Source organism: Mustela nigripes, chromosome 8 (genome assembly GCF_022355385.1).
Source record: "Mustela nigripes isolate SB6536 chromosome 8, MUSNIG.SB6536, whole genome shotgun sequence".
Taxonomy (NCBI): domain Eukaryota; kingdom Metazoa; phylum Chordata; class Mammalia; order Carnivora; family Mustelidae; genus Mustela; species Mustela nigripes.
Genome location: NC_081564.1, coordinates 64953408 through 65087363, shown reverse-complemented (window position 1 = coordinate 65087363; position 133956 = coordinate 64953408). Strand labels below are relative to the sequence as shown.

Below are 133956 nucleotides of genomic sequence, written 5' to 3'. Positions count from 1 at the left end.
AGAATGTCCAATGGAAAAAAGACAGCCTCTTCAATAAATGGTGTTGGGAAAATTGGACAGCCACATGCAGAAAAATTAAATTGGACCATTTCCTTACCCCACACACGAAAATAGACTCAAAATGGATAAAGGACCTCAATGTGAGAAAGGAATCCATCAAAATCCTTGAGGAGAACACAGGCAGCAACCTCTTTGACCTCAGCTGCAGCAACATCTTCCTAAAAACATCGCCAAAAGCAAGGGAAGCAAGGACAAAAATGAACTATTGGGATTTTATCAAGATCAAAAGCTTTTGCACAGCAAAGGAAACAGTTAACAAAACCAAAAGACAACTGACAGAATGGGAGAAGATATTTGCAAATGACATATCAGATAAGGGCTGGTATCCAAAATCTATAAAGAACTTATCAAACTTGATACCCAAAGAACAAATAATCTAATCAAGAAATGGGAAGAAGACATCCAAATGGCCAACAAAAAGTGCTTAACATCACTCTGCATCATGGAAATACAAATCAAAACCCCAATAAGATACCACCTCACAGCAGTCAGAATGTCTTAAATTAAGAAGTCAGGAAATGGCAGATGCTGGTGAGGATATGGGGAAAAGGGAACCCTCCTACACTGTTGTTGGGAATGCAAGCTGGTGTAACCACTCTGGAGAACAGTATGGAGGTTCTTCAAAAAGTTGAAAATAGAACTACCCTATGACCCAGTAATCACACAACTGGGTATTTACCCTAAAGATACAAATGTAGTGATCCGAAGGGGCACATGCACCCAAATGTTTATAGCACCAATGTCCACAATAGCAAAACTACGGAAAGAACCTAGATGTCCATCAACAGATGAATGGATAAAGAAGATGTGGTATATATACACAATGGAATACTATGCAGCCATCAAAAGAAATGAAATCTTGCCATTTGCGACCACGTGGATGGAACTAGAGGGTATCATGCTTAGTGAAATAAGTCAATCGGAGAAAGACAACTATCATATGATCTCCCTGATATGAGGAAGTGGAGATGCAATATGGGGGGTTAAGGGGGTAGGAGAAGAATGAATGAAACAAGATGGGATTGGGAGGGAGACAAACCATAAGTGACTCTTAATCTCATAAAACAAACTGAGGGTTGCTGGGGGGAGGGAGTTTGGGGGAGGGGGTGGGGTTATGGACAGTGGGGAGGGTATGTGCTATTGTGAGTGCTGTGAAGTGTGTAAACCTGGTGATTCACAGACCTGTACCCCTGGGGATAAAAATACATTATATGTTTATTAAAATATATATATATATATGTGTGTGTGTGTGTGTGTGTGTGAAAGAAAACACCGTCCAACTTCAGCTGTCAAAAACAAGCTATTCCGCATACCCTTTATTCCCCAGCGAGGATGTTCTATAAAGTGAATTCTAAGTGTTTTTAAACCATAAACTTGATTTATTGATCACTCTCTTCAAATCATACTTTAATCCATCAATCCCCATCGCTTTCTCTCCCCTAGCACTTCCCCAAGTAAACACCTTGGATTTCCTCACGACCTTCAGTAGGGCTTCTCAAGGCATTCAAGAATGAGGGGGAGTTTCTGAGAATGAAAAAAAATATACCTGCCTCATTGCAAACACTGTGACAGTCAACTAACTATAAGTCATCTCCGAAAATATATTAAAACTCCATTTTTCATGTTCCCAAAAAAAAAAAAAAAATCCTGCCATTCTTTAAAAACTGTCAACTCTGTCAATGGGGAGAGAAAACGTTTTAATCATATAGTCATTCTGTGTCGATAGAAATCTCTCTCTGCCAACGATTGTTGAAATGTGAGAATAAAATTTTTCTGGATCTTATCCAAAAACAGAATGAAATCTGGGTTTTGCCCCCACACTATTGTCGACGTCATTTTCTTTTTTTTCTTTTTTTTTTTTTTTTAAGATTTTATTTATTTACTTGACAGACAGAGATCACAAGTAGGCAGAGAGGCAGAGAGAGAGAGGAAGAAGCAGGCTCCCTGCCGAGCAGAGAGCCCGATGCGGGACTCGATCCCGGGACTCCGAGATCATGACCTGAGCCGAAGGCAGCGGCTTAACCCACTGAGCCACCCAGGCGCCTTCGACGTCATTTTCTAAATCGCCCTGGGTGATATTAAAATCTTGGCTCTGGGATTCCTGGTGGGTTCAGTTGAGTCCTCTCTGCATTCAGTTCAGGTCATGATCCCAGTGTTTTGGGATAGAGTCCCAAATGTGGCTCCCTGCTCAGCTGGGAGCCTACTTCTCCCACGGCCTGCCGCTCCCCCTGCTTGTGTGCTCTCTCTCTCTCCCTCTGACATATAAATACATAAATACTTTTTAAAAGTAAATGAAAATAAAAATAAATAAAATAAAATATTTGATCTGATTTCCTCACCGCATCCCCACCACAGTCCTCCTGCTACCCTTCCCACAGCCACACGGAGTGACTCGGGCTCCTCTCCAGAATCACACAGCCAGGATTGGAAACTTCAGTGCTCTGTGATTTCAGGAATATTTTTGGACCTTTTCAAGCCTTGTCTCCTCATCTGGAAAATGGGGCTAGTAATACTCTCTCATAATGTTATAAGAATTAAATGAGACCACACGTGGGAAACACTGTTTGAGTTAAGTTTCCTTGATGAAGAGATGGTTGATTTCTCTGTTTTTAGGACGAATCATCAACAAAACAAAGAGACTTAATTTTAAGTAGACGCTAATTTTAAAAACAAAGGAACTGGGTGTCATGGAACGACAGAGGGGTAACTATGTCTTTAAGCGCAGGAAACAGGGATGCCAGGGTGGCTCAGTTGTTGGGCATCTGCCTTTGGCTCAGGTCATGATCCCAGGATCCTGGGATGGAACCCCGCATTAGGCTACCTGCTCAGCAGGAATCCTGCTTCTCCCTCTCCCACTCCTCCTGCTTGTGTTCCCTCTCTTGCTGTGTCTCTCTCTGACAAATAAATAAATAAAATCTTTAAAAAAAAAAAAAAAAGCGAAAACCAGGAAATGTTGAGCAACATGGTCCAGAAAGGGCAGATACAACTGTAGCTTCAGGGACCTCAACAGCTGTCCCCTTCACTCAAAAACGTCCTGCCATCAACATGACTCATCTTCAGACTTGTTCAGCCTGGATGACTCTCAGCACAATTTTCAAGAAAAAAATCTGATTGCTTCCTCCTGGCTAACAGATGGGCTTTTCTTCCCCAGTGTTTGATATGGATCCAATAAGCTGTGACTAGGGAGGAGGCTTCCACGTCACAAATAGGTTTTGGGGGCCTATGAGAAGGAGAGGAAGGCTGACATGCTCCCCAAGAAGTATGTGGTCCCAGTGCTTGGCAATGCCTGGTACATAATGAGTGCTTAATGAGTCTTAGCTGTTGTCATTGTTGACGGCATACTCTGTAATTTTCAGTTTCCATGCGTTTGATTATACCTTTTTTTAAACCACTGAAGTGTCATTCTTCTTCTTTTTGAATGAAAAAGAAATCAGTTATTCATTCCTCCAAAAAAAAATACGTCACATTTAATGAGTCAAGCAATATTCTTAGCAATGGGGATACAGCAGAGCTTAACATTCCCACTTTTCAAGGAATTTATATTCTAGTGGAAGCTGGAGACTCTGGGAATAATTGTAGCCTTAAACCATGGATGAATATAATCTGAGGTTGTGAGAAGATCCAAAAGAAAAATAAAACAGTTTGAGGCAGTAAATAATGATAGTGGAGGAAGACTAAGAGCTAAGTGTTGGAGATGAGACTAGGGCCAGTGGGCTATGGTAAGGTGCTTAATTTTTATGTTTAGAGTCATATAAACCCACGGAAAGGTTTTTGCATCGGGGGCTGGTGAGAGCAGATTTATATTTATAAAATGCCTTACTGGCTGTTGTGTGGAGAATAATTGTAGTGGGACAAGATAGAAAGCAAGGAAACAAGACAGGAGGCTACTCTAGTCATTCAGGCTGAGGGGCCAGGAAGTTGGAAAGAATGATCAGATTTAGGATGTATTTTGTGTTTTGTCTTATTATGAAATGTTTCAAGCACACAAACATAAAGAAAAGTAGGTTGGTATATCTACCTTCCAAATCTGTCATAGCTTAACGCTCTGCCACATTTGCTTCGGGTATGTTTGTTTGTTTTAAGAAAAATCTTTATAAATATAGAATCTCCCAGAATACCCCACAGATCCCATTCCCTTCTCAGAGGTACCCACTGTCCTGGTGTTGGTATTTGGCATTCACAAGCATGTTGTTGAACTTCTATCACATATGTATATATCCATAAGTATATACCATTGTTTCATACTTTGGAAAAATTTGTAGAAAGGATATATAACTTTTTTCTGACTTAATTTTTTTCCTTTCATATTGTTTTGAGAATGTAACTCTGGCTTATTCATTTTTTTCTTATTCTATACACATAGCATTCTTTTTCAGGCATCTAACACAATGTATATACCCACTCTCTTGATGGACAAGATAAGTTTTTTCAGTGTTTCACTATTACAAACAGTGATGTCATGAATACCCTTATACATATCTCCCACCACACATGTGAGGATATAAGAGTTTCTCTAGGTGAATACTTCCTAGCCTTTTTGAGGTCATAGCTCATGAAGAAAGTGATAACATTTCTGTGGCATGTTGTTGAACTAGAAAGGACTTATGGGCTATATAAAGACTTCAGGGACCTCAACAGCCTTGGTGAAAAGTAAAAAAAAAAAAGGCTCATTACTGTTTTCTTCAAAGAAAAAAATAGAATAGTAAAGCATTACGGAAAACATAATGTATTAAACTTGCATAAAACTTCCTAAAAAAGTTAACAAAATGTTTGAGAGATCTTTCATAGCAGATTTAGTGCTTGAAATGTCTATACTCCCTGATTGAGACATTTTAATGACAATGTCTTCAAATTCTTGTGGATACAACTGAAAAGAAATTTCACATTTTTACAATCACTTAAAGGCTGAAGTGTCAGCAAACTGGTGCAACCCAGCCTCTGTGGGAAACAGTATGGAATTTGCTCAAAAAATTAAAAATAGGATTACCCCATGATCCAATAATCACACTACCAGGTATTTACCCAAAGAATACAAAACACTAAGTTGAAAAAAGTTGCACTTCTATGTTTTTGCAGTATTATTTTCAATAGCCAAATTATGGAAGCAACCCAAGTGTCCATCAATAGGTGAATGGATAAAGAAGATGTGGTACACACACACACACACACACGCGCGCGCGCATACATACAGTGAAACATAAAAATATGAAATCTTGCCATTTACAAAACCATTTATGGACTTGGAGGGTATTATGCTAGGTGAAATAAATCAGAGAGAGACAAATACCATATGAATTCACTTATGTGTGGAATTTAAGAAAAAAAAAAACAGAGAAAAACTGAGAAACAGACTCTTAATTATGGAGAACAAATTGATGGTCCCCAGAGGAGAGGAGGGTAGGGGAAATGGGTGAAATAGTGATGGGAATTCAAAAGTGCACTTGTTGTGATGAGCCCTGATTGATATATAGAATTGCTGCATCGCTATATTGTACACCTGAGAACTAGTATCACACTGTATGTTAACTATATTGGAATTGAAATTAAAAACTTAATAAAATCTTAAAAAAGAAGATAAAATGGGATGAACACTAGGGATTAAAAGGGAATTAAATAGCATTTCAACCAGGGTTTAGGAGAGCCTGAGTGGCTCATTTGATTAAGTGCCCAGCTCTTGATTTCGGTCAAGATCTCAGGGTCAAGAGATTGAGGCCCTAGTTAGGCTCTGTGCTCAGGGCAGAGTCTACTTGAGATTCTCTCTCTCCCTTTGCCCCTCCCCCCCATTCATGTTCTCTCCCCCCCATAAATAAATAAAATATTTAAAAAATTAAAAAGTAAAACTGTTTAACTTACTTATGAGAAATAAAAATACAATTAATATAACAAAATAAAGGTTGAAATTGTTATTTAAAAATCCAATACCCTGGGGCACCTGGGTGGCTCAGTGGGTTAAGCCTCTGCCTTTGGCCCACATCATGATCTCAGGGTCCTGGAATCAAGCCCCACATCGGGCTCTCTGCTTGGTGGGGAGCCTGCTTCCCCCTCTCTCTCTGCCTGCCTCTCTGCCAACTTGTGATCTCTCTCTCTCTCTCTGTGTCAAACAAATAAATAAAATCTTAAAAAAAACTAATACCCCAAAAATAAAAAGATGAAAATAAAATAAAAATTAAATTCTCTTTTTTTTATCTTTGGAAAATATAATTTTGAATGATGAACATTTGATTTATCAAATATAATTTATCATTTTTGTGATAAATAAAATTTAGATTCCAGTTGTGCTTATAGTACAGAGCTCACATATACCTGTTTCCCTTATTATTAACACCTTGTGTTTATATGATACATATGTCATAATTATTGAACAGATATTGATACATTATTATTAACTAAAATTCATACTTTGGTATGAATTTTTCAGATTACCTTAGTTCTTGCCTAATGTCCTTCTGTAGCAGGATCTCAGCCACATCATATTTAGTTGTTAGATCTCTTTAGGCTCTCCTTGGCTCTGTTCCTCTGCCTTACCTTGTTTTTGATGACCTTGACATTTTTAAGGAATTCTGGTCAATTAATTTGTAGAATGTCCAACAACTGAGATTTGTCTGATGTTTTTCTCTTCTTTAAACTGGAGTTATGGGTTTTTAGGAGGAAGACTGCAGAAGTAAAGTGCCATTCTCATGACATCACATCAAGGGTGCAAACTATTGTCACAAATCTCCTTTTTGGTTTTTAGTCATTTGATCCTGTTTTCTGGCATGTCTGGTAATTTTTGAGGAAATGTCAAGCATTGTGTACAAATTATATGTAAGTTTTCCCCTTCATCAGTTTTTTGTATTATGCTTAGTGTGTCTTTCTTCTTACCTTCCTTGGATATTTTTCTATTCTGTTACTTAAAGTTGTTTAGGTCAACTGATTGCCAATCTTTTTTCTTTTCTAACATGTAAGTTTAAGGTTATAAATTTGCCTATAACTGTGATTTTAGGTACAACTCACAGATTTTGGTATGTTGTATTTTCATTCAGGTGGTTTTTAAATTTTCATAGTGATTTTTTTTTTCTTTGACTCATAGGTTATTTAGAAGGGTATTCTTAATTTCCAAAACCGTGGTGATTTTCTAGTTATCTCTTACCGATTTCTACCATAATTGTGCACAGATCATAATCTGTATGATTTTAATCCTCTTAAATTTAGTGAAACTCAACAACAACAAAACAACCTGATTTTAAAAATTGGTAAAGGATTCAAGTAGACATTTCTTCAAAGAAGATATACATGTGGCCAATAAACATTGAAAAGACACTCAAAATTAATAATCATCAGGGAAATATAAATCAAAACCATAAGATACCAGCTTGCTCCTATTAAGACGGTGACTATTGAAAAACAGAAAATAACAGGTGTTCATGTGGATGGAGATTATTTGGAACTCTTGTGCATTGCTGGTGGGAATGGAAAATGATGCAGTCACTTTTGAAAATGGTATGGCAGTTCCTCAAAATATAAAAACAGAATTACCATATACCCCAGCATCCCACTTCTGAGTAGATCCTCAAAAAAATTGAAATTAGAGTCTCAAAGAGGCACCCCTATACCCATGTAAATGGCAGCATTATTCACATAGCCAAAAGGTGGAAACAACCTGTTATGGACAGAATGTCTTTGTCCCCCTCACTTCCCCAATACCCATCTGTTAAAGCTCTAATTCCCGCTGTGATGGTATCTGGGTTTAGCTGAGTTGAAAGGGTGGGTTTAGCTGAGTTGAGAGGGTGGAGGCCCTATAATGGAATTAATGCCCTTATAAAAAGATGAAGACACTAGAGCTCTGTATTCCCACTATGTAAGAATACAGCAAAAAGGAAAACATCTGCAAACCAGGAAGAGGGCCCTCCTCAGACACCAAATCTTCTGGCACCTTGATCTTGGACTTCCCAGCCTCCAGAACTGTGGGAAAAGAAATGTTCAAGCTATCTAGTGTGTAATATTTTGTTTCAGTAGCCCCAAATCACTAAGATATACCTAAACTGTTCATTGATAGAAAAATGGATAAACAAAATATTGTATATACATACAAAGGAATATTGTTCAGCCTCAAAAAGGAAGAAAATTCTGTCATATGCTACAACATGGATGAACTCTGAAGACACTATGCTAAAGGAAATAAGCTAGTCACAAACAAAAATGCTGTAAATTCCATGGGAAAGGCAGAATGGTGGTTGCCAGGGGTTAAGGGTAGAGGAGAATGGAGTTATTTTTAAATGAGTAAAGAGTTTCAGTTTGGGAAGAAAAAAGAGTTCTGAAGATGGATAGTGATGACAGTTGTACAACGGTATGACTAGTCTATCTTTTTTCTTTTTCTTTTTTTTTAAAGTAGGCTCCATGCTCAATGTGGAGCTTGAACTCACAGCCCTGAGATCAAGATCTGAGCTGAGATCAAGAGTCAGCTGCTTAACTGACTGAGCCACACAAGTGTCCCCAGTATGATCATGCTTTTTTTTTTTTTTTTTTACAATTTTATTTATTTATTTGAGAGAAAGAGAGAGCATGAGCAGGGGGAGGGGCAGAGGGAAAGGGACAAACAGACCCCCCACTAAGCAGGGAGTCAGACAGACGTAGGGCTGGATCCCAGGACCCTGAGCTTGTGACCTGAGTCAAAGTTAGATGCTTAACTGAATGAGCCACCCAGGCGCCCCTCAGTGTGACTATTCTTAAGGGCAGCAAACTGTACACTTAAAATGGTTAAGACGGTAGGGGTGCCTGGGTGGCTCAGTGGGTTAAAGCCTCTACCTTTGGCTCAGGTCATGATCTCAGGGTCCAGGGATCCAGCCCTACATTCGGCTCTCTGCTCAGTGGGGAGCCTGATTCCCCCTCTCTCTTTGCCTGCCGCTCTGCCTTCTTGTAAACTCTGTCAGATAAATAAATAAATACAAATCTAAAAAATAAATGGTGAAGATGGTAAATGTTATGTGTAGTTTATTATAATTTTTATAATTGTTGAGACTTGCTCTACTGTCATTGTATGTCATTTTTGTAAATGTTCCATATGTGCTTGAAATAATGTATTTTCTGCACATTAGAGTCACTCGGTCAAGTTTGTTAATTATGTTGTAACAAAAATCTATATCTTTAATGATTTTTTTCTTTGTCTTTTTTTTTTAAATCAATTACTAAGATAGGCATGGTAAAATGCTTCACTATACTTACAGATTTATTCTATTTCTCACGATAGTTCTGTATAATACCTGAGGGTGATGCCCCCAGTTGCATACAAACTGAAAATTGCTGTATTTTACTGGTGTATTGAACTCTCTCAGGAAAGTCCCAAGTATGGCCTCCCCATCAGGTATTTATAATTCATACTAAGTTCCTCCTGATTGAGAGGCAATTTGCCAGTCAGACGTGTTTTTGCTTGTTTGTTTGTGTTGTTGTTCATTATAGCCCTCTATCACCCTTCCAGTGAACAAAGCTAGAGCGTTAACTGAAAGTCAAGTACCCATTCAGGACAGCAAAGGGTTTTGTTATCAGTTTATCTAGTTTTCTTCCATCAATCTAGAAAATCTCGGATTTTATCTCTTCACATAATACTTCTGCCTCATTCTGGCTTTCTTCTTCTTTGAGGATTCCAGTTAAACATTTGTTGTACCTTTTCAACATCATCTGCTAGGCTTCAAATTATGTCTCCGATATTTTCTGACGCATTTTTCCTTTTTTTTTGTTTTAATCTTTTTTTGGTTTTGTTTTCTCTGTGCTTCATTCTAAATAGACTTCTGGGGTGCATGGGTGACTCAGTTGGTTGAGTGTCTCACTCTTGGTTTTGGCTGGGGTTGTGGTCTTTTTTTTTTTTTTTTTTAAATTTTATTTATTTATTTGACAGAGAGAAATCACAAGTAGATGGAGAGGCAGGCAGAGAGAGAGAGGGAAGCAGGCTCCCCGCTGAGCAGAGAGCCCGATGCGGGACTTGATCCCAGGACCCTGAGATCATGACCTGAGCCGAAGGCAGCGGCTTAACCCACTGAGCCACCCAGGTGCCCTGGGGTTGTGGTCTTATGGGTCATGGGATCAAGCCCCAAATTGGGCTCCATGCTCAGTGATGGGCGGGGGGGTCTGTTCCAGGATTCTCTCCTGCTACCCCTACCCAACTCTTTATCATACAAATATTTTTTAAAAATAGCCTTCCGACATATGTTCTGGTTCTTTTCTTTCTTTTTTTCTTTTTAAAGATTTTATTTATTTATTTGACAGAGAGAGATCACAAGTAGGCAGAGAGGCAGGCAGAGAGAGAGGAGGAAGCAGGCTCCCTGCTGAGCAGAGAGCCCGATGTGGGACTTGATCCCAGGACCCTGAGATCTTGACCTGAGCTGAATGCAGTGGCTTAACCCACAGTGCCACCCAGGCGCCCCTGGTTATTTTCTCCTTAACTGTATGTAATATACTATTAAATCTCTGCATTGAGTTCTTAAACCTCTCAATTCTAGAATAGAGTTTCTGCTAGATTATTTTTTCAAACTTTTAATTTTTTAGTGTAGGCATGCTTTGATTTCAGTCTCTTTCTGATTTTTAACTATGTGCTGGTCATTTTATTTGGAAAATTATCTGTGTAGGGTTGTCTGAGATTTGGGGTCATGATATCTTCATCTGGAGGGGACTTAATTGTTTCTATCTAGTGCCTATAGTGTGCTTCTCTAGGACCTGCTTATTCAATATAGAAAGCTTAATAAACAATTTCTGTTAAACCTGATTGCAATCTGTGGAAGTACTGATTTACTTCTGGTTTATATTTACCCTAAGGAGTCTTGTATTAAATATAGGGGGTGTTTATTAGATTTTCCATCTTCTTTGATACTAGGTTTAGATTTCTCTTTTGCTCAGCAATCCTCCAAAAGTCATAGCTTATTTAAGAGACGTTGCTTTTAGATTGTCAAATACCATCAGGACAAATGTTTGGTTTGACCGCCTGGAATAAGATTTTGACTAGATAATTCCTTATATTAGGCATTTGGCTCTGTTTTCCTAAACCCAGATTTTTTGGTTGTATCAGGTGGTGAGTTGGATCAAATTACAAGTTGCTTAATATGTATGCTGTGTGAAACCATCCTTGAATTACTAGGGTAAGAGGTATTTAGGGGCGCCTGGGTGGCTCAGTGGTTTGGGCTGCTGCCTTCGGCTTGGGTCATGATCTCAGGGTCCTGGGATCGAGCCCCGCATCGGGCTCCCTGCTCTGCAGGAAGCCTGCTTCCCCCTCTCTCTCTCTCTCTGCCTGCCTCTCTGCCTACTTGTGATCTCTGTCTGTCAAATAAATAAATAAAATCTTTTAATAAAAAAAAAAAAGAAAAAAAAAAGAGGTATTTATAAGTTAGATGACAAAACTAATTTTTGTCTAGTTTTGCCATCAAAGTTATTATAGCATTTATTATAAGTAGAGAATGTTCCTTCATTTTTTAGTTCTCTCTGTAGTATTAGAAATCAGATCATTGGTTGCTTCTTGTGGGGGCCTTGACTGGGATGGGGCAAGAAGGAACTTGGAACTTTCTGGGGTAACGGCCATGTTCTGGATCTTGATAAGCATTTTTCAAAACTAATTGAAGGGGCGCCTGGGTGGCTCAGTGGGTTAAAGCCTCTGCCTTTGGCTCAGGTCATGATCCCAGGGTCCTGGGATCGAGCCCCACATCGGGCTTTCTGCTCAGCAGGGAGCCTGCTTCCTCCTCTCTCTCTGCCTGCCTCTCTGCCTACTTGTGATCTCTGTCTGTCAAATAAATAAAATCTTAAAAAAAAAAAACTAATTGAAGAATTTACTTAAGATATAAGGATTTAATTGTATGTAAATTAGATCAATAAAAATTGTTCAAATATCAATAATTACTGAATCTAGTTAGAATATATACAGATGTTCATTGTATTATGCTTTTTTTCTTGGTGTTTAAAAATTTCAGAATAAGAAGTTGGGGATATAAAATAAAAGGTAAATTCATTGTTCAGTTTCCTTGATAGTAGTTTCAGTAAAGGTTAAGGCCAAACACTATTGGAAAAGTGTAAAGGACTGAAGAATGTTATTAAAAAAAGATGTATGGCAGGCAAAGGAAGAAAGGTGTCTTGGTACTATAGGAGGTTTGAAAATGATTATATGGAGAGAGGAAGAAATCAGTGAGAAAGAGAGATGTTGGGATGCCTGGATGGCTCAGTTGGTTAGGCCGTTGCCTTCGGTTCAGGTCATGATCCCAGGGTCCTGGGATTGAATCTCGAGTCAGGCTCCTTGTTCAGCTGGGAGCCCGCTTCTCTCTCTCCCTCTGCCTGCTGCTCTCCCTGCTTGTGCTCTCTCTCTCTTTGTCAAATAAATAAATAAAATCTTTAAAAAAAAAAAAAAAAGAAAAAGAGATGTTGAGATCAGAGAGAATTGTTGGTTTAGAGATAGGAAGGAAAAGAATAAGACATGTACTTAGAACTGAATTCAAAATTTCATGCATGGTCCTACTAGGTTGAGTCCTTTCCAAAGATATTAGGGTATATCATATGGGTATATTTTGAGTGCCTCTTAATTATACTTTTTTTTTTTATGTTTATCAGCTGTTTAGGTATAAAAGATTTATCATCTATCACTTTAAAAGTTCATATAGTTATATACTTTATCTCATTTAATCCTTCAGCATTCTGAGTTCAGGAATAATCATTTGTTTTATGTATTAGAAAATTGACTTTGCTAAAGTTACATAGCTAATAAATGGAAAAGTCACTCCCAAGACTTTGACTTCATGTAGTGTAATCTTGGAACAGTTTTATTAAATACTGATTTTTTTTTAAAAGACTTTATTTATTTGGCAGACAGAGATCACAAGTAGGCAGAGAGGCAGGCAGAGAGAGAGGAGAAAGCAGGCTCCCTGCCGAGCAGAGAGCCCCATGTGGGACTCGATTCCAGGACCCTGAGTTCATGACCTGAGCCAAAGTCAGAGGCTTAACCCACTGAACCACCCAGGCGCCCCTAAATACTGATGTTTTTTAACTGGAGCTAGGCTAAGGGGTGGAGCAGTCAGGTGATTGCCTAGAATCTCAATCTATAAAAAGTGTTAACACATTTTATCATAGATAATGTCATGAGGAGGATGCCTGGCTGACACAGTCTGTGGAGTGTGTGACTCTTGATCTTGGTGTTGTAAATTCAATCCCCACTTTGGGTATAGAGAATACTCAAAAATAAAACTTTAAAAAAAAAAAGAAAATGTATTGAGAAAATGGTATTTAATGGAATTCTTCTGGGTGAATAGTTCTCTTTGTTGTGGCTAGAAGTGGTACTTTGGTATGTGGTTTAAAGTGGTGGTGAGATTATTACACCTCCCTCCTCCCCAACTCTGCTATAAGAACATTTCATGCCACACTATAAGGAAGTAAGATTCAACTAAGTGCAGAGATTTCTATCTCAAGAGTAGGATATACAAATTTAGACCAGAGCTGGCCTGTTCGTGACAGTAAAGAGGCAAGCATCCCCTTCACTCTTTACTACTCAGGCTTTCCACTAAACAAACATTGAATGAATGTTAGAGTAGTTTAGAAAAGATGCCAAATTAGTAATCTGGTGCAGGCAGACAAGGTAGCATTCTATTTCAGGTGCTACTAATAGAAAACCTATGGAAAACTATCTAAAACAGTAACAGAAAGGCATTGGCTTAAGAAAACTGACAAGTCAAGAGGTTGGGGGGGTGTCAAAGTTAATTCTGGAATTTTGGGGGAGATTCTTACCCATGAGATGGGTTGGTTCTCAGGCTGGCCCCTCATTTTAGCAAAATGGTTATAACACTCCACAAGCTAGACGGTCCCCTCATCTCTCACCTCTAATCACTGAATAAATGGGCCCATACTTGATTTAATTGGCAAAGCCTGGAAACGCCCTGTAGCTGTAGTTGCATTTACAGGTTCAGCTCTGATGTAATTACTGTGGCAAGGAGGACATGGGACATGTTATGATTGGGTTATGATCTGAGGCAGCAGTTAGAACTCTGCAGTCAAACCTACCCAGCCCTACAATGAATACTACAAACAAGTCTCAGTGAGGCCATGCCCCGCTTAGTTTGTGTTCATCTTGGTCCCATTTAGGTCTTGTAAGCTTCTTGGTGCAAGGGTTGTATTATATTCCCTTCAAAGCTCCCAATTCACAAGGAGAATAAGCTAAGATTAAGCCAAGCTAAGACCACAAAGTTAATGGTAGAGAGCCAGCACTGGAAACTAGATATTGTTCATTCATTCTTTTATTCATGAAACAAACAGGGCTGGGAAGAGGCAGTAGGTAGGAACCAAATCAAACAGGACCTTGCGAATCGTATTGTTTTAAAGTTCTTTCGTGGGTGGGTTTCATCCCCCTCTTCAAGGAAATCTGAACCCTGGCCTTGGTCCGGTGGAATTTTCTGAGCAGCTTGACTCAGCATCTTCTCCCAACCTTTATCAGCACGTCGGCGGTGCCATCCAGCACCTTCCATCTCTTCTGCCCTTGGCATTTCATCTTTCCCAGCTATCTGATTTCCCTGACCCTTCGGATTTTTTAAAAAACCAGGGTTCTCCCGAGCACTCTGTTTTCGCTCTCTTATTTCACGGCTCCCCAGTTCCACCGCCCAACTCTCTCAACTCCGCACTCCATGACATTCAGGCGCCCTTCAAAGTCAGAAGGAAATCAGCCGGGTTAGTACGCGGACGATATTCCCAAACCAAAGAGGTCTCACCCATCCTGCTCCATTAGACCGGAACAATAGCTTACCCAACACCCACATTTAGATTGTTCCGCCACTACTCTGGGGATGGTTTTATGTGCGGCTGCTTTCCTCCAGCTACAGCCACCGTGTGGAAGAGCACCGTTAGAATTTTCCCGAAATGTTGCTGTCAGGAGTCCCGGCCACCTCTTCGTCGTCTTCGCCGCTCCCCCGGGCCAGGCCCTCCTCCAGGCCGGCGGGTAACTCCGCAGTCGCGCCGGCGCTTCCAGGGGAGGCAGGCACCGCGCGGGACAGAGGGCACCGTCACAGGCCCGGCGCCTAAAGGCGTGCGGGAGGCCGGCAGGCCGCGGGAGAGGGCGGGAGCTGACGCGCAGCTAACGCGGCGCGCCGCGAGCCCGGGCGGAAGACGTGGGCGGAAGGTGGTGGGCCGTGTGGGCCGTGTGGGCCCGGTGGGCGCCGGAGGGCGGGGCCCGCGCGCGCTGGGGGCGGAGCTCCCGCGCCGGTCACGTGACAGGTCCGGCGGCAGCGGCGGCGGCGGCGGCGGCCGCGGCGTCTTCAGCGGCGCCCAGTGCAGGATGGTGCTGGAGGCGGCGGCGGCGGCCGTGGTGGCGGCGGCGTCGTTGGCGGCAGCGGGAGGGGGTGCTGTGGCGGCATCGGCGGCGGTGCCCGCGGGTGGTGTAAAATGGCGGATTTCGAGGAGTTGAGGGTAAGCGGGGGCGCGGGAGTGGGGAGTAGAGGCCGCGGGGGAGGGGAGGGGAGGCGGGGAACCCGCAGCGTCGCCGGCCGCCACCTTCTTGTTTCGCTGGGACCGGTTGTCGGAGCCGGGAGCCCCGGCCCGAGTGCGAGCAGGCGCCCGCCCGGGCCGTCGCGGGCGGGGGAGGGGAGCCAGGCGGCGGAGGACGCCTGGGCCGCGCGGGGGCGGCGGGCCTGGGGCCCCGGCGAGCGGCCGGTGGGTCCCGCGGGGGGTCCGCACACCTGGCGTGGGGCGGGGGCCGCCGTCGGGAGGGGCTCGTGGGGACCCGACTTTCTGGTGTAAGGGCTGAAGTGGGAAGCGTGATTTGCTTTTCCACCTTCATGGGGTGTGTGTGTGTTTGTGTGTGTGTGTGTGCGTGTGTGTGGCGATTCAGAAGTCTACACGTTACTCACTTGGTGGGAGCCTGTTTTCTGAAACGTGAAGTTGCGTTTAGGAATCCTCTCTCTTATGGCTGATGCTACCGTTTAGTGAGATCTGTCACAAGAAAGGCCCCTTTCTCCTACCAGTGCTTCCTCTTGAAGAGAAGCGTGGTCTCTGGGGAGCGCTGCCTTTAATAATCGACCTTAAACCTTGATATTTTCTCAGTGCTGTGGTTAAGACACCCGCAAAGGCCGTGTTGTCATGAGGTTTGTTTGTGAACTCGTTTTGCTCGAGGGAAAGCATTTTTCTTTCTAGTCTGAGAACAAGGTCACAACTTTATTGTTGATATCTTTGTATAGTAGAGGCTTGACAATGGGTGTGCTGGGGGTAGAACGGAAAAGATGTTTTTCCCTGGGCTGATAACCTTCAGAGTCCTCAATTGAAACTAAACGGTGGTCAACGAATAGGCTTTATTTTTTATGGATCGCTGAGTTACTGGCGACAGAAATGGAATATTTAAGGACGGAAACCCTGATTTAAAAGAAAAGTCAAAGTAGAGATGAATGTGAACTTGAAATTAAAGGCAGTCCTTTTGCGTAACAGACGTATGGTGTTAGGGTTACTTTTTTGAAATAAGAAGAATCTGGTAAAATATTCAGTTTTGTATATTTATTGTTTTTTTCCGCGAGGGTTGGAGTGGGGAAGGATGTTGACTGTTCACCTGGCTGGTACGGTGGACCTCAGCAAAAGGACGCATTGGTGATTCTGATCTAAAGGGAGAATGGGTTATAATTTGCGTAATACCTGCTATTTTCCCTTCTGTTGTTTCAAAAAGAATGGTACATTAGTGCATTTTATGCTCTATATTAGTTTATACAGAGAACCATTATAGTAGGTAAAAAGGGTAATCATATTGGTAAGTGTAGGAGTTTTAATGTCTCAGAGCATGGAGCTTTTTTAACACCTGTGGAGCTTTGAAACAAGCAGGCCTGAGCCTCAGCTGTATAAATGAATGCATTAGGTTCAGGGATTGGTTGAGGAGACTGAATGTTGAAATTAAATTTAAGAAAAAACATTTTTTTTTTAACCTGCAGTATCCTCTTCATTTTGCATAGTAACATCTCTATATAGTTTATTCTCTTCCAAGGTTTTTTGTTGATGAAAATGTTTCCAAGACTTCCATTAGACTTTTATAAATGTTGCTGGTCAAAGCTTAATAAAAAGGGAGGATTTAAGGGGCGCCTGTTTGCTCAGTCGTTGGGTGTCTGCCTTCGGCTCAGGTCATGATCCCAGGGTCCTGGGATCCAGCCTGGCACCATCTGGGCTTCCTGCTCTGTGGGAAGCCTGCTTCTCCATCTCCCACTCCCCCTGCTAGTGTTCCCTCTCTTGTTGTGTCTCTCTCTGTCAAATAAATAAATAAAATCTTTAAAAAAAGGAAAAAAAAAGGAGGATTTATTTACCAGTCTAGGGCAGAGAAGGCAGGCAGTGCTGAAGTTCTGGTGGAACCAGGAACTGCAAAGTGGTTGGAAACCAAAGATGCTTTTTTCTCTTTGGGTGTACCTGTCCCTTCCCTCTTTTCCACTCTCCTCTCTCCTCTTTTATCTTTCCCCACCTCCCTTCCGCCTCCCCTTCCCCCCCCCCCACCCTTGCCCCCTACAGGTTGTTTTGTGTGTCACTTCATCTCTTTCTGTAAATCAGCTGTCTTTGCTTCTCCCTGCACTTGATGGAAGATGGCCCCTCCCTCATAGTTCACATAAGGTGCCCAACAGAGAGTGACTGGGAAGAGTTTGCAGAGGAGGGAAGGGGTGTGCAGATGGATGCTGGAAAAGAGTTATCCACCCCAGTCTTCGCCTTAGCTGCTCAGCAGCATCTTCTACATTTAAAGATGAACAGTCTCCGTGCCCTGCCCTCATTTCAAACAGTGACAATGATGTTGATGATAGCTATCCAGAGTCCAAACTGTCCTGCTCTGTAGTTTCCTTCAGGTTCATGTGGTGCTGCTAGCCATCAGCCTGGGATCTGTGAACTAAACAATGATAAATAGCCGGTGTCCTTCTTATGTGATATATAATACTGGAGGGGAAACAGGACAGCTGGCTGAAAATCTAATTAGAAAGGAGGGAAAGAGGAAGAAACATGCAGGACATTCTAAATGGTCTCTGCCTCAGAATATATTCTGTGAGGCTCAGAGAGATCGTCAAGTAAATTGAAGGACGAGGAAAAATGGCCAGCATTAGTTTGTTGACTAACTTGGCAGTAGAGGAAATAGCCGACCTGGATGTCACATATTTGGCTGCCCATACTGCTGCTGAGAGTATTTCCAGTATCTTTATCCATTATCATTTGGGGCTACTCCCTGGGGGCTTGTATAACCAGAGCAGGTCACTTCTGGCTGGTGATGCCATCTCCTGTACTGGAGGTCAGGAATTCTGGGAAAGGTCATCCCCACTGTGCATTGGTGACTCCTGTGCCTTTGCTTTGTAAGCTTAGGGTGGGGGTGGGGGTTATTTGATGAGGCAACTCCTGTGGAACCTTAAGAGGTCGCCAGATGATTTTAGTTTTTGAGACTGCTATGTAAGCCAATGCTAGAGGTCTTGTCCGGTCATAGCAGAATATGGCAACCCTGTACTTTGCTGCTTTCATTTTAATAGAATACCAGCACACCTTTCATCTAGTTCTTCTGAGAGAGGAGATCTGACTGGCTGAGCTTAGCTGAGGGTCCTCTTCTATTCTAATCATCTGTGGCCAGAAGCTTAGAGTCCTAGCACAAAAACTTGACTCATGAGATTATCTTGATGGGTTGGGGGAAAGGAAGGGGCAAGTTCTCTGAAGTGGAAATTGTGGGCTGAGTAGTCAAGGATGATTATGATAACACATCATGTATTCAAAGCTTTCAAGATGCTGGAGAAGAAATTATTCAATTCAGTGGTTGGTTGTATATAGCTTTTATGTTGGTAGAAGTTTCTGAATTAATTTGTAAATTAACTAGTTGTGAATTAACTTGGGGCGAGCTCATAAGGTCTGATGACTGGGACCTCTGTCACTGCCACCCTCCTTTCTCCCTACGAAATAGTCTCTGTCAGAGCTAAGCACAGGGATGGAGCAGAGGCAGAATAGTCGGGGTTCTGAAGTTCAGAAAAGCCACCAGAGTGGCTTTTTTTTTTTTTTAAATGATGTTTTATTTTAGAGAGTGAGCTTGCATTCGAGTGCCAGGGTGGGGGTGGACCGGGTGGAAGGGCAGAGGGAGAGAGAATCTCAAGCAGACTCCCTGATGAGTGCACAGCTCCACATGGGGCTCAGTCTCATGACCCTGAGATCATAACCTGAGTCAAAATCAAGAGTGGGACATTTAATTGACCGAACTATCCAGGCATCCCCCAGAGTGGCTTTTTTACCCTTGTCTTTCTCCTCCAGTTGCATAATTGTATACTGTGGGCTGTTGATGCAGTCTTTTGGCAGTTCTTAAAAAGGTTCCTGCTATTATTTAACCTGGTTAATCTACTCTCCTTACTTCTCACCACTGAATTATGGAGATGGAGGAGGGATCTGTTGCGGTAACATTTTTTTTTTCCTTTAAAGATTCTCTCTCCTTCTCTCCTGCATTCCTCATCCCCTTCCTTTTGTGCATTGCGTTTATTATCTCCATGTGTGTCAGAGAACAAGAGTGAATGGGTGTGCAGTCTCAGTTTGTGGGCTAGTGAAAGAGAGTGAGTAATCGTAACTTTCTTAATAGATACTGGCAAACCAAATGCAGAAGAGCTTTTATGCTGAGTCTTAAGTAATTCTATAACAGAAGATTTTCTGCCTAGAAGGCGTGGATGTTTGGTTCTTTACACATAGCAGGACTTGCCATTCTGGTAGCTTTGGGTGCTGTTAGGATATAGAGGGAGAATAGGAAGTTAATGGGGGGGAGGCGTGAGGTTAGAGTTCTTCATCCTTCATGCTCCTCAACTATTGGACGAGGAAATAGACTAATAGATAAGATAGATGCAACTGAATCTACCATATGATTCGAAGTCTTGAGTGGACATAACTGAAATTTCAGGACACAACTTCACTTGAGATCCTGTCTGTGAAAGCACGTTCCAAACTCAGTATTTAACTTAAATGGATAATTTAAAATAGTAAGCGAAGGTATTCTTAGCTGTGGTAGATGCCTTTGCATTTGTTTGTACCTTAGGTCTGTGGCCTCCCTCCATGAATGTCTTTTCTAAGACATTTCTAAGACTGTTCTAAATATTACATTCTTCAGGTGTTTCTCTTTTTTTTAGCATTTTGCCTTTATTTTTCTGGATTGGATCTTAGTTACTTTATTTTTAAAATTTTTTTATTGAGATGTAATTTACATACCATAAAATTCAGCCTTTTAAAATGGCTTTGGTCTATTCACAGAGTTGTGCAAGCATCACCACCATCTCATTCCATAACATTTTCATCATTCCAGAAGAAACCCAGTACCCATTCGCAGTCACTCCTTCTTACATCCAGCCCTCAGCTTCCAGTAATCTACTGTTTGTCTCTATGGGTTTGTCTGTTTTAGATATTTCATAGAGATAGAATCATACACATGGCCTTTTCTGTCTGGCTCCTTTCATTTAACATACCTTTTCAAGGTACATGTTGCAACATGTGGTAGTGTTTTTTCCTTTTTATGGCTGAATAATATTCCATTGTATGGAGTATACCACATTTTGTTTATTCATGAGTTTATGTGTATTTGGGTTGTTTGTACTCTTTGGCTAGTATGAACATTCATCTGTGTATAAGTTTTGTGTGGACATATGTTTTTGGTTATTTTGGGTAGTTACCTAGGGATGGCATTACTGGGTACATGTGATAACTCTGTTTAAGTGTTTGGGGAACTGTCAAACTTTCCCCAAACTACTACATTTTACATTTCTACTAGTAGTTATAAGAGTCCTAATTTCTTCATATCCTCACACACGGGTGTAAAGTGGATTTCATTGTTTTGATTTGCATTTACCTGGTGATTAATGTTGTTGAATATCTTTGCTTTTGCTTATTGGGTATTTGTATATTTTCTTTGGGAAAATGTCTACTCAAATCTTTTGCCCATTTTTAAACTTTCTTTTAAGTTCAAGTATTCATCAGATATATGGTTTGCAAATATTTTATTCATTTTATGGACTGTCTTTTCACTTTTTCCATAATATACTTTGAAGCACAAAATTTTTTTTAAATTTTGACAAAATTTAATTTATAAATTTTTTCTTGCATGTGATTTTGATAAGTCATTGCTTAATTCAGTGTCATAAAGATTTATGTCGTTTTCATATAAGCGTTTATATTTGTAGTTCTAGTTTTTAACATTTAGGTTGTTGATCCATTTTTGTTGATGGTGTGAGGTAGGAATTGAACTTCTTTTGCATATGGATATCCACTTTCACACATTATTTGTTGAAGTATGATTCTTTCTCCCTTGAGTTATACTTAGAGCTAGTCTCTTTTTCAAGTACCTGAATTTAAGAAATTACACAGTTGAAATAAAAGTGATATGTGGAATCAATGGGTATCATAGTCCGAACTATTCTCTATGAATGTTTACATTGAACCTCCACCCCTGGTAATGTGGCTTTTTTTCCTCGACTTTTTTTTGGAAAAGTGGTTTGAAACAAATAAGAGTTTTTGTGACTTTGCAGAGAACAATGTAAATCTAACATGGACATTCAGACCTCTCCATTTGATTATTCATATAGGTCAGTAAAAGCTGTTCTTGATTACATTGCAGAAGGTTGTTTTTGCATGGTTATTGACTGACTTTGGCCAAATTATTTCACTTTTTCTTTAACCTGGAAAAAATTAAAAAAAAAATTTATTGAAAGTGTGTGTGTGTACACATGCACATGCACCAATGCGTGCACACAAGGGGGAAGAGAAGGAAAGGGAAAGAGAATCCTAAGCAGGTTCCACACTCCATGCTCAGTGCAGAGCCTGACACAGGGCTCAATCCCACAACCCTGACATCATGACCTGAGCCAAATCAAGAGTCAGAAGCTTAAATGACCGAGCCACCCAGGCGCACCAACCTGGAAAATGTTTTTATTTATGTCTTTGAAGGTTTCTTTAGTTTGAGAGAGAGAGAGCGCGCGCACGCGCGAGCATGCACTCGTACAAGTGCATGAGCAGAAAGAGAGGCAGAGACAGATGGAGAGAGAGAATCCCAAGCACGCCCCATGCTGAGACTGGAGCTGCAGTAGGGGCCTGTTCTCAAGACCCTGAGATCATGACCTGAGCTGAAATCAAGAGTTGGAAGTTTAATTGACTGAGCCACTCAGGCGCCCCTGGAAAATGGTTTTAATAATAATTTTTATTCTTATCACCATTCCTCAATGTTTTTCCCAAATGAAAGCAATACCTCTGCAGGTAATTCAGGAAAATTCAGAAGGAAAAATAAAAGCCCTTCCTTTCTTTCCCAGTAGATTCCACTCCTGATATAGCTAACTGTCTTTTAACCATGCTTGGGTATTTCTGTTTTTAGTTTTTCTCTTTAGGCTAGTTCCCAAACTCAGAAACCCCACATATTTTTCTGTATCTTGATTTTTCTTTAAACTCTGAGCAGTGTCTTCTGCTTGACTCTAGTAGATAAGAAGTTTAGATCATTATGTTTTCCACTTTTCCTAGCATACTGATTTGTACTAGTTATACTTTTTATTATTTTTTAAAAGTTTTAAATTCCAGTTAATGTACAGTGTTATACTAGTTTCAGGCATACAATTTAGTGATTCAGTGCTTCTTTACATCAGGCAGTGCATATCCCAAGTGCCCACTTTAATCCCCATCACCTAGTTCACCCATACCCCCACTCCAGCTCTCCTCTGTTAACCCTCTGTTAAATATAGTTAAAAGTCTGTTTCTTGATTTGCCCAGTTTCTCTTTCTTTCCCCTTTGCTTGTTTGTTTTGTTTCTTAAATTGACAAATGAAATCATATGGTATGTGTCTTTTCTCTGACTTATTTTGCTTAGCATGTACTCTCTAGCTCCAACTCTGTCATTGCAAGTGTCAAGATTTCATTCTGTTTTATGGCTGAGTAATATTCCTGTGTGTGTGTGTGTGTGTGTGTGTGTGTACATGCACACCACGTCTTTGTCCATTCCTCTATTGATGGACACTTGGACTGCTTCTGTAATTTCGCTATTGTAGATAATACTGCTATGAATACTGGGTGCATGTATTCCTTTGAATTAGTATTTTTATATTTTGGGGGCAAAAACCTAGTGCAACTGCTGATTCGTAGATTAGTTCTATTTTTATCTTTTTGAGGAACTTCCATACTGTTTTCCAGAGTGGCTGCCCTAGTTTGCATTCCGACTAAGAGTGTCAGAGGGTCCCCCATATACCACATACTTGCCAACACCTGTTGTTTCTTGTGTTATTGATTTTAGCCATTCTGAGAGGTGTGAGGTGATATTTTATTGTAGTTTTGACTTGCATTTTCCTGATGAGTGATGTTGAGCACCTTTTCATTGTGTCTGGCCGTCTTTGTCTTCTACCAGTTACATTTTTGTTCCTAATTTTGCTGTTAGTTATTAACTTTTTCTAATAGTTAAACTTCTGTTTCTTGACCTATCAATTTTAGGCAGTATCTCTTCAGTTCCCAGTCTCACAGAGAATTTAGTACCCATCTATTTCCCTTTGTTTCTTCTACCTCCAGTCTTCATTTACTTCCAGCCTTCATTTTTTATTGCACTGTCAAGATTTTAGCATTTATATTATGGTTTATAACACTTCTAAACTTTTCTGTGCTTCTGTGGGAGGATTCTTGAAATTGAGTTTTGGACCTCTCTTTGTAGTATGTATCCTGATAGAAATATTAGTCACTGTGAAACCACATCACTTGGAACTATAGAGGAACTTCTGTTACTACCCCTGTGCTTCTCAAAGGAGAAATGTAATAGAGTCTTGCTTGAGTGAGGAGAATTCATGGAAATTATTTTTTAAATTTAATATTATAGTGTGTTCTCATATGTGACCATTCAACTTTTCTTGGTGAAGGGTTTTTCTGGAGCTCTCAACCTTTCTTTTCAAATTTGGGCAGCTTGCTTTCTAGATCTGCTATACAGCTGTCATCCTGGGATTATATTGCACCTGGATTAGGTCTTTTGCTTGAATCCCTTGTCTTTTTTAAATTCCATTTTTGATATTACTGGAATATAATCTTGAGTAGTTGTTTTAGTATGGACATGTGATAAACATCTAATTCCTTCATTGTCTGAGAATGACTTGCCTTTGTTCCTGATTGGAGGTTTAGATGTAGAATTATATATTTTGGTAATCAGTTTTTCCTACTGAATTTTGAAAGCTTTGCCCTAGGAACTTAAAACACCAGTGTTGCTAATAGAGTTGCATTACAAATCTGGTAGTTATCCTTGTAGTCACCTTGTTTAAAATCTTTGTGGTGATCTTTTTATCTTTGGTATTTTGTGAAATGTGTCTAGTTGTAAACCTTTTTTTCATTCTTGCGGGGGGTAACATTTTAGCTCTAAGAGTCTTTTCAGTTATGGGAAATAGCTTTTATTTCTTTGATTACTTTTTTCCCTCTTTTCTGTTTTCTTTGAGACTTCAGGGGTGAAAGTTGGACTTCTAGATTGACATGTATTTGTTTATATCTGAGGATTTCCTTGATTTTTGTCTTTAAACTCTTCTGCAGAATTTATTTCAGTGATTATATTTTTAGTTTGTAGAAGCTTTATTTTTTTCTTCTTTTCAATAACAACTTGTTCTTAGTTTATGGGGAAAAATACCTTGAAGTCTCTGAGGATGCTAATTCCTTTAAAAAGATCTCTTGAGACAGTTCTCTTTTATTATAATCATGGTTTGTGTATTTGGCTTTGCCAAATTTTTTTTTGCCCATTTTTATATTGGGCCATCTATCTTTTTCATACTGATTTTACCCACACCATGTAGACATACAGAATTATATTATATCTATATATCTAAATTTTTATGTACATAAAAATTTTATACAAATGGAATGATGCTGTATTTTTTTTGTTTATTATCGTTTTTAATTTTCCATTGTATGAATACCAGTTTATCATTTCTCTTGTTGGAAATTTGTGTAGTTTCCTTTTTTTTCTATCACAGGTCACCAAATTTTTTATCCAAACTTCTGAACCACAGAATATGCTGAAAATGCAAATAAAGAAAAATTCTATAAACTTAATCTGCACTGACTTGACACTATTTGTAATTTTTTATTGATTTCATTTAATGTAAATATTTGTATGTTTCACTGCAGAAGTTCTAGGAGTAGAATTGCTGGGATTTAAGGATATGTGTGTCTGACTAGATGAGGTCAGATTATTTTCCAAAAAGGATTGTATCAGTATTTTCTCTTTCCAACAATGTAGAAGTTTTCATTACTCGCTTTCTTGCTAACACTTTGATCACACTGAATGTTTTTGCGACTGAGTAAAAATTTCACTTGATGGTTTTTAATTTTTCCCTTTGGTTATGAAAGTGAGCATCTTTTATTATGCTTATTAATATTCTCTTAGCTCTTCTGAGATTCTCTTACCTGTTTCGTGTCTCTTGTCCATGTTTGTAGTAGGTTTAAAAAACCTTTTTTCTTACTAATTTTAATAGTTCTATAATTGAATCTGTCTGTGTTTTCTGGATTCTTTTTTTTTGTTATTGTTGTTTTCTGGATTCTTATCTTTTAATCTGCACTGACAGCACCATCACATTGTCTTAATACTCCCAACTCTGTAACAACTTCCACAAAAACAAACTTCTGTTGATATAGGGCATTTGTGTAGGAAATATGTAGATCATGAGAATACATCTGGGTGAATTTTTTCAATATAACCAAATGTGGATGAAGAGAATAGAACATCACCAGGACCCTAGAGTTACTTACCTCCCAGTGACTAACCTCTGTCTCCTCAAAGATAGTACTGGCTTGATACTGGTCTTAGATTAGTTTTGTCTGTTCTTTGAAACTTACATAAATGGAACTGTATGGTGTATATATTTTTTGTGTCTTTCCCCCTCAGTTTGTTTGCAAGATTTATTGGCATGTTGTTGTAATTTGTGTATTCCCTTCCACTGGCAAAATAGGGTTCCAGTTGCTTCATGTTCTTTCTTGTCCACTTTTTTAAACATTTTAGTGAATATTTAGTGGTTTTAATTTGTATTTTCTTAATGAGTAATGATGTTAAGTCCCTTTTACTATGTCTGTTGGCCATTTGGATATCTTTTGTGTCATGACTTTGCCAATTCTTTTGCCCACATTTATATTGGTTTATCTGTCTTTTTCCTGCTAGCTTATAGGAATTCAGTACATATCCCAGATACAGCTCTTACAGGTTATATTTTTCAAATAATCTTCTCATTTCCTTAGCCCTATAAGTGTATTCAAACAAAGATCTTGACTTCTCCACCTATCCATTGCCCTTTTTCCACTGGCAGATACTTGCAGGGGAAAAGAGCCATTAAATGTTGTACTTCATTTTCTATACTTCCCTTCTTTTCACAGCACTGGCCTCTCAGGTCCTTGAAACTTTTTATAGTGCTTCATGTCTTCAAATGGATGTTTTTCACATTACCTTCAGTTTCTAAATTTTCATAGGGAAGGTTGGTCTCAAAGTCCACTCAATCATTGAGGGACAAGAAGTAGGCCAACTCTTCTTGCCTTATAGTTCTTTAGGGTACTTCTTGGCTGTTTGATCCTTTGTAATTTTAAAATCATTTTTCTAAGTTATACAGACAGAAACATGCATGATCTGTTGGGATTTTGATGGGAAATGCATTGAATCTATAAATAATTTTGGAGAGAACTAAGGTTTCTTAACCGTGAACATTGTAATCTCCATTTATTTAGGCCTTTTACAATGTCTTTCATAAAGTTTTATAATTTTCCTCAACTAAGCTATTGCAAATATTTTGTTAGATTTATTTTTAGGTACTTTGTTTTTGTATCAAATCATAAATGGTATCTTTTCATAATTATATTTTCTACCTTGCTGGTGTATAGAAGTACAGTTTTGACTTTGTGTAACAACCTTGCTCTACTCCTAATTGTGATAAATTATCAATAGAATTCTTTTGGATTTTTGTGTAGATAGACCTATCTGTGAATAATGACCTCTCTGTTTCCTCCTTTCCAATTCTTATGCTTTTTTTTCTTTCTTTTTCTTGTCTTAATGTGCTGGCTAGGATCTCCAGTACAGTGTTGAATAGAAGCGGTGATGGGGGCTTCCTGATCTTGTTCCTGATTTTAAAGGGAATGCTTTCAAAGTTTCACAGTTAAGTATGATGCTTGCTGTAGGTTTATTGTAGATAATCTTTTCAGGTTAAGGATGTTCCTTTCTATTACTAGTTTGCTAATTTAAAAAAGTCATGAATGGATATTGAATTTTATCAAAAGCCTTCTCTGCATTTTTTTGAGATGATGATGTTTTCCCTTTGTAACCTGTTAATGGGGTGAAACTTGTGTGTTTCAAGCATAAAGTCAATCCTCATTTGTCTCTTTTTTCATTTTTGGACTCAAACTGAAGATAGTTAATTTAAGATTTTTACTTCTTAAAATTAGTAATATTGACCTAAAAATATATGCTCTTCTTTTTCTGGAAGAATTTATGCAGGATTAGAACTCCCTGACAAAATTGTGACTGTGTTTTCTTTGTGAGATACTTCTTAACCACTGATTCAATTGCTATGCTTATAAGATTTCAATTTTCAAGGCAGTTTTGGTAGGTTATATATTTATAGGAAGTTAGTTGTCTTTTTCATTCATGTTCTTGAATTTATGGTATTAAGTTGTTAATCTCTAATTTTGTATTACTTGTATTTGATGTCCCTTTTGTCTTTTTTCTTTTAATGCCTTTTCTCTTGATCTCTCAAAAACTAAAAGCTTACCAATTTTTTAAAGACTTATCAGAGATCAGTTTTTTTTTTAATGCTCTTCAATGTATCCTTCCTCCATTTCATTATTTTCTGCTTTTTATTTAATTTGTGCTTTTGGGGGGCATATTTTTATTATGTCTCTAATTTCTTAAGTTGGATGCCTTTTTCTTTAATTTTCAGTGTTTAACATAGGTCTCCATTGTTTTCCCTGCATCGCACAAGTTTTGATGTGCAGTGTTTTCATTATTTTCCACTTGTGAGTATTTTTCTGTTTTTCATTGTCAGTTCTTTGAGTTATTTTAAAAAGTTTTTTTTTCCAAACATGGGAGTTTCTTTTGTTATTGATTTGTAAATGTGTTGTAATTTGGAAGCATGATATGTATGATAGTGATCTTTTGAAATCTGTTAAGACTGCGGTCAGTTTTTGTTCTTGTTTGTACTTAGAGAGAATGTGATTTTTCAGTTGGAAGCACAAAGTTTTATATATGTCTGGTAGTTAGGCTTGTTAATTTTGTTTAAATCTTCCATATGTTTTTGGAGAGCAGATGTTAATGGATGTTAATCTTTTAGAAGATTAATCTTGGATGTTAAGATTGGATGTTAATCTTTTAGAAGAACATTTTTTTCCCCCAGTTTTCTCTTACAGTTTTACTAATTTCTAAAATATATTTTAAATTGTTGGTAGTACATGACAGTTTAAGCTTTTATTTTCCTGTTGAATTGGAGCTTTTACTCTCTATTAACTTTTTGTGCCTTTGAATGCTCTTTGTATTATATACTATTGTTTTATATTATAGCTGTAATCTTCTCTTTTGGTCAACTAATTTTGCCTGATTTTTAAAATTCTCCCTATCCCTACATTTTTGTGTTCTTTTAGTTTTCTCTCTTATGAATATCAGGCTATTGAATTAAAAATATTAATCCGCTCTAGTAATCTTGGTCTTTGTAATTTTAAATTAAACTTTTATTAAGAAAGTTGTTAATTTACTCACAATTGTAAGAAGTAGTACAGAGATTTCACATACTCTTTACCAAGTTCTCACAGTAGTAACATCTTGCAAAACCTTAGAGCAGTATGAGAACAATACTTCAAGGATATTGACATTGACACAATCAAGATTTAGACCATTTCCATCACTATAAGGATCCCTCTTGTTGTCATTTTTATCACCACACCCACTTCCTTCCCATCCCCTTAATATCTTGGACCCAGTCATATGTTTCTCATTTCTGTGGTTTTATCTTTTCTAAGAATGTTATATAAATGGAATCATCAAGTGTGTTATGTTTTGTGTTTGGTTTTAGCATCATTCTCTGGAGATTTATTCATGTTGTTTTATGTATTGATAGCTCATCACGTTTTATTGCTGTAGTATTTCATGGTTTGGATTTGTTGAACCATTTACCTGTTGAAAGACATCCATGTTGTTTAGAGTTTTGGGCTGTTAAAAATAAAAGTGCTTTAAGATTTCTGCATAGTTTTTTTTGATGAACATAAGTTTTCATTTCTCTGGGCTAAAAATAACCAGGAGTACAATTCCTGGGTTGTATGGTTATTGTATATATAGTTTTTTAAGAACTTGCAAACTGTTTTCCAGAGTGGCTGTACCATTTTACATCCCTACCAGCAATGTATGGAGTGATCCAGTTTCTCTGCATCCTCGCCAGCATTTGGTGTTATCACTGTTTTTCATTTTAGTCATTCTGGTATGTATCTAGTGATACCTCAGTGAGGTTTCAATTTGCACTCCCCTAGTGGCTAATGATAACATATTTTCATGTGCTTATTTTTTATCTGTATATCCTTATTGATGGAATGTTTCTTCATGCCTTTTGTCCTTTTTTAAATTGGATTTTTTTTTTCCTGTTGGAGTTTGAGAGGTCTAGATATATTCTAGATACTCATGCTTTGTTGGATATGTGGTTTCCAAATACTGTTGCCAAGCCTCTTGATTGTTTTTTCATCTTTTTTAACAGGGGCTCGCAGAACACATGGTTTTAATTTTGGTGAGGTCCAGTGTTTATTTTTTCCATTTGTGGATTTTGCTTTGAATGTCAAGTCTAAGAATTCTTTGCCTAGCCCTAGTTCCTGAAGATTTTCTTCTGTGTTTTTTCCTAAAAGTTTAATAGTTTTATCCTAATGTTTAAGTCCGTGATCCATTTGAAGTTAATTTTTGTATAAAATGTAAGACACAGTTGGATGTATAATTTGCTTCAGCACCATTTGTTGAAAGGCAGTCTTTCCTCCATTGAGTCACTTTTGCACCTTGGTCAAAAACTACTTGGGCATATTGTTTCTGTTTCTGGGTTCTCTGTTCTGTTCCATAGACCTGTGTGTTACCTTTGCTCATACAACATACCACACAGTCTTGATAACAGAGCTAACTTGTGAAATGGAATGGACTGATTTCTGTCTCTGTTTTTTAAATTGTTTTAGCTCTTCTAGTTCCTTTGCCTTTCCATATACCTTTTAGAATAATCTTAAATATAAAAAAGTCTTGGTGGGATTTGGTTGAAACTGTGTCAAATCTGTGTCAGTTTAGGCAAAATTGATGTAATTTCCTTGTTGAGTCTTAAAAGCCTTGAGAATCCATTCATTTAAATTTTCTTAGACCTCTTTTATTAGCATTTTATAATTTTCAGTATACAAGTCCTGTGTGTTTTGTTATATTTTCAAACAGGTATTGTTGTTTTTAAACTTGTTTCTGTATATTTTTTGTTAATACATAGGAATGTGATTCATATTTGTGTGTCACGCTTGTCTCCTGCAACTTTGCTGAACTCAGTTATTGGTTGTAAGAGTTGTTTTTATAGATACTTTGGGATCTGCAAATACAGGCAATTAAAAAAATTTTTTTCCTTTCAGTCTGTATGCCTCTTACTTCCTCCTCTTGTCTTTACCCTTGTCCAGAACATATAGCACTATTCTGATTCATTTGGTGAGACTTGACATTCTTGTCTCCTTCCCAGTCTTAGGGTAATGTATTCATCCTTTTACCATTAAGTGTAGTGTTAGCTATAGATTCTTTTGTAGGTGATTTCTATCAGGTTAAGGAAGTTCTCTGTTCCTGTTCTTCTGAGAATTTTTTATCATGAATGAGTGTTAAATTTGTCAATGCTCTTTCTGCATTGACTGTTAAAATCACGTGTTTCTTTTTTAAGCTTTTAATAAGGGTATACTACCACAAACAAAAAAAGGGTATACTGGGGCGCCTGGGTGGCTCAGTGGGTTAAAGCCTCTGCCTTCAGCTCAGGTCATGATCCCAGCGTCCTGGGATTGAGCCCCGCATTGGGCTCTCTGCTCTGCGGAGAGCCTGCTTTCTCCTCTCTCTGCCTTCCTCCCTGCATGCTTGTGATCTCTCTCTGTCAAATAAATAAATAAAATCTTAAAAAAAAAAAAAAAGCGTATACTACATTGATTTCAAACACTAAATCAGCCATGTAGTCCTGGAATAAACCTCACTTGGCGATGGTATAGAATTCTTTTTTATATTACTAAATTCTCTTTGCTAACATTTTGTTAAGTATTTTAGCATCTATATTTGTGATGGTTTGTAGTCTTATTTTTCATACTGTTTTTGTTTAGTTTTGCCATCAGGGTAATGTTAGCTTTATAAAATGAATTTGGAAGTGTTCTGTCATCTTCTATTTTCTGGAAGAAATTAGATTAGATTGGTGTTAATTCTTTAAATGTTTGGGTAGAATTATCCAGTAAAACTATTTAGGCCTGATCATTTACTTTTTAGGGGTTTTATTTTTTAATTCATTTTTTTTGAAGATTTTATTATTAAAGAGCATGAATAGCAGGGGGAGGGAGAGAGAATCTCGGGGAGACTCCATGCTGAGTGTCAAGATGGGGCCTCACTTGAGGCTCCATCTCACAATCCAGAGAGCGTGACCTAAGCCAGAATCAAGAGTTGGATGCTTCACTGAGCCACCCGGGTGCCTCTATTTTGGGGAGTTTTAAAATTATGAATTAAATTTTTTGAGTGATCTATTTCATATTGGGTGAATTTCCTAATTTGTATTTTTCAAGGTATTTGTCATTTTCATATGAATTACCAAATTCATGTGTCTAGTTGTTCTTAGTATTCCTGTATTTTTTTCTTTTTGATGTCTGTGGTGTCTGTGGTGATATTCACTAATCTTGCAGTTTTAATTGGAAAGTTTTATTTCATTTTTAAACTGCTCCCCACTCTGCCAACTTACATGCATGTCATTGTCTGCAGTTTTGTTCTGTCATTTCTTAGCCTTACAAATCTGCTATTGTAATTTTATACAGTAAATGTTTGTTTAAGCTAATCACTTTCCTCCCCGAGGCTTGTCATTTTCTTTGGTCATCGTTCTGCTATGTTAGATTCCTCTAAATTCTGGTTCAGCATTGATGGGCTTTTTACTTTTCCTTTCCTGTGTTAGACATGCTTTCTTACTTATGGCTGCTGCATCTGAGGTCTTGGAATGCTTTTCCCAGATACTCTTTGGGTATCTTCTTAATCCTTCAGTTACTTACTCATTTATCTCCTGAGGGAGACCTTCTCTCTTTAAGATTGCAAATCCTTTACCTCTTCATTCCCTGTCCTTTTCTCTTATTATTTTTATCCTTTGTATTCATCACCACCTGCCATATTATATATTTTATTTTTATGATAAATTTTTCTAAAGATTTTATTTATTTATTTGACAGAGATCACAAGTAGGCAGAGGTTCTAGTCTGCAGGGGTTGATGGGGGCCGGGGGGAGTGGGAAAGAGGCTCCCTGTTGAGTAGAGAGCCCTATGTGGGCCTCGATCCCAGGACCCTGAGATCATGACCTGAGCCGGAGTTGGGGACTTAACCCACTGAGCCACCCACATGCCCCTTTATGATAAATTTTAATCTGTCAAGCTCCTCAACTCAGTCATTCATTGAAATTTTATTTTACTTATGCAATTTAGGGGCATTGACATCTTTTCAGTATTTACTATTTTTATCTAGTAACGATACATTTCTTAATTTATTCAAGGGTTCTTTTATGTCTTGTTTTTATGTAGCTATTGGAAAATTTTTAAATTTATGCCTTTGCATTTTAGGTTTTGTTATTAGACTCATTTTAAATACTGTTTTTCCTGATGAGTCACTCAAAAATCTGTTCGATGTGTAGATAACTCAGTGAATTTCTTAAGTTATTTTTAGGTCTTATTTTTCAGTGGGTAATAAATATTTTCAGTATAGAAAGTTCTGTCATTTGTAAATTATTAATATTGCTTCTTTTAAAATCTGTATTGTGTTGAAACCTTCGAATAATTTTAAATGAGAAAACATCTTTTATGGGTCTTTATTTCTAGTGTTTCATCTTTAAAGATGGTATTTGTTCTTGGTTTCTGATAGCTATCCTCTCTCATGTTAACAGAGTTTCATTCTGTTCCTGTGTATTGAGAGGTTTTATCAGTAATGGTTAGGACTTTTGCAAATGCCCTTTTGGCATTTATGCAGATTAACCATATGGCATTATTTGAGCCAATAAATCTTTTTGTATTGCTTTCCTTATTTTAACAATTTTCAGAATAATGAGTTGGTTTCTCAACATTCTGTTAGCAGAGATCAGTGAATTTTTTTTTTTTGAGGTCTTGGGCTACTAGATTGTTTTCTGTGTCCTTCTGACAAGATACCGGTAGTCTTTGATAACTTCTTTGCTTTCTGGTGTGATCAGATGTTCTAGGCTCATCGTGTGCATTTTCTACCCCAGACTTGCAATTAGCTATTTCCTCAAGGAGCCTGGGTTCCTTTTGTGGGAAATGGTATTTAGACCATAGTCTGTCTGTCTTTGCCTCAAACAAACAATTTTTGTTTAATTAAATCTAGAATACTTTTAGATTTATGGAAAAGTTGGGAAGATAGTATAGAGAGTTGTTGTATAACCCACAACTAGTTTTCCCCATTCAAACAAACTTTTTACTGTGGAAACATCTTACAAAGGTAGAGAATTCCCTTTGTACCCTGTACCTAGTTGGTGGTTTTTTTGTTTTGTTTTATTTTGTTTTGTTTTCCTGCATCTCCACTCATTTCCCCCAATAATTTTTTTCAAGTTTCAGGTAATATTTTTTATTATTTGCTTAATCAGGGTATATTGATGTATAACATTATATTGGTTTCAGGTGTATGCATTGCAAAATGATTACCACAATAAATCTAGTAGAGATTTATCAGACCAAAAATATTTTTGTGTGTGTGATGAGGACTTTTGAGATCTCCCTTAGCAACTTTGAGATATACAATTTTTTTTAAATTTGGGCATGGAGTAATGCTTGAACTCATGACCCTGAGATCAGGACCTGAATTGAAATCAAGAGTTGGGTGCTTAACTGACTGAGCCACCCAGGAGCTCCACAATATGCGATTATTAACTGTACTCATCATGCTGAACATTATATCCCCATATCATACTTGTTTTATAACTGAAAGTTGCTACCTTTTGATCCCCTTCACCCATTTTCCCCCACAGCCCCCCATCAGAACTACCAGTTTTCTGTATCTGTGAGCTTCGTGTTCTTGTTTTTGTTCTGTTTTTAGATTCCGCATATAAGTGAGATTCTATGGTATTTGCCCACTTCTGTCTGAATTATTTCACTTAGCATAAGGCCCTTAGGGTCTATCCATGTTGTCATAAAATGGCAAGATTTCATCCTTTTGTATGGCTAATATTCCATTGTATATGTGTATAGAAGCTGTTGTAGATATACAGCTGTGAAGGGTATGTGTATATATACACAGCTTCTTACTCATTTTTCCATTTATGGACACTTAGGTTGTTTCTGTATCTTGGCTATTGTGTTTAAATAATGGTACAATGAATTTGGCAGGCATGCATATTTGGGTTAGCATTTTCATTTTCTTCAGGTAAATACCCACAAGTGGAATTGGTGGATTCTTTGGTAGTTCTATTTTTAATTTTTTGAGGAACCTCCATACTGTTTTCCTTTGTGGCTATACCCATTTACACGGCCACCAACAGTGCACAACAGTTTTCCCACTCTCTCCATCCTTACCAACTTTTGTTGTCTTTTGGAGTGGCCACTCTAACAGGTATGAGGTGATAGCTCAGTGTGGTTTTGATTTGCATTTTTGTGATGAGTAGCGATATTAAGCATCGTTTCATGTCTCTGTTGGCCATCTATATGTCTTTGAGAAATTTTCTGCCCAGTTTTTTTAAAGTTTTATTTAAATTCCAGTTAGTTACCATACAGTGTAATATTAGTTTCAGGTATACAGTTTAGTGATTCAGCATTTTCATATGACCCCTGGTGCTCATCACAAGTCCACTTGTTTATCCCCATCACTTTTTTAACTCCTCCTTCCACTCATCCCCCTTTTGGTAACTATCAGTTTGTTCTCTGTAGTTAAGAGTTTTTCTTGGTTTGCCTCTATCTCTCTTTTCTTCCCCTTTTGCTCGTTTGTTTTGTGCCTTAAATTCCACATATGATAGAAATCATATGGTATTTGTCTTTCTCAGACTAACTTACTTCATTTAGCGGAATACTCTGGATCTAGAACCATCTATGTCATTGGGATTTCAAAAACTACTTATAAATGAAGATGTAAATTGTTTTAATATTGTAGTTGGGATAGGCAGTGTTAATATAAATGTGATCTGTCAATTCCCTCAGCAGTTCCGTTCTCTACCTCCTATTATACATCCTAGCAGATGGAATATCTATTTACAAAGTTTGTGTTGATCTTTACTATGACTTCTGACCTATTAGAACTTCCCCAAATTTTAGACTGCTTGTGTAGTTTCCATCTCATATATAAGAGTTGAAGAGTAGTCTCAAGGAAATCTTTTTACTCATTGGTTATTGCATGTAACTATCATATTTACTTCCTTAGTGAGGTTTTCTAAATGTAGCACCTTCAGCTTGCCTTCACTCTTGTATGTGATGTTCCAATTATATGATGACTCAGCTTTAATTTTTTAAATAGTGTTGTTTAATAAAGAAACAAGGTTGATTTAAAGTCCTGGTCTTTTTTTTTTTTTAACTTTTTTTTTTTTTTTTTAACTTTTTTTTTTTTTTTTAAAGATTTTATTTATTTTTGCAAGAGAGAGAGAGTGCGTGCAGGAGCACGAGAGCTTGAGAGTGCACATGCGGGGCACTTGTGGGAGCAGAGGGAGAAGCAGACTCCCTGCTGAGTAGGGGGTCCAATGTGGGATCTGATCCCAGGACTCTGGGATCAAGACCTGAACTGAAGGTGAATACTTAACTGACTGAGGACCCAGGCATCCTTAAGTCCTGGTCTTAATTTGTATTTTTTGTTTAGATATTTTTAAAATTTTGTTTATGTATCTTTTTCTTTTAAGATTTTTATTTATTTATTGGCAAAGAGCGAGAAAGCACAAGCAGGCAGAGCAACAGATGGAGAGGGAGAAGCAGGCTCTCCACTGAGCAGGGAGCCCGATGTGGGGCTTGATCCCAGGGCCCTGGGATCTTGACCAGAGCCGAAGGCAGTTGCTTAACCAACTGAGTCACCCAGGTGCCCCTGTTTATATATTTTTCTAAAAATCAGTCCTGCCAACATATTTCTCTCTGGTTCATAGAACTTCCTTAAAATCAGTTAGCAAGCATTTATTGAGAAATTCTTTTGTGTGGAGCGTAAAGCAGTTGCCACTGAAGTATTAGAGACACACTTTGGGAGGCAGCAGAATGGACTGGATAAAGTCCACTTGGAAAAAATTATATTAAAAATTATACTAAAGATATAGACACTGGAGGTTGGTGGAGAACAGTAGCTGAAATCCCTTCTTGGTAGTTTTCATAGTAGGCTCACCTTACCTGGTGACAGCTAAATTTGGTTGAAGACTGAGTTAAGGGGGATTTCTTTTTGCTTCAGAATGTCCTGATTCTGCATTCATTTTGTGAGCCCTTATCTCTTTCTTCCTTTTTGTTTGTATATTTACAGCAACTAATAGAGCCAGTTGCATTAGCATCCTTTGCCAAATTTATGATTGGAAATAAGTGATATGAGACCTCCCAGAAATCCCATTTTGAGAGCCAAGCTTAGGGTGACTTTGTGTTCTTTTACATCATTTCTGTAAAACAAGTTTCCTTAAAGCAAAGAGTAATGTGAAAATAATAGAAGGAGGGAAGCAAAGCAATGAACTCTGAGTTAGATTTCTTTAGAAACTGTCCTGGATGTATTCTGTCTGTATGACTGCCTTTGTTAGTGTTCGCATGTGGTAATGTTGCTTACGCCACTGTAGTGCAAGCCAACTTCAATCGAAGTGTTAAGATTGGGGATGGGAAAGGTGCATTGCATTCTTTCTTGGCAGGACACTTGAGAAAGCTGTCATAGTCCTTTTTATGCATGAAACCGTGAGTAATCTGTAACATCTTGACGTAGGCCAAGAATTTTGTTTTTCATGTTTGTTGTCCATAGCACTGGGGTAAGATTGATAAAATCTTCATTTTAACACATGGAGGAAATGAAGTGATTTGAAGTGTAATGACCATGCATTATCTATTTCTTAGTAATTTGAGTTGGGGTAAAAATTCACTGGATTTTTGGATCACAATTCTTCCTGATTTTGTAGATTTACTATTTAGTATTGGAAGTTATGCATATAATTTTGCAAAAGTCTAATTTTTTGTTAGGTTTATTTTTGATGGTACTGTAGCAGGCATTACATTGTATATTGATAGGATGAAAAGAAAACTTTCATCGGTTATAAATTTCATAGTCATAAAGCAAATACAGGTTTACACTTCAGCATCATCAGATAGTGAGGTGGTTAGTAGAAACTGATAGGCCATAGATTATCAAGATTAATAGAGCAGACCATGATTAATGCCATAACTTGAATGTAACTTGGGTGGGCAGTGGCTCTATAAATAGGATCAATCTTAAGTGGTATGTGAAAATGCTGGCTCCTAGCATATACCAGGTGATAAAATGCTGGTAAAATCGGATTTTATGGTATATTTTAGATGGGGTTTTTATATGCTTTACAGTGACTCTTGGCTTATGTCTTTTTTTTCCCCCCTTTTAGAATATGGTTTCTAGCTTTAGGGTTTCTGAACTGCAAGTGTTACTAGGCTTTGCTGGACGGAATAAAAGTGGACGCAAGCATGACCTCCTGATGAGGGCGTTGCATTTACTGAAGAGCGGCTGCAGCCCTGCGGTTCAGATCAAAATCCGAGAATTGTACAGACGCCGGTACCCACGGACTCTGGAGGGACTCTCTGATTTATCCACCATCAAATCTTCAGTTTTCAATTTGGATGGTAGCTCATCACCTGTAGAACCTGACTTGGGGGTGGCCGGAATCCACGCGCTGCCTTCCACCTCGGTTACACCGCACTCACCGTCCTCTCCTGTGGGTTCTGTGCTGCTTCAAGACACGAAGCCCACATTTGAGATGCAGCAGCCATCTCCCCCAATCCCTCCGGTCCATCCTGATGTGCAGTTAAAAAACTTGCCCTTTTATGATGTCCTTGATGTTCTCATCAAGCCCACGAGTTTAGGTAAGTGTTAGAGAAATTAGTTCCTTCCAGATGAGGGAATAACTAAGGCAAGAGGCCTTCAACTAGTGATTAACAATTTGCTGTTAATACTATAAAATGCAAACATTAATGGCAAGTAAATGCCAGATAAAAAATATTGGCAACCATGACTGAAATCTAGTATAGAAATGCTAATTCATCATACCTACATTTTTATAGCTTAGAACTCAAATTACATCTTTGTGTGTAGGAACAGGTACAGATATTGCTTGTGTGTAATTTGTGTTTTGGTATTTTTACAGATATTTAGTTTCCATTTAACATAGTGTTTAAACTGCTTTCATAAGAAATAAACCTTTTATACTTAATCCGGCACATGGAGTTGGACACATGTGTTTAGCTTTTTTAATATCCATTCACTGCTCAGAAAATTTAATTTTATCATTCCTAAAAAATGATACATGGGACTTTAACAAATTCTTACCTACATGATGGCTTCTTTGTACTAATGGTATGATTTTTTATTGCCTAATGAAATTATTTACAGAGGTATTTGGATTTTTTGATGAAATAAATTGTTTAGGAAATGGCATTTCATAGTTAATTTTGGAGATTCCCCCCCCCCCTCATTCTGGGAAAACTCTTTTTATTTCAAGTCATTTGGGAACTCTCTTAAATATGTATCAATGTGCTTTTTTCCTTTTGTAGAAGATTATGCTGCTGTATATCTTGGTTGAGCCAGAAGGACATTTTGAGGGGTAGGACTGGTTAATGGAGTCGGTACGGCCTGAGTGATGGCAGGTCATGGTGGCTGTGCTTTTCTCAGCCCCTTCCTCCTCGCTTTAAAAGTTTTAATTTAGCAATACTTAGCCAGTCAGGTAGAGAAATGCATTTTACCTCTTCATTACATTCATTATGAAGTAAGGATTGTGTTCACCTTTTATTATTTGTACAAAGTTCTTTGAGTAGAATTATTGCATCAAAGAGTAAGAACATTTTAATTTTAGATTCTTGATAACATGTTGCTAAATTAGTTTCCAGAAGAGCTGTGCCAGTTTGCATTACACAAAGTGACAGAGTGTCTCTTATGGCCTTTCTTCCTGCCTTTATTAGGTGTTATTAAAAACAAATCTTGGTGATTTTGACAGGTGAAAGCTTGTGTCTTGTTTACATTTTTTATTTTTAGAATTAATAACCGAAGCAAACATTTTTAAATGTTTATTACCTAGTTGCCTTTCTTTTATGCTTTTACAGAGATTTAGAAAAAAGATTCATCTTTTTTTTAAACAGATTCATTTATTTGGTTAAAATGGTTCCATAATTTTTTTATTTCTATCTTTGTCATGTTTTTTTGTTTATACCAGTGGAGCATATTATGGCTCATTTCCATGTTTCTTTCTTGGCAGTTACTGCAAATTTTTTTTGGTATGTATTTTGAGAAAGATTCAGACTGGTAATATGCTTAGGTGCCCCTACCTAAGCATAGGTCCTGGGACTCCTCAGGAATATGGCTAAGGTGAGGCTGGCGAAGATGTGAGAGGGCAGTGGGGTTGTAGTTACAGTGAAAGGGACTGAAAGAGACCTGATTGTGTGCCTGGAAAGAAGATGCAGGCGTGTCTTCTCTGTTCTTTAGCATCAGTGTTGCACCAAGGGGTGAACTCTGGAGAGGCTTTGTGATTTTCTTTCTGTATTTCTCTGCTTAGTTCAAAGATAGAAACTGGAGTTTTCTGCTTTTCTGTATTTAATAGAGTTTCTCTTTCACTACCTCCATAAGGTTAAAGGAGAGTAGTAGGCATTTCGTGAGTTTACTAAGATAAAATTTTCCTATCTCATTTCACTTAGATAAAATAATGCCAGAGGTATTTTGTGTTGAAGAGTGGCTAAGAAAAACCTGCCTTTTGCTCATAGTTTAAATTAGAATGTAAGAGATAACATGTAACCTTAAGGTTTTTGAAATAACTTTTACCCCTGAGCTAAAAACTGTCTATGCATATGTTTTTCAAGAGTCCTGCCTATCATTGTTTTTTTGAATTTATAGACTGATTCTTGTTTTAAAACAATAAACATTTCCTTATCTTGGAGGTAAGATTTTTTTTTCCTAAAGAGGAAAAAAAGAATTTTCTGAATGTATGTAATCTTGTTATGTCAGATTGATAAAACAGTGATCTAAGAAATGCTCTTTTAGACTTGGAGGTGGAAAGTTAGAAAATCCACATCAACATATAGTCTGCCAAATGAAAGTGGAAAAAATTAATCATTTCCAGTAATGACCTTTAATTGAAAACTTTCAGTGTTGCAGTGTCTAAGGCAATGCAGTGACATTCAGAAGCTTCCTTAATTTTTATTAATTGTTTTATAATTTGAAAATATACATAAAAATAGAAATTCTGCGGAAGTTCATTTGTTTGGAATCCTGCTATCGAGAAACCTGTTTACATTTGGGGATTGAGAATTAAAAATCCTCAGGAGGCCAAAGAGATCTCAAATCCATATTTCAAAGCACATATTCTTAACATCTGCAAACCAGTCTGTGTATACTTGATTTTATATACAGTTGATTAGATGATTTCTAAGCCATCAACTTATTGTTAAGTAGAAATGAATTGACAACATAAGAGAGATTAGAGGGGCTGTGCTAGCAAAAATAGATAAAAGAGGTCAAAAAATGTTATTCCCAAACCTCTTGGTATATTGAAACTGATAGCCCTTAGTAGTGAGGGAGTTGCTGTTATAGCATGGCCCAAGTATTGATGCTTAAAAAAGAACCCAAGAAACAACCATGATGTATATATTCTGTTTAAGGAGATACATTGTAATATAGTTTTGTAGTTTGGAATTATTTCTATTCAAAATGGTTATAATAAAAATATTTTAGCATTTAAAATGGCCAACTATGGCATCTGAAAAACAAGAGTATACACAATACTAAAGTTCTCTGTGACTAAGGTTTTACTCTAACAAATAGATAACCCCATAATTCAAAAACTAACAGAACTCTCTGTTCTCCTCCCTTAAATAGCTATTATGATTAGTTTTCACAGGTTGTCTTTTTTTCTTCTTCTCAGTTGTATTTTTCCTCTTTTTTTTTTTTAAGATTTATTTATTTATTTGACAGACAGAGATCACAAGTAGGCAGAGAGGCAGACAGAGAGAGAGGAGGAAGCAGGCCCGCTGCTGAGCAGAGAGCCCGATGTGGGGCTTGATCCCAGGACCCTGGGATCATGACCTGAGCCGAAAGCAGAGGCTTTAACCCACTCAGCCACTCAGGCGCCCCTTCTTTTTTTTTTTTTTTTAAAGATTTTTTTTTTTAATTTATTTCTTTGACAGAGAGAGATCACAAGTAGGCAGAGAGGCAGGCAGAGAGAGAGGAGGAAGCAGGCTCCCTGCTGAGCAGAGAGCCTGATGCGGGACTCGATTCCAGGACCCTGAGATCATGACCTGAGTGGAAGGCAGCGGCTTAACCCACTGAGCCACCCAGGCGCCCATCCCTTCTTTTTTTTTTTAAAGAGAACTTTGGAAGATGAAATCCTTTGGGAATTTTCTATTTAAGAAATTTGTCTTTATTTAGTTTGTACAAAAGAATATATATAAAGCATTAAGGTGTAAAAAAATCAGTGAAATGAACACTTGTGAAACCACTACCTACTTTTGTTTTTTGTGTTTGTTTTGTTTGAGCTGAGATCCAGGCCCACCCTGGTGTTCCTCCCATCCCTCCACTGCCTAGTTTTTTTAAAAGGAACATTGCCAGTATCTTCAAGCCATCTCCTTGCTTTTTCTGAGTTAAATCACTATTCTGAATTTATATTTCTCTCCTTTGCTTGTTTTACCATGTATGTATTTTAAAAAAGTAATGTTTGATTTGCTTTTGAAATTTATGTGATGATTTATATTCTTTTGTGACTGGCTCTTATAATCATTGTATGTTGATACATCTAGCTGTTTGGTATTTTGTGAAATACCTTCAGAGTATTTTGAGTCTTTAATTCCTTAAAACTTACTCATTGTGCTTTTCAGATTGCAAAAATAATTTATGCTAGTAATTGAAAATTCAAACATCATGGAAATATAACAAAGGGAAGGTCCCTCCTAACGTCCTATATTACCCAGCTGGAGTTGTAGCGTAGTAAATTGTTTTTCTGTATATGTTGTCATCTGTCTTTTCCTGTTCATTAAAAGAGCTTTTTCCAACTGCAGAATCACTGTGCCACGTTTCTAGTGAGAGAGGATACTGTTTTACTTGTATCCTCTGCCAGTAGCACCTCCTGGAGTTCTGCATCATGATGATCTTTCTTAACAGTGTTTCTTGGAAATACATTAGAGATTTGTGGGTTAAATAGATCTTATTATATCTTGTGCCATCACTTAACCAGTATTCCGTTGGTGGACATTTTTGTTTTTTATTTATTTGAAAGTATTTTAGTACCCAGCATGGTCGGTCATTATTCTTGCAGTTTTTAAAACATTGCTGCTATTAGAATTTTTGCCTATGTGCTTCTGAATACCTAGCTGCTGAGCGTTTTTGAGCATATTTGTGAAATATTATGCCACTGTGAAGTCAGTACAAGTACTTAATATTTTGATACTCAGCTTTTGTTTCAGCAGTTGCTTCAGAAACCTTATGCCTAACATTTATAATCCAGCAGGGTATGATTATATTATTTTTCTATACCCTCATCAGCATTGGTCTTTTAATTTATTATTGGCCTTTTAATCTTGAAACAGTGAGACTTAGTAAGAATTAACATTTTTCATATTCTTAAATTCCTGAATATTAGGAAATAACTCATTAAGCTTTTTGGGTGCAGTTAAACAGGTTTAAAGTGATGTGCAGTTGATGGAAAGCCATTAAAATAGAACCTCACTTCTAAGGAGTTTGGATAAATTCAGATACTATACGCATCATTTTTATTAACACAGCTAATGGGTATGTAATGATGATTTAATTTGGGTATGGTCATGTAGTCTAATTGTGGAGAAGCCAGAGATATGAGATAGCCATTAGGAAGTTGGTTATCTATTTGGGGAGATAGTATTAACGTGAGAGCCAGGTAGCCATGAGCTATGTACCTGTATGATGAAGAACTATAAATTGTGTATCTGAAACTCATACTGTATCAGCCTCAGGATCGGCAAAGTCAGTCAAGACTTTTTGGAGTAGGAGTCAGATGTGAAGGAGCTTTGAAGTATGAATTTGTCTACTTTGAATGGATGGCATTTATAGGAGAGGAAACCCCAAGAAAGGGGAGAACTGTGAGTAGTCGCAGTAGCAGAAATGGAAGTGGCATAGTTGTGAGATCTGACCGAGGAAACTGTTTTGAGTAAAGAGTAAGACTTGGGGAGACACTGGAAATGTGGAAATGGGGAAATGTAGGTTTGCTAGGGAAGAGGAGGGGCCTTTGTTATGGAGGTGCTCACAGGTAAAGGAGCTTAGACTGGGTTCATTCTGAAGTAGGAAGCTGCTGAGCATTTGTGAGCAGCGGAAGGGTGGTGAGAGTGAGGCTAAGGATGACCAGCTCCGTACCGTGTTCTGACGGGAGACCGGAGAGAGGCAACTTTGCTCTTCATTTCATTACAGCAATTACTTGTAATAGTTCTGAGTAGGCTGGTGGTAGTGAAAACAGAGAGGAAGCAGCCGAAAAGAAAATTTTAGAAAGCAGGACTTAATAACTGAAAGGATATAGCGGATGAAGAAGAGGACTGGGGTGAAGGAAATGAATGATTTCCAGTGATGGGGAAATTGGTAACTATTCTCCTGTTTGAAAGTTCTGAATTAAAGTCACTGTTTTTATGAGAAGCATGAAACCTCAGTGCTCTGCTCTCCCCACATGATCTTTGCAGCTGTTGTATAGGGAAGAAAGTCCTTTCATATTAACCTTCACTGATGATTAATAATACAGTGATGGTTTCTGTCTAGATGAAATTCTTTCAAATGACTCCGGTTTCTGAGTGAATTCCATTAAATTAGAAAAATTTGGGTGTGAATATAGGATTATCATTTGAAAAGTGTTCATATAAAACAATGTTCAATGATAATTATTTGTAAACAACTGAATATGGGAATATAGGATCACTCGTGTTTATTGAAAGCATTCCATGTGCCTGTTCCAGTGTGTTAAGAAACGAGTTATCAAAAACAAGCTTATTTACAAATATAGAACAGAACTTTTTGTATTTATTTCTTTTATTATAACTGTATGAGAATATTGTTTTTGTGTGTATTTTTATTTATACATGTTTGAGGATTGTTTCCCCACTTTACTTTGGATGCAGAGATATGATGGGAAAGGGAATAAATTATAAGAGTATTATTGATTGGCAGCAATGGAACAGTTGATTGGTGGGTGGTAGAGATCTTAGATGATGCAGTATAATAAACTATTCATTTTATTAGCTAAGGATAGAGATCTTAGATGATGCAGTATAATAAACTTTTATTTATTCATTGTTACATTATGAATTATTATATTTACAGATTAGCTAGACTGAGCCATGCTAATTCACAAAACTGCCTATATAACATCTTGATTTAACTCTTCCCTGAGTGGGTCATTTTATAAACTCCTGTTAACTAGGCACTCATTGCTAGGAAGCATTCTTGACTAAATGTAAACCAATTTATTAAAAGGTGTCCGTATAACTTTCTGTGGTGGGGGAGATTTGGAAGTTTCCTGTTTTACTAACAATAGTTAACATTTTTAGGCATATTAAAATATTTTCTACTTGAATATCTTACCAAGAGAAAGTCATTATTATTGAATAGTTGGCAAAATGCTTCTGTTGGACTGTATTTCTTTCTTTCTTTCCTTTTTTTTTTTTTTTTTAACTTTGGCTGTCTTTAAAGGCAGACTTTTTTTTTTTAATAGAGGTTTATTTTCTAATTTTTTTAAAAGATTTTATTTATTTATTTGACAGACAGAGATCACAATCAGGTGGAGAGGCAGGCAGAGAGAGAAGGGGGATGCAGGCTTCTTGCTGAGCAGAGAGCCCGAGTGGGCTCGAGCCTGTGGGGCTCGATCCCAGGATCCTGAGATCATGACCTGGGCTGAAGGCAGAGGCTTAACCCACCGAGCCACCCAGGCGCCCCTATTTTCTAATATATTTTTAAATATTTTATTTGACAGAGAGAGGGGGAGTAGCAGAGGGAGAGGGAGCAGAAGGCAAATGCTTTACGACTGAACCACCCAGGTGCCCCTAAAAGCAGATACATTTCTCTCTCTCTCTCTCTCCCTCTTTTTAAAATTAACATATAACGTATTATTTGCTTCAGGGGTACAGGTCTGTGAATCGTCAGGCTTACACACCTCACAGCACTCACCATAGCACATGCCCTCCCCAGTGTCCATAACCCAGCCACCGTCTCCATACCCCCTCCCCCCCACCAGCAGCCCTCAGTTTCTTTTGTGAGATTAAGAGTCTCTTATGGTTTGTCTCCCTCCCGATCCCATCTTGTTTCATTTTTTACTTTCCTACCCTCCAAGCCCCCACTTTGCCTGTCAGATTCCTCATATCAGTGAGATAATATGATAATTGTCATTCTCTGATTGACTCATTTCGTGTAGCATAATGCCCTCTAGTTCCAACCACGTCATTGCAAATGGCAAGATTTCATTTCCTTTGATGGCTGCATAGTATGCTGTTATATATATATACCACATCTTTACCCATTCATCTGTTGATGGATATCTAGTAGGTTCTGTAGTTTGGCTATTGTGGACATTGCTGCTATAAATATTCGGGTGCACGTGCTCCTTCAGATCACTTCTTTGTGTCTTTAGGGTAAATACCCAGTAGTGCAATTGCTGGGTCATAGGATTGCTCTATTATCAACTTTGTGAGGAACCTCCATGCTGTTTTCCAGAGTGGCTACACCAGCTTGCATTCCCACCAACAGTGTAGGAGTGTTCCCCTTTCTCCACATCTTTGCCCACTTCTGTTGTTTCCTGACTTGTTAATTTTAGCCATTCTGATTGGTGTGAGGTGGTATCTCATTGTGATTTTGATTTGTAATTCCGTGATGCCAAGTGATATCAAGCCCTTTTTCATGTGTCTGTTGGCTATTTGGTTTTCTTCTTTGCAGAAATGTCTATTCATGTCCTCTGCCCATTTCTTGATTGGATTATTCTTTGGGTGCTGAGTTTGATAAGTTCTTTATAGATTTTGGACACTAGCCCTTTATCTGATAAATGCCATTTGCAAATATCTTCTCCCATTCTGTCAGATGTCTTTTGGTTTTGTTGACTGTTTTCTTTGCTGTGCAGAAGCTTTTGATCTTGATGGAGTCCCAAAAGTTCATTTTTGCCCTTGCTTCCCTTGCCTTTGGTGATGTTTCTAGGAAGAAGTTGCTGCAGCTGAGGTCGAAGAGGTTGCTGCCTGTGTTCTCCTCAAGGGTTTTGATGGATTTCTTTCTCACACTGAAGTCTTTCATCCATTTTGAGTCTTTTTGTGTGTGTGGTGTAAGGAAATGGTCCAGTCTCATTTTTCTGCATGTGGCTGTCCAATTTTCCCAGCACCATTTCTTGAAGAGACTGTCTTTTATCCATTGGACATTTTCTTCTGCTTTGTTGAAGATTAGTTGACCATAGAGTTGGGGTTCTATTTCTGGGCTCTCTGTTCTGTTCCATTGATCTATATTTCTGTTTTTGTGCCAGTACCATACTGTCTTGGTGATGACAGCTTTGTAATAGAGCTTGAGGTCTGGTACTGTGATGCCACCAACTTTGGCTTTCTTTTTCAATATTCCTCTGGCTATTCGAGGTCTTTTCTGGTTCCATATAAATTTTAGGGTTATTTGTTCCATTTCTTTGAAAAAATGGATGGTATTTTGATAGGAATTGCATTAAATATGTAGATTGCTTTAGGTAGCATAGACATTTTCACAATATTTGTTCTTCCAATCCATGAGCATGGAACATTTTTCCATTTCTTTGTGTCTTCCTCCATTTCTTTCATGAGTGCTTTATAGTTTCTTAGTACAGATTCTTTGCCTCTTTGGTTAGGTTTATTCCTAGGTATCTTATGGTTTTGGGTGCAGTTGTAAATGGGATGGACTCCTTAATTTCTCTTTCTTCTGTCTTGTTGGTGTATAGAAATGCAACTGATTTCTGTGCATTGATTTTATATCCTGACACTTCACTGAATTCTGTATGAGTTCTAGCAGTTTTGAAGTGGAGTCTTTTGGGTTTTCCACATAAAGTATCATATCGTCTGCAAAGAGTGATAGTTTGACAACTTCTTTGCCAATTTGGATGCCTTTAATTTCTTTTTGTTGTCTGATTGCCGAGGCTAGGACTTCTAGTACTATGTTGAATAGCAGTAGTGATAATGGACATCCCTGCCATGTTCTGACCTTAGTGGAAAAGCTCTCAGTTTTTCTCCATTGAGAATGATACTCACTGTGAGTTTTTCATATATGTCTTTGATGATATTGAGGTATGTACTCTCTATCCCTATACTTCGGAGAATTTTGAATCAAGAAAGGATGCTGTTCTTTGTCAAATGCTTCTTCAGCATCTATTGAGAGATTCATATGGTTCTTGTTCTTTCTTTTATTAATGTATTGTATCACATTGATTTGCAGATGTTGAACCAGCCATGCAGCCCTGGAATAAATCCCACTTGGTCATGGTGAATAATCCTTTTAATGTTCTGTTGGATCCTATCAGCTAGTATTCTGTATTTTGCATCTGTGTTCATCAAGGATATTGGTCTGTAATTCTCTTTTTTGATGGGGTCTTTGTCTAGTTTTGGGATCAAGGTAATGCTGGCTCATAAAGTGAGTTTGGAAGTTTTCCTTCCATTTCTATTTTTTGGAACAGTTTCAGGAGAATAGGTATTAGTTCTTCTTTAAATGTTTGGTAGAATTCCCCTGGGAAGCCATCTGGCCCCAAGCTCTTGTTTGTGGGGAGATTTTTGATGACTGCTTCGGTCTCCTTACTGATTATGGGTCTGTTCAGATTTTCTATTTCTTCCTGGTTCAGTTTTGGTAGTTTTATGTCTCTGGGAATGCATCTATGTCTTCCAGATTGTCAAATTTGCTGGCGTATAGTTGCTCATAATATGTTCTTGTAATTGTATTTCTTTGGTGTTGGTTGTGATCTCTCCTCTTTCATTCATGATTTTATTTATTTGGGTCCTTTTTTCTTTTTGATAAGTCTGGCCAGGGGTTTATCAATCTTACTAATTCTTTCAAAGAACCAGCTCCTAGTTTCATTGATTTGTTCTATTGTTTGTTCTTTGTTTTTTGGGTTTTTTTTTTTGTTTGTTTGTTTCTATTTCATTGACTTCTGCTCTGATCTTTATTAATTCTCTCCTCCTGCTGGGTTTAGGCTTTCTTTGCTATTCTTTCTCCAGCTCCTTTAGGTGTAGGGTTATATTGTGTATTTCAGACCTTTCTTGTTTGTTGAGAAAGGCTTGTATCACTACATTTTTTCCTCTCAGGACTGCCTTTGCTGTGTCCCACAGATTTTGAACCGTTGTGTTTTCATTATCATTTGCTTCCATGAATTTTTTCAATTTTTAAATTTCCTGGTTGACCCATTTATTCTTTAGTAGGATGCGCCTTTAGCCTCCATGTATTTGGGTTCTTTCCAGATTTCCTCTTGTGATTGAGTTCTAGCTTCAGAGCATATTGTGGTTGAAAATATGTAGGGAATGATCCCAGTCTTTTGGTACTGGTTGAGACCTGATTTGTGACCCAGGATGTGATCACTTCTGGAGAATGTTCCATGCGCACTAGAGAAGAATATGTATTCTGTTGCTTTGGGATGGAATGTTCTGAAGTATCTGTGATGTCCATCTGGTCCAGTGTGTCATTTAAGGCCTTTATTTTTTGGTTGATCTTTTGCTTGGATGATCTATCCATTTCAGTGAGGGGGGGTGTTAAAGTGCCCTACTATTACTATGTTATTGTCGATGTGTTTCTTTGCTTTTGTTATTAATTGGTTTATATAGTTGATTGCTCCCATGTTAGGAGCATAGATACTTAAAGTTATTAGATCTTCTTGTTGGACAGACCCTTTGAGTATGATATAGTGTCCTTCCTCATCTCTTATTATAGCCTTTGGCTTAAAATCTAATTTATCTGTTATAAGGATATCTACCCCAGCTTTCTTTGGATGTCCATTAGCATGGTACATTGTTTTCCACCCCCTCACTTTAAATCTGAAGGTGTCTTTGGGTCTAAAATGAGTTTCTTGTAGATAACATATTAAAGGTGTGTGTGTTTTTTTTTTTAAAGATTTTATTTATTTATTTGACACAGAGAGAGAGATCACAAGTAGGCAGAGAGGCAGGCAGAGCCGGGGAAGCAGGCTGAGCAGAGAGTCCGATGCGGGGCTCGATCCCAAGACCCTGAGACTATGACCTGGGCCGAAGGTAGAGGCCTAACCCACTGAGCCACCCAGGCGCCCCAAGGGTTTTTTTTTTTTTTATCCCTTGTGAAACCCTGTGTCTTTTGATTTGGGCATTTAGCCCATTTACATTCAGGGTAACTATTGAAAGATATGAATTTAGTGCCATTGTATTGCCTGTAAAGTGACTGTTACTGTATATTGTCTCTGTTCCTTTCTGGTCTACTACTTTTAGGCTCTCTCTTTGCTTAGAGGACTCCTTTCAATATTTCCTGTAAGGCTGCTTTGGTGTTTACAAATTCTTTTAGTTTTTGTTTGTCCTGGAAGCTTTTTATCTCTACTTCTATTTTCAGTGGTAGCCTAGCTGGATATAGTATTCTTGGCTGCATGTTTTTCTCATTTAGTGCTCTGAATATATCATGCCAGTTCTTTCTGGCCTGCCAGATCTCTGTGGAGAAGTCTGTTACCAATCTAATATTTTTACCATTGTATGTTACAGATTTCTTATCCTGAGCTTAAAAGCAGACATTTTTGATTAGGACTTCTGGAACTGAAAATACATCACATATGTATAGTGCTATATTGTTTTCAGAATGATTTCACATATGTTACTGCATTTGATCCACAAAACAGCCTTTATTTTTAAATTAAAAAAGATTTTTTTTGTGTTTGTGTGAGCTGGGAGGAGGAGGAGAGGGAGAGAGAATTTTTTAAAAAGTATTTTAGTTATTTAAGAGAGAGCAAGTGAAAGAGAAAGAGCCCAGCAGGGAAGGAGGGGCCAAGTGAGAGGGAGAAGCTGCCTTCCTACTGAGCGGGGAGCCCAATGCAGGGCTCAGTCCCAGGACTCTGAGATCATGATCTGAGCTGAAGGCAGATACTTAACCATCTGAGCCACCCAGGCACCCTGAGAGAGAATCTTAAGACTCTGCACTGAGTGCTGAGCCTGATGCAGGACTTGATCTCATGATCCTGAGATCATGACCCCACAAAATAACCTTTAAAAGGCAGATGAGGGGTGCCTGGGTGGCTCAGTTGGTTAAATGTCTGGCTCTTGATTTTGGCTCAGGTCATGATTTCAGGGTCCTGAAATTGAGCCCTGCATCAGGCTCCATGCTTAGTGCAGAGTCTGCATGTCCCTTTCCCCCCACCACCCCGCCCCCCCAACTGTTCTTGAGTGTATGTGGGGCTTTTTCTCTCTCAAATAAATAAAATCTTAAAAATAAAGCAGATGAGCAAACCATTTTAATTGAGGAGTAAAGAAGGACTTTGGAGCTCTTATGTGAATTTCCTATCCCTCAAATAATAACCAGTAGGGCTAAGATGAGGATACAGTAATATTCTGGTCCACTTATGTTTAAAGGGTTGAAAGAACCAATATCCACAAGTCTAGAAGAATCATATTATGTCATATCAGCAGGACTCATCAATTAGTAATTATAAGTGAAGCTATCTATAATGATAGAACTTGGAATTTTTAAGATTAATACTTAAATTAACTTCATGAGGCTGTGGCATAGTTTTGCTATTGCTGTATAATATATATATCATTCCAAAGTACAGTGGTGTAAAATAGCCATCTTACTATGTTCGTGGACTTTCCCTGTTAGGAATTGGAAGTTCCAACAGTGTGTAGATAGCTTGTCTCCAGCTGAGTATGTCTGCGGTCTTAGCTAAGAACACTTAGGGGCTGGGGGTGACTTGATGTCTAGAAAAGGAATTATCTGACATCTGGCATCTTCACTCATGTGTGGTGTCTGTGCTACCTTTGGCTTGGACTCAGCTTGGCTATTGGCTTAGAGTACCTATATAAGGCTTTTTCCTTTGGTCTGGTTTGCGCTTCTTTAGAGCGTGAGAGCTGAGAGCTGGGTCTCAAGAGAGTGTCCCCAGAGAGCAGGGGAAAAGTGCATGGTGCTTTTGTGTCCTGGCCTTGCAAGTTACATAGCATCACTTACGCTATGTAATTGATGCATAACATCGATTAAAGCAGTTGCAAAGGACCACTCAAGTTCAAAGGGAGGGTGATAAAGACCCCACTGATTCATTGAAAGAATGTCAAGGTTATAAGAAGGGCTGATGGGAAATATTGTTGTAGCTGTCTTTGAAAAATAGAATCTACCTTATGGAGGATTGTTTAAAAAGGAAAGGGTTTGAATAAATTCATATCTGATTCATGTCCCTGAGTCATGGTCTTTTTCTGTTGTCATTTGCTACTGTTAACATAAAAAGTGTTCATGGAGTCTGTGTAGAATTGGTTTTCTGATCCCAAGTTGGAGACACGAATGAGAAGAAAATACCTGCATCTTTCTGCTTTATATCTTGCCATTCTTTTTTCTGATCTGTATTAAAATGACAGTCTAGCTAATAGGTGTTTAAATTTTTAAAAAAATATTTATTTATTTGAGAAAGAGAGCAAGAGAGGGAGAGGCCTCATGGCATGTTTAGTGCGCTTAAAATTGTCTTATATAAAAATTGTCAGTTAATACAAATTGGATTTTATTAGCACTTTTTTGTTGTTGTTGCTTTAAGTTCCTGGATTTCAGTTATGGTACACAGTGATAAAGCATCCTTCCCCCCCACCGCCCCAAAGAAACACTAGTTATTTGGTATTCTATTTTGAACAGAAAATTTAGCATCAAATAAATAAGTTCAAAACTATGTCAGAAAAATTAAAGCTTCTGTAAAAATATGTTAAGATATAAACTGCTAACATTAGGCTGCAAGTCCTGTAAATTGTACATAAATGTTGGCATATGCTGACTATGGAAGCCTTCCAGGTTCAATGTAAGTTTCATGGTATATGGGTTCTTTTCTGGGTGGGTTGACTTCAGCCATGCAGGCAAGAGCTCAAATACTGGTATTTACACTGGATGATTTGACCCAAGGTCCTGCATGCACCCAGCTTTCCAGTAGTAGATAACTAACATTTTTCGTGCACAAGGAATGAATTTATCTCTGGGGAGATCTGTGGTAATTAAGCTCATCAGAATGAAGCAAGAATCACAGCTCTTGGGCAGGTAATTTATTTATGGTTTTGCTACTGTGGTATCTTTTCCTTCTGTGTATCTTAAAAATCCTGCCTTTCAGTGCCACAACTTTTGCTTTATTTTTATTTTTTAAAAAAGATTTTATTTACTTGAGAAAGAGAGGGAGAAGCAGACTCCCTGCCGAGCAGAGAGCCCAGCATGGGGCTCCATCCCAGTTCATAACCTGAGCTGAAAGCAGGTCTTAACTGACTGAGCCACCCAGGCACACCGCTTTTGCTTTACACAGTTATCTTTTTAAAGACATCATAAGAAAAGAACAGCATATTCTTTTATCTTTACCACTTACTGTTTAGAGTGGTTTTCATTCCTGAAAATTTGGTTTAGAATTTGATATTTCTTTTTATCCTGACAGTTTCCTTTTTTGTTAGTTGTATTGTGTATTTGCTTTCACAAGTTCTCTTGGCCTTCGTTTAGCTAAACGTCATTATTTAACCCTGTTTTTGAAGGGTATTGAATTTTCCAGTGACAGTTTTTTTCCTCTCACCGCTTTAAAGACAACCTCTGACTTAACATTGCCTTTATTCATATTGTTTTCCCCTTGTATGTAATGTTTCTTTTTCCCTGACTGCTCACAAGATTTTGTAGTCAGTATTGGTTTACAGTAGTTTGATTTTGATGTGACTAGGTATCTTTCTTTGTATTTGCTTGAGCTTTGATCTGAAAGGGCTCTCCCTTACCTCTTGGGTTAATCAGTATTCTTTCATTATTTCTGAAACCTTTTGTTTTTTAAGTGCCCTGTTCTCTCCTTCTGGGACTCCATTTGTACCTATGTAAGACATTCGGAGGTTTCTGATTAGATAGACTGAGTGCTTATACCATTAGCTCCAATTTAAAATGCAGAGTGTTCACCTCTAATCTCAAAGGTGACAGTTAAGAGGTTATTGGTGACCTTAACTGTGGGTAGAGAGTGGGAAATGACCTTAACTGTGGGTAGAGAGTGGAAAGTGAAATCTGTTACAAGGAAGAGTTGAGGGGTGAAGAGAATTGAAGAAATGGGGAAACTTACTGCTGTAGCTGTGTGTTTGTGTGTGTTTTCTTGTGTTTTTTTTTTGCCCCATCCCTATGTTTGTGACTTAGCATTTTGTTTCAGTTTTAGGCTTTTACCACATTCCTCTTTCTCCCCTCCTTTTTTTTTTAGCTTTCGGAAAATACCAGCCAGTTTATGACACAATTTCTAGGCACATAATTGGTGTAATAAACAGTGCTTAAAGAAGAGTGTTTTACTCAAGGAGTTAATGTTTTTCTTGATTTGGTGTGACTTGTGGATGGAAGACCTCTGACATTGGATATTTAACTGGCATCTTGTTTACTTTTCTTTATGTATCAGGAAAACTGTGGCCAGTAACACACACAAGAGGCATTTTGCCTTGTGAGTTGTTGCAATACTTGTTGGAAGCACAAGGTCTCTATATTGACTTTTGCTTTATTTTGTTTTAATGAGTGCTAGAACATCATTGAATAATACTTTTATCAGGATAAATGTGCTATAAAGTTCTTTGTGAAGTAAGTAGATCGCAGTTTTTAATAACATAGTTAAGGATGACTTCATTAGGCAATTTTTTAAACTTCTATATATAATTAATTATGTATCTTCATTTGATCAACTTGGAAGTTTTAAGTTAAAATTTTTTTTTTTGTGGTTAGCGTGCTTGTATTAAGTTTAAAGTTTTATATGAATGTTTTGTGTAGCTGAATATAAAGTGTTGAAAACGAAACAAAGAAAACAAACAAAAGACCACCTAAATCTGGTATAGAGTTCTAGGCAGAGTTTTTGACTTCCTCAGGTTTTCATTTGATAATGCTGTAGTCAAGGATGAAATGAACAGTTTCAAAACAGAACAGAACAGAAAAAGAATTTTGAACATTTGTGTTACATTTTGACTATGTTACAAGTAGTGTTTTAGAATAAAAACTGCTGAAAATTGAGCCTGTTTTAGAGTGACTTTGCTTTCATGATTCCAAGATGACTCTGCATTTTACTACTTCTTTATTTTGGAGTATTTTAACCATAAAAAATTGCAGAATTTGGCAGACTCTTGATCAGAAATGCATTGTTATTGCACATGGTTATATCCTTGGGTGTGTTACCTTTTGGATATTGGATATTGGATATTGGATATTGGAATGTTCTTTTTTTTCCCTCCCCAGTTCAAAGCAGTATTCAACGATTTCAAGAGAAGTTTTTTATTTTTGCTCTGACACCTCAGCAAGTTAGAGAGATATGCATATCCAGGTAAGAGGAATGTTTGGAATATGTTTCTTCATGAATGTTGGTGTATTAATCTGCTAGGGCTGCCGTTACAAAGCGACTGTGTCGCTTAAACAGCAGAAATTTATTTTCTCAAAATTCAGGAGGCTTGAAGTCCAAGATGAAGGTGTCAACAGATTTGGTGTGTCCTGAGGCCTCTCTTTCTTGGCTTATAGAGGCTGCCTTCTTGCCTCACTTGATCTTTCTTCTGTGTGCCTGTGTATTCCTGGTGTCTTTCTCTTATGAGGACACTACTTGTATTGGATTAGGGCCCCACCCGTACAACCTTTTTTAATTGTAATTACCTCTTTAAAGTTTCCATCTTCACATAAGGTCAGATTGGGGGGTCGGGTCTTCAACCTGAATTTTGGGGAGACACAGTTCAGTCCATAATAGTTGGACTATTGTTCCTTAAGAAAACAGTATAATTGACTAAAGTTAGCCAAATACTTAATAAATACTCTGTATTAGAAAACAGTTTAATCTTTGACTAAAACCCTAGCTTACTTTTTTTTTTTTTGACTTTGTGGCAATAACTTTTAATGAAAATTTTATTCCAAATATAGCAACATAAAAAAGAATTTGTGACAACAGCCCAAAGATAGGATGTCTATAAATTTTATCATTCAAACTGAGGCAGTTTAAGAGTTAAAGTAGACATCATGTTCTTAGCCCAGAAAAATTAATAAACTGGCACTGTTCTGAGGTATGTGGTCACCAAGACTATAAAATTAGTAGAAATCTAAAAACAATTATGGAAAGTACTCTTCGCTTTGCCTTTTAGAAAAATTGGAGGAACAAAATAGACACATTTATAAAGAGCAAATGAGCTAAGATGTAAGACGAAAGAAAAGGAAATAGTGTATACTTTTCCAGTTAAAAATATAGTCCTCTTTGGTGTTAATAATGTGCATGTGACTCTTTAAAATTGCATTCTTAAAAGATTTAGTAAAAACAAATTTGGGCTGTAGGAGGTTAAATGATTTTTCTGGGACTGTAGAGTTAAAAGTAGAAGATTGAGCAGAGGAGAGGTCTTTGCCTCCTTTCAGCTGTTCATTTGAATGCTCCTCCTCTATGAGCAGTACAAGGATTAGTCCAAAAGATCCAATACCCAAAATAATAGGAGTTTCAGAAAACAGAAAATCCAGAGGAGCAAATTATCAAAGATGTAAAATGAATGTAGCCTGATGTGGTTCATTTTCACCAGGAGCAAGACATTGCAGTGAGTTTTTATAAATTTGGAAGTACTTTCAATCTTGGGGATAGTAATAAACCAACTAACAAATAAATAGAACAAATTGAAATTTTAAAATAACTTATATTATTAAAATTATATTTTATATCCAAAACCTTATCATTAATTTTAAGTCTTGTTTGTTATTCAGTGATGATCCCTTGCTTGAGGTCGTTTACTCTGTATTAGGTACAAATTACTATATTACATAGTACAGCTTCTCTTGCTAATGAACCAGTTCATATACATAAAATGGTCTTGGCATTGCACGGTGTCAGATGAAGAGATCCAATTTTAGTAATTACAAATAACTGATTTATAGGAGGATGAGATTACTATTAACGTTGGTGGTCTGGGAAGGCTTCAAGAATGTTGCGTGGATCTTTGAGGGAAGGAGATTATTTAGAGTGTGTCAGATATAAAGATACAGATTTCAAGGTACATTTGTAAGTGAACAAAACCAAACCATCAAAATGTGAATAACTTAGCAGTTGCCCTAAAAAGGTAGATGTGTGTGTAATTTGCTTAAGTGTCTAAAATATGTCTAGACAGATCCGATCAGCTGCCTCTGTACAGGGGAATGGATGGCCAGGGCCAGAGTTGGGACTGTGTTTTCACTTTATATCCTTTTTATATGTTTTTGAAGTTTGAACTATGTGAATTATATTAAGTAGTCCAAATATGAATGACTAAAATTTAAATCTCATCTAAACATTTTGATCATGTTCTAGAACTGGATGGTAGTGTGGTTGTATAACAGTGTGAGTATACTTAATGCCACAGAACTATACACTTAAAGAAGTTAACATGATAAATTTTGTGTATCTTATGTATAAAAATTAAAAAACAATAGAAGGCTATTTGTAGGTCTCCTTCCAAAGAAGACAAAGTAAATCACATACACATATAGACAAAGCCAGAGTCATATTAAATAATACAAAATCTTCTCCCTAATGAGTAGAAGTGAAAGTTTGGTACCCATTACCCAACTTCAGTAATTATCAACACTTAGGCAGTTTGGATGTAACCCCCCCACCTTTTTCCTGAAATATATTTTTTAAAGATATTACTTATGAGAGAACGTGCATCAGCAGTGGGGAGGGGCAAAGGAAAAAGCAGACTCATTGCTGAGCAGGGAGCCAAGGACATGGGGCTGAATCCCAGCACCCCAGGATTGTGACCTGAGCTGAAGGCAGACACTTAACTGACTGAGCCACCCAGGTGCCCTTTTTCTAAAATATTTTAAAGGAAATCAACAAGCATCGTATAATTTCAGCTGGAAATACCTCAAGATGGATCTTTAATTAGTTCTTAATATAATCACAATAAAATAATAATTCCTTAATATAAAACAGTGACTAGCCCATATTCAGATTTTCTTAGTTGTTTCTAAGAAAATTTAAATTTTCATTTATTTAAACATGGTCCATGTAATTACTTTTTATTTATCTCCCAAGATTTTTTTTAAAAACTTTACTTTGAAGTAATTATAGATTTATAGAAAAGTTATGAAAATAGATATACTTTTTACCCAGCTTCAACTTGCATAACCATAGTCAGTTATCAAAACCAAGAAATTAACCTTGGTATGGTACTGTTAACCAAACTATAGGTTTTACTCAGATTTCACAAGTTTTTTTTGCTAATGAACTTTTATTCCTAGATTCAATTCAAGATCCCCAAACCTTTAATTGTTAGTTTCATGTTAGTCTCTTTCAGTCTGTGACAGTTTCTTAGATCTCCTTGTCTTTCATAACTTTTGATAGTTTTGAAGAGTCCTGGCCAGGTATTTTGTAAAATACTGGGTTTGTCTGATATTTTTTCATGAGTTTAAGCATTTTTGGCAAGAATACCTCGAGTTATATGCCATTCTTAGTGTATCATGTTATTGATCACTACATAGTATTGATCACTTGGTTAAGGTACTCTCTACTAGATTTTGGCACTATAGGGTTGTGTTTTTTTCCTTCGTTAGTGATAAATATCTTGGGGGAGATACTTGGAGACAAGGCACATATTCTGTTCCTCTTCAAATTTTTGCCTACTGATTTAGCATTCACTGATGGATCTTTTCCTTCAGCAGTTGCTTTGTCATAAACACTCTTGTATTCTAGTGGTTTTCTGATGTCCTTATTTTTTTTCACATTAGAGTTATTTTGTAAGGAAGAGCTGTCCCTTCTCACCCATTTACTTATTCAGTCATTTACTTGTATCTGCGTAGGCTCTTGAGTAATCTGGATTATAATGCAGTGCTGTGATAATTTTAATTCATGTTGTTTAGACTGGTCTACCTCTGGCTATTGGCTGATCTTTCATTTGGCTCCTGTGCCAAACCGTCTCCGACGGTTCCTGAGCACTGCTTTACTTTTTGGCACCAAAGGGTGCTCTAGGTTCATTTTGTAATTTCTCTGTCCCAGTTCCGGAATCGATCACTTCTCCAAAGAGTTCTGTTTCTGTTCTTAGAATATTTCTTACTGCTCTCCTTGAAAAAAAACGGTTCCTTTACTTCATAGCATATTACATGTGCTGGATTTGGATCCAGAGGTACTTCTTGTGATGTCATTTAACTTCTGTGCCTGTGGTTCTCATGCTTTGCTGCATATTAGAATCAACTGAGAGCTTTTAGGAATCCGAATACCCATGTTTCGTTCATACCAGTTCAGTTAGAATTCTGAGGATGGAACCCAGTTTGTAAAGCTCCCCAGGTGTTCCCAGTCTCTGACAAATTAGAGAACTCCTGCTGTGCATCCATCTTCTCCCCTCATCTCATGGTAGTAAGGTCTAAATGAGGCTCATACACATTCAGGTTCAGATTGTTTTGTTCTTTTCTTATTACGTCTTGTGAAGATTTATCATTGAGTTTAGTTCTCTTCTTGGTTTTAGCACTCCACTTCCATCTGCTACTAGTGCCTCCCTAATCATCCCGTCTCAGCTTCTCACACTGACTTCTCTTGTGGGTTCCCAGGAATCAGTCTGTGATTCCTTTCTCACTACTCTCTGATAGTTTTTGTGAATGTGCATTGTTATTTTTATGTTGCTGGCTGCAAGATCTCCACTTTGCTCTAGAGTCCATATTCACTGTCCCTGCCTCGATGATGCACAGGTACATCAAACAGCACATTCAGAATTGAACTTTCGTTCTGCCCAAACTTGCTTGTTTATTTTTTGTTCTTTCATTTATTCATTTAGCTTCATGGCATGTATTTATTTGCTGCCTATTATGATCCAGGCAGTGTTCCCAGTACCAGGGGTGCAAAGGTGAAAAAATAAACTGGCTTCAAGGAGACTTGTGCTTGGTATATTTCTTCCCACTACCCATTTCGTTAATGGTGTGGGATTTGTGCAGACACAGAGCCCCCTTTGTATTATCCCACACCTCATCCACCATGTCCTGTCGGTTTGCTACACTCTACTGATCCTTCTTCTATGTCTCTTTCACGATTTAAAACATGATGCAACTCTGTCCTTTAGGGAGCTAGCATGGTCTTTGGAATAATACCAAAAGGAATGTGAATACTGGCCCAACCACTTAGGCCTGTCTCTGTGCCCCTGGGTAAGTTACTAAAGCCCATTGAATCTTATTTACCCAATGTAACATAGGAAAAATAATCACCACCTCAGTCAGTGGCTGGGGCATTAAGTGTCATAACTTGCTTTACTTCTTACCCTGGTGAGTGGCCTTATCCCCATTCCAAAACCTGGGCCCCACCCTAGACGCTGCCCTATTTATCCTGCCTCTGTATCTAGTCAGTCACTGAATTCTGTTTTATGCCTAAATACCACTCAGTGATGTTTACCTTTAAGTAGCCTTCGAGCCCTCATCTTTTGCTGATACAATTGCAGTGGTCCCCTAACTCTTCTGCTAACCATGAGAGCGTTCTAAAGCCCATTCGGTGTTTTCTCTCTTGTGTTTAAAACCCTGAAGTGATAGCTCGTGAAGTCCACACTCTGTTGCCTGGCAGTTCTCTTCAACATCTTGTTCTACTCATTTTCTGTCACATTGCATCTCCTGTCACTCTACTCTTCCCCAGCAACTGGCCTGTCACAGCTTTGTCCCTTTGCATATTCTCTTCCTCCCCATTCTGTTTGGCAAACTTGAAGTGTATTTTAGGGCCAGTTCTAGTCTTAGCTTCTCTGTGATGCCTTTCCAGATTTCCCCAAACACACACTTTGTCTCACTGTACTACATACTTACTTTCTTTTAAAGCTTCATTGCATTTATTTGACTACTTGAATTTACAAACTCGATGACAACATCATCTTACTCCTTTTTATATTCTCAAAGCCTGTCACAGTGCCTGACATACAGCCTGCTTTATATTTGATGAATGAGATGAACATGTGAAAGTTCCTAGAAATGGTGACTGGCAGAAATTTGAATGTCAGAAGATGCTTACTCAATTACTCCTCATGTTTGTGGACATATATAGTACATTGCATTCCCCAGTTTATGTTCATTTCTCTTACTGGCATAAAGTATAAATCCTTAGGCAAGCTCTTTAAAACCCTTTACATCATTTTCCCAGCTATCTTTTTAGTATGTCTTTTACCATTGCTCTTTTTTCAGATTATGTTTCCCAACCCAACAAGATTCTGTTAGGTTTCTCTGGTTGATCTTCCCCCTTCCCTTTTGCTGAGAATCTGCACCGGTGAAGTCACTGTTAATGGTGAAATTGGGTCTAAGTAGATACAGGCAGAACCATTGCTGTACAAACCTAACTTTTTAGTTTGACTGAACTGTGATAAATGCCTTGAACTTTTTTTTTTTTTAGATTTTATTTATTTATTTCACAGACAGCACAAGTTGGCAGATAGGCAGGCAGAGAGAGAGGAGGAAGCAGGCTCCCTGCTGAGCAGAGAGCCTGAAGCGGGGCTCGATCCCAGGACTCTGGAATCATGACCTGAGCCGGAGGCAGAGGCTTTAACCCACTGAGCCACCCACACGCCCCAATGCCTTGAACTTTTAAGACAAAGTAAAACTTGCATCTTTTCTGTAGCACCTGTTTTTTGGTAAAGTACCGTAGCATTTGTCACATTTTATTTTAGTAGCATGTATCTGTTACCTACTAGCATGAGACCTTTGAGAGCAAATACTGTGTCTTTGTTGCTGAACCAGCACCCAGACTGAAACGTTTTTTGATTTATATGAGGGGAATGATATGGGTTACTCACAAGAGGTCAGTGTTGTCTAGAGCATGGGGATATTTTGAATAGACATTTGAGAAGGTGGAGGCTACCGGCGAGGGAAAGTAAAAGCAGAGTTAATAATCATAGCAGCTGGCTGCCCACCCTGGCTGAGTGAGCACTTTATACTTCCAGGCACTTTACCTGTATCGTTAACACATCTAATCATTGCAACAGCTTCATAATTTTCCATCTTTAATAGATGTAGAAACAGAGGCACAGGGAGGTTAAATAGTTTGCCCGAGGGGCGCCTGGGTGGCTCAGTGGGTTAAGCCACTGCCTTCGGCTCAGGTCAGATCTCAGGGGCCTGGGATCGAGTCCCGCATCGGGCTCTCTGCTCAGCAGGGAGCCTACTTCCTCCTCTCTCTCTCTCTCTGCCTGCCTCTCTGCCTACTTGTGATCTCTCTCTCTGTCAAATAAATAAATGAAATCTTAAAAAAAAAAAAAAATAGTTTGCCCGAGGTCCTACAGTTTGGGACTGTAGAACCCAAGCTGGTCACTGTGGTGCTTTATTGCCTTCCAGTGAACATAGTGACAGAAGACTGGCCCAGTTAGAGCAAAGTGAGGGCAAAATGTACTCTTAAGAAAGGACTGTTTTCTAGTACTCTTCTCCTTGATGGAGTCCAAGATTGATGATAATTGCTAAGGACAATACTTCTACACTATAACGTGCATTCATGTCACTTAGGGAGCTCGATAAAGTGCAGATTCTAATTTTGCATGTCTGCAGTGGGGTCTGAGATTCTGCATATCTGACACACTCCCAAGCAATCACAGTGCTGCTTCACTGTGGGCTCCTTAGTGACAAGGCTTTGGAATGTTCAGTGCCAAAAATATTTTATATGGGACTCTATTAGGTTCTCATGTAGAAATTCTAAGAGGTTCTGTGTCCTTATTTGGATACTTAATTATGAAGTTGCCATGGTATAGAGATGCCGAGACTCTAGGCACTCGTTCTTCCATTTTGGTTCTATATTAGAATCACATACTATAAAAGCTAAAGCTCGGTCTGCATTCCAGACCAATAGTCTAGTGAATGAGTTCTTACGTATTTTTTTTTTAAAGTCACATAATTAAAATGCTCAGCCAAGGGAGCACCTGGGTGGCTCAGGGGTTAGGCCTCTGCCTTTAGCTCAGGTCATGGTCTCAGGGTCCTGGGATCGAGCCCGCGTCAGGCTCCCTGCCCGTCAGGGAGCCTGCCTCACCCTCTCTCTGCCTGCCTCTCTGCCTACTTGTGATCTCTCTCTCTCTCTGTCAAATAAATAAATAAAATCTTTAAAAATAAAATAAAATGCCCAGCCAAAGTAAGAACGATTATGAGCAAACAAATTAATTTATTAATCTCCTTTAGAACCGAGGGTACTTCTTTTCATGTTAACCAAATCTGTTGCCTATTGAAATAAATACTGCATCATGAAAGTTCCTGTGAATTGAAAATACCTTAAAATTGCCATAAAGACATGACTAAATGTTAAGTAAATGAGGGGTTCTCATCACTATAGTGTTTTGATTAAGTCTTGTGCTATTGGTAGGGGAGTATTAATCTTTAGGAATAAGATAAAAAATACTAACAATGCTTTTGTGCGAAAGTTCCTGTGAATTCTCATTGTGCCTTCTCAACCCAGTTTCTTTGTCTTTCCAACAGGGATTTTTTGCCAGGTGGTAGGAGAGATTATACAGTCCAGGTTCAGCTGAGGTGAGTTTGAAATTTTCTGTTAATTTAAAGATTTTATTTATTTGTCAGAGAGAGAGAGGGAGCGAGAGCGAGCACAGGCAGACAGAGTGGCAGGCAGAGACAGAGGGAGAAGCAGGCTCCCTGCCGAGCAAGGAGCCCGATGTGGGACTTGATCCCAGGACGCTGGGATCGTGACCTGAGCCGAAGGCAGCTGCTTAACCAACTGAGCCACCCAGGCGTCCCTTTCTGTTAATTTTATACTTGCTATCTATGTGCATATAGTTGTGAACTTGAAATATGTAAATATGTTTGGGTACACTCTTTAAGAACAATTTTCTTTTTTTCTTTTCTTTAATACAGACTTTGCCTGGCAGAGACAAGTTGCCCTCAAGAAGACAACTATCCCAATAGTCTATGTATAAAAGTAAATGGGAAGCTGTTTCCTTTGCCTGTAAGTTGCTTTTTCTTTACCAGGCTTGCATGTAAATTTAGTCTGAATACTCACAAGGCAAAGAAACAATGACAACTCCGTACCAATGAGCAGACTTATTATCCACGTTAAATACTTTGTTCCACTAGAGGGATTCATGACTCCTTGGAGAAGTGGCTGATTCTAGGTCTGGGGGAGATGGAAAAGGTGAGCCTGGAATGCCTTGTGTCAGGAAGCAGGGGCGCTGTGAAAGACTCTTAGGATCGTATCAAATGATATAATAACAGGGCATGACTTGCATAGATAGGGCAGCATGTTGTGGTAGTTATCTGAATTAGCTAGGCCTTCTCCATGGAGTAGATGGTAAAAGGTGGAGGCTGCTGAGAGCGACTGGATGTGGAGAGCAAGGATTCCAAGTTTGGGTCATGATGTGCGCACCTGGGTGGGTGGATGCAACGGTATTTGATTGACAGCCCTTTGTTAAAGCAGTGAAGCAGTATGGCGGCTTCAGCACTTACGATACACACACGCATGCACACACACACACACACACGCACACATAGTGTGTACAGCCTGTTTCTGGCCTGATAGATAATTCTGGACTCTTCAGATCCTTTTAGTCTCATCTTAAAATAACACTGAATTATTGAACTGGATTGTATATCTGTCTCCACTGAGGCTTGGAATAAGTCAGTAATTAGTGCAACCGTGTAGAAGGCTGGCAAAGCCACAGTCGGAAAAGTAGGAGAGCATGGCCTGTTTGTCAAGCCTTGCAAAGTGGAGGTGCATTTCATCCACAATATGCTGCGAGAAACAGTAATTTCATGAGGATGCTAAGTTGCCATTTCAGCAGCAGAGACTACAGAGAAGGAGGTGCTGGGGTACGGAGGAGCTGTTTAGTATCCCTGCTGAGCACAAGGCTTGGCTCTGGAATAAGTATATTAACAACACACATGAATAGCTGAGCAGACTGGACAATGTAGTCTAAGGACTCTGGGCTCTACCAGAACCAGATAGTTGTCTTGATCACCACCCCCACGACCCCCGCCCGCCAAAAGGTGAAGACAGCCCATGGCCAAAGCCAATCCCTTGTAGTCAAATATCTGACTTGATTGTTAGGAGTCCTGTTTTGTCTCTTGATAGCCTGTGGATTTAGAGACCCGAGAAGTACCTAATTCATGAATTTTAAAGAGCTTGAGCAATACTGCACTGTTGCTGCTTGGCTCTTTTTGAAAGATGTCTGTGGGGCTGAGTCATTTGAGATAGTCCTTTGGGAATGAACGAGGAAATTGCAGAGATGGAGTAGATGTTGGTCAGGAGAAATGCTTACATGGCCCCATGCTTGTTCAAGACCCAGGTGGGACATTTTATTTCTCAGGTTTCTGGCAATGAGCAACAGTAGATTCTTAGGGACTGTCTTTTATCTGGATAGATCATACAAAGATCTGAATGAAGGGAAGAGGCAATTTTCCTTGCAACTGAAGGCCACCCAGTGTCAGTGGATGGCCACATGTGTGATGAGGGAATCCCAGGAAAATCACAGATTGTGGAATGCCTCTACATACTTTCAGTGACCATTCATACCCAGTTTTCTTTGTCTGAGACCTGTTAAAATTTCCTTGACCTTCATTTTTGTTCCTTTTTAACCCTCTCACCACCCTTGGAAGATCTAACTGTGAAGATCTTTTTGGTATCTAGGCCTACCTTGAAGACCTGTCCAGTATCATGCGGCTGTGCTAATGATGGGGACTATCTGAAATGTGTGAGGTTCTACCTAAACTTTGGCATTGCTGCAGAAAATACGGTGGTTACAGGTTACACAAAATACTCCAAATGGAGCAGTGTTATTCTTTGGGATGGCATTTTCATCCATGAGCTCTATCTATGGAAATCTCTGAATGTGTCACTCTTCAGTCCTTTTGAGAGCGAAGAAATTAGGCAGTTGAGTACTTTTTCTGGTAGAAAGAAACTGTTGGTTTCTTTCCCAAAGCACCAACTAAACCTTCAGTGCTTATATTAGACTGTTTGTGAATATATCAGTTACTGTTTAGTGAGTCTGGTCCTTGCCTCTGGAGCCAGGGGCCTTCAGTGGCCCCAGGGGCTTTGTGAAGGAGGTGAAAATAGGGAGCCTTAGGACAAAGGGAAAGATAGATTTCAAAAACAGAAAGCAGTGGGGGCTTGGGTGGGGGGGCTTTCCTGACCTAATCAGGCCATCCCAGAGATCAAATGCCAGACTTTCCCAAAGAGGCTTTTTGGCTTTGTGACCTTCTGTGGAACAGCTGATGTAAATTTACATGCAACTGATAGAAAAATCCTTAAACCACTTCTTGATCCACAATTGCTACTGATTGGGGTAATGAAATATAGAGCCTTTACTAGCATGAAGCAGGCTTATGAAAATCATGGGAGTATACTGCAGCCTCAGAAGAGGAAACTTTACTGACCTTTTAGAAATTAATATGTTGAACTCCTTACCAGCATGGAGATCCTCAGGGACTTTGTTCCAGTTGTAAGAAACATTGACAGGTCACAGAGAAGTTTGACATGTGATCCTTGCCCATGATCCTAGTTTATTGCACAGCAAATCCTAGAGAATAAGCTTGACACAGTCATGGAATTTCCCATGAGAACTATGAATGTATTTGGATTTGTATCCTGGAACCAGTCTCTCTGTGTAGACCTTATTGCAGTATCCAGTTATTACGGAACCATGATACTGCATGAACAAAGAGAAAGCTGAATGAGAAATAGCATTTCCTTGATAATAGCAATGTGTCCTTGGATTCTTAAGGGTCAAATAGTGATGAAAGCAGTTCCTCTGCTGTTTTACCCATGAGTTTTAGGATGGTGAGTTTTAGGAGATGCCTTCATGCATTAGTTTTTTGTTTTGTTTTGTTTTGTTTTGTTTTTAAAGATTTTATTTACTTATTTTACAGACAGGGATCACAAATAATCAGAAAGACAGGCAGGCAGAGAGAGGAGGAAGCAGGCTCCCTGCTGAGCAGAGAGCCTGATGTGGGGCTTGATCCCAGGACCCTGGGATCATGACCTGAGCTGAAGGCAGAGGCTTTAACCCACTGAGCCACCCAGGTGCCCCAATGCATCAGTTTTTCAGATCCCTTAATACAGGGATTAAGATTCCTTAATATAAGGACAACAGTAAGCAGCTCACAGCAGGACCTGTAGAATGACATGTATAGCATGGACAGATAAAAGTGAAACTGTCTCTGAGAGTATCCCCCCTTTCCCGTCTTTGGCTCCCAGGGCTGCCAGTGTACAAACTGATAGAAGATGAGAAAATTTTGTTTTTAAGAACAGAAGAAAAGGAAAGAGGAAAAAGACCCTCTTTGCTTAGAATGATTTTGAGAGGCTGAATGGTTTTTCTTTTTAAATAGATTTTGAGAAGCTTCTGTAAATCTGTGGAGCTGTAACGTTGTGGGATATCGTAGAATTGGGTTGACAGTGGGGAGTGTTACTTGGAAAGATTTTGTAGAATGAAGAGGATATGTGCTGCAATTCAGCTGGCAGAAATCAAATATTTCCTCTTGATGTAGTCAGAAGTCTTCTTGGTGTTCACCCTCTTATCCTAATATATTCTGTTTCTGTGTTCATGGATTTCTTTTTTCTCATATATATTTTTTCTTTTATGCATTAGTTACGCAAATGGTCTGCCTCACAGTAAATCTTGACTGAGGTAAAGTCAGTATTTTCTTTTAAACATACACTTTTGTCCCCCAATTTAACCAGATTCCTGTGGCCTAAGATGGGATTATCTAAAAGATACTACTACAGTAGACGCAGAGCTATTAAATACATGATTGAGTTTATAATTACATTGAAATAAACCATTGGAAGTTGTACTAATTCAGTATTCTAAAAATTGATAAAGGCAGAGAGTCATTGATTTCAGGGTAGTCAGACATGTGCACAGTCAAGTTTTTTTTATGGAAACATTTTAACTAATATAAATAAAAGGAATAATGGATTAGAAAGCCATTCTTTTCAAATCCATAATTATATAATCGATCTAGGTAACCATCAATGGGTGCTAAAACTATTAGGTCAAAGCTTGATGGGGAATGTTACCATGGAGGGGTCAGGCTGATGTCAGGGTCAGGCTGAATTCCTCATCAGTTTTGACATCACTGTAAACTGGGGCAAACTCATTATTTGCCTCATGATGTGGTATGGTGGGGAGTACCTAACATTCCCTATGAAGTTTTGTGTCTGAAGATTCAAATCTGAATCAAATCAAGCGTGCATAACTGGCTACCAGCTTAAAATGTCTACAGGAGATGGAGCAGCAGAACTTTATACCATGAGGAAGCCTCATGCAAAAAATGAGGTCATTCTTCAGGTCAGAAGTTTTGGTATCTTTAACAAAAAATGACAGTGGAAAAGAAGAAGAGAGGGTGGGGGAGAATAAAAATCATTATTGTAGAATAAAGGAGACTTCAGAGACAACTAACCACAATGTGAGGCTCTAGTTTGGATTCTGAATTAGACTGTAAAGGGACATCTTATGTACTAGGCTATATATGTGGGTAACATGATGTGCCTGGGATTTGCTTTAAAATAATCTGGAATAGGAGTGAGGTTAATTAAGTAAAGATTGTTTATGACAAATGTATATTGAATTGGGTGATGGGTATATGGGAGTTCATTATGCCTTTCTCATATATATGTATATAGTTTTTAAGATTTCATTTATTTGAGAAAGTAGGTGAGCAGGTTGAGGGGCAGAGGGAGAAGCAGACTCCCTGCTGACAGGGAGCCTGCCGTGGGGCAAATCCCAGGATTCTGGGATTATGACCTGAGCAGGAGGCAGATGCTCAACCGACTGAGCTAGATGCCCCATCTTTTTTTATGTTTGAAAATTTTCAATAATAAAGATATTTGAAGCAGTTGGAAAATTTGAATATACACTGGATACGAGGTAATTTTTTAAGAATTACGGTTAATTTTATAAGGTTGTGATACTGTTTTATTTTTTTTTGAAAGGTGTTAATAAAACCGTATAGAAGTATGGGTCAAATGGCATTATCTAGAATAAATGTGTATATGTGTGGGGTGTGTATTTTTGGGTGGGCTGTGGGTGGAGACAGGCAAATGAAGCAAGATTGGAAACATATTGTTGGTAATTAGTGAAGCTGGCTGGTGGGTAGTTTTCTCTACTTATATCTATCCTTGAACATTTTTATAATGTACAGTAAAATAGTAAATCTGTGTTGACAGTATTACAGTAGTGGTAGTAGAAGTAATTAGGAAATTCCAGAGGGAAATGTTAAAGGAATAACGCTGTCAACTTTTGTCCCAGTTACAAGTCAGGTAGGATGTCGTTACAGTACATCACAGAAAGGTTTTCGAGTGTATTTTTCATTGGAACATTAGGTTGAGACTGACATCTTTACTGGCTCTCCTGCAGCTTATTTATTTATTTGTTTTTCATTTTAAAAAGATTTTTACTTACTTATTTGACAGAAAAAGAGATAGAGTGAGACAGGGAACACAAGTAGGGGGAGTGGGAGGGGGAAAAGCAGTCTCCCCACTAAGCAGGGAACCCAGTGTGGGGCTCGATCCCAGAACTCCAGGATCATGACCTGAGCCGGAGGCAGATGCTTAATGACTGAGCCACCCAGGCACCCCTCCACCAGCCTTCTTAAAGAAGGTTTTTAGCTTTCCTCCAGAGGTCCCCTATCAAATGAACTTAAATTTATTTTTGCTTTAGATATGGAAAATCATTAGAAATATGTTAAAGCTGCACATCCATATTTTAGAAAATTGCAATTTTACCCCGTTCTCAATAACCAGGTAATTAATGGCTGAATGGAGGTGATAGAATGGTCAGAAGGAGAATACAAGTTAAAAGATAACTCAGAACTGCCAGTGAAATCAAACTAGTTGGGTAGGGTAGAGATAAATTTAAAATACTTGAGATGGCTGAGATTTGCTAATACCTCGTTCTTGTAGTCGCCCAGTCTCCCCTCTCTTGTTGCTCTCTTCCTCTTCAGACGGACTGAAAACATTGGTGATTCGATTCCAGTTTAGGGAGTTTACTCTTTGACTAGTTCATGAGTTGTTTTTATCGTCTTGGCAGATCCTGTGCCATTGTTTTATTTGGCTAACCTACCAGTGAACATACCAGAAGACAGAAAACAGATAAAACAAAGGTTTCATTCAGAATTGCCCAGAACGTTGATATTTCTTGCGATTTTTTTCTCATTGAACCAATTCGTAGAGTCTTTATAAGAGATTGAATTGTTTATGTCTTATTTCACTTGAATAACTTGAGATGGGCATAACTTTCCTGTACACGTGTACGCAGGCGCACACACAACTTCCCTTTTCCATAGTGTAATGGCCATTGTTGAAGTTATGTTCTTTGCCTTCCTTCTTCCCTGCCCAAGCTGTTTTTAATGATTTTCCAAGTCTTGATGCAAGTCGTAGTTTGCAAGTTTGGTGTATTCCCACTGAATAATTACTATCATAACTCCTACGGGGCAGTGAAGAGGTTTCTTAGTTGTGATAGACCGTGTTCCTTAGCTCTGTTGTGTAATGCCACCAATACTGTATTTCATTGTTTCTAACATTGCATACTTTTAACATCACTAGAGTCCAGAGGTATCTTACAGTTGTTGATGACCAGGTGGCAAGCTATAATGTGTTGTCATTGCCTAGTACAGTCATGATGTTATTCCTGTGGCAGGACTGGTTAGCTGTGCTCCTTCGGTTTTTTTAAGCAACAGATGATTTAAGAACATTTTAAGGAAGGTTCACAAATAGTAATTAGAAAAAGAATAAAGCATAAATATCAGTATTACAGCCATCAAGTTCATTTAATGCCAGTTGAAATACTGATTATTCTTTGTTGACATGTTCTGGTTTTAAAAAATGACCATTTATTTTCTACTTGGAAAGAAGGCAATGGAGAGCATTTTTTTCATTTTTATTTTTATTAATTTATTTATTTTCAGAAAAACAGTATTCATTATTTTTTCACCACACCCAGTGCTCCATGCAATCCGTGCCCTCTATAATACCCACCACCTGGTACCCCAACCTCCCACCCTCCCCCCGCCACTTCAAACCCCTCAGATTGTTTTTCAGAGTCCATTGTCTCTCATGATTCACCTCCCCTTCCAATTTACCCCAACTCCCTTCTCCTCTCTAACACCCCTTGTCCTCCATGATATTTGTTATGCTCCACAAATAAGTGAAACCATATGATAATTGACTCTCTCTGCTTGACTTATTTCACTCAGCATAATCTCTTCCGGTCCCGTCCATGTTGCTACAAAAGTTGGGTATTCGTCCTTTCTGATGGAGGCACAATACTCCATAGTGTATATGGACCACATTTTCCTTATCCACTTGTCCGTTGAAGGGCATCTTGGTTCTTTCCATAGTTTGGCGACCGTGGCCATTGCTGCTATAAACATTGGGGTACAGATGGCCCTTCTTTTCACTACATCTGTATCTTTTATTGTTTTAAAATTTTAATTCCAGTATAGTTAACATAGAGTGTTATATTAATTTCAGGTGTATATTATAGTGATTCAGCAGTTCTATACATTGCTCAGTGCTCATCATGAAAAGCGTACTCTTTAATCCCTGTAATTTATTTCACCTGTGCCCCCACCCTCCTTCCTTTGGTGACCATCAGTTCTCTATAGTTAAGAGTCTGTTCTTGGTTTCTCTCTTTTTGTCCCCTTGACTTGTTTTGTTTCTTAAATTCCACATATGAGTGAAATCATATGGTATTTGTCCTTCCTCTGACTTATTTCACTTAGCTGTATACTCTAGCTCCATTCACGTGGTTGCAAATGGCAAGATTTCCTTTTTTCAATGGCTGAATAATATTCCATTGTATGTATGCAGCACCACTTCTTTATCCATTCTTCTATTTATGACATTTGAGCTGTTGTATACAATGCTGCATAGGGACGCATGTATCTTTTTGAATTAATGTTTTTGTATTCTTCTAGTAAATACCTACTAGTGCAATTACTGGATTGTAGGCTAGTTCTGTTTTCATTTTCTGAGGATCCTCCATACCATTTTCCACAGTGGCTGCAGCAGTTTGCATTCCCACCAGCAGTGCACAAGGATTCCTTTTTCTCCACATCCTGGCTAACCGTTGTTTGTGTTTCCGATTTTAGCCATCTGACAGGTGGGAGGCGATAATCTTTCTGTAGTTTTGATTTGCCTTTCCCCAATGATGAGTAATGTTGAGTATCTTTTCTTTTATCTCTTGGCCACGCGTATGTATTCTTTGGAGGAATGTCTGTTCATCTTCTGCCCAGTTTTTAACTGAAAATGTTTTTTTTTTTTGGTTTTATTTTTTGTGTGGGTTTTTTTTTTTTTTTTTTTTTTAGTGTTAAGTTGTGTAAGTTCTTTATATATTTTGGATACTAACCCTTTATCAGATATGTCATTTGCACATATCTTCCACTCAGCAAGTTTTTAGTTTTGTTGATTGCTTCCTTCGCTATGCGAGGAAGTTTATTTTAATGTAGCTTCAGTAATTTATTTTTGCATTAATTTGTTCTTTAATCCCCAAACTTTGTTTTCCCTCTTTCCCATCCCCAGTATTTGAATGTGTTTTAAATAGGAGCTCCTACGATAGATTAATACAAAGAGGTACAACTTTATCGTTTATTGATGAGGGAGCAGGAGGCTGGCTGAGGACAAAGCAAGAGCTGGCGCCTTGCACCCCCCCCTTCATCCGCTCCCCTCCATAGGTGTAGCATTCCTCAGGCACCCCTGACTGCCATAAAATGATAAATAGTTAACTTGCTGAGATCACAATCCTGCAAGACAGGAGTCTCCCTTGGTTTACAAATGTCCTTGAGATTCCAACAAAGAAGTTACCTTATCAATAGCCCAATTTCCAAAGACACAGAACTCAGTTCCTCAAGCCTAATGTTACCCTCCCCTCCATAAAAACCGAAGGAGGTGGAGGTAGAAGGAAAAGTAAATAAAGTTCAATTTCTTCTAAACCTAAATCTCATTAACAAGGATGCTTGATAGCAGGAATGTAACATTCCACCAGACTTTCAATTGTCTTTACTTGATAGCAACTAAGCCTTCAATATCCTGATAGTATTCTTTGCCCCAATAGCCCTTCTGGACACCCCTTTGTCCTCACCTACCCAACTCCTGTGTATATAACCAACCACTCCTAACAACCCGGGGCAGCAGCAGCTCTTCCTGCCCACGGGTCCTGTCCCCGTGCTTTAATAAACCACCATTTTGCACCAATGACGTCTTAAGAATTCTTTCTTTAGTCGTCGGCTCCGAACCTCCTCACCCCACCGAACCTGACTTAGGTTCTGGGACTTCATCATTATAAAAAGGAAAAAGATTCATAGTATGGCAAGATGTTAGTATTTTTCATTTTAATGATGCAACATTTTTTGGTGCTTTTCTGAACTTGTGAAATAATAGTATTTCTTAAAAGGTCTGTTTCCTCTTTGGATTGGTGACTTTAGGATGAAGATTTTGTGATTTCCAGGATAAAATAAGAATATGTATTGGATCGGGGCACCTGGGTGGCTCAGTGGTTTGGGCTGCTGCCTTCGGCTCGGGTCATGATCTCAGGGTCCTGGGATCGAGCCCCGCATCGGGCTCCCTGCTCCGCAGGAAGCCTGCTTCCCTCTCTCTCTCTCTCTCTCTCTCTGACTGCCTCTCTGCCTACTTGTGATATCTGTCTTTCAAATAAATAAATAAAATCTTTAAAAAAAAAAAAGAATATGTATTGGATCTATGTAACGGAAATTAGACAAACTTATGTCTGTCTTGGAGAAAATTGTTTGATTCCCCAACAGAGAATTTAAAATTATTTTTCTCTCTTATGGTTCTAGGGTTATGCACCACCACCTAAAAATGGGATTGAACAGAAGCGCCCTGGACGCCCTTTGAATATTACATCTTTAGTTAGGTTATCCTCAGCTGTGCCAAACCAAATTTCCATTTCTTGGGCATCAGAAATCGGAAAGGTAAAGACTCTTTTCTGGGTAGCGCGTGAAAGTGATCTCACTAGGAGTTGATTTGTCTTGTCTTAGCTCAGGGTACTAGCTCTAACCTGTTTAGTTTTCTGATCTTAATTCCTGAAAAGCAGTGATTTTCAATTCAGGAGTGGAGATGTAGGGATTCTTAGGGTTGAAAAGTTCAAGATGTCCTAAGTGTCATCCCTTTATTTTCTTGGAAAAGAAGTGAGTGTAATTATTTCTTAAGGAAATGCCTGAATCACAATTGTGTTTATGTATGTGTTTAAGTAGGGTTTTAAGAAACTGGAAACTTTGGATAATGTTATGTATTTATGAAGAGGGGCAAAGCTTATCAGGCTTTGAGGAAAATGGTTAAATGTGGTTGGAAATAATCTGTTCCAGCTTTTACATGAACAGCTGTCACTTCAGATAATTTGGGAATCTCATATGAAAATATTTACTTAAAATTACATTATTTTCCCAATACCTGTAGGTTGATGAACCTGGCTTTCTACTAATTCCTAGTCTCAAATGTGTTATGTTAGTTATGGGATACTGACTAATATAACAAGGGATTTCTGTCTTACAACTGTTTGTTTATATATAGAAATAATAGAATGTCAAAAGAGATTTCAGTTAATTTCTGAACATCAACTTTAGTCTTGCTATTTCATTGGTAAAGGGTAATATTCCTATTTTATTGACAGAGAAATTGAGTCATTTGTTCATAGCAGGAATTTTTGGTTGTCACACCAAGGCAGTTGCAGAGTTGAGGACATAAAGAATAGCTTTGTATTAATATTTGGACTAAAAAAATATTACTATCTCTCTAATGATTGTTTTCTTGAGCTCTTAGTTTTGGATTTTTATCATAACTTGTCTGTATTATCATAGGACACTGATCCTAATATTTTTCATTTGTACAAACTGTGCAGTATAGTGATGCATTGGGTAAGGATTCAGAAAATCTTATCTTAGTCCCAACCTGGCCACGGTTTGATTTTGGCAAAGTTGCTTACTTTCCTGAGGCCCGTTTAAAGATAAGTAAAATCTTGCAAATGCAAGAGTCATTGGTAAATGAGCAGGTATTAATGCTTTAAAGCTTATGCGAGAAATTTGAATAGAAGAATGTATCTTTTTGACGTAATTATTAACATATACTTTTGAGTAAACAATTATAGACATTGAAGATCTGGCAGGGTTTTTTGCTGTGTAATGGGAGTAATATACTTTCCATTAATTAAAATGTAATTAAAATGATTAATTGATTAAAAATTTGCATACTGTATTGAGTATTCAGATACTTAAAAAGACTGTTGCAGGACATTAAAATGATATTTACAATATTTGGCTTGGCAACTATTAAAAGTATTTTGTTTATTATAGGATCAATTGAATGAATATGTGTAGTGAAATAGTAAGATAGATTTTTAGCATGTAGGTAAAATTCTATTTCATCTCTTCATAGCTCTATAAATAGCTAACGAAGGTTCCTTTGTGCCAGATCTAAGAGGTATGGGATTGGATGCTATTATTTTCTGGCCTTGTCTTTTTGATTTTTATCATTTCTTCGTGTGTCTTAAATACTACAGTAGCTGTCCCTTCCCTAATAAAATGTGCATTTGGAAACAGGGGTTAATTTGTCAAAAGTTTTTCTCCGAAGAAAGCTGATACTGGGTTCATTTGAAGATTTGTTCAAGGCCATGTATGAGGTGGTCTCTTCTGCCAGAATTAGAACTTTGAAACTCTGGATTTGAATGTTAATTCAGACCACTGGTGTTTAAACTTTGTTTCTGCAGTGGAACCCATTCTTCAGTGAAAATATTGTGACAGTCCCATTACATGAAAACAAAATTTTAGTTAGAAGTGGGCATTCCGGGAGGGTACATTCTCATTCATGCCACGATGACCCCAGGATAATCAGTTTTGCTTAATTAGAAACACAGTTTGAAAACTACAGATCTAAGATATGTTATCTTTCACTTGGATGTTTTAAAGTGATAAATGATTGAGAAATACCTTTAATGTGATTGAGTTTTATCTTCCCTAAAATAGCTAAGTTGATTTTGTTCCCTTCCCAGTCCTTGACCTTCCTGTGAAAGTTATTTTGAATGTTATTTTTAGAAACCAGAGTTTCTTAGACAGGTATTTTATGTAAATAGGCTATTATCTCTCATCTTTAATACAGATTATCTTTCTTTGTAGAATTACTCCATGTCTGTATATCTTGTACGACAGCTCACATCAGCCATGTTATTACAGAGATTAAAAATGAAAGGTATTAGAAACCCTGATCATTCCAGAGCACTAAGTAAGTAATGTTTGTAAAACTGAGCATTTGAGATGCTTTAATGGAGGAAAAAAAAAAAAGGAAGCCTCAAATATACATCAATACAGGAATAATTTGTGAAGAATTATTTTAAAAAACCTAAAATAAATTTGAGTTAAAAATACTCCTTTGAACAGAGCCCTGTAATGAAAAGCCCTTCTTAGAAATCACTCCTAAGGATCAGTTTTATATCCCAACTAGTCTGATTTTGGGCTTTTTTATGCAAACTTATTTAGGTAAATGTCAGGTTGATGGTAATTTTGATGCGTATGTTGACTCGCAAATAGGAGTGCAAGTCTTCAGAACCTCCAGTGTGTAATGCAATGTACATTTAAAAAAATCCTAAACGAGAACGCCCTTTTTGCAAAAGAAGTGCTGATATCTATCAATAATATTTGACTTCTCAGAGGTTTTATTTTTTACTTTGCTTTCATAATGTATAATAATAGAGAAAAAGTCTAACTCAGACTGTAAATAATTCAGTAACTTAACTTAATTGAACAAGACATTTTTCTGGGAAAGACAATATTTTTCCCCCAGTTACTTCACTTAACGCTGGATGAACTGGAAAGGAGAAAAGGATCTACAGATTGAAAAGGGAGTCAAGTAGGGCTATTGAAATGGTTTGCATTTCTTGTACATAAACCATTCTCATCTCTTTAAGAGTAGCGGTCTTCCTGCCTAGAGCTGGAAGCCGAGGAAGCACTTCCCTCCATTTTTTCATTCCACTGCAGTTCCAGTTTCCCATTTCCTTGCCTTTTCTCTATGATGGTGTTGAGTGTTAACCACCTAGAGGCCATGCATATGTTTGTGACCTTGTAGAGACTTTAACCTGTATACATTACCTGGAAAATCAAACTACAGAGACATTAGCACATCTCTTGCAGTTTTCAGTTGTCAAAGGAAGTATGAGAGTATTTGGCTTTTTCGGTTTACAAATTTAATAGTTGGAAACAACCAATACCCTGTAACAAAAAGTCCTCTTGAGTGTGTGTGAGGAAAGCATTGAAGCTCCCAAGTACAGCTCCTTTGCAAGTTCCTTTCCCAATTGTTATATCGTTCTTTGGTCTTATATAGTTGTCTATTTCGAAACTCTTCCTTACCTGCAATTTTGCTTTTAGAAAGAAACTATTTAAAAAATGCAATCAAACATGTGAATCTAGAGTTTGCAAGTTTGTAATTCTTTAACCTAATACTGGAAGTATGATTGTGTTTTTACATGAATACTTAACATTTTGGGGGTTTTTTGTTTCCTTTTTTTAGTTTCTTGACCTAATCAAAGTGTTTGGGAAACTTTAAATAAGATGATATCTATTTCTGTAATCCTGTTCAGAATATCACAGTTAAAAATTTTTTTTAAAAATTCTTTTTCTTTTTAAAGTTAAAGAAAAACTTACTGCAGATCCTGATAGTGAAATTGCTACAACTAGCCTTCGGGTGTCCTTGATGTGCCCTGTAAGTAAAGCCAAAAACATTGCGGGGTGTTTCAGTTTTTATAAATGACTAATTTCCTATATAAGTAAGTGTGGGAATGAATGATACGTTATGATAGAATTCAGAACTTTTGTCATTTTCCCGTTCAGGAATTTTAATGATTAAACATAATTCTAAAGAATGCAAATGTTCTTCAAACAATGACTAAGCAAGGAGAGACCTAAAAGGGTATTGTTTCGAAAAGGAAAGAGAGCTTTAAATTCAGAATAATCTGTCACAGTTTTTTTTTTTTTTGCTGTAAATAGTCCACAGCTAATAGTAAATATTTAGAGAGAATAGAGAATTGGCTCCTTTTATCAGAATATAGACTGTGTTGAAAAATAGCAGTAAAATTACTATCACCTAATAAATGCTAATTGATGGTTCTGGTTTAATGAATTAGAATGTTTGAGATGCCTTTATCTGTTTGTAATGCACTTCTTAGTTGCATAATAATTTTATGTCTCTATATAGAGACTATGGATTGGAAATCGGTCAGCAACTCTCAGATCCTCCTGTGTTCTTGTTACTGAGCTAATTTGGGGGCGAAAATACGGAGGACTTGATAAGAACTTGTCAGAAAGTTAATAGTCTACTTTGAGAGATAAAACTAACTCACATGAGAAAACGAAGATATACATACCACATGTAACCTTGCTAAGCATAGGGAGAGGTCAGGAATAGTGGATGAAGTCTTCTCTAAAATCAGTACTCGTGGAGGGGAACCTTTCCACATGCAAAGAAATTTATGAGAAAAGTCACGGAATCAGGAATGTAGTTTTGGGAGAACCTCATGACCAGCCACCATTGTGAGAAATGTATAGTATTTAAGTGGAGAGAGAATTGTGTCAGAGAGAGGGAGAGAGAAAGGAATAATTTGTTGAGTTCCCGTGATGTGCTTCTTAATTTAACTGTCTTAACAAACCTGTGTGGAAGAGTTGTTCACATTTTGTAGTTGAGGGAACTGAGACTAAAAGTGCTTCGATAGCCCACATCACACAGTTAGTAGCAAAACAAGGATAAAAATTTTGGTCTTTGGACATTATTCCAGATACCTTAACAATATACCATAATACCAAATTGGGCTAAAATATAAAAAACCCTTATTATATAAGTTCACCTCTCTGTCACCCTGGAAAGTGATGTTTGCAGATCTCTTTCTTTCTGAATTTATTTTTTTATCTTTAACTTAAACTAACTTAGCTCTGTTGAAAAGGAATAGAAGTGCATGAAATTGGATTGCTTAGAAATGGTGAACCTGTGGTTGTCAGATCCAGAGAGAAGAAAGTCTGCTGTTCCAGCAGCGGTGGTGGGGAGCATTAATGCCTGAAGTGGTGGCAGAGGTCCAAGAGGGCTTGTGTTTGGACCCAGGACCTCCTCTTCTACCCCCATGCTGTGTGCAGACCTTGAGATGTGATTTCTTTGGAGTGTCTTCACATTACTCTTTTCCTCCCTCTTGTGTTAGAATGGATATTAAATTGACACAGGAGATTGCCATTTTGTTGGTCAAAAACAGTTGTATATTGACAGTTTTCTTATAGTTTAACCCTATTTTGAGCAAATGTTGTTTACTGGCTATATTCTAGGCATAATCACAACATGGGAAGGGAACTCATGTTTCCTCTATGTTTTAGTAGCACACTATTCTGTCAGTAGAAAGTGCTTCTGGATAGCTTACCTAAAGAGTTCTAATGGTTGTAAGATTCCATTTTCTGTCTTGTCTCCTTGACCTTGTTTTTTAAAGGTTTTTTTTTCTGTTTTTGTTTTTTTTAAAAAACACTGTGCTATTCTGTATGAGAACAACCCAAACAAAACATAAGAGACTGACATACTAACAGATTCTCAGATTTTCAAAATAGTGGAAGTGGTATATCAGAGCGGTTAAGATTCCTTCTATATAAGAATAGGGAACAGTTCCTTTTCACTAAGTCTGTTTTGCAGACTGTCTTTTGAGCTTTGAAAAAAATCACACTACCTGATTTTTTCAGCACTTTCTAAGAAAAGAGTAAGTGGTACTTTCCAGGCTGTAGTAGTGTTAACACAAAGTTGAAGCTAACTGTAGTCTATGATACATGTTAATTAGAACACCAAACAGATGTTTTGATCAGATTTAACAGATGGATGACAGAAGTGAGATGATGAGAGGAGGAGGTAATACCAGTATTAGCTGAAAAGAGCAGAAAGGAGTGCAGCCTACTGGCTGCAGAAGTAGCAGCAGATCCGGAGTGGTGCTAGGAAATACAGAAGCACAGAGTGGATCGTAAGCATTTGGAAGGATGAGACGTGAACCCTGGGATAAGGAAGCTAACAGAAAATGATGGCTGTCAGGTACTGGGAGAAGTGTTTGTCCCGTTTCACAGTATATTTGTAAAATGATTCAGAGTAGACTTGAGTCTGGGGAGTGGGAAGTGCAGTCCAAAGCCTCTGTCCTTGGGTCTTACGGAAGGCAATTTTACTGTAGTTCGAGGGAGGGATCTAAGTGTATATAATTACATTTCTGAACAGTGTCTGAATTTTACAGTTTTTAAAATTTATCAATTTTAGTGATATAAGCTAGTGATTTTCTGTCTTTCCTGCAGAGAAAAGATGGATGGGTGGGGGATAGAAAAGGGGGCTAGGTTTGATTTTATCTTTTAAGATTCTGACTCATATATAGTTTGGATCCACTGATTTGGGTCATTTTTACTATATACAGTCTTAATTTACGTAGATGCATTTAGGCTACAGCGAAGTAAAAATCAGTTTAGGTGCTCTGTACATAACATTGCACTCTGATGTTCATAGCAACATGATCCACAATAGCCAAATTATGGAAGCAGCCCAAGGGTCCATCGACTGATGATTGTGATATATTACTCAGCCATTAAAAAAAAAGATGGAATCCTGCCATTTGTAATGACATGGGTAGAGCATGAGAGTATTATACTAAGCAAAATCAGTCAGAGAAAGACAGATACTATATATGATATAATTTATACATGGAATTTAAGAAACAAAACAAATGGGGCACCTGGGTGGCTCAGTGGGTTAAAGCCTCTGCTTTCGGCTCAGGTCATGATCCCAGGGTCCTGGGATCAAGCCCCGCATCAGGCTCTCTGCTCAGCGGGGAGCCTGCTTCCTCCTCTCTCTCATTGCCTGCCTCTCTGCCTACTTGTGATCTCTATCTGTCAAATAAATAAATAAATAAATAAATAAAATCTTTTAAAGAAATTAAAAAAGAAAACAAACAAACGAGCAAAGGGACAAAAAAGAGAGGCAAACCAAGAAACAGACTCTTAACTATAGAGAACAAACCGATGGTCACCAGAGGAGAAGCGGGTGAGAGGATGTGTGATGGGGAATTAAGGGTACTTAATTAAGGGCACATCACATTTGTCATGAGTACCAAGTAATGTATGGAAGTGTTGGATCACTATATCAAAACAACATAACACTATATCATAACATCTGAAACTTAGATTACACTGTATGTTAACTGGAATTTAAGTAAAAACTTAAAAAATATTTTAGCAATCAAAAAGAGTATTGCATTGTTTAGGAACCATTCCTTCCATCCATCAGTCCATCCATCCATCCATTATCTGACTAAATAGAATTTAAGCATACAAAGCTGCTTTTGTTGACACGCCATGATCAGTATTAGGAAATTAATCAGATTTGGCCAGTTGGTAATAAATGCTTTTTTAAACTTGAGAAATGCTCATTAACTTTTGTGAGCCACTAGGATTAAATTTAGGATCAGTAGCTTCTATAGTTGTGAATGTTTTCAGTTCTCTGTATCGTGGAAATTCTAAGGCAGTGACAGGAGAGATGAAGGTGGTACCTAAGAAGAAGAAGAAAAAAACCAAGTTCCCAAAGCATGGCTCAGGGATACTTGGGAGCCCTGAGACTCTTGGAAGAGGCTCACAAAGTCAGAGCAATTTTTAAAATAATACTGTGATGCAGTTTGTCTCTTTTCTGTTATTCTCTCATGAGTAGGCAGTGGTGTTTAATAGGGATTACCTGACTATTGGTAATGTCAGTGTTCCCGAGGGTTGATGTAGTGTGTATTTGTCTATTTTTGTCTTTTTAAAATGTCTGCTTTAATTGCTACTACAATAAATATTGGTAAATATAATCTATATATAAAAACTCCTTGAGATTCTCAGTGTTTAAGAGTGTGAAGGGATTCTGAAGCCAAAAGTATGAGAACTAGGAGCCCCCGCCCCCTCCAAAAAAATCATAGTAGTCTGAGCTAGAGCATTATTTAAAGGAAACAAATTATGGAAATTGACAAATAGTACCTACTTTATTATAAAATTATTCAAATAGAACAGACATTAAAACTTGAAATTCATAAGATCTCTTACTCAAAAGTAATGCTACTAATAGTATGAAATAAATCTTTCTAGACTGAACTTTATGTATTGGAAAAAATTATATTGTGCTACATATACTGTTCTGTGGTTTACTGTTTTAAAATTAACAGTATATTTAAACTATTAATATCTGTAGATATGACTTATTTTAATCATACAGGCATTTTGTTGATTGGGTGTGGTGTAAATTAACTTGTTTAACCTTTTTAGTGATTACTTAGGTTGTTTCCAAATAAAAAGCAATGATGAAAAATTCCTAAGCAAAACACTAGCCAGTAGAATCCATTACTTTAAAAAGAATCAGTATTTTGCAAGAATAATACGTGATAACAAAAGGATACCTCTTAGGAATGCAAGTATGGTTTGATTGTTTATATTAATAATGGAAAGGGGGTTAGGAAATCCCTGTGATCATCTCATTAGGGTGCTGAATAAGCATTCAGTCAGCTTCCATTCCTAAGAGAACAAAAACTTTTAGCAAAATAGGAGAAGGTGGATAATTGGAACCAAGAACCAGCACCATGTGTGATGTAAAACTAAGAGGAGTCCCATAGAAGTAAACATTTGTGTTTGCATTAGAGCTCCACCAGCTGGGTCTCAGTGAGTGTGTTGTTTATGGCCTCATGTCGTCTCAGCATCTTTATTTCAAAAGCAAAATACAGATACTAGTCTGTCTGCAGTCCTAGGGCTGTTAGGAGAATTCTGTGAAATGTATGTAAAAATCCTTAGCGCCCAGTAAGATTCCACATGGCTTAGGAGAAAATCTGTTACTAAAGGAAGGGAAAATTTGGAAGCAAATATTGTAAGAAAATGAAATGCCTTAGGTTCTATTCTTCCTTTTTTCTTTCTTAAATAATGAGTTCTGTTGTGCTATGTACTTGCATGAATCACTGTAACTTCCAAGATCTCTTTTAGAATTCTAGTTAAAACACTCAGATGGAGTCAGTATAGCACAGTGTTAAGATATGGACTCTGGAGCCAGAGTTGCTTGGTTCAGATATTGGTGCTGCCACTTTCTAACTTTGTAATGGTATCTTTACTTAGCTTTGTTGTGCCTTGGTGTTCTCAGGGTGGGAGTGGGGGAGACAATAATTTCTCTAGATCAGTCATACAGTGCAGTTGTTAGGTTTAAATATAAAGTGTCACTTCATAATATAAAGTCATCAGCATCGTGCCTTCTATGTAAGTAGAACTATACAAACAATAGTTATTGCTATGCTGACAACTTGGCTAAATTAATTTTTTTAATTACGAAATAAACAAATGTTCATTTTAGAAGAAAGAAATTTTAGATAAACCATAAAGGGGGGGGGCAAACAGGAGCATTCTAAGACTCCTACCCCTCAGGCAAAGTTAACAGTGTAATTTTGCTGTGTATTTTTCTAGACTTTATAGTGCCCGTAAAGAAGTCCTTCCTGTTTCCCTTTCTTTCCCATTGCTGTTTTTCTAGTCTGTCTGTCTTTGTTCTGTCATCTGATCAGCAGATTCCGAGCACATGCTGCATTTTAGGTGCTGTGCTGTGACACTTGGATTACAGCGGTGAGCAGCGACATAGATCTTGTCCTTGTGGAGCTTAGAGTCTAGTGGGAGAAACAGATTTTCTATCCAAATAACACAGAGCTGGTTGTAAGCTGAGAGATTTTCTGTAAGGAAGTACATAGGGAGGGCTGTTGAAAGGCTGTCCTGACAGACTCCGTCTAATCTGGGTGTGTGTCCTGATGTTGGCATACCTCTACCAGCTAGAATAAGAACTGAACAGAGCACTGTAGTTATATAAAAATATATATCAGAATATCAGCACATGTGATTATACACAAGTAAATTCTCATAAGTGAAAAATCTATTTGCAGTTCACATCATCATATATATGAGGCTGACTTAATGTAGAGCTGCTGTAGATAGATACCAAAGACTAAATGGAAAATGAGAAAAGGTTATGAATAGATGGCTCTTAGAAGCACAAATGGCTCTTAGAAGTAAAAAAGAAGCTCAACTCAAAATAAGGGAAGTGTAGTTCACAACTGTAATGGGATTTTTTCACCTATCGGGTTGGCAGAGATCAGAGTTACAGCACTGTGTGTGCAAGGTTGAGGGGAACCAAGTGCACTGATACATGTATGTGCATGCATCGGTAGGTAGGCAGCTTCTGTGGGAGACGTTTTTGTCAGTGTGACAGAAATCATAAATGCACTTTCCCTTTGACCACAAAATATCACTTCTAGGAGTCGTTCTGTAGATATTTACTGGAGCATTATTTGTAGTCATAAAAGATTGGAAACAATTTAAACGTCTGTTGCTAGGGTGGGTACTAGTTAAATAAATAATGAGCCTTCATATCATACGCTTCATTATCAGTTATGATACCTTCAAGTCATGGTAGCTTTGCGTGTTCTGATATGTTTGAAATAGTCACCAAGGGAATTATGTGACAGCTGGTACAGAATTGTGTGGATGGCATGCCACCATTTCTGGGAAAATTTTTAAAATACATACTTGGTTATGTGTAGACTTGGTGCAAGTACAAGCAAGAGATGGGCAACAGTGGTTCCCTCTAAATAGGGGAACAGGTAAGAAAGAAACACGTTTTTCTTCCTGTGAATTTGCATGTTGATTATTTTAAAAATGTGAAATGGGCTTTTAAAAATCATAGGGCCGTCAGTGAATACAAGTGAAATGTGTAGCAGTCTTGATAGAGATAAATTCTGGTTTGAATTTTTTCATTTTGATTTTCTCATAAGATCTTTTTAGGCTTTTATGAGTGATTCTTGCCTTTGAGGCTTTATTCTCCTTTCTGAAAAGTTTCCCCCTGTTGTCTTCCCTGTCCTGTAGTTAGGGAAAATGAGGTTGACAATCCCGTGCCGTGCAGTGACTTGTACACATCTGCAGTGTTTTGATGCTGCCCTTTATCTGCAAATGAATGAGAAGAAGCCCACCTGGATCTGTCCCGTGTGTGATAAAAAGGCTGCCTATGAAAGTCTCATTTTAGATGGGTAAGTGTATCCCAGCCTACGTGTTAGCTTATGTAAACAGCCAGTACAGCCTCATATCCATTTTAGTCTAGGGTTGTGTTACTCTTTGTATTTATTGTTGGGTTTCTGTACTGTTAGGTTTGTTAAACTCAGAGGGGCATTGGTCTGTTGTTTTCTTGTAGTGTCTTTGTTTTATTTTTGTTTTAAGATTTTATTTACTTGTGTATTTTAGACAGCATTAGCATGGGTTGTGGGGAGAAAGGCAGAGAGAGAGAGGATCTCTCAAGCAGACTCCGTGCTGAACATGGAGCCCTGCACGGGGCCCAATCCCACGACCCGTGAGATCCTGACCTAAGCCAAAACCAAGACTCAGACGCTCAACCCACTGAGCCACCCAGGCATCCAGGCATCCCCTTTGTCTCCTTTTAATACCACCGTAATGTTGACCTCATGCAAATGAGTTGGGAAGTGGTGGTATCATGTCTTCACAAATATTTGTTGGAATTCCCTTGTGAAGATGTTTGGGACTGGGCTTTTCTTTGTGGTAAAGTTTTTAACTATAAATTCATTTTCTTTAATATACGTGGGTTTCTTCAGGTTATCGATTTCTTTTGGAGCCTTAGTGTGGCTAGAAGTTTGTCGATTTTATTGATCTTAAAGCCCCAGCTTTTTGTTTTCATTGATTTTTTGTTTTTTTTCTATTTCATTTGATTCTTTTCTTTGTTATTTCCCTTTTCATGTTTAATTTTTTTTCTGGTTTCATTAGGTAGAAGCTGAGGTCATTGATTTGAGTTCTTTTTTAATGTAGGAAGATTAGTGCTATAAATTTTCTTCCAAGTACTGCTTTAGCTATATTCCACAAATTTTATTATACTTTCCTTTTTGTTCAGTTCTAAATACTTTCTAATTTATGTTTATGGGGTTTTTTTTTTGTTTTTTTTGGTCTCATTGGTTGTTTTGTTTAGTTTCCAAATATTGGCATTTTCCATATATTTTTCTGAAGATGATTTCAAATTTCACTATGGGCATAGAACATAATTTTTATGCAGAGTTATTTAAATTTTTTCATGTCCCTAATCCTCCTTTTCCCTACCCTGATGATCCATTTATCTTGAGAATAAGCTTATAGATTATTTTTTGTATAATAACCTTTATATTTCCTTATGTTTGTTTTGTATGTTGTGTTAGAAATTGTTCTTACTGGCCAATCCCAGTTAGGAGGCTCCAGGTATCTTTCTGTTTAGTCATTGATTTCTTAGATGATACTCAGTACGTCACTTATGTTGTTCATTAAAGATCTGAAACCTAGGAGGAGGGGATGTAATAGTTGTTGTAAAATGTGAAGTATTGAAACACCAAACAAAAAAAGATAGCATTATTTTCATCTCCAAGGCAGTATATGTATTACTTTGTTAGTTCACCATTGAACAAAGCCATTGATTACATTTATGCACTTTTTAATTGGTTCATAGGCTTTTTATGGAAATTCTCAATGACTGTTCTGATGTGGATGAGATCAAATTCCAAGAGGATGGCACTTGGTGTCCAATGAGACCGAAGAAAGAAGCTATGAAAGTGTCCAGCCAGCCATGTACAAAAATAGAAAGTATGTGCAGAATGGCTCCAGAGAGCAAAGCAATGAGACTCCTACAGTGTTGTTTTTATTGTTAACCTTGGCCGCTAGAACTACATTTGGAGCTCAGTTTGTGAACTTTATCTTTTGATCATCTGTTATATATGTAATTTCCCCCGAATGATTTTTACTCTTTCCTTCAGAAATGTGCTAAAGTTTATATCATCTTCTAATTAGCTTTTTCATAATATATTTTTATATGTAAAGTAAATGAAACAATCATCTCAAGTTATTTTAATATATGGTGTTTGTTACAAAATGAAAAGTTATAAACGACATTTTTATGGACGATATTTCAGGATTCTTTGTAGAGTACCTTTTGAGGGAACTGCCAGTAGAGGTGTGCTTAAAGAGGCTGAATCCGTCAGTGGAGGGTTGGGGCAGGTGCTCACAGGTCAGTTGCTAAAAAAGTGAACAGATTGTTTCCATTTCTTTATGGGAAGGAATTTGACCATTGCCTTGGTTACCTAGGACTCAGCTCCCTCTACCCAGCCACACTGAGTGGAGAAACTTAGGGCAGTTCCGTTAATTGAAACCTGTAGGTGAACTTAAAGTTTTCTTTTTATCTGATATGGTCCACTCACTACATTTATGCTTTGTGCTGATTATGTTTGACACACTACCAGTGTAATGAATAATGGGTACTCGAGTAAAAAGTGAAAGATTCGTTCTCCTGGGGCACCTGGCTGGCTCATTCAGTATGAATGAAACTCTTGATCTGAAGGTCCTAAGTTCAAGCCCCACATTGGGTGTGGAACCTAATTTAAAAAAATTCATTCTCCTGTGATTGTTACTGAACCTACAGGTAGAATTAGGGTCAAGGTTTCCCTCATCTTTGAGAATAACAGTGATAATAGTTGATTAGTTGCTCCTTTTCCATTATCAGCCAGCATTAGTTTTCTGTTAAAGAGATTACAGGGCATAACATAATTTCTGTGAACTGGTGTGTTAACATATAGTATATGAGGGCAGAAAGGAGGACCTAAGTGATTAATAGATAGTTGATAAGAAAAGCTTTAAATGTCTGAATAATTTAAGAGAAGTTTGGAGTTTTTTCAGCTCATGAAGGTTTAAAATTTTATCAGGTTCTGGCTTATGGTGAGGGGCCTGTACATTATCCTGACATGAGTACTGTTGCTTTGCTAGAGTGAAAGTATCTGATTCTGACTTAACAGTGCCACACATCTGTGAGAATACACAGCCCGTGAAGCCACTTACTCTTGCCTGTGGCTGAGATTGGACCCCTGACCCTAGGCTGCCTATAAAATGTTTACCTAGGGAGGCAGGCAGTGTGAGCAGTAGGATCTGAGCGCGTCTTCTGGCAGTCCGGGGGACATAAGAACATGCTGTCCGAAGGAGGCTTTGACGCTCTGGCCATGCATAGAGTTTATTTTTTGTCCCCAGATTAAGCAGTCACTTTATAGACAAACATCTGGAGTTAAGGAGTTTGTCTGTATCCATTGGGCAGAGTATGTGTCTTTACTGGTTGTATATTCTCCTTTACTTGCTGCACAATTAAGACTTAAGGTTAGAGTTTATTTGTGTCCCACCTTTGATTTTTTTTTTCTTTTACTTCTCTTCCCCACATCAGGTTCAAGTGTCCTCACTAAGCCTTGTTCGGTGACTGTAGCCAATGAGACAAGCAAGAAGAAAGTAGATGTTATTGACCTAACAATAGAAAGCTCTTCTGATGAAGAGGAAGACCCTCCTGCCAAAAGGAAATGCATCTTTATGTCAGAAACACAAAGCAGCCCAACCAAAGGGTTTGTTAATTTATAGTTCACTATTGTTTATTATACTTGGAACTAACTGTTTTCGGTACAGGTTTGTAAGTGTCTCTGACAGTTGCATAACCATAGAAGGCTATTTTCATTTGCCTTTGTTCAGTTGAAATATTTTCAAGAAAGCATCTTGTTTAAAGGAGAGAAAATTTTGATGAAGAAATTATTAACATCTTCAGGAAGTAAGAGTTGAAGTCTTCTCATGTCTAAGTATTTATTTCCTATTTGATTCTTTTTTGTCATTTTTCTGGAACCTATATTTGACATCACAGCCAGCATGAGTAAGCCTAGCATAAAAATGGAGTGTGGCATTGGGAATCTGACAAGTGTGGGTTCCAGTTTTGATACCATTGCTTACTAGTACCGGGATCTTGACTAATAGACTTATGTGAGCCTCCTTTTTCTACTTTGTAAAATGGGGTTAAATAATACCTACCTCAGAGGATGATTGTCCGGTTTCAATAAGAGAGAGAGCTTAGGCTCAGTGTCAGGCATGTGCTAGTCTCTTAGTAAAAATTGGTTGCCTTCCTATTTCATCCTCTCCAGGGCAAACTGTGGGCAAGTAAATGCATTCTAGCATGTCATGTTTTATGACTCATATGTCAGAAGCTGTTGCTGTCTTATGTAGTAAGTGATAGCTTTAAGTATCTGTCAACTGGTGCTTCTTAGAAATTTTGGAACCTGCAAGATAGTAGCAGAGGGTTTTTGTTACCTTCCATCAACATACTGTATTAGACTTGGGTGTGCCAGTCTTGTCCTTGGGGCCTCTCTCAGCGCACTTATTTTTTCTGTAATTTATATGCCATAAAATTTTCCCATCTTAACTATTAAGTTGCCCGGTTTATTGATTTTAGTGAATTCAGAGAGTTGCCCAGTCATCATCACAATTCAGCTGTAGAATATTTCCAACACCTAGTAAACATCTCTCATGTTTACTTGCAGTTAATCCCCATTCACACCCCAAATCTAGGCAACTGTTTATCTTCTTACCATCTCTATGATTTGTCTGTTCCAGACATTTTATGTAATTGGAATTATACTCTCAGTGTATTTTGGCCTAAAAGGACTAGAAGTTATAGCTATCCAGCTCATTCCATGAAGTCAACTTAATTCCTAATACCCAAATGAGATTTACACATTAACAACCATGCAGAATGAAGCTGCTTCACTTTTGAAAGGCCAATGAAAATTCTGAATTCAGTCTTAGAAAATCATTTAAGTATATATTAAAATGGTATCCATTACTACAAAGTGTAGGGTTCATCCAGGAATGCTTTATTGTTAGGAAATATGTTGGTAAAATGGATTGTGTAATAAGGATAACTATGTAGTCATCTTAATGGATTCTGGAAAGGTATTTAGTTCATTAATAGCCATTCCTGAGAGAAACTCTTTGAAATACCAGAATTCACTTAAGGTTTGAAGGGTTTACCACTGAAGTTGATTTATTCTTAGGCTGCATTAATGAAAGAGGCATAGTGTCCAGGATATATACCTACACTAGTTTTATTCTGTTTAAGGCTAGATGATTTTTATTTAATATCACTCTAGTCAGTGTTGATCATGAGCCGATGGGAGCAGGGTGGTAAATAGTGCATCCTGTAGCACGATGGATGGATGGATGGGTCTACGGACTGACGCTGTTAAGCCAGGACAAGAGAAGATGTGAATATGTGAATATCTTGTAGTTCTTAAAAGGGAATCATTGACTAAGTGGATTAAGTTTATTCTGTGTAATAAAATTTGGGAGATCTAAATACAGTGGAGGGAAGATACATGGAAAGACTTTCAGCTGGAGCTGAACACTAGGAAAGTTGATGTTTGGTGCTAAAATCACATTTTCTTTATTGAGGTAGAATCAATTCCCCCTGTCCCAGTGGGTGTCATGGAGACTCATGCTATGGATATATTATCTCTGTATTCCCTTCCAACTCTTAATGCTTTTCTGGTTTTGTTCTTGGTCATCCTTTTTGTATTTTCTTGTGGCTCAGCATCTAGAATTTTCATGGTTTTCTTCTGCTGTGTAAGTTTATCGTGGGACTTCTTGGTCAATGATAGTAAGCAAATGAGAAAGAATAGAGAATGAGAAACCAGAAAAACTTGCTTTCAGTTACATTCCAGAGAGCAGTTATTTTTTTTTTTTTAAGATTTTATTTATTTATTCGTCAGAGCGAGCGATAGTGCACAGGCAGTGGCAGGCAGAGGCGGAGAGAGAAGCAGGCTCCCTGCCGAGCAAGGAGCCTGACACCGGACTCGATCCCAGGACCCTGGGATCATGACCCCAGCCAAAGGCAGTGGCTTAACCGACTGAGCCACCCAGGGATCCCAAGAGAGCAGTTATTTTTGAGGAGGTATTGTTTTAGTAAAAATTGTTTTTTGTTTTTTTAAGATTGATTGATTTATTTTAGTGCACGTGAGCTGGGGAAGGGGCCAAGGGAAAGGGAGAGAGAATCCCAAGCAAACTCCTTGCCTGAACACAGATCCTGACATGGGGCTTGATCCCACAACCCTAAGATCATGACCTGAGCCAAAACCACGAATCAGACATTCAACCCACTGAGCCACCCAGGCACCCTTAGAAATTGTTTTTAAAAACAATTTCACAGTTGTTTTATAATCAAGAGGTAGAATGCATTCCACTTAGACCGAGGCTTCTGTTAACATTTTGATGGTAATCCTTCTAGCCTCCCTCCTTGAATACATACTCTAGTCCTTAATTGTGGTCATAATCGTAGTTATCAGAAGAGACTGGCACATTAATCTAAGACTTTTAGAAAAACCTCTAATATTTTTCTACATTATAAGTTAATTTTAAATACTATGTCCCCACCCCATTCCCTGAATCACTGAATGATTACTTTGTCACTAATAAGGTATTCTAAAGACAGGCATAGACAAGTATAGAGAACTTGTGTGGATTAAGACTCATTAGAAATTGGTAACAAAATTGGATCTTTTTTATGTTTGTATGATAAAGTGGGAGCACACAGGGAATTTCAGGTTTATGGATAAAAATTCAAGTTACTGAACTGTTAATCATTTTCAGACATCTAAGCCTGGGCCAATTATGATGAATTCAGTGATCTAGTACATGGTCTAGAATACTAATATTTGCTCTCCAGCAGTGTTCCAGCTTTATCTTTGTGGTAAGGCTGGTTCCAGTTTACCCTTGTGCTGGGATGTTAGGGATAAAGCTACAAAAATTTAAAATATATATGTACATGTGCATAATATATACCTATGCCTGTGTATTTGCCAATCCTGTGAGAAGGCAGTAACAAGTTACAAACTTTAAATTTTTTCTGTCACTTTATAGTATCACATTTTTATACTCACAAGTCCATTAGATAAAGCCATTTGCATTTCTCCTTATTACTCCATATTTATAAATACATCTGTTTTTTTTGGATAGACGTTAGAATCATTTACCTTTTTGAACATAGTCCTTGTGAATATTCTGATTAAAACCAAAATCTGCTACCAATGCATAATTTGATAATGGTCACAAATGACTATCCATTCTGTAAAAATAGAATTTGTGTTAATGGTTGCAAAGTTCAGGCAAAAGAAATTAATCTACACAAAATAGTTTTAGTTTTTCAGATGTTTGCTAAGATTTTAGATGTTGATCTAATAATTTGTACCCTCATAGGATTTTGACATTTTCACCTTTTCTGACCATCAACATTTTGTATTGGAGAAACAAAGAGTAGTTACTTTTATAAAGTTTCATGTTATGAGAACAGAACCTGTGTGATAATTAGATGTTACTATGGTGATAGACTGTGTCTTTGGACACTGACTTGATGCTACAGGTGTAAGTAATAGAGCCGGGGAGGAAAGTGAGTTTTGTTGGTGTCACCTATAAATCTGATTCACATTCAGAGATCAATTCAGGATCAAGAAAAAAGAATCTTCTCAGTGTGAGATATCAAAGGAAGAGAAAGAGCAGGAGGACGGTAGGCATGTGTGTATGGCAGGTGTATGTGTGTATCTTCAAAAGCTTGTCTCTTACATATAAAAACATGATTAAGATATTTAAACTGTAAGACAGCCAGATTAATCAAAGCCACTTCTGTAACCCCGTCCTCAGCAGGAGCGTACCAGTCTCTCTCCGTCTTAAGCCCTGTCCTCCCACCCCAATTACAGATACGCATTCCTATGCGGGAGGTGGGATCACATGTAATTTGAAAATACTTTTGGTGATTACAATGTAGAGGACCACTGTTTTCAAGCCTCTCAGATGTGGCTTAATACAGCAAAACTTACTTGATTTCATCCCCAGTTTGTTCTTTCCCCCTCCACAGAATCTGCCTTTTCTAGTATTACCTCCTGGTTGTGGTTTTAGGTCTCCATGTAACATTGGAGGCCAAGAAGTCTTCTGTTTCTAATCCAGGCAGGTTCTTCTTTGGATGATGACTTCTTCATCTACCTCTGGCAAATGTGTTTGAAATACCAGACTTCTGTTAATTGTCTCAAGCATGTTATGTTTCCTATGAGTCCATTTTTAAGACTTCTGAACTCCGACCTATGTTATTCATTCACTATTCGGAGAATAACATAGTTGCCAACACAGCTATATATATGTACTCTCAAGATGACCTCATTTTCTGCATTTCTAGTGACTTTTGTATTTTCAAGGAGTACAGAATAAGAGCTAGACAGGACCCTCATGTCATCATGCAGACGAGTTTTAGAATGACTCCAGTGTCTAAATAAGTTGTGATTATCTTAGCGGTTTGAGATGTAGATTGAAGTCATGAAATAGTTTTGTCAGTTGTTTAAAGTATGAAAAGCGACATGGGACTATGTCATCATTTCTTATCGCTAGTACGTAATGATCAGAGCAGTAACAAGAAGTGTTAGGACCAAATGAAAAGGTATCTAGAGGTCCTAGTGGTCATCTCAGTCTAGTTCTGTGACCATGGTGCTAAGTTTTTATTGGTTTTACTTTCTTTGTTTCTGTAATGATCCCTTCCAACTCCATAATTCTGTGGCTCTCTTGTTAAGCTTACAGTAGTTCAGTGGCAATGCTGTGGGATGCTATCATTAATGTCCCTGTGTCCCTGTCTCCTCTCCTTTTTTTTAATTTAATAAATCTTATTTTTCAAAATGTACAGTTGGTGGGACGTGTTATGCATCTTCACTAGTAGAAGGGGCACTCCAACCTTGGTATTCCTGGCATAAATCACTTTGAATGCTGCCATGTTTGGAAACAGCTTAATGAGTCCTTTACTAAGGAGTTCCTCCTGAAGGGGGCTGCCGTGGCCAGGCAATTGTGAATCTTTGCTTTCTTTCCCAGAGACAGCAGCTGTACTTACTAGTGTATAGCTGGGAACTTCCTTATAGAGTTTGTCACATGGGGTCCTTCTTAAACGAGACCAGGTTATTGATCTTAGGTCCCAAACTCTGCCTTTGGACTATCTCTTTTTGGTTTGGCCGCAGATTTGTTCACTGGGTCTTTATCTTTCTTGCCTGACTTTCCTGCATCTGTTTTTTTTTTCTTGTCCTTGGGTGGCATCATGAAGCTCAGGGAACAGCTGCTACCACTGTAGCCTCATTAAGATGGTAGACAGAAAAGATGGCCATCACCACCAGCCAAGGATCCCTAACATTGCCTAATTTCTTATGTACTTTCAAGATGTTTTTCTTGTGAGGTTCTAATTGTTGAGCTTGGGCAACTAAGAGAAAATGAAGGTTAAATAGATAGAATGCAGTCATCTCTCTTTATTCCTGACATTTAAAAAAATATAATTAATTACACTGCTTCTTGAAATGATAAAGCTGTTAATTATATATATATCTATACATATATACTATGTGTATATTTGTATATATAAATAAAACTAGTTATAGCGTATTTTTTAAGTGTGTTTAATTTGTACTCTTAGCATGATAAGTTAATTTCAAAGTCTATATATAAACCCTTTTAGGGTAGACGGGTGTCATAGTAATTTAACATTTTTATTTCTGGATATTTTAAGACTCTTTTTTTTTTTTTTTTAAAGATTTTATTTATTTATTTGACAGAGAGAGAGATCATAAGTAGGCAGAGAGTCAGGCAGAGAGAGAAGGGGAAGCAGGCTCCCTGCTGAGCAGAGAGCCCGATGCAGGCAGCAGCTTAATCACTGAGCCACTGAGGCGCCCCTGGATATTTTAAATCTTGAGAAATCATCTTATTCTAATTTCTGACTGCTGCCTATTGTCATCATGCTGGCTGGCTTTAGGATGGGCTATCTTTTTCTCAGATGAATTCTCAGATAAGATTGCCGCTAATTAACACAGTTCGGGTTAGAATGGACCAGCTTCTGGTTGAGCTATATAGTAAGTAGCTTCACTTTTAAGATGCAGTGATTTAAATCAAATCTTAGGAGTCCTCTGTTTTATTTCTAAGTTTCTTTATAGATAAAATTACTAATAGCCACATCTGAGTTACCCGTACATTAATAAGAGCCTGTGTGAAGTGTATTTCCACTTGTGGATGACTGTTTCCTGCCCTGCTCCAGCAGTGTACGTTACGTTTTCGTGCCAGCTCACTCTCACATCGCAGCTGCTGCTGAGAGCCCTCGTACATTCAGGTTAAAATGAAGACTGTTAGGAAAGAGGAGAGTAGAGTGGAGGGACTGTGCAGTGAGCAGCCGCCATGTCGGTGTGTTGAAACTTAGTGCACTTACAGCTGAGAATGCCCAGGGTGCAGCCCTTGTCTCCTGTGAACTAACAGCCAGATTGTTTGTAATTTCCCATGCTATTTAAAACAGGGTTCTCATGTATCAGCCATCTTCTGTAAGGGTGCCCAGTGTGACTTCGGTTGATCCTGCTGCTATTCCGCCTTCATTAACAGACTACTCAGTACCATTCCACCACACGCCAATATCAAGCATGTCATCAGATTTGCCAGGTATGTGAAGAGTTCTTGTATTTTGTTACCAAGATTTATTTATTTTTACTCTAAATCTGTGGAGCAAATGTAGTGTTAAAATTGAAACAGAAATTTTAAGGAAATTTGAAGGCTTCTTCTAAAGGTAGTATCTTTTAATGCATCACATTCAAGTCCTACCATTTTAACTTCAGAGCTCTCTGTAGATTCCTGATGATAGGAAATATGGTAGGATAGGGGAGAGTTTGATGGACTTTACTCTCCCTCCTAAGGAATTTGTACTCAGAGATATTTTCTTTCTCATAGCAGGTTCACAGTTTCAGGAGAGTATTTTCTCACGATCTTGGTAGCTCCTCAGAGCTTCAGAACATACTGCTGTACCATGGGGTTAACATCACCCATAGCTTTACCCTGTGGGCTTTTTTCCCCTCTATAAAAGTAGGGTCTACCAGCTGTTTCCTTAGAGCACTGCTTAGTATTTCAGGATATTTCTTATGTGTGTATTAACATTTGAAAAGCTCAGTGCTGCTTGAAGTCCCTTAGAACCAAGACCATATTATAAAATATGGACCTCCCCTTCCCACCCTGCACCCTCTTTTCTTCCCTCTGTAGCCATTGTTTTTGTAGACACTTTTTTTGTCAATCAAATTTGAGCCGGCTGAAACCAGTGCCTCTTAGATTCATGACTTCCCTTCTTTCTGAGGGGCACTTTTGGTGCAATACAGTTCCCTCCTCATATTCTTAATATTCTTTTCTAGACTTGTGAAGTTAATTTTGACCTACAGCTTATTTTTCTTACCCTCTCAATGAGGTCTTTACTTTAAGCACGGTATATATTCTGTTGGGCAACATTTGTGTTGTTGAAACAATTGGTAGTTGTGTTATCTGGCCTAGTGTAATCTTGCCACTTGAAATTCAGATAATTCGGGTAAAATTTAATGAAGATGAATAGACCAATAATAGTATCTATCAGGAATTTTCAAAAAGCCTTCTTAATTATGTTTACTACATATGTACTTGGGGAATTGGTATTTTAAAACATTGTTAAGCCCAGCCGGCACCAATTAAAAAATACTTGCTGTATATAATACTTGATGTCAAGATACAGGGGAGGTTTCATGGTCCATAAGACAGACGGAACTCAGAGATACTTAATTCCTAACGGCTGTGTTTTCCTTTAACTTTGTCTAGTTTTAAATGAAGTTGAAGAGTGTCCATGATGTATCGTCTTAGTATGTGTTTTAAATAAGCATTAAGGAAGAATTTGTGTTCCTAAAAACCTTGATACACAAATTAATGCTGAAAAAACTTTTTGTTTACTAAAGTGACCCTGGCCATTTAAGAATAGAACAGCCACAATTTATGAATCACTTGCTCTGTCAGTTTTCAAATTATGTGAGTCTGGGTGAATTTTTAATTTTAGAGAATTTGCATTATTTCAAAATTTGGGCATAAACTGAGATTATTAATAAAATGTGCAGATTTAAGAAGCTATATTTACATTATATTAACTGTATATTTTGTAAAATACATTTCAAGCTGGTATTAAGGAACTAACACCAAGATAGAGGGCTGATATTTGACCAGTATAAACCAGTATGGGGATCCTGGTTATTGAAGTGTCAAAATGCTTTCTTAACCAGTTGACAAATTGAACAGAAGAATTTCCAGTTTATCATCATCTATGAATTATTATTCATATATTAGCAATTACTACATCTAAATAGTTTAGTTTTTACTTTGATTTTATTGTCAATGTGGTCTTTTGTAGTTAGTAATTATTTTGGTTTTATTTCAGTGCATAATTTTTATGTAATTAGTCCTATTGTGCAGAGTTTTGATATTTATAAATTTCATAATTTATAATAAAATATTAAATAGAACATCAAGAATGGAGCAATGACAAAGTTTTAATACATTTCTTAACATTCCTTTTAAACATCATAAATGTGAATCTTCTGAATCTGCAGGAGAACAAAGAAGAAATGATATTAATAATGAACTGCAGCTTGGAACACCTCCTGATACTGTGCAACAATGAATACAAAATAAAACAAATAATTTGTATTTATGGAATGGAAAACAGCTTGATTATTTCAAGAAAAATATGACTGCCTTATTATTGCTAGTGCCATATTGTCAGGTGCGAATGGTGCTCGAAAGTTGTATCATTAAAATTGGAAAGTGCTGAACATTTACATATTTAATCATGTAGCTATCATGTTTTGTTAAAGTTCATGACTCAAGTAAGGAAAATGTGGTGTTATTAATAAGACATGTAGAGTCAGTTTCACATAAAGAAGCACTTAAAAAAACTACACTTTTTTCAGTGTTAATAAAATAAAACATTTAGAATGTATCATCAGAATTTTAACACTGCCTGCTTTTTAGTTAAAAATAATTGAGCATTTTCAGCCATGAAATACTTAGGTGGGCATAAAAATATATCAGTATAACATGCTGTAATTGAAATTATGGTGAAATAAGAAAACAACATTTTACTCAACTACGAAACAAGGCAGTAACATTTTAATTCGTATTCATGAAACTCCATCTATTTCATATAGGAGTTTTAATAGTATACTTAAAATGTTTAAGATGCAAGGCTTTGAGAATAGTTTTGAGTTTTTTGTTAGAAGGAGTAACATCTGAAATACTGTATCGAACTTCACTATTAGTGTTTGAGAAAAGATGGGTTCAGTGAGCTATATTTACATTAAAACATTGGATTTTGTGTCGAGAGCATCTGTGTCATGGCACACAGTCGGGAGTTTCAACTGATCGTAGAAATGTTTCAAGTTGTTTTATTATGGCATACTAGAAGTCACCATATTCAGTTATCCTTGGATAAGGTGTCAGAAGATAAAGAGGAAGTAAATGTCTTAAATCGTTTATCAGTATCTATCCACTGCCACACATAAAATGATCATCAAAGAGAATGACAGTACCTCCGAAGAGCTGGTAATTGAAATAATGAAAATCTGAGGAATCTTTGCCCCTTGGTGGGCAGCCTCCAGTGCTGGCACTGCACAGCCTGAAAATCATATCAAGCCTGTGTCTTTTATTTAAATTGCAGTTTTGAAGTGGAAATAATTACACATTTAGAAAACGAGCATTTTTGAGCTGATTTGGCTTCAGTACACAACATTGCAAAAGATAGTAAGATTTTTCTTCAGCTTTATAAAAAAGGTTTAAGTTATTCAAATGGACGGAGTGATTCAACAAACATTAAAAGTGATTGAACAAATAAAATTAATTAGGCTATAAAAAGCAAAGAGAAAAATGCTACACCATTTGAAGCAAAACCAAATTAATAAAATTAAGTCAATTAAAGGGCATGCCAATAAATTATCTTTGTGACTTACTCAGTAATAGAAATGTTGAGTATATAAAATTCAGAAAGCATTGTAAAGGCTAGAAAGATTTTGAAATGCTGTTCAGAAGTGGAGGATTTACTGAATAATATCATTAATGTGAAGGGAAACTCTCAGCTTACCGAGATATGTCATCTACTGATGATCAGTATAATGGGGAAGTCATTGGGAAAAGTTCATTGTGCTCCCCCTTTGTCCATTGTTGGCTCAGGCTCTGTTGTATCATAAAGCTAGTGACAGGCCTATGGAGTGAAAAACCGTATCAGCAGTTTTTAAAATGCTTTAGAAACTGAATAATAATTGGTGCTCTAGCTTGTATCATTTGATAAGCCTTTTTATCATATCCTTACAGATTATAAGGGAATAAATATACTTTAAAAGAGGTATAAATTATTCATACTGGTTATTAAATTTTTTTCAATATTATTTCCACAAATATTCTCTATTTTGAGTAACAGTCTAATATCAGACTTTAATTCTGTATGATTCTTATATTTGAGGTGACATTGAATGCCAGCATATAAAAGTTCATAGAATTAAACAGAAATTGGCCTGTCTCACTGACCTATACCTTGTAAATTTTCTTTTTAATGTTTTAAAATTTAGTCAGGTTTAGGGGGGCTGATTTTGAAGTTTATTGCTAGATTTTTCAAAACTGAAATTTTACCATTATTTTTTGTTATAATATTAATACTTCAGAGTTGTATTACTGGGCAAACTTTCCACACTCCTGTTTTTAAAGCATTATTGGAGAATCCCAGATCTTTGGTTTAGAAAACTGCATTAGCTAATAACCCAGTAAACCCTACTAAGATTTTACTTGTTAGTGAGCAGCAGTTAACCAAGTGCTTGCTTTGTGCAGAGCGTTGAACTGTGTACGACTCTTGATGTGGGGACAGGGTGACAGAGAGCGATCCATGAAAGAGACATCTGTTTAAGAAGTGATATTTTAGATGAACCTCAATGTGGTGTATTTCTAAAAAATAAATGTGAAGTATCCTAAGAGCCTAAGTATGTTTTTTTAATGGTCCGAATCCAGATCATTCTCTCATCATTTTTATTGCTTCTCATTTTGTTAAGTGATGAAAGGGAAAAGTTTGCTTTGACTAGTCATACTTTTCTGTTAATATCTAGACTGGTCCCTTTAAGTCCCTCCAATTGTTTTGTGAGGAAATATGTTTATTTGGGGGTTTTATGCACTTTAAATATCACTGATTGTGGTATTGAACTTCTCTATGGCAGAATGGTAAGCACTTACCCAAATGTTTTATGACTTATGATAAATACAAAATGATTTTGGGAAATAATTCTTGTCTCCAAAATATGAGACAACTATTAACAAAGCATTTTTGTTTTAGGTTTGGATTTTCTTTCCCTTATTCCAGTTGATCCCCAGGTATGTACCCTGAGTTTAAGCAACTAATTTGTATTTGATTGTTGGTATGTCATACTAACTAAAAATGACCAGTTGCATAAAATCAGGACAGTCAACTTTCAGTTACTCAACTTGATGGAAAGGAATTACTATATAAATATCTCACATTTTTATTTGGAGAAATAAAGTTGCTATTTTTAAATTTATGTTATTTCGACTTAATACATGAATTTTTAATTACATTTTATTCAGCTTAATAATCAGTTGGCATTTCCTACAAGCACTTGAGTGATTAAAATGAGGGGAAGCAATGATCCCTGGAAGTTAAAACTTGACGGAGATTATTTATGAAACACTTGTTCTGTATGTAGAATAGAGTGGAAGATGGTTCAACAGGTTTGAATCATTAGCTTGATTCTTCCTTGTGTTTAGAGGCAGTCAGATTTAAATGTTGGAGATGCCCTAGTCTGAAGTTGCCATAAACCAGTCCTTCCTATTTTCTCTGCCAGCGATAAGAAAGTGGAGTATCCTAGAGTCCCAATATGAAGACCTGTAGCACACCTGGACTGACAGGCCTATAGTGGAGGCAGAGCAGAGGAGGGAAAGGCATGGGAGAAACAGAAGGGAGTGTGGAGGGGGAACAGAGACTTGGAGAGAATTGCTGAGGGTAGGGAGGGCCAGAGGAAGACCCACAGACCACTGCTTCATAGGCCTCAGAAGTGGCCTTCTGTGTCAGGACTCTGTATCTGATCACAAAAAACAGCACTGAAAGTTTGGGCCCAGGGTAACATGTGTGGAATGAGGAATCTCTTCTCACCCTGAGCTGACTTTGTTACATCAGTAGATTCTGTAGCAAAGGTAGCTATATGTTTTTCTAGGGAATGGATTCTTCAGGCTTAAAATATTACTGATTTTTATGAGAATCATCCTTTAAAAAAATGATCTTGGAACCAGAGGGTTTTGGTTTCATAGTGTTGTTTGGCATACTTAGTGTCAGTCCAGCTAACTTACTTGTTAGGCCAGTAGAAGGGTGAGGTGGTGCCTTCAGTTTTCCTAAGAATCCTTAGATTTATTCTTTATCTCCATGGTGCCCCCCTTAAGCCCTGTTATCTTTGTGTAGATATGTGCCAGTTACACAGAAAGAGTTAGAGGTGAAATGGCTGCAGCCCAAGTGTTGCAAGAATTCGCAGGGCCTACTGACAGCAGGACGCGGTGTCTAGCCTTCGTCTTATAAGCAAGAGAGGATCTTTTTATTACCAGGCAGTCAAAAACAGCCTGAGAGGAAGTAGAAATAAAATGCAAGTTTCTGGGCTTTTTTCCAGGTTGTTCCCTCAATATTAGTGGAAAATTAGAATTGATCTGATTTTAAAATAGTTTAATGCCTTACAATTCTCTCTTCAGAGCTTCTGAGAAGCTCTTTAAGAACTATCCCCCCCCCCCCCCCCCCACCAATATCCCTTTGATCTCTTTGTGCATGACTTTCATTTTATTGATGAACCAAGACCATTACCCATCCTAGCCACTAAACTACCTTTTTCGGTAAAGCAGCCTGAATTTTAGTTGCTGCTCTTCCACTGACTGGCAGCGTAAGCCTGGGGCTGTCATTGCTGTTTTAAGATCTTTTGGAAGATCATGTAGTCGAAACAGCTTCAGTTTTAAATTCCTGTTTGGCGATTTAATTTAAGTCTAATGATAGGCTGAGAAATTTATAGAATTGGTAATATTGATAGGATATCCTTACTGATCATCTTTGATACCTTTAATCTAAAGACCGACTTTTAGGGCTTCTCGTGTATATTTTGGACCTCACTAAAGTCAGTGCTGTTTTTTCTCACCGAAAATATTCTGTGGTGACATAAAATAAACTGTTAGCTCCTGTCTCTCTACTTCTCTTGGGCAATATTAGAGTATTAAACTTGGATTTGAATATGGGGGTCAGCGATCAAGATGGTAAGGAAACTTGAAATATAAATTCTCGGAGGGCGGGTATCGAGTCTCACAAGGAAGATTAGATTAGATCTCTTTTAAGATTTATTCCAAAATTTTGAGGTTATATGGGATACTTCTTTGTTCTGAACATCCTATAGTGGTAGTTAGCTAGCATGTAGTCTCTGTTTCAGAATGAACACTGTGATCCTGATTACACAGGTATCATTTCATGCATGTCCAGAGGCTTGGACTCTTGAGTTGCTTGATCTTAACATTATTCCTGAAAAGTCTGATTAATAGTAAATTTTGATAGAATTATTGAATTTTGCATTGGCATTTTTGCTTAATACCATTGGAAATAAGTATTTGCTAGCCTTTTTGATGTGATTTAAACCTGGTAGAAATACATTTAGTGAGCATATTCTTTCGGAGGTTAAGTATGAGTCATAATTGTGGGGCCAGTATTTACTATTAAATAATTTTATTGTTGTTGACATTTTTATACTTGTATCTATATACTTGCTCAACAAATTTTTCATAGATTTGAGAAAATGAAAAATATGCCACACTCACTAAACAGTAGAATAGATAACTAAATTCATGCCACCTTTTATCCAAAGATACGAAGTTTTGAGAAATTCTAAACCTATGGGGATTTAAATATATGGCTATCACTTGTACATATCTAACAATTTCTAGTCTCTTTATTTAAAATCAATGTAGCCTCTTCCTCATCGGCATCATTGTTTGTTTCAAGCAGTACTGTCCTCCTATGTTTTTGGATAGTCTCACCTCACCCCTAACAGCAAGCAGTACGTCTGTCACCACCACCAGCCCCCATGAAAGCAGTACTCATGTTAGTTCCTCCAGCAGCAGGAGTGAGACAGGGGTCATAACCAGCAGTGGAAGTAACATTCCTGACATCATCTCATTGGACTAAAGGAGGACTCACTCGATTCTAGGAATCATTCATCGAAACTGTTCTTTCTTGGATCTCTGGTCCATGGAAGCTATTTTTTTCAGTAACAATTACTTTGATATTTATTGAAACGTCAAATGGATTCTTCTGCTTTCTGAGAGATGATCACAGATGACTGCAGCAAGAACCAAATGACATGCAAGGATTTTTCTTACTCATGCTGTACTCTGAGCATCAGATACATTTCAGCTCTAACTGTATCTTCTCCAGAGATGGATTTCGATTTCCTATGTTACTGGATGGATTCTACACACATCGGTTAAAATTTTTTTTGTTGTAATAAACAGCAATAAAATTATGTAAATATTCAAGTAAACTTTTTTTCTAACTAAAAAAGGATGTAATCAATGATTCTAAAATGACGGCAACTTTTGTTTAACCTGATGTGAAGGAAAAATACATGGAAGGAAGTCATGTTTGCTGAATGAGTCCTTTCCACGGAGATTTGTTCTGTTTCATCGAATAATGAAGTCTTGCTAGGTGGCCAGAGCTTGGCTCCACTTTTCTTCCCGCAGTTCCCCTTTTCTTCCTGATTACATCAAAGAAAAATGGCCTTTGTGTTACTTATTTTTCCCTGGTTGTCATTTACACTTTGATGTTGTTTGCTAGCAGTTGCAAAGGGAAGTTCTGGGAATCGGCTGCTTGATTTCAGTGATTGTGCTGAAGAACACTATGCATATTCTGCCCTGATGTAATGCGTGTTATTTTTGGTAATTGTCCATTCTCATTCTAGAGATTTCTACAAAATTGGGCTTGCCTTCCCGAGAAAGAAATTCTGTGCAGCTATTGAATGTCGAATGAGATGTTTTTGGAGTAACCTGTGGCTAGAATGTTCATTGGAATCTTGCTCACACTGACCAAGAACATTGCGAGCTTTGAGGCAGTAGAAGAACAGATTTTGGGGATGTGGGATTAACAGAGTTTAATCTCTTTCTAGGAACTACTTTTGCTCATTTTATTTTATAGAATAATATACAAATCTTTGTTGAAACTTTTCATGTTTTAATAACACTAACAAAGCGAATGTGATTTAGAACTCTGGTCACACATTTCTCACCAGTACAGTCCCAGTGATGATTTTCAAACTTAATTAGAAGACACAAACCATGGCGAGGCATGGGGACTGCATTGGATTTCCCGTTCCTTTTTTTTTTTAAAGAAGGGAATAACCACAAAGGACACACAAAGTTAGAAGTGTGTGAATATAAAATAAGGAGGTTTTGGGGAGGATGGGCCCGCAGCCCACTTTGAAAACCACTCATTCAGAGTGGACTTGATTTTCAATTCCCCAGGAGACCGACTTTTACCCTTAGAGAAACATTTCTATCCACATTTTATATTTCCCTTTGTTTCATTTGGCTCCCTAAATTTTTGAGTTCTCAAGGAATTAATACTTTTCTAATATTTATCTTTCTCTCCCTAACTGTATCTATCTTAAAAATAAAAAACCCTTTTTAAAAATGACTAATCTAACTGATTTCTCAGACTGAAGTGCCAGCCAAAAAGATCGAGTTCAGTTAGATCAGGGACACAATGCATTACTTCAGGGTTGGTGGAACTCTAGGAAGCTGACTTGTCACTGCTTGGGTGGTTTTTTTTAAACCCCTCAAGTTTTCATGGCTCTGTGCTCCTTTTATCCTGATTTAATTTCATGTGATTTTTTTTTTTTACATCATCTCCTTTGGCTACATCATCCCTTTACTTAATGCATTCTTCCTTTTGGAGATCTGCTTACTATTGAGAACATGGAAACAAACCAGAATCTTCTTGCAGCAGTTGTATCGTCATTGCCAGTTTCACCTTCTTAGTTCTAGTTCATGTTACAGGGCTTTGGTCCACGTAGAGAATTTGTTCCTCGTAAGATTCTATGTTGCTGCTCTACACACAGATGCAATCTCTGTTAACTCTGTAATCAGATAGAAAACGTAACTCTGATTTGTGTGGTATATAATTTGTTAATAAATAAATGATGTATATTTGTTACCATTTTGTTACCCTTTAGATTCTTGGACTCCCCCCTCCCCAGCGTAATCAACGAAGTTTTATAAGGTTAAATGAAAATATATTCATAGAAATTATTTACTTGGTTCTTGTAACCGATACCTCTGTGCTTTTATAGTTGTGTTTTGTTTCTTTTCTACGATTTTATGTGAACAGTTTTAGTGTTCATTTTTGGTGCTTTATACTGAAATTACATAAAATTATAATTTATACAGGTGACTAACATTTTTAAAAATATACTTTTAAGTCTGTAATCTTAAAATTGGGGCTTTTATGTATGCATCTTGAGGGTGAGTACTTTATGCTTTTGCCTTAAAACAGCATGATCATTGAGTTATCTTTTTTTCTTTTTTCTTTTTTTTTAAAGGATGGTCACCAAATACTTCTCCCCAAGACCCTGACTTTTTCAGTAGTTTATTTTACTTGCCAAGATTTCTGCATAACCCAGCGTAATGCAGTTTCAAGAGGAGGTTGTCTTAGCCGTTACATAGATGTCAGCCTGCTAGTGATTATGTGGAGGTCTTGTTTAAGGAAGGATACTGTAGACTGCACCTACTGGTCTCCTCTTAAAACACTGAGGCAGCCTGTGGTTTTGATCCTTATGCATGTAGAAATGTTAAGAGCTTTCCTGGGTTTGGTGACTCCCGACTACTACGTAACTGGTGCTGAAAATAGCTTCACAGCTAAACTCTGCTGACCTTCACTCACTTTCTGACCCTTAGATGAGCCACTTTAGGATTTTTAATTTCCATTTCTGCCCAGAAGGAGGTAAATGCCTTTACCAGAAGGTAAAAATACTTGGCATCTTAGAATGCCAACCATAGAATAATTATAAGCCCAAGTGAAATAATAGCAGTAAATTTAGGTTATGTGGCATTTACAGTGTACTTCAGGAAAGCTAGGATGAAAATACTATGATTAGGGGAGAGTTGTAAGTCTAAGTAAGTTGAGCCATGCCTCTTGACATAAAGTAAGTTTCCCTAGGGTAGAATCTTAAAAGAGTTTGAAGGAGGAGTAAACTTGGATTTTAGGTGAAATGGTATTCAACAAAGACTTCTTGACATTAAACCTGTCAGGCGTTCTGCCTTCAGGCCAGTCCTGGATACTAGTCATTTAGTAACCAAGATTGTTTTCCTTTTGCTAATAAAGTATTCATTAGTCACATTTTGTCTTTTTAGGTAAATTTGATTTTTACCAAAAAATTAAACATTAGTTTAATTCTCGGGTATGCTTTTTATTTCTCTTTAGCGCCCAGTTGGTACAAAAGCGTTAACTATTTTCCCTTTTTTTTTTTTTCTAAGTAAACACTTGTTTTCCTAATTCTTTTCATTTAAACTTGGGTGTGATGTGTTATGTGGCCCTGGGTCCATGTGCTGTGGGAGCATATCATCAGTAAGGTCAGTGATTGACAATTCGGTTTGATTCACCGTTTTTTTCTGTTTGCAGTTCTACATGAATATAGTGAAACTTGTGGGAAAAAATTTAAGACTTTCTCTGCTTTTTTTTAAGAGTCTGATGCTCCTGTCAAATGAATGACCAGTTTGTAAGCCCCGCCCCCCCCTTTTTTTGTTATTAGGAGCCACACTCCCAACTCCTAGCAGAAACAAATAAAGCTATTATGAAAGTGCCCATTCTTCTTTAATGCTTGCCTGATTCAATCATGTTTTTGTTTTTTCTGTTTATGTCAGTCATATATGCTCGTTGAGGAAAAATTAGACAATACAGAAAAGTATAAAGAAAAATAAGCACTTTGATATTTTTACATATTTCCTGCCGTCTCTCTGCTACTTGTGCGTATTTTGACGTAGCTTTATTCATTCTCAATATAATTTGTGTCTTGGTTTTTTTCCCTCGGTCTACATGTCATTAAAAACTGTCAACTTTTATTCATTGCGTGATATTCCATTATCTGGATGTGCCCTGATGCGTATCCCCTTTCCCCACTGGACGTTTTAGATTGCATCTCATAAAATTACAGCCAATGTCTTTGTGTGTAAGTTATTTCCTTAGGATGAATTACTAGAGATGGAATTTCTGGGTCAGGGAAACAAACACTTTTGTGGTTCTTGACTCACTTTTCCACATGATATTACTGATCTGTACTCCATATGATAAAAGAAAAACTCTTTCGCCATATTTTCCAAGGATATGCACCATTCATTGGCCTCTTTGCTGGCATTTATACTAAGTACGACTCTACCTTTCTGACCCTGGTGAGCTGGGCTGATAAGGAAGTAATTGGCAGAGATTTTCCTGGGGTGTCTCAGTTTCAACTACATCTGTTGGACGTGTGGCAGATACACCTGCCTAAGGATATCCAGATAATTTTTCACACAGTTTTACTTGCCCTGTAAAATAGCCCATTGTCAGGCCATGTTTTCTATTTTTAGTTAAAGCCTCACACTTTTTTTTCTTTTTTTAAACTATTTGTACCTAGGGCCAGCCCTTAGTAGCCAGCTTTCTTTTTTTCCTCTTTTTATAGGCTCCATTTTGGGCTTTCTGAGCTCCCCAAAGCCAGTGGGATCTCCTAAGCCAAAGGCAGTCCAGCCCAAACTAGAAGAGTGGTAAGGCTGATCAACAAAAGCAGGGCCAAGCTTTGCTCATTTCACTTGGTATTCTTTCGTGTTTCCAGTGGTATCTTGGAGTCCCAAGGGCAGCTCTGTGGCAAAAACAAACCCTCTCCCAAAGCAGATTACCATGACAAATGTTCAAGGTGTATTATTTTATTGACTGACATAACACATAATTTCCCAGACTGCTTTTTATTTCCAGAATGGCTTTTAAAGCTTTTTCATTCTGTGTTCTCAAAGCCTAACTCTTAAGTGAAGAAGAGGGTTGTGTTCTAAAATAGAATATGCCTCTTATTTTGGCCTTCATCGAACTATTCACATATTTAGTATGTCTTAGAAATGTGTGTAGGATACAGTGGAATAAAAAATCTGGTCCCAGGCTTCAAAGGGCTCCCAATCAGCTTTTCAAAAATCAAAGATTCTCACCTACTACCAGGTATTGTGCTAAGAATCTTACAAAAATGTCTCATTCCTTATGCTTGCCCTACAAAGGGAAGTGGTATGGTCCTCATTTTACAGATGAGGGAACAGATTTAAGTAAGTTTCTCAGTGGACTTGGGAGTCTGAAACAGACTTATCTCAAAAGCCCTCTGACTAAATCGAAGTGACGTTAATCAGGCTATCTGGGAATCTAGACCTAAGATTCTAAAAACTGATTTTTAGATCCATTTCTGAAATAAGGAAGGAGTGGACCCTGGAGGCATTTCAAACGAAGACTCCAGATTTGGTGGCATGAATAGATAGATAGAGGTGTGAGGGCTGAGTCCATTTCTCAAGCCTAGGTAACAAGGATAATGGATCTTTTTAAAAGAGAGAGGATGCAGTTAAAATGGGCATTAGTCATTTGGGGAGGCAATGAGCAGTTCGATGTTGAGCAAGAGATTTCAAAAGGGAAGGGCCTTTGAAACTCATGTTTGTTTTTCTTGCAGTCTTGTGAATATGTGTGGCCTGCCTTCATTGTTTTCACTCTAACTGGTCTCCATTCTATAGATCTTCTACTGCCTCCCAGTTGCCCATCCACTCTCCCTGCTAAACCATGCTAGCTGCCTCCCCATCTTTTCTCTGGATTTTTCTCTTCACTGCCTTGTCACCTCAAGTCCTGGCCATGCCCTGCACCTCTCACCAGTGTGGGCTGTATTCACGTTCCACATACCTTAAGAGGTGTGTGGTTGCTGCCCTTCCTCTACTGTAATTTCTAAGTAATTCCTCCCCTGGCCTCTGATGAAAATCTGCCCCATTTGCAGCCCGTGTGAGGTTCTGTTAGCCACTTATACTCTTGTCAAGTAACCTGACCATGTGCTTGAATTTGCTTCCTTACTCACAGTCTTTCTTGCCATCTCTAACTTTGTGGTCTTCAATGTTTTGACAGGTCATCCATCCAGCAGCTTAGCTTGTGAGATTTTTTGGTTACCTCCGATACTTTTTTGCACTGAAACGCCCAACCAGTATTTCACCCCTTGCATTTTCTCTGTACTTCCTGTCCACCTTACACTGCTCCTACATTATTACAGCCTTGAAAGTATCCCCACATCCTTCCTTCAGGGTCACCCATCCATCCTTTGCTTTGGCATCACATGCTGCTTTTGCCCATTCTTGTCGATTATTACAGACATTACTCCTTTTCAGACCACATCTGTCTCTGCAGATGACCTTGCTTCCTAATGCACTCAAGATTCAGTTTGCCAGTATGATTTCTCTCCACATGTGCCCATCTTCATTCTCCTTCATCCCAGTCTCAGAGGATGAGGTGGGCCCGAAGGCCAGTTCAGCCCCATGGACTTCTGACTTTCATCTCCTGTCATCTTCAGGACCTTCCTCCATCAACCCCCTCATTTCTGAATGTCTTTCACCTCTCTGCTGCTGCTTTTGGCTTACAGAAGTATCAGCCATCAAATATGAGGTCCTGTGTCACATGCCAGGCATTGTGTCGGGCACTCAGAACACAGGGCAGGTAAATCCCTACCTTCACCCAAGTTGTGATTCACTAGAAGGAAGATGAGCGAAATAGGGAGATTACAGTGCAGCGGTAAAAGGTAAAGTAGAGGGTGCTACAGTAGCCCATAGCTAAGGCAACTGACTGATCCCAGAGAAGTTTCCCTATGAGTAGGACCATGGCAGTTGATCGTTCGTCAAGAGAACTGAAGATGTTCAGAATAGCTGCACGTTTGTGCAAGAAATCCGGCAGGGCCTTAGAAAGAAGTGAAAGGCCCTGAGCAGTTCTCACGATCATTAGGAGTTGATGGCAGCCTTGGTGGAGTCTGACTCCCATTTCGTAAATGTAGAAACAGATCACGAGAAGGTGCGTGACTTTCCTGGGGTCCTGCAGCTTGTAAGTGGCGAGGCAGGCTTCAAATCGCCCCTTTAACCACCTTGGGCTGTCCACGATCATTGTCTAAAAAGTAGTTGTTTCCTAACTGTCCTGTATCATACCACTGTTTATATTTCTCTATGGCACTTGTCACAACCTGTGTTTATTCATGTGTCGGTTCACTGTGAATTGTCTGTTTCCCTTACTAGATTGTAAGCTCCGTGAGGGTAGGGGTGATCTCACTTCACATGCATCCCAGAGCCTAACAAGGTATGTGGTGCATGTTAGGTGCTCAATAAATATTTGTAAATGAAGAAGTGGTGGGTAACCGTTTGTATTTGACTTGTGCTGAAAGGGGAAATAATTTACCAGCTGAGCAGCAGGCGTTCACCAAGAGAGGAAAACATGTTTGGGGCAGATGGTAGAAGTGACACATGCTTGGGGTTTGGGAGAAAGTGAGTGCACTGACCTAGATTCTAGAATCTTACAGGGACAAGCACTGGGAATGGTGAGTTTTAGGGCAGGGTGCACTGAGGATAATAATGTATAAGCAGATACTATATTTAAACCTGAAAGCCTAAATAAGCCCCCTGCAGACCCAGCCTCCTCTTTCCTCCCAGGAAATTTGTGTGATCTATATACATAAGACCACTCATCTGGGTCAGGTACGCCACACTGAGTTACACAGTACAACTGTAGAGGTAATTCTAATTTATCAGCCCGTCTCCCAAGGCTAATAGCATCTTGACCCAAGTCGTCACTGGAGTCTATTTCGGAACTGGAATAAGAATGGGATCATCCGAAGTCTCTGGAAGACATGCCCACATGCCGTTAGATGAGCAACAGGCTTACCCTATCACATACGGGCAGTATCGAAACTATGAAAATGCAGGACCTCAACCTGGAGAAGTCAATGAGTGAGAGAAGAGCTAGAGAAGGAGCACAGCAAAGAGACCTAGAAGGAGCGCCCGAGGTAGAAAGGAAATCAGGAGGGATAGCAGAGTCCAAAACAATAGAGCATTCCAAGAAGAAGAAAGTTTCAGTGGAGTTTATAAAAGCTCCTATACTGTAAAAAGTATCCAGTAGAAGAACCAACTTTAGAAACACTATTTGATTAAATCTATACCTGACTGATTGCAACAGCTTTGTGTAAACGAAGAAAGCCTAAACTATGACCCATTGTTTTCAGTTGCATTGATTGTAAGGCGAAGCCCATTAAAATGGGGGTGGGGGGTGCATATGCATCCTGGAATAAGATACAGATAATCTGTATCTTCCTTTGGTTTTCTCAACCTGGCCATATCTAGTGATAGCACCAAGAGCAAGTTCAGTGGAACGATGAGGGTAAATCTAGGTTTCAGTGGGACAAGGGTGGCCAAGTACAGAAATGAAGTGTGCCAATACAGACAACTCAGCTGGCTCTGACGAAGGCTGAGGTTTTCACAGTAGAAATGTGTATAGTGGAGGGAATTTCTTTTTTTAAGATGGAAAAAAATCTCGAGTTTCATGTTCCAATACTAATTAGATAGTGAGATGCAGACTGTAGGAGAGGAGAAGTGAATGTGGTTAGTATAGTGGGGGTTGGCCACGATCGTTGGTACATCAGGTCCCTGAGCAAGAGGGGAAAGTTGGGCTCCATATCAGGCAGATGAGAAATGGATATGGACATCGTTGGGCCCGTTAGGTAGCAGAGAGTATAATGCTTTCATATGATGGTTTTGCTTTTATGTTTTTGAGAACCAAGTGGAGTGGCCAGTTCCAGAAGTGGGAAGGAGATGAGAATGGAGGTACAAAGTCAACAGAGATAGAAATTACAAGTGTTAGGCTGTGGAGAAAAGGGTGCTTTTGTGCACCGTGGAAATGTGTATTGCAGTCACTATGGAAAACAGTTTAGAGGTTCCTCAGAAAATTAAAAAGAGATCGAAGGATCCGGCAGTTCCATTTCTGGGTATTTACCTGAAGAAAATGAAAACACAAATTCACAAAAAAAGATATATGCACCCCTATCTTCGTTGTAGCATTATTTGCAATAGCCAAGATACAGAAGCAACCCAAGTGACCTCAGATTGAATACATTCTATAGATGGACGGTGTATATACACACACAATGGAATTCTGTGCAGCCATAACATGGTGGTATCTTACCATTTGTAACTACAGGGATGGACCTAGCAGATATTACACTAAGTGAAATAAGTCAGAAAGACAAATGCCATATGACTTCACTTACAGCAAATTTGAGTTCCCATGCTTTCTACGTCTTTGTCAGTGTTTGGCATTGTCAGTGTTTTGAATTTTAGCCATTTTAATAGCTATATAGCAGGATCTCATTGTTTTAATTCCCAATTCCCTAGTGATTTGTGATGTTAAGTATCATTTCATATGCTTATTTGCCATCTGTACATCTTCTCTGATGAGATGTCCGTTCAGATCCTTTGCCCATTTTTTAGTTGGGTAGTTCATTTTCTTATTACTGAATTTTAAGAGTTTTTGGTTTTGGAAACCAGTCCTTTATCAAATATATGTTTTGCAAATGTCTTTCTGAGTCTGAGTCTTATCTTTTCTCTTTACAGTGTCTTTTGCAGAGCAGAAGTTTTTAATTCTAAAATTTAAATTTTCATTTTAATGAAGTCCAGTGTAGCAGTTTTTTTTTTCTTTCATGAATTGTCATTTTTGTGTTGTATATAAAAGTCATTGCTCAGCCCAACATCACCTAGATTTTCTCCTATGTTACCTTCTATGAGTTTTATACCTTGCATTTCACATTTAGGTCTGTGATTCATTTTGAGTTAACTTTTGTGAAGGGTATAAGGCTTCTGCCTAGATTTTTTTTTTTTTTTCCATGTGGATGTCTGTTCTAGTACCATTTATTGAAAGATTTTCCTTTCTCCATTGAATTGCCTTTACTCCTTTGCCAGAGATCAGTTGACTGTATTTGCGTGGGTCTGCATCTAGGCTCCTTATTCTCTTCTGTTGGTCTATTTGCCTATTCTTTTGCCAATACCACACTGTCTTGGGTACTGTAGATTTATATTAGGACTTGAAAGTCGGGTAGTGTCTGTCTTTGTTCTTCAATATTGTGTTGGTTATTCTGGGTCTTCTGCCTCTGTCTATAAGCTTTAGAATCAGTTTCTCAATATCTACAAAATAACTTATTGGGATTTATATGAATCGTTATATGAATAGATTATGTTGAAGAAAACATCTTGACATCTTAAAATCTTGACATCTTAACAGTATTAAGTATTCATACCCATACACATGAAATAGCTATACATTTATTTATCTTCTTTGATTTCTTTCATCAGGGTTTTGCAGTTTTTTCTTTAAATAGATTTTATACATAATTTGTTAAGTGTATACCTAAATATTTATTTGTTTTCCTTTGGTGTTATGGTACTGTATTTTTATTTTAAATTCCAATTATTCATTATTGCTGTATAAGAAATCAGTTGACTTTATCCTCATCCGTCAACCTTCCTTAATCACTTACTAGTTCCAGGAGGTTTCTTGTCCATTATTTTGGATTTTCTACATGGTCATGTCATCTGCAAACAATGACAGTTGTATTTCTTCCTTTCTAATCTATACAGCTCTTACTGTCTTAATGCATTAACTAGGACTTCCAGTACAATACGAATCAAGAGTGTAAGAGGTGACATCATTGCCTTGTTCCTGATCTTAGTGGAAAGATTGAATTTCTCTTCACTAAGTATGATGTTAACTGTATGTTTTTAGTCAGTGTTCTTTATCAAGTTCAGGAAGTTCTTCTCTCTTCCTAGTTTGCTGAGCATTTTTATCATGAATGGGTCTTGGATTTAGCGAAATGCTTTGTCTGTATCTATGGATGCGATCATGTGTTTTTCTTTTTGTGATGTGATGGATTATGTTAATTGATTTTTCAGTGTTGAGACAGCCTTGCATACCTCAATAAATTGCACTCAGTCATCATGTATAATTCTTATACATATGATTTGCTAATATTTTGTGGAGATTTTTGCAGCTGTGTTCATGAGAGATACTGGTCTGTAGTTTTCTTGTAATGCCCAGTTTTGGCATTAGGGTGATGCTGGCCTCATTGAATTAGTTAAGAAGTACTCCCTCTGCTTCTGTTTTTTTGGAAGAGTTTATAGAGAAATTGTATCATTTCATACTTAAATGTTTGGTAGAATTCAAACATTGTGGTGTTTTCTGTTTTGGAAGCTAAATATGATCAACTTCGTTTCTTTGGTAGATATAGGCTTATCCAGATCACTTATTTCTCCTTGTGTGAATTTTGGTAGTTTATGTATTTCAAGGAATTGGCTCCTTTCTTCTAGGTTATTAGATTTGTGGGCATGGAATTGTGCAGAGTACTCCTTTATTATCCTTTAATGTCCATGGTATCAGAAATGTCTTTCTTTTGTTTCTGTTATGAGTTATTTGTATCTTCTCTCCTTTTATCTTAATTAGCCTGGCCTAAGGTTTATCAATTTAACTACTTTGGGGTGGGGGAAAGGAGCTTGTGTTCATTGGTTTTTCTCCACTGATTTCCTATTTTTAATTGCATTGATTTCTTCTTTAATTTTTATTATTTCTTCTACTCACTTTGGTCCTCTTTTTCTAGTTTTCTAAAGTGGAAGCTTAGATGGTTGATTTTAGATATTTCTTCTTTTCTAATATATACATTCAGTGGTATAAAGTCTCCTCTGGAGTGCAATTGGCTATATCCCATAAATTTTGATAAGTGGCATTTTCATTTTCATTTAGTTAACAATATTTTAAAATTTCTCTTGCAACATTTTTGGCTTACACACTATTTAGAAGTATGCAATCTAATCTCCAAGATTTTGTTGGGGGGGCGGTGTTCTGTGTCCTCTCTTATTGCTTCCTAATTTAATTCTCTTGTGGTCTGAGAGCGTATTATATGTTTTCTGTTCTTTTAAACGTGCTAGGATATGTTCTACCCAGAATGTGGTCACTCTTGATGAGTGTCTGTGTGGGCTTGAAGACTGTTGTCAGATGAGGTGTTTCACAGATGCCCCTTAGATCTGGTGGATGGCGCTATGCAAGTCCTCACGTTCTGATTTTGTGCCTGTTGGATGTGCCCGCTACTGGTAGGTGTGGAAATTTCCAACTATGTGGTGGATGTATCCATCTGTCCTTGAGTTCTGTCTGGTTTAACTCAACTATTTTGAATTACTATTAGGTGCAGACACATTAAGGACTGTTCTGTCTTCCTGAAGAAATGACCCCATTGTCCCCAGTAGCTTTCCTCCTGAAGTGTGATTTGCCTGAAATTAATAGAGCTATTCTATTCTATTCTATTCTATTCTATTCTATTCTATTCTAGCTTTCTTTGATTAGTGTTACCATGGTGCATCTTTCTCCCTTCCTTTACTTTTTATTATCTGTGTCTTTATGGTTAAAGTGGGTTTCTGGTGGACAACATAGTTCGGCCTTGTTTTGTTTTTGTTGTTGTTTTTGATTCACTCTGGTAGTCTGTCTTTTTTTTTTTTTTTTTTTTTAATTTAACAGACAGAGATCACAAGTAGGCAGAGAGGCAGGCAGAGAGAGAGGAGGAAGCAGGCTCCCTGCGGAGCAGAGAACCCGACATGGGGCTCGATCCCAGGACCCTGGGATCATGACCTGAGCCGAAGGCAGAGGCCTTAACCTACTGAGCCACCCAGGCGCCCCTGGTAGTCTGTCTTTTAATTGGTACATTGGCACCATTAACACTCGAAGTGATTTTTTATATTAGGTGGGTCAATATGTGCCTTTTTTTTTTTTTTTTGCTTTGTTTTTTGCCCATCTTATACGGGGTTTTTCCCTCTTTTTCTGCATTTTATGTTTCATTTTTTTCTTGGCAGTATGTCAGTTCTACCTTTTTAAATTTTTTTTAAGATTTTATTTATTTATTGGTCAGAGATCACAAGTAGGCAGAGAGGCAGGCAGAGAGAGGGACCCTGAGACCTTGACCTGTGCCAAAGGCAGAGGCTTAACCCATTGAGCTACCCAGGCACCCCAGTTTTCTACCTTTTTTAAAAAACTTTTTTTTTTTTTTAGTGTTTGCCCTTGACTTTGCAATATACATTTGCAACTAATCCCTGTCATCTGTGAAGTAATACTGTCCTGCTTTACAGGTAACAGAAGTGTCTTTTACTGAGTATTCCCAGTTCCTCCCTCCATCTCTTATGGTACTACTGTCCTTCAGTGAACTTATCTGTAGCTATAATCACTGAATATTTTATTGCTTTTATTATTTTGAAGAAACTCTTCAAATAAGAGTAAGAAAACGTAAAGATTTTATTTTACCTTCATGTAGGCCTCCTCTAATACTCTTCCTTTAAGCAGATCCAAGTTCCTGACCTGTATCATTTTCCTTCTTTCCAGAATCTGTTTTAACATTTCTTGCTAGACAAGTCTGTGGCTAACAAATTCCCTTTATTTTTGTTTATCTGAGAGAGTATTTTGCCTTCACTTTTGAAGGTTAATTTGGCTAGTGACATAATTTTAGGTTGGCAGGTCTTTTTTCCCCACCACTTTAAATATTTAATTCCACTTTCTTTTTGCTTATGTGGTTTCTGAAGAGAATTCCAATGTAATTCTTATGATGGCTCCTTTCTATAGGTAAGATGTTTTCTTCCTTCGGCTTCTTGTGAGATTTTCTGTCTCTTTGATTTTCTGCAGTTTGAATATGATATGCTTGGTGTGGTTTTTATGTTCTCAGAGCTTCCTGAATCTGTGATTTGGTGTCTCATTAATTTTGGGAAATTCTCTGTGATTATTGTTTCAAATATTCCTTTCTCTTTTTCTTTGCCCTCTGGTATTCCTACCAAGTGTATGTTATACCCTTATAACTGCCCCACAGATTTTGAATTTCCTGTTTTCTCTCTCTCTCTTTCTTTTATCTCATTCCTTTTTTTTTCCCCCTTTCCATTTCCATTTTGGAGGTTTTTATTAACATTTCTTCAAGCTCACTGACTCTGTACTCAGCCATGTCCGGTGCACTGGTGAGCCCATCAAAGGCATTATTTTGTGACAGCAATGTTTTATTTCTAACATTTATTTTTGATTCATTTTTAGAGGTTTTTTTTTTTTAATCTTCCTGTGCTATCTATCCATTCATTGGAGTCCTTACCTTATTAATCATAAGTTGTTTTAAGTCCCAACCTGGTAATTTCGGTATCCCTGCCATATGCAAGTCTGGTTCTGGGCCTTGCTCCATCTCTTCACACTGTGGTTTGGGTTTGTTTAGTATGCCTCATAACTTTTTTTGTTGAAAGTCAGACATGATATACCGGGTAGCAGGGGGCTCCCTTTTGGTTCCTGTGATGGTTTCTGCTCTTGGGCTTCTACTGTGGTTGCTTGTGATTCTCTCTGTGTCTGCCTGCCCATCTCTCCCAATTTGGGGAGATATAGTTATCTGCTGGATCTAGAAGGGTTGATGGTTTTCAGTTTCAGCTTTCTTCCTGTTGCTAGGGTGGGAGGGACACTTCCATGCTCCTTTCATGCTGGACTGGACTCTTCAACTTTTGAAGGAGACTCTTGGCTTCCTCCTGCATTCCTCCCACTCCTTGCCCTGTGGCCTGAACCATAGGGCTCATCTGGCTTGTTCCCCATCTCTCTTGGATTGCTTTCCTTCGTTGCCCTACATCCAGTGTCTTGGAGAACTACTTTTTCACACTTTTTTTTTTTTTTTCATTTGTCAGGTAGAGGGCTAAATCTGACTTCTATTCTTCCATCTTGGCTTCAAGCAGAAGCATCAGGTTTTATTTTCAATAATAATATCTAATGCCAGTTTTCCTCCCAAACACCCTCTATTTATAGCTCTATTTCTTGGGCATGTCTACAACATTAAGTGAATAAGTTGAGAGGTAAAGGAAGTAACACTTTCCCTCCCTGGTAGAGCTGTGGCTAAGCCAAATTTGGCAGCATTTCCCTTGGTCATGCCAGTTTCCCAGCTGTTCTAAACTTTTTTCCTCACGGGTTGTACCTGTTCTTGTCCAGGATATGAGAGCCCCCAGCATTTTCTCTCCCACCCCCTACCCTAACCTCTGAGTCAGCCCTTTTCTTTCATGCCATCAAATGGTCACTTGACTCAAAGCATCCCCACTCATGTCTTCAGTTAAAGAAGGAAAGCCTTAGCAATAGGGTTAGGTCCTTAAAGGCATTTTATTGTAATGAGGGAAGACATGGTAGTAATAGCATTCCAACTTAAACATAATGTAGAGTTGTACTTCAGATGAAATAACATTGTTATTTCATCTGAACCTTATGATAACTTTGTGCTACAGGTTGGACTGGGTGCACATACTACTCACTCTAAAAGATAAAAGAGAACTTGGATCTAAAATGTGTGGAACGTGAATCAATACTGGTTTCTCAGTGATTTATATAATGACTTGGAGAGACTCCATATTTTCAGAGCTGATGGGCTGTCTCTCATTCATAACAGCTGTGTACTGGGAATACAGAAGCCTAGGTTTTTAATTCTTGAGGAAAACGTCCTGTCTCAGCAGGTAATTACAGGGTCTGGCTGCATGGTGGGGAGCAGGGCTGGTCATGCTGCATATATATCTTTTTCTTACCTGGACTACTGTAATTGTAGGCAACATGTCTTGTTGCTTTCATCCAAGCCTCCCTAAGGCAGTTTCTCATAGCAACAAATTTGTCTTCTTAAAACACAAGATTGACTCATATAACTGCTCCGCTTACAACCCTTCAGTGTTTTCCTGGCTCACTCAAGATAAAATACAAATGTTATTACCACAACCTACAAGGCCCTCCATTAGTGATTCTAAACTTTCACTTGTGACCACAGTAAGAAATATAATTCACACTATGTCTTATTATATACACATATTTTTTACTTTTTTAAATGGGTACCATGCCCAGCATGGTTCCATGCCCATTGAGGGGGTTGAACTCATGACTCTGAGATCAAGAATCAGGTGTTCAACCAACTGTGCCACCCAAGCACCCCCTATACATATTTTTTTTTAATAAAAGTTCTGAGAGGGGTGCCTGAGTGGCTCAGCTGGTTAAATGTCTGCCTTTGGCTCGGGTCATGATTCCAGGGTCCTGGGATCAAGGCCCAAATTGTGCTCCTTGCTCTGTGGGAGGCTGCTTGTCTCTCTCCCTCTGCCTGCGCTCCTCCTGCTTGTGCTCACTCTCTCCTTCTGTCAAATAAATAAAATCGTTTAAAAAAAAAAGTTTTGAGAAAAAGTATTTGTCCTTATGTATCTAAGAGGCGTATATGACTTCATTAACATTTAAATACAGCATGACTGATCATCTGGTAATTTCTTTCAGAATATTTTTCATCTATGGAAGTTCATATGGGGTCTAATTTTAGTCTCTTCCAAGTTATTTGATTTTTAAGCATATAGAATAAAGCTACAATTACTGTCTTACTGTCCTTACCAGAAAATTCTAACACCTGGGTCTGTTCTGGTTTCGTTTTGATTGCTATTTCTCATTACTGGTCATGTTTCCCTGCTTCTTTGTATGCCTGGTAATCTTTGTTTATATGCCAGACATAGTCAATTTACCTTGTCAAGTGCTGAGTATATCTGTATTCTTATGAATACAGTTGAGCATTGCCATGGGATACAGTTTTGTTACTTGGAAACATTTGATCCTTTCAGGTCTGGCTTTTATAATTTGTTAGACACCTCCAGAACAGTGCTCTTTCTAGAGCTAACTCTTCCCCACTACTGAGGCAAGATCTCCCTGGCTATTGCACCCAGTGCCTCTTGAATGATGAGGTTTTACACTCTGGATTTTGGGGATAGGTACTATTCCTGGCCCTGGGGGAGTGCTAAGCATTGTTCCCCCTAATTCTTCTAGGTAGTTCTTTCCCCAGCCTCAGATACTTTCCTCACATGCATTTCTTGATAACCACTGGGATGAATTTCTTAGGGGGTGCCTCTCTGTTTAGCTCCTTGTCTCTGGCACTCTGACTTGCAGATCTCACCACCTTGGGCTCTCTGGGTTCTTGGTTCTATTTCCTTAATCCGGGGGGCGTGGGGGGGGGGTGCTCCACTGGGCTCTGCCTGGGCTCTCTGTGCTGCAGCTTAGACTCTCTCTAGGCAGTATGGTGCACCCCACTTGCTTCCTCACTCCTGAGGATCACCATCCTTTGCTGCCCAATGTCCAATGTCTTAGAAATAATTGTTGGACATATTTTTTGGATATTTTGATTGGATATTAAATCCAGTCCTTTCTTAGGCAGAAGGGAAGTCACTAAATAAGGAAGAGTTTGTGACAGAAAAATGAGATTTAATCTCGCCTCTATTTTTATTTCATTCTAATCATTGTCATAAAAACATTCACATTCTTAAGAATGTTAGGAAATATAATAGAGTGATAACTTTAAAGTGTTGTTTTCAATTTGAAAAATATTATCCTTGAGAGTGTTCGTCCTAAAAAATGAACTTATCATAATGATGATGAGTAGTGAACATCTGTCAGGGTAGTGACATGTTTACCGACAGTGGATTACGGTACCAAGACTGGATTGTGTTAATATAAAATTCAAATAATACAGGAATGACCCTGCCTGTGCCAGAAAATCAAGTGGAACTCCATTCCACAAAAGAGGAAATGACCTGTTCCTTCCCTTTCATCTCTTCGTCACCTGCCCCTCACCGTCTTCCCTATATTGTGTGTCTCAGTTGGCCATAGTGTTTCCTGAGACAGGACTCATTCCTGAAGAGAGTCCACGGGCTCTCTCACTTAGGTATTTTCTCTTCTTCTTCTTCTTCTCCTCCTCCTCCTCCTTCCTCTTCCTCTTCCTCTTCCTCCTCCTCCTCTTCCTCCTCCTCCTCCTCCTCTTCTTCTTCTTCTTTTCTTCTTCTTCTTTTTTTACGATTTTGTTTATTTAGTCGAGGGAATGCGTGAGAGAGAAAGAGCACAGGGGGAGAGGGAGAAGCAGGCTCCCTGCTGAGCAGGCAGCCCAACATGGGGCTCAATCCCAGGACCCTAGGATCATGACCTAAGCTGAAAGCAGATGCTTAACCAACTAGAGCCACCCAGGTGCCCCTAGTACTCTCTATTCTAATATCCATTTCAATAGGTATTTCTGATATTTCTATTTTTTTTTTTAAGCTGCTGATTGTGACCCACTGCATTGATATCCTGACACATTAAACTGTGTCTACCAGCAGTTTAAAAACTGCTAGGGGGATAAGCAGAATGTGATTCTATGTGGCAATGTGGGAAAAAAAAAAAAAAGTGGAAATGGGGGGGGGGCTCAAATGATAGAAATACAGGAGAGAAAGAGAAACATCAAAACTGTAGGATAGGGGCACCTGGGTGGCTCAGTGGGTTAAAGCCTCTGCCTTCGGCTCAGGTCATGATCCCAGGATCCTGGGATCGAGCCCCACATCAGGCTCTCTGCTCATCGGGGAGCCTGCTTCCCCATCTCTCCCTCTGCCTGCTTCTCTGCTTGCTTGTACTCTCTCTGTCAAATAAATAAATAAATTTTAAAAAAAACCTGTAGGATAACTAGAAAGTTTATATCTCAAAATGGCATAAAGTGAATAGGGCCTAAATCTCTACTTATGTGGCCAAGATGGTTGGATATGAGAAAATATGCTGTTTATAAAAAAAATCTGAAACACAAGAGTTCAGAAATGCTGAACTTAAAAAGATAGCATAAGATACCTTAGGCAAATTCTAACCCAGAGAACATTGATGCAGCTCTATTAACATCAGAACAGCCACAAAATTATCAGATAAAACAGTTTTTAAATTATATGCACTTAGTAACATAGCCAAAATACATATTGCAGAAAATGTCAGAACTGCATCGAGAATTAAAAAAAAAAAAAAAAAACAGTTGCAGGAAATAGTAACACAACCTGTCTTTGTAATGAATAGAACAAGCGTATTAAGTAATTAGAAATGTGCAGAATTAACTAACATGAAAAACATGGTTTAATGAACATATCTAGAACACTGTATCAAAAAACTGCAGAATACACACTCTTTTGGAGCACAGGTGGGATATGTCCTAAAAACTGACCAAAGATCAGGCCATAAATTTCAAATCTTGAAGGGCTGAAATACCAGAAGTATGTTCTCTGGCCACAATGCTAGAAGTCAGTGCAAAAAATTCTATGTCTGGGGGCGCCTGGGTGGCTCAGAGGTTTAAAGCCTCTGCCTTCAGCTCAGGTCATGATCCCAGGGTCCTGGGATCGAGCCCCGAGTCGGGCTCTCTGTTGAGCAGGGAGCCTGCTTCCCTCTCTCTCTGCCTGCCTCTCTGCCTACTTGTGATCTCTGTCAAATAAATAAATAAAATCTTTTTAAAAAAAATTCTATGTCTGGAAATTAAGAAACCTATTTGTAAGTAACTCCCAAATTCAAGAAGTGATCGTAATAGGCGATAGAAAGTATTTAGAATTGAATGACGATGAAAACACGGTGCATCAAAACTTTAGGGATGCAGCTAGAGTAATACTTGGAGGTTTGTAGCTTCAGATGTGTATTAGGAAAGCTAGGCTGAAAATGGGTGAGACAAACATCCATATAAGGTTAGAATAAGACTAGCATCAGAAGGGGCGCCTGGGTGGCTCAGTGGGTTAGGCTGCTGCCTTTGGCTCAGGTCATGATCTCAGGGTCCTGGGAACGAGTCCTGCATCGGGCTCTCTGCTCAGCAGGGAGCCTGCTTCCCTCTCTCTCTCTCTGCCTGCCTCTCCATCTACTTGTGATTTCTCTCTTTCAAATGAATAAATAAAATCTTAAAAAAAAAAAAAAAAAAGACTAGCAACAAAAGCCCCCCCCCCCCCAAAAAAAGGAAGGGCAAAAGTAAAAAAAAGTAAGAGCAGAATAAAATAGGAAAACACAATGGAGTGATCAGTATGTTTTCACTCCACCCCTTCACCCTCTTCACTGGGGCAGCAGTTCTCAAAGTGTGCACCTGGGACTCGGAAGAGGGGCTGGTGAGGCCTCTGGGGGTGAGGCCTTGAGGCTCTGCAAACTCTCACGTATTTTAAGGAGTCCTCCAGGCAGTTCTGATGTCTGTTACCATTTGAGAACCACTGCTCAACCCACTGCTCAGACTTGAGTTGGTGTTAGAATGCCCCAGAAAGCTGATTTAGTAGATCTGGGATGAGATTTCTAACAAGTTTCAAAGCGATATTAATGCTGTTCTTTTAGAGGCTGCTGTTTTAGGGGCTCTTACAAAAAAATTTCTCAAGAGATTCTGATAGATTAGTCCTGGTTGTGGCCTGGACTTGGCAATCTTTTAAAATTGTCCTGATGTTTCTCATATGCAGCCAAAATGAAGGGACACTTCTCCAGGAAAACCCCAGCAATCCCTGCCCTCCTGTGCTTTGGGTGCCCTTCTCTCTCTCAGCTCTCCTGGGTCCTCATGCTTCCCTCCCCTGGAGGCATTATCCTGCACCAAAGACAGACCATGAGCTACTTACCTTTTCTCTCACCAGAAGGTAGACCTCTTGCAGGCAAGGGCATTGCCTCTTTTGCTCTGTTACCCTCAGTGCTTTGAAAGGCACTCGGTAGTGCCTTGTTGAATAAATGACACATAAAATACCTCTGTTAGCAGTGCTCACCAGCATGAGAGATGACGCTGTCTTTCGCCATCAGAAGCAGCACAATGAAAGGCCCGTGTTCTGTGGTTTGGTGTGAGGTCTGAAGGGAGAAGAACCAGAAGAACCTGAGCTACATGAGCTGCTCCCTGTCCCTTGGAGTGGAGCAGAGTCTGGCCAGGTCCTGAGGTAGTGATGAAGAGCGTGGCCTCTGGGGCTAGCCTGGGTTCAAATTCTCTGTCCCTCTCCGCCACTCACTACTTGTATGATCTTGGTAGGGTGACTGAGGTGCTCTATGTTCCAGCTTCCCTTTGTGCAAAATGAGGATAATTAGAGTACTTTACCTTTGCGTTGGTCGTTTTGGAAGATTAAAATACAGGTAAAGCCATCAGAGCAATACTCAGCACCTAGTAAGTACTATTATCACTCCCCTTCAGTGTATGGAAGTGATCAAAATATCTGATTGTTTTCATCTCAGGTTAGAATAAATGGTTCTCATTTGCCAAGACCTACTCAAGCCCAGATCGTCGGTTTTCTTTTCCTCCTGAAGAAGACCACAAATGTAAGCAAAATAAATAACAGTAGTGAAGCCACACAAGCTGACAAAATTATGAAACCAAAGGCGTGGAAGTATTTGGTAGCAGGATCTCCTGTATTTCACTGTTTGAGTCCCTAATCTAACATCAGTTTGGTCTAAAATCAAATCAGCTTGGTTTTTAAACTGAATGCTCTTTAGCATATTTTTTATTTGTCTATAATAAGGCTATTACATTTTTCTTATTTTGTGACTAGGTCCAGGCTGACCTCTTGTTGCTTTTCTTAATCTGGCAACGCCCCCACCAATTTCTTCTCTTTGCAGTTCTCCTCAGAGGTTATAGGGAAGATTGCTATAAGCTCTGGAGAGAGGTAAAGATATGAAAACATATTTCCCGTGTTAGGGCACTGACTTTATTGGGGATATATTAAAAAAATGGATTTTTCTAGAATTCTTTTTTATCCCCAAAGAACTTTATCTCATAATCTCCTGAGAAATACAGGGTAGAAATCTATTTTCTCTCTCTCGTTTTCCAAAGGGAAAGTAAACTACAGACTAGTCACCAAAGGACAGACAGGACTCCAAACTGACTTCCAGCCGAGACCTTTCCCATCAGGCACTGCTGGCCGGGGAGGAGCAGTAACCATCCTACAATAGCACTCGGGAGGAGGTAGCGGCAGGTGGGTACCCAGGGTCAGCGCGAGTTCACCCCTTCCACCCAAATCCACACGCTCTAAGCCGGTGCTTTCCAGCGCCAGCTGCACATCGGGGAGGCGCTTGGGAGTGTTTTAAGAATTAACCTATGACGGGGCCTCCACCTCTGACTGATTAAGTCTATTTCTGGAGAATGGGGCTCCAGCAATGGACACTTTCTCAAAGCTCCAGGTGGGAAGTTGGGGGTGGGGGGCAGCTGGAGGGATTGCAAGGGGGCAGCTGGGGCTAAGAGCCATGGTTGCCGGAAGTAGGACAAGCATCTGGAGTGAGTGAGTCGGTGAGTGGACCGGCAGGGCGCTGGGGAGGTGCTGCTCCCCGAAGCCCAGTCACCTGCTGTAGGGAAGGCGGATGGTTCTGAGCCTCCCATGCTCTCGAGAGAGCCCTGGCTGCGGCGGAAAGTCTGCTGCCATCAGGAATGGGGGGAGCGGAAGTCCACACCGAAGCTCCGGTTCCCTCTCCTAACCCCTTTACTCCATCTTCCCCTCACACCCCAGCAGGGGCCAGCCCCTGGGCGTGGGTGCTCAGTTAGGAAGCTGCCCTGGCCTGCAGCCCTCGGAGGGAATACTGCGGCAGGGCCTTGAGGTGGTCAGGATGGTTTCCCCACCCAGACTTAGGACAGCCTTCAGAGCCGGGGAGAGAGAACAGTGGGCTTCTGATGGGGACCCGGTACCCCTTCATAGCTGCTGCCCGAAGGATCAGGTGGGAGCCAGGGTTAGCCGAAGGCACGTCAGGAACTCTTCCCAAGCATGTCCAAAGGTGCCCACAGGAGCCAGTGACTGGTACCTGGAGCCTCTTCAGACCCCAGCACCTCTCCGTGCAGGTGTGGGGAAGCTCTCCACGTGCCTGAGGCTGACGTTCCTACCTGTTGCCTGACTGCGAGTGGACTGGAGGCACCCGCAGAATCGTATTCATATAGAGAAAACAAACACAAAATGCCAGAGTTTATGAACAGATTTATTCCTGCTCTGCACACCACGAAAGGGAAAGGGACTCGCCTCCCTTCAGCATCTAACAGTAGCTGACATTTACAGACCCCTTACTACGAGCCAGGCCCTGGTTAGCTCGCTTCATCAGCACAATGACCCCGTGGGGAAGGCACTGTTGTCTCCATTACACAATGGAGACCTTGAGGAGGTGGCCAAAGTCCCACGCCAGCAGGTGGGGAAACCGACACTTGAGTTCGGGGCACCTTGCCGCAGCCTCTTACTCAGATTGCTGGCTACGTTTTCACCAGCATCTTCTTACTCAGTGCTCCAGACAGCCTTTCAGGCAAGTGGCATGTCACCCACTTTCCATCAGGGAGACTGGGGCACTGAGAGAGGTAACCTTGCCTGACCCCTCACAGCTAGTAAATGGCAGGGGGGCGGGGTGTCCCTCAAGATCTCTCTGGTGATAAACACAAATTCTAACTCACCACGTTACCTCTGCTGGGTGCTTCTGACTCATCCTGTCTCCCCTCCCTTCCGGAGGGAATAGCAACCGAGCCAGGCCTTGCTGGCCTAGCAAGGCAGATGCACGTACGTCTGCAACAGAAGCAATGATGTTATGATGATGGGATACATGCGAAAACAGAGTCATGTGGGATGCGTGAGTGATGATGGGGACAGGGTAACGACCCTGGCCTGGAGAAGAGAGGGTGAAGTTCTAGCCCAGAACCAAAGGAAGTAGGACATTTTCTGGTGGGTCGGCTCAGCCAACTCCTCCCCAAAGTGAAGGTATTGGCACGAGAAAAGGCCCAAGAAAGGAGAGAACGTGGACCCAAGAGTAGATCCACATTTTGTAGAGTTTGGACACATGCAGCTTTGGGGTCCGTCTCTGGGAAGATACAGTATTAGGAATACAAGGTAAGATAGGACTGTAAATACCGAGAATGAGAAAGATCACAGCAGTTGCAAATCCGAAAAGCTGACTGTGTTGGACCACCCTCGGGCTCTGGGATAAGCTAGAAGGACTCAGAAAAGCAGTTACGTTCATGGTTGTGGTTTATGACAGTGAGAGGATGCTGATGAAAATCAGCAAAGGGCAAAGGCACAGAAGGTCCAGAGAGCAGGTGCAGGCTCCTATTCGTCCTCTCCTAGCCGGGCTGCACAGGCAGCACATAATTCTTCCATCCAGGATGCGTGTCAGCATCTGCCAAGTGTCACTGACCAAGTGAGGCCCCCTGAGGCTTGTGTCCCATGTTCGTACTGCGGGGAGGTGTCAGGACAAGGGCAAGCAGCTCCCATGCCGCTAACCTTAGCTACTCAGTCTCCAGCCCTCCAGAGGTGCCTAGATAGGGTATGGCCTAGGGCTTTGGACACACAGAAGCTGGCATTCACCATCAGTCTCACTGTGAGCCTGAGCTCTCTGTTCACACTGGCAGAATGTGGACCAAGGCCTCAGGTGTGTTAAAAACGACTTCTTATCAGGATATTTCAAGGGCTCAGAAGTTCTCTCCCAGGAGCGCATAAAGGGCCAGTGTTTTCTTAGGATGTGCACGTTTGAACAATCTGAATCAGCTGAGCTAACCCTTTACTGTGGACTGATAAATACCAGAAAAAGTCCAGGATAAATTATTTTCTTAACTGCTTGGCATGCCTCTATAAAACTTGATTCCTAAATCACTGCATATTGTCGTCTTTTCATAGTTCGTAAGGTTTTCTATAGAGAGAACAGAATGTTCACTTTTCTAGTAGTTGGTCAGAATTTATTGCTGATAGGATGCAAAAAGATTCAGCTTCATGAACAGACATGCTCACTGCTTGTAGTACCGTTCACTACAAGTTTGTGTTTGAAAAACAGTGGAATTCTGATGCACTTTATTTCTCACAGTTCCCATTAAAAAACTTATCATGCATTTGTAATTGCATATGTTGCATTATCTGCAAATTTAACAATCACGCCCTGTGATGGGGGAGCACATGACTAGGGCCCTTGCAGGGCCTTTAAAGGGGTCCCGAGAGCTGACGTTTCTTCAGCTTCGTGGTAAAGCCTCCTCTGGGTTAGTCACCAGCTGCCCAGCCTGTGCCCAACATGGTGCTGAGTTTCTCAGGAGCAGCTGAGAAGGGGCTGCGTTGATCCCTGCTCACGAGTGTGTGCAGGCCCTTTAGGGCAGTTAAGGTGTAAAACCGCACAAATGAGGAACAAAATTGACCTCCAGGCCTGGGAGAACTTAGGTGTCTTCGTTTGGGCTGAATTACAACATAGCGGGGACTGGGTGGCTTACAGACAACAGGTGTGTGTTTCTCACCATTCTGGAGGCTGGAAGTCTGAGATCAGGGGACCAGCACCATGGGGCTCTGGTGAGTCCGCTTTCAGGTTGCGGACTGCTGACTTTTCATTGTAGCTTGCAGCGAAGAGAGCTGTGGTCTCCGTCTCCTTCTAAGGAAGGACCCTAAGCCCATTCTTGAGGCTCCAGCCTCATGACCTAATCACCCCCTGAAGGCTCCTCCTTCCAGGAATTCTGGGAGGACACAAACATTCAGTCTAGAGCAGGGGGTCTGCAAAGCTTTCTCCTTGAGGGCCCCTGCTCTGGGGTCGCAATCTACTGATTCAGTTCTGTCCCAGGACCACTGAGGACCAAAGGGCGGATGGGCATAACTGAATAAAGTGACAAATTGAGAAACTTCTTTATTACTAACCATGGAATTTTCTAAGAGATTCAAATCTAAGTGCCTCCTTCATTTAGCATATGTGGTAGTTTTTTACGAGAACTATTTAGTAAGCAAGATCAGAACATAAACTTCAGTGTATTGTTGACCACTGGTTTGTCTGTATTTAATGGATAAATGAAACAAATGGTGGATGCCAAAGTCTGCTATTATGAAAAGGCCTTCAACAATAACAACAAAACTGAAAAACTGACGTAGGAACTAGTGAATACAAATAAAATGCTTATATATTTTTTAAAAGTTTTTATTTTAATTCCAGTTAACATACAGTGTTACGTTAGTGTCAGCTGTACGATACAGTGATTCAGCACTTCCATGCATCTCCCCGTCCTCAGCACGACAAGGGCACCCCTTAATCCCCATCACCTGTTTCACCCAACACCCCACCCACCTCCCCTTTGGTGACCATTAGTTTGTTCTCAGTAGTTAAGAGTCTGTTTCTTGGTTTGTCTGTCTCTCTCTTTTTCCCGTTTGCTCATTTGTTTTGTTTTTTAATTTCACATGAGTGAAATCATATGGTGTTTGTCTTTTCTTTGACTTATTTCACTTGGCATTATACTCTAGCTCCATCCGTGTCATTGTAAACGGCAAGATTTCATTCTTTTTTATGACTGAGTAATATTCCTGTGTCTGTGTGTGTGTGTGTGTGTGCGTGTGTGCACACACGCACACACACACACACACACCACATCTTTATCTTTCTTTATCTTTTGGTGGACACTTGGGCTGCTTCCATATCTTGGCCATTGTAAAGAACACTGCTATAAACAGAGGGTGCGTTAAAGCTCTTCTATGTATATGTATGCATTTTTATAGATTTTATTTATTTGAGAGAGAGCGAGAGAGAGGAGAGCAGAGAGTGTGGAAAACTACAACATATTACCATGTTGGCTAAAAAGAAAGTATTTTGAGATGCCTCCCAAGGCAGTGTGAACAGCTACGTGCTGTTTCCAGCACTAAGACACAGGAGTAGGGTGGGTGGCTAGTCACAGACAGCGTCCGCCTGTGCTGTGTGGGGAGCGACAGTCCTGGAGAAGGAAAGAGGCTGTTACAACCCTCAGATGCAGGCTGAACAGCAGGGATGCCCGTTGGCTCATGAAGCCCGCTACCTGAGAACTCCTGCCGGGGATGGCAAGAGCCTCTGCGATGGGCAGCAATAGAGTTGTTAGAAAAAAACACCCGGAGGAGGTCGACCTGCCTGAAATCAACATTGGTAACGGAAGGCCGATCCCGAACACTTGTCACCCAGCACATGTCACAGAACAGCAGCTAGAATGTGAGCCTGTGACAGGCTGAGGGCCCCGCCCGGAAGGTTCTAATGACACCACCGGAGGGCAGTTGCATAGCTTCCCAGCGCTTTCACACACAGCCTTGTCTTTAATCCCGCACTGCCGGAGAATGGTAGACCGCGCTCTGTGGATAAAAAGAGAACCTTACAGTTTAAAGTGGTCATGTCAACCCCAGCTACATGCTTGAAACACCTGGGGAGTTTAGGAAATCTGTGGTCACCCCATCGCCCCCAGGCCAACAAGAATTCCGGGCTAGGAGCCAGGCAGAGGGGTGGCAACATGGCAGAGCTGCTTTCTGCTTTAATGTGTATCTGGGCCTCAGCCCGTGTGAGGGTTGGAAGGGCCCCTGGCCTCTGAGGATGCTTGCCATCACTGCCCAGGAGGAGCTGGCCCAGCAGAGGGAGGGACATGGAGCCTGAGGCACAAGGGCCAGAGTGGGGCAGCTTTGAAGGACTTTTGGCTGAACGGAGACTTAATGAAGCAGGAACTTAGCCTGCTGTCCAGCTGCCCCAAATTATCTGCATTTAGAAAAGAAGGCATGATTATGGCAAGTGCTCTATTTTATTTTAACTCAGGCTAACCGAACAGCATAGGTAGAAGGACAAAAAGTAAAGGCCCCATTCAGAGCATACTGCCTTCATGAATCCAGGAGATTTCTCATTTGTCTCCCTGTCAAGGGTCATTTCATAGCTCAGAGCAGCTGTTTTTCTTTTATAAGCCGTCTTCATTTTTTTCCCCCAAATGGCTGTGCATGTTTTGGTCTATTTCTGTACTTCCGATTCTGTTCTTTTAGTAATCCGTCCCTTCATGTATCACTGCCATACTGCTTTAATTACCAAGGCTTTGTAATGCATTTTAATATCTGGTCAAGCCATTTCGTTCTTATCGAGCTGCTTTTTTTTCAGATTTGGAGGAAAAGCTTTAATCCTAGTCGCAAGCTTATCTAGCCTAGATTTAATCTTTATGTCAGTGATTTGCAGGGTCCTTCCCTCCTTGCCCCTGGTCCCTATTCTCTTTTCTTCATCTTTAGTGAAACTGTCTTTCAAATTAAATCTTGTAATTAGATGAAGAGGAGTGGCTCGGGTGGAATGGGGGTGGTGAGGTCCTGAGAGTGTTGCCATGGAAACCCATGTTTGGAAGAAGGGTCTAAAAACCCCTGACTCCTGTACTTATGATGTTGCATGGTAATCTGCTAGAAACGGCAAACAGTTCTACGAAGTATCTGTAATTAGTATCATTTTTATATAAACAACTCATTAAAATTTTTCCTCTTCTCACTGTGTAAACACTCCCATATATTAACTATTAATCATATTCTCTCAGCTGATGTCTCTGTCTTTCTTGTACATGCACACACGCACACACACAACCTTCGGGACTGACCCAGACCTTGCCGCATGCTCTCCAGGACTAGTGTTAGGCATAGCATGATTTCAGGGCACCATTCTCTGAACATCCTTCTTCATCTACTTATTACTGCCCCTTATTTCCTTTATAAGAGAAAAATCCTTCCATGACATAAAAAAACCTGGCAAGCATTCTTGTGAATAAGCTCTATCCAAGAATATAATAATTTTTTTCTTTTTTTGGACAGCTACCAGGCAAAAAGATGAGGAAACCATGGAGGCCACTGTGTGTCAAGGGCATAGGAAAGGGAGGGTGGTCTAAAGGCGGCTCCAGGGACTTCACAATTTTGTTGAGGTCTTCAGTCATTATCTTTCTACCTGCATGTATACAGTGAGAACTGTGGGTCCATGAGAGCTGGGTCCAGAAAGATAGGGTACAACCTCTAGTTATGGGACCTTCATTTTTTTTCTTACTGGTAAACCAGCCTGTTCAGCCATCTTTCTGTTGAGCATCTACTGCATGCAAGGTGCTGTAGAGAACACAGAGATTTAAAACCTCGAGGTTTTTATGATTTCTTGAAGAAATGCAACACAAGCTCACAGAAGTGGAAGCAAATGACAGATTTGCTGGATGATAGCACATGTGAAAATTTGCATGATCTTGGGTATGATGATGACTTTTTACACACAACATTGAAAGTAAAATCCACAAAGGAAATAGTTGATAAGCTGCGCTTAATTAAGACTAAAAACTCCTACTCTGAAAATGATAGAACACTTACAGAAGAAACTGAAGACAACACAAAGAAATGGAAAAACATACCATGTTCATGGATTGGAAGGACAAATATTGTTAAATTGTCTATACTATCCCAAATCAATCTATACATTTAATGCAGTCCCTATCAAAATACCGCCAGCATTTTACAGAGCTAGAACAAATAATCCTAAAATGTATATGGAACCACAAAAGACCCCAGATAGCTAAAGTAATCCTGAAAAAGAAAAGCAAAGCTGGAGGCATGATTCTGGACTTCAAGCTCTATTATAAAGCTGTAGTCATCAATCGAGTACAGTACTGGCATAAAAACAGGCACATAGATCAATGGAACAGAATAGAAAACCCAGATATGGGGGTCCCTGGGTGGCTCAGTGGGTTAAAACCTCTGCCTTCGGCTCAGGTCATGGTTCCAGGGTCCTGGGATCGAGCCCCGCATCAAGCTGTCTGTTCTGCAGGGAGCCTGCTTCCCTTCCTCTCTCTCTACCTGCCTCTCTGCCTACTTGTGATCTCGTCTGTCAAATAAATAAATAAACTCTTAAAAAAAACCCCAGAAATGGATCCACAACTATATGGTCAACTAATCTTTGACAAAGCAGGAGAAAATATCTAATGGATAAAAGTCTCTTCAACAAAGGATGTTGGGAAAACTGGACAGTCACATGCAAAAAAATGAAGCTGGACCACTTTCTTACACCATACACAAAAATAAATCCAAAATGGATGAAAGACAATGTGAGACAGGAAATGATCAAAATCTTAGAGGAGAACACAGACAGCAACCTCTTTGACCCCAGCTGTAGCAACTTCTTTCTAGACACATCTCCTGAGGCAAGGGAAACAAAGGCAAAAATGAACCATTGGGACTTGATCAAGATAAAAAGCTTCTGCGCAGCAAAGGAAACAACAACAAAACTAAAAGACAGCCTACAGAATAGGAAGAGAGATTTGCAAATGACATATCAGATAAAGGGCTAGTATCCAAAATCTATAAAGAACTTATCAAACTCAACACCCAAAAAACAAATAATTGTTAAGAAATGGGAAGAAGACACAAACAGACATTTCTCCAAAGAAGAAATCCAAATGGCTAACAGGCACATGAAAAGATGCTCAGCATCACTCATCATCAGGGAAATAAAAATCAAAACCATGACGAGATACCACCTCACACCAGTCAGAATAGCTAAAATTAGCAACACAGGAAAGAACATATGTTGGCCAGGATGTGGAGAAAGGGGAACCCTCCTGCACTATTGGTGGGAATGCAGCTGGTGCAGCCACTCTGGCAAACAGTGTGGAGGTTCCTCAAAAAAGTTAAAAATAAAACTACCCTGACCCAGCAATTGCACCACTAGGTATTTACCCAAAAGATACAAAAATACAGATTCAAAGGGACACATGCACCCTGATGTTTATAGCAGCATTATCAACAATAACCAAACTATGGAAAGAGCCCAAATGTTTGTCAACTGATGAATGGATAAAGAAGATGTGATGTATATATACAATGTAATGTTACTCAGCCATCAAAAAGAATGAAATCTTGCCATTTACAGTGATGTGGATGGAGCTAGAGTATATTATGGTAAGTGAAAGAAATCAGGGAAAGAAATATACTGTATGATTTCACTCATGTAGAATTTAAGAAACAAAACATGAACATACAGGAAGGAAAAAAAAAAGGCAAACCATAAGAGACTCTTAACTAGGGCACCTGTGTGGCTCAGTGGATTAAAGCCTCTGCCTTCTGCTCAGGTCATGTTCCCAGGTTCTTGGGATCCGAGCCCCACATCGGGCTCTCTGCTCAGTGGGGGAGCCTGCTTCCTACTTTCTCTGCCTGCCTCTCAGCCTACTTATGATCTCTGTCAAATAAGTAGAATCTTAAACAAACAAACAAACAAACACAAAGAGACTCTTAGCTGTAGAGAACAAACCGAGGGTTGATGGAGGGTAGTGGGTGGGGGGTGGGCCAGATGGGTGATGGGCATTAAGGAAGGCACTTATGCTGAGCACTGAGTGTTATGTGTAAGTGATGAATCACTGAATTCTACTCCTGAAGCCAATATACATTGTATGTTAACTAAAATTTATCTAAAATTTTGAAAAAATAAGAACTAAAAACTCTTGCTCTGTGAAAGACATTATAAAGAAAATGAGAAGGTGAGACACAGAAGAAGACATGCAGAAGACATTTCTGATAAGGGATCATTATTCTAAATATACAAAGACCTCTTAAAACTCAACAATAAGAAAACAAATCCATTTAAAAATGGTTAAAAGGAAAAAAAATAAAATAGGCAAAAAACCAGACACCTCACCAAAGAAGATAAACAGATGGCAAGTAAGTATATGTAAAGATGCTCAAATGAGAGGTTGTTACGGAAGTGCAAATTAGAACAACCTATTAGAATGGCCCTAATCCAAAACACTGACGACTCCAAAGGGTGGACAGGATGTGGAGCAACAAGAACTCTCATTTGCTGCGGGTACGGCCGCATTGGAAGCCAGTTTGGCAACTTCTTACAAAATCACACAACCTCTTACAATATGACCCAGCAATCATGCTCCTTGGTCTTTACCCAGAGGAGTTAAAAGCTTGTGTCCACACAAAAACCTAGTGTTTACAGCAGCTTTAGTCATAATAGCCCAAACTTGGTATCAGTAAAGATGTGCTTCAGTAGGTGAATGGATAAACCATGCACATCCAGACACTGGAATGGTTACTCAGCACTGAAAAGAAATGAGCTATCAAGCCATGAAAAGACATGGAGGAACCTGAGATGCATGTCACTAAGTGAAA

The 133956-nt window shown here is 38.7% G+C and overlaps 1 protein-coding gene and 1 long non-coding RNA gene across 9 annotated transcripts; one reads left to right on the top strand and one right to left on the bottom strand.

Annotated features, from left to right (window-relative positions):
- Positions 1-14273: 14273 nt before the first annotated feature.
- Positions 14274-15272, bottom strand: LOC132023605 (uncharacterized). The gene is made up of 2 exons (XR_009406006.1): positions 14795-15272; positions 14274-14691 (listed from the first exon to the last, which is right to left on the bottom strand). It is a non-coding gene; the product is annotated as an uncharacterized LOC132023605 (long non-coding RNA).
- Positions 15271-106060, top strand: PIAS2 (protein inhibitor of activated STAT 2). Of its 8 annotated transcripts, none has more exons than XM_059409594.1 (16): positions 15271-15453; positions 27041-27129; positions 29331-29437; positions 37748-38222; positions 54742-54826; positions 62905-62955; positions 63295-63385; positions 73228-73362; positions 75559-75664; positions 77064-77137; positions 84343-84503; positions 85955-86088; positions 87707-87878; positions 94655-94794; positions 99506-99543; positions 102212-106060. In XM_059409594.1, exons 2-16 carry the CDS (start codon positions 27111-27113, stop codon positions 102389-102391), a joined length of 1968 nt encoding a protein of 655 aa, XP_059265577.1. In that variant the 5' UTR covers positions 15271-15453; positions 27041-27110; the 3' UTR covers positions 102392-106060. The 8 variants fall into 8 exon arrangements, with proteins under 8 accessions (XP_059265577.1, XP_059265576.1, XP_059265581.1 ...); XM_059409593.1 differs by having other exon boundaries at positions 102209-106060; XM_059409598.1 differs by having other exon boundaries at positions 27041-27134; positions 29329-29437; positions 102209-106060.
- The last annotated feature ends 27896 nt before the right edge of the window (positions 106061-133956 follow it).

Bases quoted from the DNA above. Each gene is read 5' to 3' on its own strand.
- PIAS2 (XM_059409593.1), top strand. The intron at 63,386-73,227 runs GTAAGTTGCTTT...TTATGGTTCTAG, and splicing joins GGAAGCTGTTTCCTTTGCCT to GGTTATGCACCACCACCTAA. The intron at 84,504-85,954 runs GTAAGTGTATCC...ATTGGTTCATAG, and splicing joins GAAAGTCTCATTTTAGATGG to GCTTTTTATGGAAATTCTCA.